The sequence below is a fragment of the Neolamprologus multifasciatus genome, chromosome 15 (assembly GCF_963576455.1).
Source record: "Neolamprologus multifasciatus chromosome 15, fNeoMul1.2, whole genome shotgun sequence".
Classification (NCBI taxonomy): domain Eukaryota; kingdom Metazoa; phylum Chordata; class Actinopteri; order Cichliformes; family Cichlidae; genus Neolamprologus; species Neolamprologus multifasciatus.
The window spans coordinates 1,102,117-1,220,000 of NC_140453.1; the positions used below are offsets into that span (position 1 = coordinate 1,102,117).

General features: G+C 41.7%; 11 protein-coding genes, 2 long non-coding RNA genes, 1 other non-coding gene and 1 pseudogene across 29 annotated transcripts in view; 8 read left to right on the top strand and 7 right to left on the bottom strand.

Moving 5' to 3' along the window:
* Positions 1 to 4,035: 4,035 nt before the first annotated feature.
* On the bottom strand, positions 4,036 to 8,471 carry sf3b6 (splicing factor 3b, subunit 6). Its single transcript, XM_085133928.1, has 4 exons — positions 8,316 to 8,471; positions 7,680 to 7,798; positions 5,156 to 5,294; positions 4,036 to 4,496 (listed from the first exon to the last, which is right to left on the bottom strand). The coding sequence occupies exons 1-4, from the start codon at positions 8,343 to 8,345 to the stop codon at positions 4,407 to 4,409; spliced, it is 378 nt and encodes a 125-aa protein (XP_084990054.1). The 5' UTR covers positions 8,346 to 8,471; the 3' UTR covers positions 4,036 to 4,406.
* A 2,930-nt stretch (positions 8,472 to 11,401) lies between these two features.
* tdrd6a (tudor domain containing 6a) lies at positions 11,402 to 32,053 on the top strand. 9 transcript variants are annotated; one of them, XM_085133873.1, is made up of 18 exons: positions 11,402 to 11,743; positions 14,666 to 20,335; positions 20,578 to 20,657; positions 21,478 to 21,540; positions 21,634 to 21,688; positions 22,125 to 22,204; positions 22,390 to 22,444; positions 23,183 to 23,238; positions 23,795 to 23,858; positions 23,977 to 24,035; positions 24,215 to 24,233; positions 24,869 to 24,948; positions 25,849 to 25,903; positions 25,987 to 26,042; positions 26,128 to 26,191; positions 26,672 to 26,754; positions 28,031 to 28,085; positions 30,267 to 32,053. In XM_085133873.1, the coding sequence occupies exons 2-17, from the start codon at positions 14,737 to 14,739 to the stop codon at positions 28,073 to 28,075; spliced, it is 6,513 nt and encodes a 2,170-aa protein (XP_084989999.1). In that variant the 5' UTR covers positions 11,402 to 11,743; positions 14,666 to 14,736; the 3' UTR covers positions 28,076 to 28,085; positions 30,267 to 32,053. The 9 variants fall into 9 exon arrangements, 7 of the variants coding, with proteins under 7 accessions (XP_084989999.1, XP_084989998.1, XP_084990002.1 ...); XM_085133872.1 differs by having other exon boundaries at positions 11,402 to 11,739; positions 14,661 to 20,335; XM_085133876.1 differs by having other exon boundaries at positions 11,402 to 11,739; positions 14,661 to 20,335; positions 26,672 to 26,745.
* Positions 30,266 to 39,428, bottom strand: pla2g7 (phospholipase A2, group VII (platelet-activating factor acetylhydrolase, plasma)). Of its 4 annotated transcripts, none has more exons than XM_085133912.1 (11): positions 39,320 to 39,428; positions 37,761 to 37,888; positions 37,415 to 37,565; positions 37,105 to 37,198; positions 36,934 to 37,002; positions 35,751 to 35,922; positions 35,035 to 35,148; positions 33,163 to 33,254; positions 32,789 to 32,959; positions 32,543 to 32,691; positions 30,266 to 32,356 (listed from the first exon to the last, which is right to left on the bottom strand). In XM_085133912.1, exons 2-11 carry the CDS (start codon positions 37,854 to 37,856, stop codon positions 32,256 to 32,258), a joined length of 1,209 nt encoding a protein of 402 aa, XP_084990038.1. In that variant the 5' UTR covers positions 37,857 to 37,888; positions 39,320 to 39,428; the 3' UTR covers positions 30,266 to 32,255. The 4 variants fall into 4 exon arrangements, with proteins under 4 accessions (XP_084990038.1, XP_084990039.1, XP_084990036.1 ...); XM_085133913.1 differs by lacking the exon at positions 39,320 to 39,428 and adding an exon at positions 39,115 to 39,270; XM_085133910.1 differs by lacking the exon at positions 39,320 to 39,428 and adding an exon at positions 38,186 to 38,564.
* Positions 38,785 to 46,552, top strand: ints9 (integrator complex subunit 9). The gene is made up of 17 exons (XM_085133905.1): positions 38,785 to 39,041; positions 39,353 to 39,480; positions 39,560 to 39,620; positions 39,744 to 39,806; positions 40,108 to 40,247; positions 40,354 to 40,440; positions 40,640 to 40,760; positions 40,863 to 40,997; positions 42,510 to 42,621; positions 42,728 to 42,908; positions 43,151 to 43,211; positions 44,713 to 44,884; positions 44,972 to 45,096; positions 45,340 to 45,507; positions 45,700 to 45,798; positions 45,879 to 46,016; positions 46,097 to 46,552. The coding sequence occupies exons 1-17, from the start codon at positions 39,033 to 39,035 to the stop codon at positions 46,268 to 46,270; spliced, it is 1,974 nt and encodes a 657-aa protein (XP_084990031.1). The 5' UTR covers positions 38,785 to 39,032; the 3' UTR covers positions 46,271 to 46,552.
* A 1,678-nt stretch (positions 46,553 to 48,230) lies between these two features.
* On the bottom strand, positions 48,231 to 50,710 carry glrx5 (glutaredoxin 5 homolog (S. cerevisiae)). Its single transcript, XM_085133927.1, has 2 exons — positions 50,413 to 50,710; positions 48,231 to 49,456 (listed from the first exon to the last, which is right to left on the bottom strand). Exons 1-2 carry the CDS (start codon positions 50,708 to 50,710, stop codon positions 49,284 to 49,286), a joined length of 471 nt encoding a protein of 156 aa, XP_084990053.1. The 3' UTR covers positions 48,231 to 49,283.
* Positions 50,711 to 50,781: 71 nt separating this feature from the next.
* On the top strand, positions 50,782 to 52,919 carry prkrip1 (PRKR interacting protein 1). The gene is made up of 2 exons (XM_085133925.1): positions 50,782 to 50,906; positions 51,061 to 52,919. Exons 1-2 carry the CDS (start codon positions 50,872 to 50,874, stop codon positions 51,710 to 51,712), a joined length of 687 nt encoding a protein of 228 aa, XP_084990051.1. The 5' UTR covers positions 50,782 to 50,871; the 3' UTR covers positions 51,713 to 52,919.
* LOC146501256 (small Cajal body-specific RNA 13) lies at positions 52,195 to 52,470 on the top strand. The gene has a single exon (XR_014869651.1).
* Positions 52,229 to 55,071, bottom strand: LOC146501257 (high choriolytic enzyme 1-like). Its single transcript, XM_085133923.1, has one exon. It carries the CDS (start codon positions 54,559 to 54,561, stop codon positions 53,770 to 53,772), a length of 792 nt encoding a protein of 263 aa, XP_084990049.1. The 5' UTR covers positions 54,562 to 55,071; the 3' UTR covers positions 52,229 to 53,769.
* Positions 55,072 to 57,216: 2,145 nt separating this feature from the next.
* Positions 57,217 to 59,210, bottom strand: LOC146501258 (high choriolytic enzyme 1-like). The gene has a single exon (XM_085133924.1). The coding sequence runs from the start codon at positions 58,785 to 58,787 to the stop codon at positions 57,996 to 57,998; it is 792 nt and encodes a 263-aa protein (XP_084990050.1). The 5' UTR covers positions 58,788 to 59,210; the 3' UTR covers positions 57,217 to 57,995.
* Positions 59,211 to 59,733: 523 nt separating this feature from the next.
* Positions 59,734 to 75,410, top strand: clmnb (calmin b). 2 transcript variants are annotated; one of them, XM_085133899.1, is made up of 10 exons: positions 59,734 to 60,524; positions 63,687 to 63,748; positions 63,826 to 63,921; positions 64,316 to 64,399; positions 64,493 to 64,585; positions 64,662 to 64,888; positions 65,132 to 65,325; positions 70,979 to 71,061; positions 71,495 to 72,792; positions 74,185 to 75,410. In XM_085133899.1, exons 1-10 carry the CDS (start codon positions 60,509 to 60,511, stop codon positions 74,312 to 74,314), a joined length of 2,283 nt encoding a protein of 760 aa, XP_084990025.1. In that variant the 5' UTR covers positions 59,734 to 60,508; the 3' UTR covers positions 74,315 to 75,410. The 2 variants fall into 2 exon arrangements, with proteins under 2 accessions (XP_084990025.1, XP_084990024.1); XM_085133898.1 differs by having other exon boundaries at positions 59,742 to 60,002; positions 74,185 to 75,404.
* On the top strand, positions 75,372 to 81,615 carry LOC146501260 (uncharacterized; annotated as a pseudogene).
* Positions 81,616 to 84,063: 2,448 nt separating this feature from the next.
* On the top strand, positions 84,064 to 86,166 carry LOC146501261 (alpha-1-antitrypsin homolog). Its single transcript, XM_085133914.1, has 5 exons — positions 84,064 to 84,083; positions 84,249 to 84,871; positions 85,031 to 85,301; positions 85,380 to 85,527; positions 85,616 to 86,166. Exons 2-5 carry the CDS (start codon positions 84,259 to 84,261, stop codon positions 85,802 to 85,804), a joined length of 1,221 nt encoding a protein of 406 aa, XP_084990040.1. The 5' UTR covers positions 84,064 to 84,083; positions 84,249 to 84,258; the 3' UTR covers positions 85,805 to 86,166.
* On the bottom strand, positions 84,595 to 90,357 carry LOC146501262 (uncharacterized). The gene is made up of 2 exons (XR_014869566.1): positions 90,244 to 90,357; positions 84,595 to 90,062 (listed from the first exon to the last, which is right to left on the bottom strand). It is a non-coding gene; the product is annotated as an uncharacterized LOC146501262 (long non-coding RNA).
* LOC146501263 (alpha-1-antitrypsin homolog) lies at positions 89,087 to 107,440 on the top strand. 4 transcript variants are annotated; one of them, XM_085133908.1, is made up of 5 exons: positions 89,087 to 89,113; positions 92,286 to 92,898; positions 93,066 to 93,336; positions 98,468 to 98,615; positions 98,713 to 99,130. In XM_085133908.1, exons 1-5 carry the CDS (start codon positions 89,102 to 89,104, stop codon positions 98,902 to 98,904), a joined length of 1,236 nt encoding a protein of 411 aa, XP_084990034.1. In that variant the 5' UTR covers positions 89,087 to 89,101; the 3' UTR covers positions 98,905 to 99,130. The 4 variants fall into 4 exon arrangements, with proteins under 4 accessions (XP_084990034.1, XP_084990033.1, XP_084990032.1 ...); XM_085133906.1 differs by lacking the exon at positions 89,087 to 89,113 and adding an exon at positions 89,364 to 89,651 and having other exon boundaries at positions 98,713 to 99,137; XM_085133909.1 differs by lacking the exon at positions 89,087 to 89,113 and adding an exon at positions 90,383 to 90,487 and having other exon boundaries at positions 98,713 to 99,129.
* Positions 107,441 to 109,226: 1,786 nt separating this feature from the next.
* The window catches only part of LOC146501264 (uncharacterized), a 24,196-nt gene continuing 15,538 nt past the window's right edge, over positions 109,227 to 117,884 (bottom strand). The window contains exon 2 of the long non-coding RNA XR_014869568.1: positions 109,227 to 110,594. This is a non-coding gene — a long non-coding RNA (uncharacterized LOC146501264). The remainder of the gene's footprint in view (positions 110,595 to 117,884) is intronic.

Below are 117,884 nucleotides of genomic sequence, written 5' to 3' on the forward strand. Positions count from 1 at the left end.
TGTTTCTCTTAAAGCTTTTCTCAGTGATTGTTATTAAACTTTGTCTAAACTTTATTTTCATCAAACACTTTCAATAGTTTAACTAATACTTCTACTATCTCCTCTTTGGTTACTCGTTCTCTTTTTCCATTATTCTACTTATTTCAGATGAATTACACGTCGTGCAGCCGCGATGACAGAGAACATTTTCACAGTCCTATAAAACACATCATACTTTCTTACTGTTTCTATGGGAAGGAAGACAGTGAGGAGCAATGAACACCGAGCAGACAAAACAACAAAACAATGTCGTTAGTAGGCAGCCTTTATATCGCGCTGCTATTCGACCCCTCAAGTCACACCATCATTAAGGGTTTACATATTAAGCCAAACTAAACACACATCTGATTAAATCTTTATTGATACTAAATCAATACTGTAGAAATAACAACTAATAAATAAGATATTTCAGCACTTTTCATACAACCAGTAATTTAAAAAGAACACTGATGTGGTTATTCAGTCTCTGCAGTCACTTGGTGCTAACTGAGAGTTTTAAACAGCACTCAGGACTCTTGGCCCAAGAAACACGGCCGTGTACTCAAAATGTTCATTTATCACAGTGTATATGTGGGTCCTACACACTGGGATACACATCTGTTGGCTTAACCAAACTGGCCACATGGATCAAGTTTTCTGTTCGTAGGCAGATGTTCAGCAGTAACAGCTGGAAGGTCGTCAACAAGAAAAAACCCTACAAACAAATAATAAAACACGTCTTTGTGTGAGCGTATTCGCTTACGCTTATGGTGACATTAATAAACTACACAAAAATAAAGAGTCTTGTGAAAACGCTCCATTGAACACAAATGTGTAAAATCAAGTACATTTACTCACAGCTACACTCAAGGTAGGTTGGTAGGTTTTAGCCAACATTAATTATCTCCAATTCAATCCCAATTATTTCCTGTTTCACTACATTTCAACTTCCATTCTATACTTTTACACGTAGATTTGGTTTTGGCGTTGGTGGGGACGATGATCCAACCACTGAACCTGCCCTGTTTCTTTTTTTGTCCTTTTTGTCTTTGCTTCTTGATAAAAAAGGAGAAACATACTTGCCTACATATGCTATTCTACCTGCTTTTAAGTAAGTAAGTAAGTAAAATTTATTTATATAGCACATTTCACAGATAAAAATCACAAAGTGCTTCACAATAAGATCAGACATACAAGTTAAAATTAATTAAAAGCCCGTTTGTATAAAAATGTCTTCAGCTGCTTTTTAAAGGAGTCAGTAGAGTCTAGACAGCGTAAAGATAACGGCAGAGAGTCCCACAGCCTCGGTGAAAAGCCCGATCCCCACGTGTTTTAAACCTGGTACGTGGGACCACCAGTGACCTCTGACCTGAAGACCTAAGTGCTGAAGACCTAAGCATGAGGTTTCAACAGGTCAGAGATATACTGGGGAGCTTCACCGTGCAGAGCTCTAAAAGTTACAACTAAAATTTTAAAATGAACCCTAAAATTTACAGGCAACCAATGAAGAGAAGCCAAAACTGGAGTAATGTGTGACCTCTTGTTTGTGCCAGTTAAAAGTCTCGCCGCTGCATTCTGTACAGACTGAAGGCGATCCAGAGCTGATTTGTTGAGACAAGTAAAAAGACCGTTACAATAATCCAAACGAGAAGAGATAAAAGCAGGAATCATCTCAAGTTCTGCCTTTGACACCAGTCTGAGTTTAGAAATGTTTCTTAGATGATAAAAACATTTCCGGACAAGTTGGTTAGAGTGTTTCTCACGAGACATCGAACTGTCAAATCTAAATAACTGATATGCTGCCTAATTTCTGAGAGCATGTGATCAGGTGCAATAATCAAAGTTTCTGTTTTAAACCATTTAAAATTACAATTCATAGTTTTATATGTGAATTATATAATGTTAAATTACTATTAAGTATTTTAGGCTTTAGTTTACTTCAGCCATAATCCATATAAATCAGGTATCATACAAACATAAAAACAGCTTCAAATGCAGTCATGACAATAAAAGAATATGACTTTAAGGACTTAACATTACTTCAGTTATAGTACACCAACATCTCAGATACATTAGCACTAAGGGAACACTGAATGACCTGCTGGTTTATGTCCATCTCAGATGACCATAAAGTAAAAGATCTCTCAGCAAAATTATGCAACATTTTAGGCACTACTGCCCCGATCAGATCAGTGAGCTGGGATCTTTTATTCTAAACATGAATACAGTCACAAACCAACAAGTCATCATCCAGTTTCACCTGTGATCTTGTGTCATCATTACTCTCTGAGCTTTGTGTTGGTTCTTCTGTCACCTGACAAACAGGACAAACATGACAATAAGAATAAAATGTGGAGCTGCTTCAGCGTTTCTGTCAGTTTGTGCAGATCTTGACTCATCAGTAATGTTTGTAGGGTGAGTGCATTTTTAAAACAATTTGTGCAAACTGCACTACAAGGTGGAATATTTGCAAAATCATGACTAGCTCATATTATTTTGTCTCAAAAATTAACCCTATGAATATGTCAGTGCCATTAGGATGAAATTATTGTGTCACCAACATTTAACATTAGACGTATAATTTTAACAGCCTCTGTAAACTAATATCCTGGCTGCTCGAGGCTGTTTTCTCTGACAGATTCAATCTAAATTAGAAATGCTGCTCTGAGACTGAGAGAACTAAAAGTGCTGCTGTTGTGCAGTTAGTTTATAAAACACGTTATTCATGGTTACAGTTTTAGCCTGATGTGGGCCAAAGCCTAGCATAGCCTGTAACGTTATTGTGACACATTTTATGAGTGAACTTGACTTTAAGTGACTTACAGGTTTCTTTGAAAAATACTTTCTTATATCCAGGTTCTTCCTCTTTGCTGCCGTCCTCCTCTCCTCCTCGCAGCAGGTTTGCCGCTGCTGAAAACTAAACAGAGCTCCCTGAAAGGCTCAGCCAATCACATTGGCCATATTTGTCACATGACGTAGGACTCCGGTAGAGGACGTAATTTAACTCTTTCTGCTCCGCTGGGTGAACGAGACGCTGACAGATCGTTTTTTCTTACTATCGGGTTGTTTTTCTTTACTCACAGAGATCAAATTTTTGGTGGGGACACGCCCCTTCCGTCCACGCTTTTACAAAGGAAATATATAAAGTGTACAAAACCTGGATTAAAGATCCCACTTTACATTGTGAGTCCTCCGAGACCGGGATCGTCGCTTCTAAAGAACCACGGCAATAAAACAAGATGTTATCAATTCACTGAATGTCAGAAGTGATGTGTTTAGTCTTGTTAACTGTACTTAACAGTCCAGTTAAGCATAATTAAGGAAAAGCGATTAATCCTGTCCCTGTAAGTGTTGAGCTGATAGTTATTAGATAATTACAGTGCGTCCTACTGTCAATCAATAAACAACAAGTACTGTTGGGTTTGCACTCCTTGCTGTGATCTTCAGCCACACATCTACTGTCAGCTCTAACAGGTACTTGATGTAAAACTCAAATGTGGGTCCTTATTTTAGATTTACTGGTATACATAAAAACAATGCCCTAATTTACTAAAAGAGGCATAGAAAACCTTGTAATGACGCAGCTAATAAAATCATCTGAAATGTCCTTGTACAACCACTAGGTGTCACTATTAAGGAACGATTTAATGTTAATATTAAAATTGTGATCGTCTTTTCTTCCTCTGGAAATCCTGCGTTTCCCTGGTAATACTCTGGAATGCAAACACTGTTCAGAGGAAGTGACTGAGAAAGCCTGTGGTGTTTACCCATGACTCTGCACACCACTGACTGCACAGAGGTCACATGCGGCTCTCATCTCCACTCATCCCACTGAAACCCCAGCGACTGCATCACAAGCCATTTAAAACCTGAGGCAAACTAAGAATCGGCCGACCCCCTAACCCTTGTGCAAATGTGGAAAATGCACAGTGTATTGATCTAAAAGGGTTCACGCAGAGGACAGCATTTCCACTAAATTACATCTACAGTATGTTAAAAACACAAGGAGATGGCAGCTTTTAGAAAAAAAGATTTATTTTATAGAAATGAAAATCCCATGGTCAGCTTTAAATTAAAAGTATGGAGAGAAAAGCAATGTGCTCTAGCAGACTTTAACATGTTGCCCTGGGTGAAAACTAGGACGTGTCTCCTGCTAAAGTCTCGCTTGTCAATCACTTTGACAGGAACACAACAAAAAAGTTAAACTGACAAGCAGATTTTGCCTGGTCTGAACTCAAATACTGACGGTGTAACCAGGTTCATACAGATTTGATCCTGAAAATCAGAAAACAAAATAAGGATGTATAATCAACAACTGTACTAGAACAAACCAGTCCAAACAGAGCAACATGTCACATCTAGAACTGAAAATAAATGCTTTATGAAGACTACTTTGGAGGGTCCGTGTTGATGCCGTATTTCTCTTTTAGCAACTTCAGCTGTTCTTCTTTCTTTTTTGTGTCCATTTTCTGGAAAGCCTGCGAAAAGAGTTGATTTTAAAAAAGTACATGAATATTCTGTTCATATTTGATAGAAATGTAAAACTATATATTATTTATTATTAAAATACAGACTAAGCCCTGTTCTGTGAGAGCACTTTGTCCTCATCTGTGTGTCTGCACTGCAGGGATAGTTTGGGGAACTTTAAGTCTTTATACATGTTTAGAAGTAACTGAGGAAATACAACAAAATGCTGATTCATTAAAGCACAATTACACCTGATTTTCTGCCTTTGGCATCTAAACACTAAAAAGTGAAGACTGAAAACAAAGGATTACAACAAAGTTTTAAAAAAAGCCATACTGGCTGTATTTACAGCCTCAACATTTAAGTGACGGAGGGGGGTGGTGCTACAGCTACCCCGTTCCTCTCGTGCTGGCCAAAGACTCTAGCTCTGCTATCATCAGGAAAGCAATGACACAGCTCTCATCACCATCATATTGGATGTTTTGCTGTGTCATTCACCAGCTGGCTGTTAGGTCATGTTAGCAGTTATACTGTCAGCTCAAACGCAAACATTGAGAAGCCTTGAAGCTATCTATGTAGCTTGGAGGAACAGAGTTCCTTTCAGGGACCTCCAAGAACCATCTGGTCCAAAAGACCTTTGTGCCCGCAGTGATGTGATGCTCATACGTACTCTGTTTGCATTGTAGTAGAGGACCACGAGGTAACGATTGCAGACATTGAAGCCTGACAGGTGGTCACAGGCGTTCTTGGCATCAAAGATGTCTTCATATACGACATAAGCGGTTCCTCTTGTTTCAGGCGTGTTCCCTCTACGAAAAACATCAGACACAGGAAATCATTACCAGACCTACACCTGATGGGTGACAGTGGGGCATTTTCCTGTTTTCTTAGCCCTCTCTTATTTCCTGTGTTATTATTGTATACACATGACAACGGGGTGTTTTTTAAATTAAATGTTTGACCTCCTCTGAGCTGAATAAAGTGGACTTTTTAAAAAATGATTACTTTACTGGCCAGGACATCCAGGAGCTCTCTCGCTGCAATGCAGGGATTACACGACCTTTGGGACATGCCAGTATAGTAACCTTATAGTTCTGGGACTGTGCATGTGCAGCTGGTGTCATTGCACTGAACAATCACATGGACGAGTCTGCATAAAGGCAAATAAGAGTCCACACAGGTCTGTTGGATTTTATGTTCTTGACGAACGCTGGCAGAGTCAGAGCTCTGGTCAGGACCATCTTTCTTCTCATCAGCAGTGGAACAACCTCATCGTCACTAACTTTAGGCTGAGTGAACTTAAAAACACGGTGATTTTAGCCATTATTTACTTGTTTGAGGTTATGGTCCGGCTAGCTTTGGATTTACACTGTTTTTGACTTTTTGTGGAGATTTTACTGGAACTGTCATCAGATCCAGGAACATTCGCTTAAATTTGCCCACTGCCTGCATGCTGAAAACTCAACTTTAAGAAAGCGTGCTACATTTGCTAAATATCTCACCCGTTTATCCCCTGATTGGGGATAGTGGCTTTGTTAGCGACATTTGTTGATCAAATTCAAACCTCGAGCGAACTTCACCCAGTACAAACACCTAAAACAACATTTATTAAGACTAATTTAAAACATGGAGCCCTACTTTTAAAAAACTGTCATGTCAACTATCAAATAGGTGTTTAAAGCCTCTGTCAGTGCGCCCCAGGGCAGCTGTGGCTACAATGTAGCTTCACCAGTGTGTGAATGGGTGGATGACTGAATGTGTAAAGCGCTTTGGGGTTCATAGGGATCAGTAAAGCGCTCTACAAATACAGACCATTTACCATTTAAAGCATTAGTTTTCAGCTAGTTATCCATCCGGATACTGTCCACAATGAGGGGGGAAAAATCTCCATGTTACATTTTGGCTTTGCTTTTTCTCACTTCAACTTTGAAGTGATGCACTCAATGAGATAATATGAAAGAAGTATTTCTTTGTCTTTTTGTAAGATTTTCAAGTTGAAGAAGCAGCAAAAACAAGAGAAGCAAAAAGTCAATGCTTGACTCTGATAACTATAAGTTTATATATTCTAACAACCTTTGTATATGATTCTATGCAGAGTGGTTTTGTTTTTGTTACAACATTTGTAAAGTTTCTTAATAAACATATTTGAGGATCTAATGGAGAGGGTAACTAAAGGTTTTGACATAATGTTGGAAAGGTTATGCCAAAATGTACCGGACAGATTCTTCTTCCTCATGTCAAGGACATCAGGGATCCATTCTCATAGCAGTCCTCCACATAATGTCATTATGTCATTTGCTAGAAGATTGATTTTTATGTACCATCTACCCCACTTTGAACTGTTTATCTCTGAATCCAGTCTTATCATCTTGGCTAGAAGCTCCGGGCTAATACAAAGTTTAGAGGAAATGCTTCAGAAATTCAGTCGTGATGGTCATAGCTTGCGGTTTCTTGCAGTCAGTGCTCTAACTCAATAAAATTACCACCAAATTCAAATTTAGATAAGACTTTGAACAAATAATGTGTCATAATATAAAACTATTAGATGAGGAAGGACAATTTGTTTAGCAAAATAGCGTAATTTGTTTGCACCTCTTCCTCTGAGGCTGCCATTTTTTGTTTTTGGTCTGTCTATTCTCATTGTGAACACACCAATGAATGCTAAGATTCCTGATCATGCATCAGTAAGGAACTTAGCTAGTTTCAGATCTGATACACATGCCGTAACTCATTATGGTGTAACCTGGTTGGAAATGCTTGGGAAAAGAAAGACTATTTTCTTGCATACAACAGTGCGTGCCACAGCCTATGGGGCATCTGCTCTGCCAGCCCTTCTGTCTGCTCACCCAAGGTACCCTGGAGCTAGCTAACAATGCTTAGTCTGACAGTGGTGGACAGTATGTCCTTGGTTTTTTAACATGGAGAAAAGTGACCTCCTTAGACTGCGTTTAAGTTTTAATGTACTTGTTTTTTACAGAGTTATCAGTTCTGTGACTAGTTGTATACTAATGTATAGTAAAGTAGCAGAAAGATGTAGTGCTTTTATGTCCACTTTAAATAATTGAGAGATTTGAATAACATTTGAAGATATCGGTCAAAGATACACAAAGACAGATAAACGTGGAGTCCAACTCCAAAATATGACTTCATGCACTTCAACTGCTATTTCTGAAAATCTACAGTGAAACACTTACGTTCTGATTTGTCGTATTGGTCCATATTTCCCAAAGATATCATACATTTCCTCTGCTGTGATCTTATAAGGAAGATTCCTGACATACAGGATTCTGTTCACCTCAGGAGGTAATCGGATCTGCAGCACAAAAAAACAATAAGACAGTTCGGATAAATAAACACTGTTGAGGTTACGACTACTGACGAGCATTCAGAGAGTATTCAACACAAAGCTACCGCGGAAACGTAGCTTGTAGACATTTAACTCAAACTTTGCCGGAGTTAAGTTAAATCAGTGGTAAACCGTTTTATTTTCAGACAAATTTAATGGCTTCTTCTTTTATTTTACCCACCAGCCCCTTCAACCCTCTCCTGTCCTTACGTATATAACTCAGATATTTAAACTAACGACCAAAGCCCGAACAGCATCAATCATCTCAAACAGAAGACGACTTTAACTGTGTGCTGAAGATAGACATCATAAAAAGCACCAACGAGAAATGTTACGATACAATGTTGTTGTTTTCATTTTGCTAACGTGCTAAGCGGCTAACCGTACGCTAACACAAGCTAAGGCTAGCTTTGAAGCTAACTGAGCTAATGTTTCTGAAGCTCTATTTATCACAAAATTCACAGTCCCACTTTCTCACACTTACATTAGCGCGTTTTGCTGCTTGCATAGCCATTGTGACGGGTTGTTTCGTTCAAATTAAACCTACGAACGATAAACACGCAGTCCCACCAGGCGCTCGGCTCTTCTCGTCAAAATGGCAACGGAAGCTGACTGGTGACGTACTTCCGATTTCCGATTGAACGCAAACACAGAGCTTTCCACCAAACCACTCTGTCTCAGTTTCCTAACCTTTAAAGGTGGATAGGTGTTTCTCTCTCACGCTCCCCCAGTCTGTCTACTGGTTTTTGAGACTTAGTCACTGGGACTTCTTGTTTTAGGTTTTTAGGTGCTTCCCTGCTCCACAACACTTGATTCAAATCACTATCTTGTTACCAGGCAGTTGTTGCATTTAATACCAAGCTGACCACTGGAACACAAAGTTGTACTAACTTACAGGTAATGGGAACAATAATGTTTTATAGAGGGAAAGATTGTGATTGAACAGTTAGGCTCATTCCCTCAGGAAGGATCATGAACTTGACTGACAGTAGGAGAGTGGACCCCAGACTTTGATGTGAGAAACAGTTAAGAGGTCATGGGTATCAGTTAAGAGTCATGCATATGGGGCGAGTTATATTGGGTTTGCAAATGATATATGTACGTGTGTGTGTGTGTGTGTCAGGAACTTGTAGAAAACTTTGTAAAGGGAGGTGTCTCAGTTTCGTTAGGTTCTACACCAATAGTGAAGTCAAGAACAGTCAACAGATAGAACCACATGGGCCTATAACTGTGCTTACAGACTAACTCATTCATGCATGAGCACAGCCGCACACACTTATTTGGTTGTTGGATTAAATGTTCAAATGAAAATTACTTTTGTGTTTGCTAAAAAAAAAAAAAAAAGAGCTTTGGGACGAAGCCAGAGTTTTGACACTGTGCTCACAGCTTTGAGCATCCATGCATCCATGTGGCCATTATGCGCTGGTTCTGATGACATCTCGCCCTTCTAAAGACAACACTCCTTGTAGCAACTATCACAGCCACAACAGGCGCAAGATATGATTTTTTTTAGATATTAGATTTCGTGCCACAGACTTTCTTGGTCACATTTGCGTGACTTATTTAAATATTCTGCCCCTTGCAGGATGACTACTCAAATCACAAGAAAATGTACCTTTTGAATACAGCACTAAAAAAACAAATACTATGGCTGTGAGCAATAAAGCATAATTATCATATATCCTTATCTTTTATAATTATAATAAAAACTTTGGTTAGGGAGGGGGTGTTCACTCTGATTTCCCAGATAAGCACTTTTACTCTTTTGAGATGACTCTGCTGGTGGTGCATGCAACATTAGCATCCTTGCTCTTCTTATTACACGAGACAACTGTGTGGCAGGTTGCAAACACATTATTAAAGGTCTGTGGTACCTTTATTACTGTTCTTACACTGGTTTTGTAAGATAAGAGAGCAGCTGTGTGATGTTAAATAAAAACACGTGCTCACATTTAATGATGCTGAGTTCTGTAATCATACCAGTGCTTAGCTCTGCAAATGTCTATGTCCGAATATGAGTACTCATACTGCTAGTAGCTTTTGAACTTTATCTGCATACAGTGGCACGTTTCCTTTTGTCCTGTTTGTGTAGAGGAAGGATTCTGGTGAAATAACTTCTGAGGCAACCTTTCCTCTCTCCTCTACCCACTTCTGCAAAAACATGAGCTCTTAAACCAGAACATAATTAAGCTTTCTTTCTTTTGGCATTTATTTACTTCAAGACAAATATGAGTCACAGCTAATTCATAGAAAATGCATTTCTCACCACTCTATTTTTGTCTTATTTTCTCATTGTGAGTTCTTGAAAATATATTTTTCTTATGGCAAGTTCCAGCTCATATCAATTCTGAGGAAATAGCAGGATTTTGTTTTTACACATTATAGTTTCTTGAGCATGTGCAGTTTTCAAAAAGGTATTTTGCTGTCTGCACATTTCTTACTGTAAGGTCAGGTCAGCTGGCAAGATGATTCAAATGGTCTTTTTGATTAATAAACAGACAATAACTGCATACGTTAATATTTTTATGTATAAAAGTTGCTAAAACAAATATTTTACTTTCAAAATAAATATTTATTGACATTAAAATTAAACTAAAACTAAGTGGGTGTATTTCTGCTCTGTGTGTTTTGGCCAGTCTTACCCCTAATAAATACCTCATGTCTGTTCCTTATATACACACACCTCATATATATCTAACCTGACCCAAACTACTTATACTGTCAGAGTGCTTGGTTACAGCATTGGTACAACCTGTTTTATTTTTGCACCTGTTAACAACAACAATTGGCAAGTGAACAATATTAAGTAAGTAAAATTTTATTTGTATAGCACCTTTCAAGATAAAAATCACAAAGTGCTTCACAGAAAAGCTAAAACATAAAAGCAGAAATCAACCAAAGGCAAGTTTGAAAAGATGAGTTTTTAGCTGTTTTTTAAATATTGTTTGGCAAAACCCTACAATAGCCTACAAAGAGAACCCTGTGATAAGTTGATGCACTATGAACAAAAACTTGGTGACAGTAAGGAAGAACAGCCTTTACAGGAACGGAACCAAAACCAGTTCTATGGATGGAAACCAGCAGCATAACTAATAAATAGTTTAGGCTCTTTCTCCGATTCTACTTTTGGTAACTTAAAAACAAAACAAAACAGGTAAACAGTAATCTGAGAGTAAAGTGCTCTTCTAAGAGAATATAATAGTTTGAGTTCTTTAAGACATGTTCAAGACAAATATGAGTCACAACTAATTCATAGAAAATTCATTTCTTGGTACGTTTTATAGTTTAGAAAGTATACATTAAAGTTGTATTTTAAATATTGTTATTTTTATTTATGGGAGAAATGTGACCTCTCTAGTGAGTGTTCCTACTTTAACTGAATGCTTTTCAGATAACTTTTAGAAAAACGTGACAGATGGGTCATTAACAAATTAATTTTAAAAAATAGAATAAATCTAATTGTGGAATTTTATTTCATTTTATATTGCACCATATACTAATATGAACACGGGACAAAAAAGGGAAAAGAAAAAAAAAAGCGCGAATAACAGTTCCGGGTGGGAGGTAGAGAGGAGGGAAACGACTTTGGGCACGCGCGTGGTTGGGAGTTGGACTTGTTAACGGTAATCGGTCGTCGAGTTGCTGTGGAGTTCGATTATTTTGTTACCACAAAAATCAGTCTTTAAAAGTGTTCTACAAATTACACGAAACGATAAAAACACCGAGCCTGGACTAACATTTGGCTCACTGGGTTAAATCTGCGAAGTTTAGGTGAGGAGAAGTTTAGCGCCGCTGGGGCTACGGGCGGTTTTTTTTCTTTTTGGCTAGGCTAACGGTGGCAGGTCTTCTGGGAGCTAACGTCGACGGTACTTCCAGAACACTCGGCAGGATTTTCAGGTGTAAAAACGGTAAGTTCTGTACTAAATCCTGCATGGTTCGCTACTGTAATTCTGTGTGCTTTTAAACTGAGGGACAATCATCATAATGAGCCCTCGCCTATTAACTTAGTACCTGATATGATGCTAGCTTTTGCGTTATTGAAGTAACGTGTGATAATAGGTAATTAGTTAGCATTAAAATAAGTTCTTAACATGAAAGGTTTGAAATAATGTTGTTTTCTGATACTAGACTGGACTGTCAGAAAAGACAATAACTAAACGATGGGGTTGTGCTAATTTTCAAGATGCTGTCAAACATTTCTGTGATAACCTGTGTGCTGTTTTTCGCCTCGTTTAAAATATTTAAAATAATTGAAAAATATATTTAAAATTTGGAAGTTAAATCTTGTCGTGGAAAAAAAAAGAAGAAAAAGTTCCTGCTATTTAGACGGTTGAGGCGTTACTTGACCCCACTGTTAGACACAGAGTTTTTACAGGTATTACTAACGGTTTTCTTTGACATTGGAGCTCATACGTTCCTTGGTGGTTGGTAAGGAGCAGTCGCGTCTCAATTCATGGGCTGCATCCTCCTCAGGCCGCATTTGTAGACCGATTACGTCACAGCGACGCGCCGAAGGCTGTCCGAATTCGTAGACTTCTCCGAATGCAGCCGACAAATGCGTCCTCCTTTTCCCCGAATTTGAAGGATGGGTCGGGTGTGTCCTTCGTGGCCCACCTTATCCCATAATTCATAGCCCAGCCAAACTCCAGTTTCCGGTGTCGTGCCAAACTAGGTATCCCCGACAGAATTTGTTTCCCCTGCGTCGGGAGCACACGCTGGACTGTCCAAATCAAGGACAAACAGGATCCCACATTGTTGATTTTTAGTTTACAAACACTTCTTATAATGACTAACTACTCCTGACATTTTTGAGATGTTAGCTCGTTATACAACGAAGTTATAGTGGGATACAAATAATATCAGGCTGATCCTGCCACAATTTGTTCCCCCTGTGTAAATCGCACACAAACAGTATCCCACATTGCTGATTTTTCGTTCACAAACACTTCTTATTATGACGCATTACTCCTGAAACTTTGGAGGATTTAGCTCTTTATATAGTAAAGTTACAGGAGAATAAAAATATAAAAATAGTTATCAGCCAAAATGTTAATGGTTTATTAAAATAATCCCACCTGACACCCGTGAGCAATAAATATATAATTTTCTGTTGTAACCCTCAAACTGAATGGTAATGTAACGATACTAATTTTTCACAAAATGAAAACATCAGTACTTCTTGCGTGCTCCCAGCACAGGGGAAACAAATTCTGTCGGGGATACCTACTTTGGCACAACACCGGCAATGACAGCCAAAGAAAAGCTTACCACAAAACGGAAAAGTTATGACAAATCAGACTATAAGGCAAAAAGAAAGTGCAGCTTTATGGTTTCATGGACAAAAGAATTTCTGTGGCTGCAATATGACGAGCTAAATAACCAGGGCGGCACATAAGTGGTCCGCAGGTGCGCATTCGCTGTCAAAATAAAAAACGTGCACAAGATAAGAAGTTGTTTGCGTACATACGATTTTCTGGAGAGGACAGACATTTGTTTAGAACTCTTAAAGATGTCGAAGAAGCTCCTTTAAGCAATTACTTTGGTGTTCCTCCACCTCCAAAGAAATGTCAGAAGGAGTCCGAACCACAAAAGAAGCGCGTATTCTCGGACAAGTGGTTGCAGGAGGTGAGCTGGCTTCAAACAAATGATGAACGCACAGGTGTGGTGCAGAATGTGCTGTGAAAATCCCACTCTAGCGGACAAAAACAACCTTTTATATGGACACAAACGCGCGCTGCAACTTCTTATCTGGTGCGCGTCTTTTATTTTGACAGCGAATGCGCACATGCGGACCACTTATGTGCAGCCGTGTAAATAACATAATGTTCTGCCGGGTGTGTTGTTGGTTTTCCCTCAATTTCTGCGTCGACAAGCGCCTTTGTTACTGGGACCAGTCATTTTAAGAAAGGCCCCTATTAGAACCCATGAGAAATGCAAGAAATGCATTATTGCTCAATTTGCAATATCTTTCCCAGAACAAACAGCAATTGCAAATAGAACAGCGTACTATGTTGCGAAGAGTGAACTACCACTGGCAAAATTTAGCAGTCTTTGCAAACTTCAAAAAGCAAATGGCCTAGATCTTGGTTACACTTGCCTCTTACCCGTGACTTCAGTGGAAATTTCAAATTCAGGATCTGACACAGACTGATTCATGTCCTACACAGTTCTTACACGTTCATAGAAATTTCTGTTCAATTAGAACCAAGTATTTGAGTTGTTGATTGTAATTTTTATACAATGTTGTAATTTGTGTTTCAACAATTTTTTGATTAATGTTTTGTTTCCGTTACAATATTATACTTTAATGTATAATGTAAAGGAAACAAAACAAGAAACAAACATCAATCAAAAAATTGCTCTCTTTTTTTATTCGGGCTACTTAAATTTATTTTGGGCTACCAAAAACGGAAGAGTCCCTGCCCGAAGGGCTACCAGGGATTTTGAAAATTTGCGAGCCCTGTACAGGCAGCTTTATCTGTGACCATTGAGGACTTTGCTGTTGACAAAGTGATATACTTAAGGACACTGGTAGGAACTGCTGCTTTACTACATAAATTAGGGGTAGGTGATATAACCACGCCGTGGACACAAGTTTGTGAATGCAGTAACTCAAGAATGGGGCAATGTAGGATTCTGAAACTCATACCATGTATGTATCTGCTAAAAATCTTGGAGAAGTTCAAATCTCTGGCGAATCTCAAGGTCAGAGGTCAAGTTTTCTAAGAATCTTGTAAATGTGATAACTCACATGAGGCAACGTCAAATTTATACCACTGGTTGTTACATTTAGTGTGTGTATGTGTGTGTGTGTTCCTGTGTTTTCCAGATAAGATCCAGATCCTCATGCAGCGGTGTTGAGAGGTGACGAATCATGGGTAGCTAGATTTGATGAAACTGCCAAAATGTCGTCAATCTTAGGACTCCCTACACGAGGATCAAATGTAACTGTTCTCATATCCAAGGTCCATGTGCATCCCCATTGCGTACTTGTGGAATTCTGGGGAAAATTTAGCCTGGAGAGGACTGCAGAGTATGAACGTCTAGCCAAAGACATCCAGTCCCCTGGGGACTCTTTGCAAGAACTGGAAGGAAAACCTGGTGACCAGTGCTTGGTTCAGATTGAGAGTATTTGGTATAGGGCTCGCATAGTCTCAAGTAATGGCTCAAAATACACAGTGTTCCTCATTGACAAAGGAACAACATGCCGTGCCATCACAAGTAGGCTTGCATGGGGTAAAAAGGAGCATTTCCAACTGCCTCCTGAAGTGGAGTTTTGTGTGCTAGCTAATGTGCTACCACTGTCACTTGAGAACAAATGGTCCCCAATGGCGCTTGAATTTCTGAAATCTCTAACTGGGAAGTGTGTGTCAGCACATGTGCAACAAGTACTAGTCCTGAACAGAACATTCATCCTGCACATACCTTGCATATCCAAACAAATGTATGAGATGGGATTTGCTAAGAAACTATCCCCAAACATCTTCCAGGACTTTGTCCTAAAGTCAGTGCAGCCCCATAGTGGAGCTGAGGTTTTTCCAGAGATCAAACGGCTGTCCGTGGGACCTGTTGAACAACTGCGCAAGCAAGAGGTGTTCATGTACCCAGAGCTACAGGGAGGAACTGTAGAGACAGTCGTTGTAACAGAAGTGACAAACCCACAGAGGATTTTTTGCCAGTTAAAGGTCTTCTCTCAAGAACTGAAGAAACTGTCAGATCAACTTACACAGAGCTGCGAAGGGAGAATGCCCAATTGCGTTATAGGCCCAGATATGATTGGGTCTCCATGTTCTGCAAGAGGAAGTGATGGCAAATGGTACCGCTCTATTCTACAGCAGGTATTTCCAACCAGTAACATGGTGGAAGTATTGAATGTTGACAGTGGAACCAAAGAGTTTGTTAAAGTGGAGAATGTAAGGTCACTGGCTGCAGAGTTTTTTAGGATGCCAGTTGTCACCTACATCTGCTCTCTCCATGGAGTTATTGACAAAGGGGTAGGATGGACAACCACCCAAATTGACTACCTCAAGTCTCTCCTGCTGTACAAGACGATGATTGCCAAATTTGAGTACCAAAGCATCTCAGAGGGTGTTCACTATGTCACTCTTTATGGAGATGACAATACAAACATGAACATCTTGTTTGGTTCCAAAGAGGGCTGTTTGCTGGACTGTGAAAAAACACTGGAAGATTATGCTATCCGCAACACAGCACACAGGCAACCGCATCCAGCCCAGCAAGAAAGAACGATGCTAACTCCTGGAGAAGTTGTGGAAGAAAAAGAAGGCAAAGCAGGTGCAGAGAGGGTGCCTGCTGAAGTTCTCCTGCTAAACTCCTTACATGTGGCAGTTGTTCAGCATGTAACAAACCCGTCAGAGTTTTACATCCAAACACAAAACTATACAAAGCAGTTGAATGAAGTAATGGATACTATCTACCATCTCTACAAAGATTCTCTGAATAAAGGATCTGTTAGAATTCCAACTGTTGGACTCTACTGTGCAGTCAAAGCAGCAGATGGTGATTTCTACAGAGCAACTGTGACTGAAGTTGGTGAGACACAGGTCGAGGTATTCTTTGTTGATTATGGAAATACAGAAGTGGTCGATAGGAGAAACCTCAGGATACTTCCTGCTGAGTTCAAAAAGCTGCCACGATTGGCACTAAAATGTACTCTGGCTGGTGTCAGACCTAAAGATGGGAGATGGAGTCAGAGTGCCTCTGCCTTTTTCAGAAAAGCAGTAACTGATAAAGAACTAAAAGTACATGTACTGGCCAAATATGATAGTGGCTATGTTGTCCATCTGACAGATCCCAAAGCAGAGGGAGAACAACAAGTCAGTACACTGTTGTGTAGTTCTGGTCTTGCTGAAAAGGCTGGCAAACCAGGGCAGTGCAAAGACACAATGCATCCTGCTATTACGCCTCCCACACAATATCCAGTTGCCAGCCCACCATGTGGGAATAAGAACACTGGATTGGCTCTCCAAGTCCAAAACATAGTTGGCCTTAGCCAGAAAGAAGGAAGAATGGCTACCTTTAAGGAACACATGTTTCCTATCGGAAGTGTCCTTGATGTCAATGTGTCCTTCATTGAGAGCCCAAGCGACTTTTGGTGCCAGCTAGTTTATAATGCAGGACTCTTGAAATTGCTCATGGATGACATACAGGCACGCTATGCAGGCAGTGAGTTTCAGCCAAATGTCGAAACGGCTTGTGTTGCTCGTCACCCTGGTAACGGATTGTGGTACAGGGCCCTTGCGATTCATAAACATGAAACCGCTCATGTGGATGTGTTGTTTGTTGACTATGGCCAGACAAAGACGGTCTCCTTCCAAGACCTGAGGAGAATCGGCCCAGAATTTCTTACTCTGCATGGTCAGGCTTTTCGATGCAGTCTGTTGAATCCCATTGACCCTACATCTGCTGTAACTGAGTGGAGCGAAGAGGCAGTAGAAAGGTTTAAAAACTTTGTGGACTCGGCTGCTTCCAACTTTGTGATTCTGAAATGCACCATATATGCTGTCATGTGTAGTGAGCAGAAGATTGTTTCCAACATTGTGGATCTAGAAACTCCATTTGAGAGTATTTGCACTAGTATGGTAAATGTCATGAAAGGTACACCTCCCAAAAAAGCTATGGGACAATGTTTTCGTCTGGATACATACTACTACTCAACACACAGTGTCAAAACTGGGATGGACGAAGAGGTCACAGTGACATGTGTGAACAATGTCAATCAGTTCTACTGCCAGCTTGAAAAGAATGCTGATGTGGTAAATGACCTCAAGATGAAAGTGAGCAGTTTTTGTCGTCACCTTGAGAATGTAAAGCTTCCAGCAGTCTTTGGAACTCTGTGCTTTGCAAGGTATACTGATGGGCAGTGGTACAGAGGGCAGATCAAGGCCACAAAGCCAGCACTCCTGGTTCATTTTGTGGATTACGGGGACACTATTGAAGTAGATAAATCTGACTTGCTCCCAGTTCCCAGAGAGGCAAACGACATCATGTCTGTGCCTGTGCAAGCAGTGGTGTGTGGTCTTTCTGATGTCCCTGCTAATGTTTCCAGTGAGGTGAACAGCTGGTTTGAGACAACTGCAACAGAATGTAAATTCCGAGCGCTAGTAGTGGCCAGAGAACCTGATGGGAAAGTGCTAGTTGAGCTCTATCTTGGAAACACTCAGATCAATTCAAAGCTCAAGAAAAAGTTTCAGATTGAGATGCACACAGAAAGCCAGGTTGTTTGCCATGGTCGGAGAGCTTTTGAGGCTTCACCGAGTTATTCGCAAAAGACGACAAAACGGACCACAAAAATGGAAGATGACACACAATTCCTGAAGAAAAACAGTTTCTCTGCTTCAAAACCTCCTTTTACTTTAAGGGATGACAGGAAATCTAATGAAATGAACCTTTGGAACAAAACAACAAAGTCAGTTCATGAAAATGGTCAAAGGATCAAGAGTCCACGACTAGAGTTGTACACACCTCCACAGCAAAGGCAGTCATCTGCTGGTGGCAATGTCAGATCTTCAGATCTTCCAACAGATACCAAGAAACTCAAGTCAACAGTAAATGGCACAGAATCCCAAAAGGAAAGTAATGCTGAAAAGCTTCCTAAACTTTCAGACTTGCCCTCAAATTCTATCACACCTGGTATGGTAGCAGATGTCTACGTGTCACATTGCAACAGCCCATTAAGTTTCTATGTGCAGTGTGTAAGGGATGAGGATCATATATATTCCCTGGTAGAAAAGCTCAATGACCCCAATTCAACTCCAGAAACCAACAGGCTCAAAGACGTGCTACCAGATGACCTTGTTCAAGCACAGTTCGCAGATGATTCCTCATGGTACCGAGCAGTTGTAAGAGAACTCCATGGTGATGCAATGGCTCTCATTGAGTTTGTTGATTTTGGCAATACAGCCATGACTCCACTTTCCAAGATGGGCAGACTCCACGAGAAATTCTTGCAGCTGCCAATGTACAGCACACACTGTATGCTGAGTGATGCTGCTGGTCTCGGGGAAGATGTTGTAGTTGATCCAGATGTGGTGTCGGCTTTCAAAGAAAAGATTTCTAGCAGTGGAGAAAAAGTGTTCAAGTGCCAGTTTGTCAGGAAAATTGGGTCTGTGTGGGAAGTTAACCTTGAAGACAATGGTGTGAAGGTTACGTATAAAGTGCCTACTGTAGATCCCGAAATCACTTCAGAGAAACTTGAGCAAGTAAAGGAAAGGAAGGAGCCATCCCAGGTATCTGATATCAGAGAAGTGCCAGAGAGATCAGTGCTGAGCCACTGCTCCCCACATAACTTTCTGGAAGACCTATTTGAGGGGCAGAAATTGGAAGCCTATATCACAGTCATAAATGATGATCAGACTTTCTGGTGTCAGTCTGCTAGTTCAGAAGAACATGATGAGATCTTATTAGGTCTCTCAGAAGTTGAGAATTCAGCAGGTCAGAACCACATTGATCCAGATGCTCTTGTTCCTGGAAGTCTATGTATTGCTCGCTTTTCAGACGATGAGTTGTGGTATCGTGCAGAGGTCATTGACAAAAATGAGGGTGAGCTCTCTGTTTTCTTTTTGGACTATGGAAACAAGGCTAGAGTCAGCATAACAGATGTGAGAGAAATGCCACCTTGCTTGTTGAAGATTCCACCACAGGCATTTTTGTGCGAGCTTGAAGGCTTTGATGTTTTGTGTGGATATTGGGAAAGTGGAGCAAAGGTTGAATTGTCTGCACTCATAGATGTCAAACTGTTGCAGTTGACTGTCACAAAACTAGCAAGAGCTACAGGAACAATCTTTGTGCAGGTGGAATGCGAAGGTCAGGTGATAAACGAGTTGATGAAAACCTGGTGGAAGAGCTTCATAACCGAAAATAAAGCCAAAGCAGATGAACCGCCTGGTTCAGATGAAGCATCAGTGCCGACTGACTCATCTGTAAATGAGTCTGTGGTACCTGACGATCAAGTAGAGAATCCCAAAACCGAAGAAGCAGACAAATCTCATATCCACTTTGAGAAAGACAACAGTGACGAGCTCAGCACTGATCAGTTTGAGCCTTGCACAGGAGATGAGGTACAAAAATTAAGTACTCCAAAGTCCTCTAAAGATTCAGTTCATCTTGAGTTTTTTGGGATCCAAGAAGAAAGTGTTTCCACAGAGAAGACCGAAGTCCAAGCCTCTGCAATATTGATCAAGGACAGATTTCCTGGTGATAGTGGTATAGATGAAAGTATATTGTCGCCACTTGATAACCAAGATGACAAAGACCAAAATGTTTTGACTATGAACTTTAACATGGAGGACACTAACAAAGAACCTGAAGAGGAGCAAGCCTTGGTAATGGACCCTCTTGGGCCCAACGTCTCAAGTTCTCCAGTGGATGAGAACCTTTTAGAGACAACAGATGACCTAGAGAGAACTGCAAACACTGACAAGGAATCTCTACTTGAAGAGATGAACGCAGTTTCCTACAGCTCTGACATCATGAATGTTTCTGGTAAGAAAGAGCTTAATTTCTCTTTTTAAAAATGTTTTTCTCCTTGTTGGCACACAATATGGTTGAGTTCAAATCTGCTCAAATCATAATGAATGCCATGTCATTCTGGAAAAATACCTGTGTAATAATATTACATTTGCTTGCTGGAGTCTGATGGACTCAGAGTTGAGTCTCACATGTTGTCAGTTATTATGCAAGTTAATGATTTCATATGTGTTGCATTTTCCTTTTTCTATTTCCAGATCTAGCCAAAAACCAAGATGGAATAACAGCTTCTGTAGGAAGTGGTACTTCCCTGAACCGTAGGACAACTGTGAAATTGGTAGATTTAAACTTCATTATGTCGAAATAAACTGATGATCTTTTTAAAAGCCTTAAAAGTAGGACTGTGCGATATGATGAAATATATCGGATGATAAAATTAAAACATCTAATTTCATATTATACACTATCGTTTGTTTCATGGTGTCGCAAAATAAACCGTTTACGGCAATATTTTTTTCATCGTTTGGATGGCCACCATGCAGGCACAGAGAATACCAGCATGGCCGTTGATGATGAGGCAGAACCAGTTAGCTCCAAACAGAAGGACCAGTCAAAACAAATCGAGGACCTTATTTCTAAACGAGGGGCTACCTCTGTAGCATGGACATGGTTTGGTTAGGAAAAGTCTGACGCGGACCAGAAAACTGTACGATGCAAATTATGCTGCAAACCGGTCCCCACTTCAGACTCAAACACGACAAACCTCTTCTACCATCTACGCACGAATCACGTGAAAGAGTACGGAGAGAGTTTATGGACGCCAGGTGCTCAAAATACACCTCAAACATTAGAACAGGCTTTTCCCCGCACCACGCCATGTAATAAATACTCACAAAGAAAATGGCGTCCGTTACAACTTGTAACTAAAAATGTATAGTTTCATGCATGAAAACACTTCACACAAGTCGAGTTGCCCAAGATTCATGGAATTTACAGAAAATGCACTATATTGTGATACATATCATTATCGGGATGAGAAATGTCATATCAGGATATGAGAATTTGGTCATATCGCACAGCCCTACTTTAAAGCGTCATTCTGTAATTTAAAATTGTTGATCACATACGTACATATTGGTATCTTCCATTTTCTCAAGGTTCCGAGGAACGCGGTTAGTCTCATGGAAAGTACTGATCTAGGAACTGAAGTGTCAAAACAGGTACAAGAAATGACAGCACAAGACATTTGATTGGATTAAACTATTAGAACATTGACAAGGACATAATTTTGTTTACTTTGTTCTTTTCTTCAGATTCCCACTGAACTAGTGCTGCCCTCCCTTGTGCCTCCTGAGGAGCAGTTGTGCAGTGAGTGCTTCTTATTTTGTCATCCAACTCTTGATACGGTGGTTTTTCATTTTGAAAGGCTTAAAGTGAAAGGGAATGAAAAAACAACGGGGTTACTTTCTGTAGTTTGGCCAGCTGACGGCCACAGTTACAGCGTTGATTTAGTTTAAGTTAATGTTTCAAAAGACTAAATTTAAAGTTTTAGACATAATTTAAGGATCTAAATGCTTTTAGTTTTAGTCTAGTTTTAGTTGACTACATTTCATAAGACTATAGAAGACTAAATCTGAAATTGATTCAGTTTAGTATAAGGTGTGAAAGTTTGTCATGGTTTTACTGATGAGAGAAAACACAACTGATGATGTTTCAAAAGAACACAAGTACTCACAAGTACTCGTATTGAGAAATGTCTCAGGCTGATGATATGGGGTATAAATGGGTGCAATTGTCCACAAAGGTGCTCCCAATGAACCGGAAAGTGAGGCCGGAGATGGGATGAGTCAGCAAGAGGTTCCATGTGCTACCACACAAGCTGAGGTATGCTGGGGACGAGGATATACCGTAATATTGGTATCGATGTTAAGCAGTTCTGCTTTTGTCATGATTAGTAAATATCAGATTGATTATTTACTGTTATGACTAAGGGTAAAATGCTCTTACTACACTGACATAGTCCCATCTGGAACTCTCAGGTGAGTAAAGATTAATCTGCTCTATTTCAGAGTGACTCTGTGAGCGATGAGGAGTCCTTGGTTCATCTCAACATTCCAAATTCAGGTTTGATGAGATTTTGCCAGATTTGATATTTACATGTTAAGTTCAAATGCAAGTCTGCAAGCATGAACCTCGCATGAAAATAACAGTACACCATACTGCCAAAAGTATTCACTCACCCATCCAAATCAGTGAATTTCAGTGTTCCAATCACTTCCATGGTCACATGCAAATAGAATTAAGTATCTAGGCAGGCAGACTGCTACTGCAAATATTTGTAAATATTTGTCGCTCTCAGGAGCTCAGTGAATTCCAGTGTGTTACTGTGTTAGGATGCCACCTGTGGAACATGTGCAGTTGTGAAATGTCCTCGCTACTAAGTATTAATACGAAGTAGAAGTGATTGGAAATGACAGCAGCTCAGCTACTGCAGCTCAGTGGAAGGTCACGTAAAATCGCATAGCAGGGCCAGCAGATGCTGAGGTGCAGAGGTCCTTGGATGCAGTGGTGTAAAGCATGCTGCCACTAGACTCTAGAACATAAACACACTTCTAAACCTTGTGGTGGAAGAGATGGAAGAGCTGTTTTAGCTGCAAGCAAAGGGTAGCCGGACATTATATTAAATCCTTTGGATTAAGATTGGAATGCAACTTAAGTTCATATGTTGGTGAAGGCAGATGAGTGAATACTTTTTGGCAATATACTATAGATATGCCAATGATGTGGTTATTTTTTAAAGCAAGTAAGCTATCATTCCCCATTTAAAACTCTTTGCGGCTTGTCTGTGTTCGGATCTCGCAGACACTGACGAAGCTGCCAGTGAGCCCCTCACGTGCACTGTGCCCTCGCTGGAGAAGGTAACTAGATAGTGGAGTGTGTCTGTATGTGCGCTGTCTTCTGACTGCCAATAACTGCCTTTTAAGTGGTGATGCATTGTCCCACCAGGGAGATGTAACTGCTCATGTATTTAAAAAATAAAATAAAAAATTATGTTGTGGTGACAGTGCACAGAATACATCGACCAACAAGGCAAAAAAACAAACAAAATCTGTAATCAGTTCATGGGATGCATGGCTGAGGATGTATTGCTCAGTAAATATTGAAAAACACATTGAAGTGATGTCTTCAGATCAGCTTTTTAAAATGTATTTATTTTTTTGCCATGTGCAGTTTTTATATTGATTGTGTAGTCTCTAATTTGAAGTGTAAAACATAATTTCAACATTGTTCTGAATTTCTATTTTAAAAATATGTTAAAAAGCACAGATTTTGATTTGGGATTTGCTACGGAAAACAAGCAGAGGTTACAAAATATACTCGCATGAGGAAATGGATTTGAAGCTACAGAATTGTAAAATTAGACTACAAATATTTTAATCACCAAGATTATTTTTTGTTATTTATTTTTTTTAGGGTGATGAGATTGAAGAAGTGACCAGTTGTACTGAAGAGGCTTGCGTAACAGATGTCTGCACAGGTATCAGACTTCAGATCAGGGAGTGTACAGTTCACTGCTTCTGAGTAATATTCAGTTTCTCTGTGAAGTCCTCTTTTTAGATATGCACGCAGTTTTGTTTTGTTTTTTTTTACTGCAGAGCGTGTGGTGAGTGGTGATGGTGAAGACTGTCTGAGCTGTGTGACAGCAGAGGAAACGGTAATTTGTTTCTGTTGGTTTTCAGAGTAACTAAACAACAATGTCTTGCAGCTGTTTAGCTCATACGTGATTAGGCTTTTCACAGGTAAATTTATCTGACACATACTGACCCTGTAGAACACTTTATTTCTCTTGTCTCTGTATTTCCTGACAGTAAAGTAGTGCAACTTCTTTTATAGGTCCAGAATGGATCACTTGGTGAGTCATTTTTAATACTGAGTTACACAACACATGACACTGCAAACTTCTTATTACAATATTAATATAAACAAATGGCCAGAGGGGCCGATGGCGCGATATGGCAGCCTCGCTTCTGTCAGTCTGCCCCAGGGCAGCTGTGGCTACAACTGTAGCTGCCTCCACCAGTGTGTGAATGCGAGAGTGAATGAATAGTGGCATTGTAAAGCGCTTTGGGTGCCTTGAAAAGCGCTGTATAAATCCAATCCATTATTATTATTATCATTAAATATGAGGATAATTTAACCAGCAGCCTATAATAACAGTGCATGCAACAAGTGCATGATTGCAGTCTCTGACAGCTGGACAGATGCATGGGTCTGCTGGCAGCAGAGCTCATATTTTACAAACAAAGAACAAACTATAATATTGGAACACATAATGGAGGTTGCTATTAAACAGGTGTACCATAAAGAGAGATGTTAGGTAACACTTTTAAGGAGTTGTACCAATATAATTATTCTTGGAGCAGACAGCCAAAATTTGAGAGAATGCCCACACTTTGTTCTCTTTGTTGCCAAAGCTGTTTATTATAGAATGAAATTAAACATGAGGTGAAGATGTGGCGTTGATATGAAGTGTTATTACCTTAACAGACACTCCTTCAGGGAACACAGTGGAAGGTGGTGATGTTGCCCTAGAGGATCGAGGACCGTGGACTACTACTCCTAGCGGGGTATGAACATCAGACGGGTATAGTACAAACCAAGTTTAACACAGCCAGGCTTTGGTCGCATTAGCTGGTTCGACAAAACCAAAAACCCAGGTTGGTGATAACGGGTGTGGTTATCAGCTTTCTTTGTTAAGCCAGGCAGAGCCAGAGTGCTGCCTCCTCCAGTAAGAGACGTTCTCAGATGATGATGAGGAAATGGTGATCAAGGTGTTTAAGTTCAACACTGTTTCAAATAAGAGAAAAGATTAAATGTTGCAGAAAATCATGAATCTGGTGATTTGGTGCACAGAGCGGTAACAAACATTCAGTTCATTATTTTATGTCCAAGTGTGAGCTCAGTGCTGATGTTTATATGGCGGTGACGACAGCTACACTTTAAAAATTACCGTCTCGGCCTACGAAAGGACACATGGAAGTATTAAGTTTGTTAGCAGATTTATTTTTTTAACCTTCATTTGGGGGGGGACCCCTTAATGAGATTATCCTGGTGAACAAAGAGCAGAACTATCACAATTTGCATAAATTTAGTTGCACACACAGTTTAGTAGAGGCAACATAAATGAAAATAAAACAGAAATTATAAACTTTGGTGTCAATTAAAAAAAAAAGAAAAACAGTAAAAGTGCTTGTCTGCTATCAGGAATAAGGTAATAATATTCAGGCCAAACGTGCAGCTTGAAACAACTGCATCAACATCATTTAAAATTGCCCTAAATTCATTAAATGACCCCAGGCTTAACGACTTGCACATATAAAATGTACTTGGCCAGGAAAGAAGCTTCTTATCACTTGAAACGAAACTAAAAGAATCAGTGAAAAAGTAGCAGATGTTAAACTGAACACGAGCTGCTTCTGTTTGTTGGAGCGGGCTTTAAAGTGATGAGTGTGATCGTTTTGTTTCAGGACGACTCGATAACCGAAGATGAGACGTTGTGTCTTCGTGAGGATACACTTTCTGGTGTGTCATCTTGGCTTTTTAAATATCAGATCTGATTACATAACACGCATAGGGCTACATTTCCTGTATATTTTCTGTTGCAGCTTTACAATCTGATGCTGAGCCACAGACCTCCACAGCTATTAAATCTTCAGATTTGGTAATGCACATTTTTCCAATTTGAGGTTTAAATGTAACATTGTATCTCTGCAGAGACTATACACACTGTTTGTATTCCTGTGCAGAATAGCCTTGTTGAAGAGGTGACCTGTCTTGTTGGAGAGATCCGTTTGACAGAAGTCTGTAGAGGTACTGTTTAAATTAAAGAGCTCATTTACAGCTTTGTATTTTAATTCTGGGCTACTACAGTAGCTTGGTGTGATTCACAGTTCAGCTAAAGGTTGTGTAACCTGCACCGAGCCAAGCCACTGTAGCTACTACAGCTGCTCGTTTCAAACAGAAGGTTTCATCAGCAGGTGGGTGGACCCTCTGTACCCACAGCAAGGGCTGTGTGTCTGAGGTGACCACAGCATGGATGCCCCCTCTCAATAACATTGTATGGAGCCAAGAAGAGAAAGTCCAGTCTGACACAGAGCATTGAGAGGAGTCTGAAGCTTTAGCTGTACATTCCTTTAAACTAGGACCATGCTTGTTGTAAGCCTTCATCTGCAGTGTGTATGCATTTTTGTCATTTAGAAATGAAAAGTATTTTTATTATTTACTTTCACAAACATAAACGTGCATCAAGAAACACGCTTCATTATATACTCATGTATTCTTGTTTTTCAGATCTAAAAGAGGAAGCTGAAATGTTGACGGAGGAGTGTGAGCTGCAGGAGCGTCCACCTTCCCAACAAAATGAGGTAAGAAATGTAAAAATGAATGAATTCAGTTTAAAGTCTAAATCTAAATATGGAGATGTGATATTTTATGTTTTAGGACTGTCCCTAAAAGACATCTGTCATAAATATCACATGGTTGATGATTCACTGACATTAGGCTATGCAGGGCGATTGTGGCTCAAGAGTTGGGAGTTCGCCTTGTAATCGGAAGGTTGCCGGTTCGAGCCCCGGACAGTCTCGGTCGTTGTGTCCTTTGGCAAGACACTTTACCCGTTGCCTACTGCCTGGTGGCACCAGTGTCCGGCAGCCTCGCCTCTGTCAGTGCGCCCCAAGGTGGCTGTGGCTACAATGTAGCTGCCATCACCAGTGTGTGAATGTGTGGATGATTGGTTGTGTAAAGCGCTTTGGGGTCCTTGGGGACTAGTAAAGCGCTTACAAATACAGGCCATTTACCATTTTTAGGCTATGGATGTTCCTGGAAAGTTGTTTTTTTTTGGTTTGTGTTTTTTTGCAGTTTATGATGCTTTTAACATAGCAGTGTAATATCTTAAACACAAAATGTATTTTTTGGCACTGAAAAGTACTAATATGGCCAGCTAACAGGGGCAGCAACATTCAAGCATCTAACTTGTCGTGTATTTCTACACTCCTGCAGTCATGTGGAAGAGTTTTCACAGGACTCGACACATTTCTAAGAACACTATTACTGCTTCCTTATTAATTAAGTAGCAGCCAGGTGCTAATGTTCAAATGCATTTCATTAACTGATTATCTTCAGGTGTGAGCACCTCTGTAAAACCAGGGGTTTTGGCACTTCTCTGTATATAAAAATATTCTAAAGTCAAATGTGAGGCCGTCTGTCCACCAGCTGAAGTTTGGTTTAATCAGATCATGCAACAGGACAATGATCAGCACAGCAGCCAGAGTCCAGACTCAGCCCAGTTACAACGCTGTGCTGAGGAAAAAACCCTCAGTGAACTGAAGCAAAGACGAGTGGATCCTTCTCCGATACTCAGACTGACTCACATACAGAAAATTATTTGCTGCTCATGATAACTGTTGTTCTACAAGATGTCCAATCAGGAGGTGTGCTTCATTTTTCTGCACGAGTGCTGTGAATGTTTTTTTTCCACATGACTGCAAGTGCTTACATTTTCTGTTGGGTATTTGACAGTATGTTCAGTGCACACTGCTTATGCACGTGCTCTTCATTGTACCACCGACGTATCTAGATGGCACTCATGTTAGCCTAAAGAATACCAAACACACATTACTGTTTTTTCATTCAACCTTTTAACATTTCCAGAGTTGTGATGACAGTGTGTCGACAGATGAGCTGCCTTCTCCTTAGGACAGTTTTGGTAAGTTTTGTTCTCCAGAAAAATCCGGTCAGGTGAAAGAACAGCATTCATACAATGTAACCATTGGAGTAGGAAGTAGTGATAGAAATGAAGAGCCTGTCATTGGGTGCTTCTTATTCTGCAAACATGTCTAATCACTTTCTTGTGCCTCAACTTCTTTGATGCTCATATTAAAATATAATAAATAACCACGAGTGTGGAGCTGAGTGATGTTTCAGAAAGCAGGTGTAACGAACTCTGAGTCTCACTGAACTCTGATGGTGCAGTCAACTCAGTGCAGCGCAAAAAACCAGGAGAGCTAAAATATCAGTACATGATCGATGAATAGAAAAGAGGTTTTATTCAGCCTCGTCAGTCAACTTTTACACTTTTGTGCTTTTGTGTGTGTTGGTAGATGACGTGTTCAGCAGTAACCCGACGGGAGTGTACATGACAGCAACCTTATGTGGCCCAAACTGGAGGGTGTTTTTTTTCTTTAAAGAATGATTGTTCTGTGATATCAGACATTAATCTCGGTGATCTGCAGCGGCAAAGTTGTTGAGATTCAAACTTTCAAATAAGGCAGCATTTAAAACTGCAGCAGAACTCAGCCAGAGCAGCTTGTTGAGCCAGTGGTCAGCAGCAGTTACTTGAAGCAATCATTTTGTCTGACACACGGTGGCAGAAATGTTGGATCGCTCTTCTTCACAACAAAGCTTCAGTTCATTGAGGTTTGCAGCTGTGTTGAGGTCTGGCCATCGCAACACTGATTCTTTTCTTTTTCTGCCATTCTGTTGGAGGTTTGCTGCTGTGCTTGAATTCTAGTCGAGCTTAAGTTTGGTTGACTCAGTGAGTACGAAGTGTCCAGGTCACGTGGCTGCAAAGCAAACCCGTCCTCAGCCCTCCACCTCTGTGACCGTTTGTATGGGGTGTTTGTGATGTAACAGCCAAAGTCAGATGTAACTTTGCAAACCTAAGTTGTGCTGCCAGAGGCTTCCCCCGGCAGCCGCTCCAAATAATTCCTACTTACTCAGTGTTTCTGTAGTTTTACTGTCATGAACTCCAACTTTACTGAGGCTGAGCTGTAGCTCAAAGCTTTGCTCTTACAGAGATGTGACGGTGGATTTAGGGTTTCTCAGGTTTGTAAGAGTCTTGTGACGACTTTGTTTTTCACACAGCTGTAGATTCTAGATTTTGTTTCTGTGATAGTGAGTCTGCAGTGTTGAGTGATTGCTCTGTCCCTGCACTGACGACAGATTGATTATGAAAGCAGTCATGTTAAAAGAAACTTTGAGTCTTTCAAAAGATATCAAATCTTTATCAACTGTATGAATGAAGAATTAAAACGGTCAGCTGCTTCAGGCACAGAAACTCGTGTTGAAGGAAACCTGTCACGGTGCAGGTTAGCATCACACGCTGCTGCTCTGGTAACTGAGGCTACGTCCACACATACACGGGTATTTTTGAAAACGGAGATTTTCTGTTTTCGTTTTAAAAAAATAATCCCGTCCACACGTAAAGGCAGAAATGAAGGAAAACGCTGCTAGGAACATGCCAAAGCAGCAGGTGGCGCTATATTCCTAACCGTGTAGAAATGTTGGCCAATCAGAAGTCTAGAAGCCTCGGTGGGAAAAAGTAAACAAAGCTGGGGCATAGAAGCAGAACCGAGTCGTATGTGTGGAGGGACAGTAACTGTGTGTATATGTAAGCATTTAAACACTGCAGAGACAATTAACAGTAACAGTATTGTAGAAATTCATTTCACCGAAACAATAACGTGGCGCACAGTGTGACGTCAAAAAAGGCGCACACCTTTGACGCTGCGTTTTCTGCGTTTTTCCTCGTCCACACGTAAATGCAAAAACAGAGTTTTCAAAAATATCCACCCTGGCCGGAGTTTTTAAAAAACGCCGTTTACGTGTGGACGAAAGGTGCAAACGCATAGAAAAATCTGCGTTTTCAAAAATACCCAGGTACGTGTGGACGTAGCCTGACTCAGAGCTGAAGTTGGCGTTTTGTCAGAGTTTCTTCATCTCAGAGTTTCCACTAAACCTGCTTTCTGGAACATGGGCAGATACAGATACCTGTCTGTTTGTTCTGAATGAGTTATGATGTTGATGTATGACGTTACCATTGAAAGTAGGAGGAGACAAAAAGGCGTATTTGCTGACTGTTGCTTTGTTGCTGCTAACTTCCTTTCAGGAATCCAGCTGTCAAAGCTGTTCTGCGGAGCAGCAGCCGGCAGAGTGACTGCCTCTTCTTTTCTTTTTGGACGTTAAATAGAAGATTACTGTAACTGCATATTGTTTTGTGTTGTTTCAGATGGTTCAGTTCATTTTCTCTGTGTTCATTTTAAGTGCCCAATGCCAGTGTTGTCATTGTTTTGGCTTCTTTGTGTGTTATCGTCCTATCGTCATACCTTTGATCTGCTTATTTCATTGTTCCTCTAAAAACAAACAGCTGTGAAGCTGAAAGTCTTTATATGGTAATAGTTGATAAAACATGAGGAGTTTGTTTTGATAAACTGCCAAACAATTCTTTAGATGTTTGAGTCTTTAGTTTCTTTGCTCTGGTTTCAGTGGCTGTTGTGAAATGCATGGAAAAAAAATCTATTTGGTGTTAATCCACGCGTTGAAGCAAATTTGTGTTGGCACAATAAATATTAATATTCAGTGCACATGAGTCATGGTTTTGCTTCCCCATTTAATTAGTTTCTGTAACATTTTATTAAAAAGGAACACGTCTTGGAAATGTTTCATGTTTGTCCCTGTAAAACATTTCGATCATCGTCCTCATGGGGTTGGAAACAGTTGCTTTAACATTATGAACATACCCAGTGTTTAAAAACCACTTTTACAAGCTACAGATGGAAATCTTTACTTTTTATAGAGATATCTAGATATAGAATTGGACACTGATTAATATCAGTAAGGCGATGTGGCTTCATATAAACAAACATAACAGTTCTGTTGTCACACATTAACTAGTGGACACCCAGCTGTGCACACATACAGCGGGTGGGACGGGTGAAACTACATGATACACCTGTAAAGTTACAGAAACGCTTTCATTGCTCACACTGTCCTGTAGTTATACATTTAGAATGTAAAGTTTCCATGAATTCACAGAAAATGTCCTGATGCTTCGGTGTGGTACGGATGGCCGTGATCAACAGGAAAAGACAGAAGTTCAAACTCTATGCAGTCCTTCGTGTTTCTAAAGCTCTCCAGTGGGTCGAATTGGAGTCTTTGCTGGGGCAGTTTTGGCCCTCGGGCCTTATGTTTGACACCTTGTTGCTTGTCAGTTTTCTCCCATTCACAGAACGCCCGGAGCAAGCTTCATAACCGAGACAGGTTTAATTCACTGCCTGTTACTTATAGTTTGTTCCTGTCGTCTTGTTGCCTTAGTATTTTAATTTGTGGACTTCCTTTAAAGATTAAATTTTACAGCCTTACTGCCACAAACTGATCAATGAAGTGTTTTTTAAAAAAATGAGTGCTAAACATTTGTAAAGAAACCAGATTTATTGGATTTCTGTTGTGTATAAAAGTTACATAGCACTGACCAAGGAAAGAACTGTACGGTGGCTTATGGCCAATGGGATGTTTAAAGCAGCTTTTTAGTGTTTACAATATTCATTGAAAGATGTTCTTGAAGTTACTGGATGCCTTTTACATGCTAGCTTGTCTAATAATCTTTATCACATAATTCTATAATGATCTTTTTCTATAACTTAAGATTGTCATCATAGGCCGCATTACATAATCACACAGCAATCATAGAGTACCTTGTCTTTGATCAAAGGTCCAAAGAGGTACAGAAACATTTGGATTTATTTACACTAAAAGATAAAAACTGATTACAAAGATTTGTTCAAGAAATTGCAGCTTATAGTAAAGATGTCACCAACAGTGAGAAGAAAGTTTCAAGCTGCTCGTTTGCAACATTCAGGCCTCCTGAAACAAACACTACGCTGAGTGCTTGATCCATCCAGAAAGAATAAATCCATCCTTTGATGAGGTAGAGATTAGATTTCCATCTGATTACTGCTTTAAAAATTATTTCCAGTTTGTAAAATGTGCTTAAAAAAAAATGCCAAGTAGGCCTGACTTGACATTTTAAACCCATTGCACTGACTCCTGCGCACAAGGCGAATGCGAGAGGCCACAGTATAAGAGGCACAGCGCCGGTTCAGATGGCGGACTGAAGCAAGTTGACATTAGTTCCTGGGATGAGGTTTTCATCTTCTCCGTCTATCAGAGGGTCCCACTGGTTAAAGTTCTTCTCCAGGCCTGCAAGAGTTTTGCACAGAGGAAAGAGGAATAAGCAGAGCATTACTTCCTGCAGACCAACAGCCAACTCCTCACAGCTCTGCTGATACCGCCGTACACATCTTACTATTATATCCTTTAAAACGGCTTTAATGTGTTCCTGCATTACATGATTAAATCTGACGAACGACGAGCAGGAGCTCTTACCGAGATGGCGTTGCAGAAACGCTAGTGTTGCTTTATTGCACAGGTCTATGGCGAGCTCTGGGTCGATCTCTCCTTTGAGTTTCATCAGCTTCCCGATCCAGTTGCCTGTGAGAAAGGTGAAGTCTGGGAAACTCTGGTGGACTGTACCTCTGAAAGAAAGCAGGTGAAGAAGAGACGTCATCACAAAATCAGCCCAAATTATCCCCAAAGTCTCTAAATGAAAGTGCAGCAGACCAGTAGTGGTACCTGATGGTGATCATTTTCCTCTGTATGACGGCCGAGTCGAGCTTCTTCATGCGGCTGATGTTTCCCGCCCACTGGAACTTCTCTGAGTTGATGAAAAAGATTGGCTGCTTCACCCGAGGAAAGATCTCATCGTCTAAAGGAGTCATCCAGGAGTCTAGCGCTACTCCACACCTGTTTGCACCAATGCAGGCCAGGTTATTACTTTCAATAATCTGGGTCTGTGACTGCTGCCTGTAACACGTTTCTAATGTATACTAAGCAAAGTGAAATGCCCTCATGCACACAGCTCTAGCCCTGCAGACATCATGGACAATAAGAGCGCAGTTACAAGAAGTGATAAAAGACTGGAAACCAAAAAACCCATAAAAACATACTTGAATTTAACCTCTTTACACAGAGCCTCTATGACTGTTGCTCCTCCAAAAGAATGGCCCATCACTGCTATCCTGCACAGGTCCATGGAGTTCTGTTACCAAGAACATGAGAGAGAATTAAGAAATCAGCACAAATGAAATTTACTCCACTGCGTTTCACATTTTTCCTCATCACAGATTAAAGTCTGCTGATGTTCTTTATGCAAAACAGCATTTCATGAACTTTGGACTCTGCAGCTGATGGATAAGCTGAGGCTAACTCAGGTTTTTCCTCAGTGCACTTTCAAAGTCATCTGAAACTAGTTGATGTCATTTTATTGTTTAAACACACACGGCAGCACAAAAAGTAACAACTTTGTGTTCGATACTTCTTTGTTGTACCAATGCTTTTTGCCAATAATCTACAGCTGCAAAGTATATTTGGGGCCACGTTTGTGCGTTGAGCAGCAGAGTTGAGTATTCGAGCGAATGCCAAACAGCTTAGTCTGTGTCGACTCTTGTGTGGCGTTGGATGGGATGAGCAAAGTATGAACAAGACATATTGGCAGTTTAACAGTGTTTTTCACAAGTCAGCCAACAAAACCAAAAGTAGTGGTTGAAGAATGGGAAGCTATACCACAGCACTGCGTGACCAGCACGAGGAGCAGGTGCCATGCTGTTGTGGCCGTGTGTGGTTCCTCCACATGCTGTTGTTATGACTCTTATGTCTTCAGAGTTCAATAAATGACACCAAGTAGAAGATTTGGCAACTTTTTCAAACTTGTAGCAAAATGTGGGGGAAATAAATAAGCCTGGTCTAAGACTTATTGCCCAGAAGCATCGATACAATCAAGTCAACTAAATATGACTTTTGGTGCCAAACTTATATATAAAAAAAATGTGCTGGTAAATGAACTTTGGAAGCTCGAGACTTTAGGGAAAGTTGCAATAACTACAAAGATAGAAACACTCGTTGGTCTTCTAAGCATCACAGCAGGATGCAACAAACCCTGAAACAGATTTTCCAAATGTACAAGTTGACTTTTTGTGAACTAAGAAATGATTAAGAAATTAAACAAGTGCTGGAATTGTGAAGTTAAGGATGTGCACACAGGAAGCAGTTCACTCAACCATTCATCGCTTTGGAGCTGATGTTTGTTGCAGACACTCCATGTTTGACACCTGCCCCATATGTCAATCAGCATCATCTTTGCAATACTTCACCTCACAGCTTAGAAAGGTTGAGTGCTGGGTTAGCCTACATCGCCTCATCGCTTTGTCAGTGGTTTCTTCGCCCAGCTTGAAGTTGCACCACTCTGTGGTCTCTGGTCAAAACCTTGCCGTTGCTTCCTGATCTACTCTTTAAACTTTTCTCCGTTTCAAGTTGAGCGATCGAAGCAGTGAAGAGTACCCCTGACTGACACACGACAGGAGTATAAATAGATTGGAAGTTGCCTAGGTAACCAGAGGCTGGAATGTCTGCTTCCTACGACGGGGGTCCACACAGGATCACCGCTTTGTTGCCGACGGCTGGTTGCTAGGTTAACCCTTTGATGTATGTACCACTCTGTCATGTGTCAGTAACCAGCACACTTTGCTCTCCCAGGTAACAGCATCAGCTGTTCACCTCGAAGGTGAGGAGAGTTCAGCTTTAAACACTGTAAAGCTAAAAGGCTGCAACTGTTGCCTTTTAGCTTTGATCAAACTTCAAAGAGACGTCTAACACACGCCCACAAACTGCGTTTCCTGGAGCCTTGTGACACTTGCCAACTTGCCCCATGCTCGTGTTACAACTACTTTCTGCGTCTTGTGACACATTTCCATTATTGTGTTTGCTACCACACGCCGCATGACATGCATGCACGTCACAGCCAGAGGTAACCAAAAGCTTACCGTCAGCGTCGACCAGTCGAAGTGCGTCTCCAGAACATTTTGCACTGAGATTCCTGAGTTGATTTCAGTGAGTTTATCCAGAGCCAGAATGCATTCATCTGCTCTTTGTTTCACCTGAAAGATGAAACAAATGAATTCATTCTGTTTCTTTAAGGCGGTAAATTAATATTTACCTTTACATTCACGACATCTGTACACATACGACAAACAAAACCATCTTTTTTCCCCTACTATGGGATTTATATACTCCCGGTCTCCCTAAACTTCTGTTTATGGTGGGCAGCCAATCAGAGGGAGCTTCTCTTAAAGGGAGGGGACAGGAAGCTGTAGTGGAGCTGAGCTGCTGCACTTGGACCCAGTACAAGATAAACTAGGATTGTGTTGAACTGTGAGTTTTGCAAAACTACTCTGATGAACAGAAAAATAGAAATATCCCTCGCCTTAATCGTAGATTTAAAAAGCCACCTGCTGTCTGCACTCCCTCGTTCCTTCCAGCTTTAAGATTAATGGATGTGACCACACGCTTGCTGTTTAACGTAACGTGCCCAGATGAAAACAAGAATGTCAGCTAGAACAAAGGAGGATGTGGTTTGATTTTAACATCAATGCCAAGCTGCCTGCGAGCAAGCGGGTATGAAGTTCACATGTTATGCAATCAAGAGGCTGAATTTTAAACCCACAGAGGGAGTCTGTGGGTAATCTCTGCGACAACATACTTGTTTGTTTCTGAGGGGGAATTCGCTCTCTCCGTGCTGCAGAGCTCTGTAGTACATCCACTCCTTCACCAAGCTCTGTTGGGTGGCACCGGATGATTTTGTCAAACTTGCATTTGACCTTTCTGACTCTGGCTTCTCACAAAAATAATACGTAGCTGACGCCGACTGGTCTCTGTGGGAGAAAAAGAAAACCATAACCTGTAGTTCCAGCCCTGGGAACAGAAAGGACAGTTAGGGTTTAGACACATGCAGAGAGCACATCCTGGCCCTCTCTCTGTAAGAAGCAAAGTCACTCATGTTGTTGCTCTCACACTGCAGCCGTGTGCTCTGTCTGCGGCTTTGTCAGCATGTCGCCGGCTGCTAAAATTCAGCAAAATAACACTTCCATCACCGTAAGTGACGGGCCAGCTGTGGCCATTATGTTCATCTCCATATGGTCCCCCTTGTCTGCATACTGAAAAGAATTGTGATGAGCTGGTTCATACCATTGTCTGCACACCCTTTCCACTCCTACTCCACACATAAACAGACAGCCAAGCAAACAATAGCAGAGGACAAACGTTCAGCTACGATTTCCTCCAAATGAAGATGACAAAGCACAGATTTCAAACTCATTTTACATCGTGGGCCACATACGACCCACTCTGACCTTAAGTGTGCGACCACTTAAGGTCAGAAACTCCAATTTCTGTCAGTGTAAAGATGCTGAAACCACAATTAATCCCTGAGAGATCTTCAAATGAGGAAAAGAAGTGCAATTGCAACAATTTGTCTTAGTTTTATGTTGCATATGTAAAATAAGAGAAACACTGTTGCTAGCTCATTGTGTTTTTTATAGTAAAAACATCTTTAGTAGATGCTTGAAAAATGGGAACTTTTCTGTCATTTAATTTTTTGTATCTATCAGTAACTTTCTGGTGTAGCACGAACACAATGGTCTGTAAAACTTTAAATACAGTTAAAAGTTTCAAATCCATAGAGATGACAGAAGAGAGCCTTTATTTGTCAGTTGCAGTTCCCACAACCGACCGTACATACACAACATCACACGCTTTCCAGTGGGCCCGATTGGAGTCTCTGCCTGGCCGATTCTGGCCCCTGGGCCCTATGTTTGACAACCCTGCTATAGAACAGTTGGTGTTTAATGGAATAAAATGACATATGAACTAAATTGGAAAATTACCTGTGTTCCACTGATGCCACAATGAAGCCCTGAGAGGCCATTTCTGCACATATCGCTGAATACAAGGTCCTGAGAAACAATCACAGGAGCCACAGTGTGAGCAGAACTTGTAACGATTATTGCTGCAGGAGTGATGAAATAAAAAAAAAAACAAATGCATTGTGTGTGTACCTAAAGGCTCCCAAGCCGTGGGAGAAGATGATCACGGGACATTTTTCATTCGATTTAAATGGAGCATCCAAATAGGCTGGGATCTTGAAGGACCCTGAAATAGATAAACATGGGGAACATTCACTTTGCCTACTTTTTAAACCACATTAGAAAATGAAAGAAACCAGCTTTCTATTTTTTTAGTGACTAAAGTCATATAATATTGCTGTCCTGACCAAATAAATGCGCAAAGCAGACAAGACTTGAGAAAAAATAGTCAATTTTATGCCATGAAATCATTAGAAATACTGGATTTTCCTAATTTATTCACCAAAGAGGTAGTTGAAGATCCTTTCACTGAGGGCCCTGTTCATTTTCATGAAGTCAGCCAAACCATTAAAGTACTCCTTGTATGGGACCCAGTCAGGCTTCCCTGCACTTTCCATCTCCTGACAGGGATAGTACAGCCGGAAGAAGGTGCCCTGTTGGAGAGACAGACAGTTAGTTCAAGCAACTCAGCAGAAGGCCATTTGCTCCCGTGATGTCAGCAGCCTGTTTGGCCCAATACCCGTGGGTACCCAGCCCAGCATCTGCAGCACACTCAAGAATGTCAAACACAAATATGTGACCTCAGCTGTTACATGTCAGCGTGAACAAAGGTTTTCTTTTGCTTGTACCTCTGCAGTGTGGTCCATCATGAAGTCAGTGCAGCCCACGGCGTTCGGGCCGTTGCCTGGAGGGATCCCGAGGTGGTTACTGCAGCTGCTGCCCATGGTGAAGAAACTGAGCGCGGACCTCCTGTGGTCTGGCAAATAGAAACACACACACGTGTACATCAATACTGCTGCTCTATAAAAGGGAAAGATAACAGGAAGCTACTGACTGCAATGAACAAATGTGTATATGCAGACTGTATCATTATATAGTTTATTAGTATGAAAGGCAAAAACTTGTTCACTGTGGTAACTGTAACCAGCCGTATGAGTCGCGAAGTTTACCCTTGATCTAACCGCAGAGCCCCACACAATCGCACATTTAACTAAACGGGTCAAAGTGTTTGTGCTGTCAGTTAAAACCCAAAACGTGGCGTGTTAACTCCTACCTGTCCTCGCCCACGCGTTAACTTTCTTGACTCCTAACTGAACAAACCCTCCATAAGAAAACATCGACTAGAGCACTTTTGACAGCGACCTATCCAAACGTTCTCTATCTCCTCTTTAGCTGCCGGTAACACTCGTTAAATAAAACAAAAGCCTACCGGAGATACAGAAGTGCGAGCGCTGCCCGCTGTTTCTGCATCAGTTTCGCAATATCACCGTGGACTGACAGAGCAGTCACAGGATAAATGTACTACTTTGGGAGTGGTTAATGTTTTTGTCAGCTAGCCGCTGCTAGCATAGGAGGGGGCTAAACCAGAGTAGTGGCTGAACGGTGTTGAGTCACTGGCAGTCCTGCCTTTGCCGGCCTAATGGCGTCCCCCAACTGAAACCTTAATGACCTACGTGTCATATTATTTAACAGTTGGCAATCATTTTTCTATCATTACTGTAATTACGACTTTGGCGGCTCTTAATATAAACTCAACCAGGCGTATGAAATTGTGTTAACTGCTCTGTATATGGCTCTGGTTTATCGCAGCGACTCTCGCTGACAGCTCTGGGATCACTTGTTGCACTTGTTTACAACAATCATCGACCCTTTAATTAATATTTTCATTAATATCGTGTGAGCCAAGGTGCTGGTGCCAAAGCAGCTGCATATAAGCGCTGGCTTCTCAGTGACAATGGCATTTTTAAAGTGTCTGTACTTTTGATGCGACTCCACGTCTGTTGGGGGCGGTAGAGAGCAGCCGAGCGGAAAACAGCGAGAAGAAGAGCAGTGGAGAACGATGCTGCGTTAGCGAAGCTAACTGTTTTCAACTCATTTATCAGCAACTCCTTGTGTTAAAGATGAAATTGGTGAGTAAAAAGCAGATCAGTGAAGAGAACAACGAATGTAGGAATCGTCGAAAAATGATTAACTTATACTCACCCAAAAGCGACTGTTAGCTGGAAGCTAATAGCGTTTTTTGGTACAGTTGAATAAAGTGGAAAAGGTGAGCAGCGAACAGCAAGTCAGTACAGCGTGAAGTGTTTAACTATGCATACGAAAAAACGGAAACACAATCCCCTGGTGTCGTGTTTATCCTGTTTTACTGTATCTGCATCTTTGTACTCCTACACACACCTACACACACCTGTGGTTTTAACGGTGCATTTCCTCCTTGCAGTACTGTCTGTCGGGTCATCCTACTTTGCCCTGCAATGTCCTCAAGTTCAAGTCCACCACTATCATGTTGGACTGTGGACTGGACACCACCTCTGTCCTCAACTTCCTGCCCCTGCCTTTGGTGCACAGGTGAGTCACTGACAGTAATTCACTCATTCGTGGATAACAGATGTTTTGCTTGTTGATGATTATGATCCTTTTTTTTCAGTCCAAGACTTTCCAAGCTACCTGGTTGGGTCTCTAAGGATGGAACAATAAATTTGGAAAAGGCACGAGAAGCTGTTTGTAATGTGTTTAGGTTACTTGGCGTGTATTTCAACTTACTGCAGTTTTTTATGAAGATGTGCCGATTTATCTGTGGGGGAAAAAACTGTTTCGCCTTATGCTTGCAGGAGCTGAAGGAGTGCGCAGGGAGGGTGTTTGTTGATGCACAGCCAGAGTTCTGTCTCCCTGAGGTAGACATCCCTGATACTTCATCTCTGCATCAGTGTTGTAGCTTGTGCTAGAATGTCTTTCTGCAAAACAGGGGCCACTGTGAAGCATCAGAGTTGCAGCAAAGCGACCTATTTTAAACAAATAATAAGAAAGAAAAAGAAAGCTGATAGGCCTGCTACAACTGACAAGAATAGGGGAATCCTGTCAGAGAAATCAGTTATTATGATCAGCACAGTGTGATTACCACAGACCCTAAAACATCAATCTTAATAAATACCTGAAGTACCACAATGATATTTATTTAATCTGAATAACCCACAGAGAGAACTGTTGGACCTGTCCACCATCGATGTCATCCTAATCTCAAACTACCACTGCATGATGGCTCTGCCTTACATCACAGAGCACACCGGCTTCACCGGGACAGTGTACGCCACGGAGCCCACGCTGCAGATTGGCAGGTGACAGATACCACATCTTACTATTTCTATATTATTTTTGTGATATCATTATTATTTTATTTGGTAAAATGAGATACAGGTCACACGTCTTCGGTTCCTTCCTCAGGCTGCTGATGGAGGAGCTCGTGAACTTCATGGAGAGAGTTCCTAAAGCCCAGTCTGCCACGTCCTGGAAGAACAAGGAGATACAAAGGTCGTCTAGTTTTGTAAAAATATTCTGTGTGTGTGCGTTTTGTCTGAGGTGACACATGAAATACAGTTACTGACTTTGTTTTAGTCATTTTTGAAGTTTCATTTTACCTTCACATAATTTGTCTGGTGTTTTGTTACACCTCCACTAACAGGGTGGTGTAACTCCACCGTTCAAATGAATACTTATGTTGTTGCATTAGGATGCTCCCGGGGCCGCTGAAGGATGCAGTTGATGTGTGGATGTGGAAGCGATGCTACAGCATGCAGGAGGTTAACTCTGCACTCAGCAAAGTGCAGCTTGTGGGTTATTCACAGAAAGTGGTGAGAATTGATTACGTCCAGGAGATATTTAAGACTTCACATTTTTGCTTTCGTGCAGCGGTGACTTCTCCTCGTCTTTTTTCTCGTTTGTTTTTCTTGCAGGAGTTGTTTGGAGCTGTACAAGTCTCCCCATTAAGCTCCGGCTACTCGCTGGGGAGCTCCAACTGGATCATCCAGTCTCACCATGAGAAGGTGTCCTATGTGTCTGGCTCATCTCTACTCACCACACATCCTCAGGTAGGCCAGCAGGCTGAATGCTTCACCATTTCAAAGTCTACTGGGCGCAACCCTTGAAGCTTTTTTCCTGAGCGGAGTGATTTCTGTCATATTTCGGGGCTGTTTACAGAACAAACTGACAAAATGCGTGTGCAGCAGTCAGGGAGGGTGGTCTCTGCTCGTGCAGCTAAACCACGTCATTATTGATTTTTACTAAGGTGTCAAAACTTGTCATTGAGGGTTAGGGCTGCCATGATTAGTAGACTAGTCACGATTACGTCGACTATCAAAATCGTCGACGACTGATTTAATAGTCGACGCGTCGTTTGAAGCTTTGTAAGATCACAAAAGACGCAGGAATAAGTAGTAGGGTTTAAGAGTGTAATAACGGACTGAAACAGAAGATGGCAGCACTGCATGGACAAGGATGCCAGCTGCCGTTACACCCCGAAGAAGAAGAAGAAGCTGTGTCCCAGAATTCATAGCGCGGCCCAGCTCAGTTTCCAACAATGGCGGCAGCTAGTTAGTTTTAATATTACTCTTATTATTCTTTCTGGGTCACAAAATAAACGTTTAACATATTTTCAGGCGAGAATGTAGCTGTGTAAACCTCAAATATCTGCTCAGTTTATCAAGACACCACATATTTTCAAAAGCGCTCCGACGTTTTCGGAGACGTCTGTTAGCCACTAGCTCGATAGCTAGCCGGGGGCTAGGCTCACTAGAGCCGTGAGAACACCGGACTCCCGGCTAATCGTTTTCAAACCCACCGCCGTCTTTCGCTACTCAGGTTAAATATACATAAGTCACTTAGATCACTTAAAAATGTTATTGTTTGTCCTTTTTTTAGTATTTTATTTGTTCCTGAGTAAATCGGTTTGGCTGAGATTAAAGTTATAGTTTTTACACAGCTGAATAAACGTCAAGCAGACAGCTGATTATCAGAAGTCTGAGATACTCCAGAATTTACTCCGGTGTCCTGTTATATTTTAGATAGCAAGGAGTTTATTAAACTTCACTGAAACAATCTGCAAATTTCATTAAAATTTAATAAACTATCATCTTGTCTTTATTTTTAGTTAGCACATACCTTAAACACTTAAAGCTGTAAGCTAATGATAGTTATATAAGAGCAGATGCTGCTGGTGCAATAAGCTGTACGTTTTACGTCCAATGGATGATGATCTGATTAGTCGACTAATCGCAAAAATAATCGGTGACTAGTCGACTATCAAAATAATCGTTTGTGGCAGCCCTATTAAGGGTCCAGCGGAGGTCATCAAATGTCGTCTTTATGGGGGAGAAAGTTAAAGTTTGAAGGGATTGAGGACAAAACCGTCACGATCTAGAGTGTAAAGAGTGCAGTCTGTTATTTGTTTAGTCACAGATTTCCTTTTTCCTGTGCTCAGAGTTTCTTTTGGAAGCTAAATGTTTAGGCGAGTGTTTGTCAGTGCACGCTGTAATTGTTTGAATCCAGTCTGTTCTGTCCTACCACAACTACTCTGCACAGTTTCTCTTCTTCTCTGCTCTCAGCCCATGGACCAGAGCTCCCTAAAGAATAGTGACGTCCTCATTCTGACAGGCCTCACTCAGATGCCTACTGCCAACCCAGACGGCATGCTGGGAGAATTCTGCAGTAACTTGGGTGGGTTTCAATGTAGCGCTTAGATTTCTGTGGCGTGTGAAAAGAACCAAACGTTGAAGTCATTCTTGAATGATGTTGTCTGTGCTTGTTCGTCTGCGTTCTGCAGCCATGACCATCCGGGCAGGAGGAAATGTGCTGGTGCCGTGCTACTCCTCGGGAGTGATCTACGACCTGCTCGAGTGTTTGTACCAGTTCATAGAGAGCGCCAACCTGGGGACCACGCCCTTCTACTTCATCTCACCCATAGCCAACAGCTCGCTGGAGTTCTCTCAGATCTTCGCCGAGTGGTGAGTGGCCGTTTATCGAAAGCTTCTCGATTCTGTCGTGAAAGTTTAATTTTAGGTTTTACTGTTTTTCTTCAGCATGTGCTCGGTTAGCTTGTCCTCATTTTTCCACGTCTTCCACAACAAGTCATGATGCAGTCACTCTGATAATTAGGAACACAGAAGTGCAGCAAACAGCAGAGAGACGATAACGTGTGTGACTGTGGAATATTCCACGTGATTTTTCTTTTTCTCAAATATTTCAGGCTTTGTCACAACAAGCAAACAAAGGTTTATCTCCCAGAGCCGCCTTTCCCACACGCAGAGGTGAGTCAGGAACACTGGCAGTAGGGCTGGGTCACATCATACCGCTCACAGTAACACCGGTATAATGTAAGGCAACGATAAGAAAAGGAAACATGGCGATAGAATATGGGTAAAACGCGCATGCGCAGTGCCTTTGTTTACATACGCACATGGCGGAAAAAGCATGGCGGCGACGGAGAATGAGAAGAGCGAAAGCGGATCGTTGAGTGAAACAGATGAACCTGAACTGGTTTGTAAAAATGCTGCAACTTCACTGGTGTGGAACTGGTTTAGCTTTCGTCCGTCAGATACACAACAAAGCACCGTTTTTGTTAGCGCATGCTAGCGGGCCGTCGTTATTACTGAACCGATTTTATGTACACGGCACTCGAAATTCTGTCAAATGTTTCAGTACGACTTTGCCAAGCTACGAAGCCGCACCGCTTGATGGATTGTCGGAGCATTACGGCTATCGTGGGCGGAGCCTCGCGGAGTGATACGTACTGTGCTTCAACATATAACGTTTAACCTCTTTTTAAGTTGTGTGGATGTTATACATGGTTATGCTGAGGATATGTCGGCCAGTTTCCACTGGAAATGCCTTTTGGTTAAACTGTCAGCAAAGAATTTGCATTTGCACTGTTACATGTTTATATAACTTTAATGCAGATAAAAACAGCTGCTTGTTTAAGTGAAAATACATTGATGGTTTTTTGCACTAATAAAGTATTTTGTCTCGTGTCAATTCTATCGTCAGTTATATCGTTAGCACACATTTTCAAATATATCGTGATAAATATTTTTGGCCATATTGCCCTGCCCTACTGGCAGTGCACTTCTCCTTTATACTGAAAATAATCATTATATTATAGGGAACCTACTTTTTTTAGGTTTTTAACTTGAGGTCCCAGTGGAGGTCATCAAATGTCGTCTTTATGGGGGAGAAAGTTAAAGTTAGAGATGGACCGATCCGATATTACGTATCTGTATCAGTCTGATACTGACCTAAATTACTGGATCGGATATCGGGGAGAAATAAAAAATGTAATCTGATTCATTAAATATCACAAAAGCACCTCACAAAACTTGCGACACGGCGTAACTCAGCTCATAACCGTAGCACGTCGGAGCAGTGTGCGTCACATGATAGAGCAGCTGTGGCGTGCGAGAGCATTGGTTGAGCATTTGGAGCTTTGCTACCAAACCAGCATTTCATCTCTGAAAAAGTATTTATATTTTATGCAAATTCATGTTTGGTTGGAGAAAACGTAGCTTTGAATTGGAAAGCATTAGGCAAATAGTGTTCGAACAGGCCAGTGCCATCACGAGTCATTCATAACAGATGACATGTAGCCCTGAGTTGCATCAAATGTGAGTGAGATGTGCTTTTGCCTGGAGCGCATCAGACCTCTAACACGTTATAAAAAGCGTCGACTGATGCAAAGACAGCAGGATGAAAACACCTGTGGGGCTGGTGACGAGGTTGATAAACTGGTGCTTAAATGTGCTGCTGATGTTTCAGCTCATCCAAACCAACAAGCTGAAGCACTACCCCAGCATTCACGGAGACTTCAGCAGCGACTTCCGTCAGCCCTGCGTGGTTTTCACCGGCCACCCCTCTCTGCGCTTCGGGGACGTCGTTCACTTCATGGAGCTCTGGGGCAAATCCAGCCTTAACACCATCATCTTTACTGGTAATTACAGCTGTCGTTACATCTCAGACGTGACTAAAACAAGGAAAGCTGGTAATGTCCTGAGTGCCTGATCTTTCTCACTCCCAGAGCCGGACTTCTCCTACCTGGATGCCCTGGCTCCGTACCAGCCGTTAGCCATGAAGTGCGTTTACTGTCCCATCGACACACGGCTCAACTTCCACCAAGTATCAAAGCTGCTCAAAGAAGTCCAGGTATGCTGTTAGCACCTGATCTGACTATGAGAGATTATGTGAGCGTTCAGGGCAGAGCTCAGCGAAGCGGTGGGTCTTGCTTAAGATTTGAGGGATTTGATTGAAGCATCCCTGATGTTCCAGGATGGCCCGTTCGCAGCACTAGTTCTCATTTAGCTGTAGCCTTAATTTAAATGTTAAAGCTTCAGCCGCTCACGTTTGTACTCTGTGTGTAAAAGCTACAGCCGTGTCTTCTTCCTGCAGCCTCTCCACGTGGTGTGTCCCGAGCAGTACACCCAGCCTCCTCTGACCCAGTCCCACCGCTCCGACCTGATGTTGGAGCTGCAGCCGCCTCCGATGCCCTACAGACGCTGCTCTGTTCTCAACCTGCCCTTCAGACGCCGCTACGAACGCATCTACATCCTGCCTGAGGTGAGGCCCCGAAGAGAAGTCAAAGAAACTCCTCAGAGATGGATCTGAGTTTCCAGCCACAGAGTATCTGTTGTTTCAGAAACAGATGGTGGATTCTCTGATCACTATGACAACGTGGCGTTTGATCAGCTGTTTTTATTGACAAATCCTCTCGCTGTCAGAAAGCTAAGAGTCGTATTTTTCTCTTCCTAGCTGGCCAACTCGCTGGTGCCCTCGGAGATCAAAGCCGGCGTCTCCGTGGCGACCGTGTCTGCGTTGCTGCACTCAAAGGACAACAAGCACACGTTACAGGTGAGCCCACATTGCTTGCACTTCCATTAGAGAATCAGCTGATCAGAGCTCAGCTGCATTTTTCTTTCATTTGTTCCCAGTCGGTGCCCAAACCCCCTCCCATGCCCCCCAGCAAGAAGAGGAAGCGTGTGATTGAGGAGCCCCCCGTAGCGTTGGCCCCTAAACCCATGCTGAGTGGAGCTGTGGCCCTGGAGGCTTTTCTGGCCACTTTGCAGAAGGTGGGAAATCTGAGCGAGCGGGCTGTCGGTGTGCTGTGATATTAGCTCTTGATGTTAACTTGTTCTGTGCTCATCTGCAGCACGGGATCACAGAGGTTAAAGTGGAGGAAACTGCAGACGGGCACATCCTGCACCTGCAGGCGGAGGACACGCTCATTCAGCTGGAGGAGGACGGGACGCATATCGTCTGTGACAGCGAGCCGCTGAGGACCACGCTCAGGGACCTGGTGCTGCGCTTCCTGCAGAAACTCTGAGCTGAATCCTGGCTGTTAGTTTTTAACCGTGTTTCTGCGTCACTGGGTTACGGACAGAAGGGACGGTGTGGATGCTCAACGGCCATATTCACAGTCACTTCACTGTACAGCATTGTTTGGTTTTATTCTATAAAACTCAGATGTATTATTTTGTATTTAAAAGTTTTCCAGAATCGTGCAGTGACTGTCGTTCATCACTTAGTCTTAGGAAAGCTCTAAAAGTGAAAGCTGAGACTTTGCTCACGAGCCCGGGCTTTGTGTAGCCGGTGTGTTCCTGCGTTGTGTCTGACAATGAAAAGTAAAGAAACAAAGATCTCGCTCCAGCTCCTACAACCAAATGCAAACAGTAGTGAAGAGGCTCAGCTCAACCCACCACAACTCCCAAGCTAGCAAGAACGATCTGTTCATGCTAGCACTGACTGTGCCTATAACACATGTGACACATTTACATTTACAGCATCTAGCAAAGACACACAATGACTGAACTAAAGACACAATAAGAAATATCAGGGTGGCTAAATATACATTATGTGTTGCAGTGTTGGGAAAGACACCGACTCCCCCCACAGGGGAATAGGGGAGAAGGGGAGAGGCCAAAGGGGTGCACTGTTTATAGGGTTGCACCAAAGAAGAAGAACAGTGAGGAGGGGCTCCAACTGATAGTGAACAAAACTACAGGCTTGAAGGTCCTAAAAATTAGGTATAACAGGAACGGTTTAACATTTTGTGTAATTGTAACAATGTGTCATTTATGACCTGGTTACATTTGCACAGGATAAAATGAGGAAAGCGCTTCACTCACATTCCACAGAAGTGTTCCTTCCTGAAACTGAGTAACAGCAGGTGTGTTTTCCTGGCACACGCTGACACGACACAAGAGGAAATGCACAGTAAACATGTTCAACAGGAACGATGGCTGAATATTTAATTTAAGCTGGGCTCCCTGAACACACCAGGGCCTCTGTCAGTGTTCACACACACACACACACACACACGTGCTCTCACTTCTGGAAATGCTCCGTTTCTCTGGTGAGGAAACAAACATTTCCTCCAGGTCTTAAACACAGTTGCACATTTTTCCAGCGGGAGGAGTCGCCCCCTGCTGACCACTATGAAGAATACCAGTTTCAGGCACTTTGACGGCAGCTTCATATCTCAGAACCAGATTCTGTGATAATCTTCCAACTACATAGACTCCAGATGTTTTATAGTGAGTGTGTTTGGCATTTGACTCCCTGGACTCACAGTTTTTCAGCTTGATGTGCATTTATTGAGACACAGTGTGAAAGTTTCGTCTTTTAACATTTGCGTGTAACTTTTCCCAATCTCACAGTGATGAAGAGTCCTGTCAGAAATTCCTGAAGCCAGATTCAGATACTGAAAAGGTTCACGTGTAGCACCTTTTTGTTTCATTCACTTTTCACATGTCGAGCCAAAATGTCATATTTGATTTACGTCAGCATGTTGTGCAAGGAATTCTTAAAAAATATGACCAAGTTAGACAAAAGAAGAAGTTTCTGACCTATAAAACACATTTATAGCAGATGAACGTTATCTGAGTCATGTTCACAAGAATTAGAAAAAACAAACTATTAAGCTGACACAGGAGCTGGGAAACACCTGCACAGAAAAACCTGGAGAACTATTTTTGGAGGATACTTAGAGAAATGAGAAGAAAGCTGAAAAGTAAAGACGTCACAACAAATATTCCAGCTGGTTCAAACTTGTACAAAGTCAGTTTGTCTTATAAACTGTTTTCTAGTGCATTAAAAATGTTTTTAAAAAATAATCAAAAAACTAAAAACACCCATTTCTCAAATTCTTAGTAAAACCCGAGGAAATGATGTGGCTCATGACGTCTGCACATTACTGCAAGTGTGGCCCAGCTCGCAGTAAAAACGACTGTGAGTAACATCGCTTACAAAAGACCAACATGCGTGAGGTACGACACGACAACTCGTTTGTGTCACAAAATATTTAATCAGTGCAGAATTGATTACATGCGTCAGAAGTACATCTAATAATAAGCTGTACAATATCTTACAGTGTACTACGTGTTGCTTTGATAATACGACTGTCTGCAGCAGGAGGATCATCTCAGACTGATAAATGTGAGGTGCTCTGACTCTTCACCTTTAGAGCGAAATACAAACAGATGTAACATTAACTGCTTCGGCTGGTGTGCAGTAATCTGTCATCTTCAGGGTGGTTTAAAAAAGAATAAAAAGGACATCAGGTATCAGGTATGTTAGGTTTCAGCGGATCCTGACATTGACAGGTTCCACGTGGTTCCAGGCAGGAAGAACAAACAGGGGACTGTCCAGTGATCGATCAGTGGCTTCATTAAAGAGAAGACATTCATACCAGCACGAAGCCACGTTGTCCCCTCTTTGTTCTTGTTTCCTGAAACTACAGGCAGTGCATTTAAGAGCGTGATGACATCATTAGCCGATGAGGCCCAGGCAGCGTGAATAATGAACTTAAGTTAGGCGTGGTACAGTTAGGCAGGTCTAAAGCTCATCTGGTCTTAAACTAAGCGTGGAGGACAGCGGCGAGGGGAAGATCGCAGAGGACTGATGTAACCAGGTGAGAGCGCAGCGAGCGCTCAGGTGGCAGCTTAAACACGTCACAGTCAGCTGGCAGTTTGAGGTGGGCGTGAGGGGGTGACGTCACAGTTCTTGGAGGTGCAGAAGTATTAAAGCTTTTTGTTACAACAGGATGGACTTATTGTAACGATGTTCTCGTTCAGCTCTATGGAGCTTTCATTTGGCCCACAGCTTTTGCTTTTTTGGGGTTCGCTCTCATCGCTCCCGTGGTGTCACTTTGCCCTCGGCTGGAAAAAACAAAGCTGTAATATCGAATACACAATAGCCACTTCTTTTAGCTCGGGGACTGAGTGTGTGTGTTTGTGTGGTGGAAGGTGGTGGCGGCGGCAGTGGGGGGGGGGGGGGGGGGTTCAACCTGATAAATGCGCCTTTGGCTGAGTCAGCCGCTTCACGCTTATACCCATCCATTACTTGGCTTCTTTCTCTGCGTCCAGCACTGCAGAGCGGATGCCCAGCTTCTTCAGCTCCTCCACCAGGTCTCCGTTCTGGTGCATCTGCAGAAAGATGTCGCAGCCTCCCACAAACTCGCCATTGAAGTACACCTGAGGGATCGTGGGCCAGTTGGAGAAGTCTTTGACTCCTGTGGAAGGCAGACGGCGTTAATACTACCAGTCAGGTTTTTAAATTAGGCGTAGCAGTTTGGTTACATGCCTCATTAGCATTTTTTAACGAAAATCTGAGGGGTGGGGCTTTTTTCTACCCACTGAAACTGTAGCAAAAGCACAAATCTCCACACACACAGCAAAGTGTCTCCAACACAATTCAGATTTATTCATTTAGTGCAACAACAGTGGCCTCAAGGCACTTTATACTGTAAAGTAAAGACCCTACAATAATGGAGAGAAAATCCCACCAATCAGACGACCCTTATGAGCAAACCATAGATGGAAGAGGGAAAGATAAACTGCCTTTTAACAGGAAGCAGAACCAGGTTCAGTGAGGGGCCATCTGTGAGTGGTTGGGGGGTGAGGGGAGGAAGCCAGGAGAAAACACACTGTGGAAGAGCCTCTTCTCTTAACCCCCCCTCCCCCCCGCTCTTTTAAGCCCTTTAATATCAGTATTATATGTTTGTTAGTGTCCAGACGTGGCTGTAAAATACAACATTCAGGACTATATAACAATATGTAAATTGATCCAATTGGTCATTATCAGGTTTTTACTCTAAACATGTGAACATGTGGTTACAGACGCACTTAGACAGGAGCACATATCGCTGATGTCATCTGTAAGGACGCTCCCCGACATGTCTCGTGTCATTATCGGAACAATGGGGATCGAGTCAGCTGCGCAACACTGATAAAAACTGGCCATAGAGCCGTTGACAGCTATCCTAACGTAATGCTGCTTAGAATGAGGTAACAATCAGGTTCAGTAGTTCACACACGGCTCTGAGGGGAGCCGACACTTCAAGGGTGTTTAAATGAGCTGCACCCAGCATGTGACGCTTTTTCTGCCGCTTACAAAGTAACCAAGACGGTACACGTTCACCTGAGAGGTGGCAACCTGTTGCTGTCAGGCCGACTCCGGGTTACTGACCTTGTCTGAGGTCCTGGTCCTCCAACACGTTGTACGCAGCGTAGTTGTCCACGCCGTGCATCCGGAGGATCTGAACCACAGCGTTACTGAAGCCGCACATGGGCTGCGCCGGCGTGCCTTTCATAAACACCACCACTTTGTCCTTCTTCACCATCTCACCGAGGTCTTTCTGGAGATCCGCCGCCGAGCACAGGAGCCGGGCTGAGGCCCACTGCGAGCGGCCGTCGGGTTGTCTGGGCACGTAGACGGCCGGACCCGAGCGGAGACACCGAGCAGCGGATCGGAATAAATTGTTCATGGTTTGTGTTCAATTATCTCGTTAGAAGAGGAGAAGAAATGTCCTACAGACGGACCAGAGTCGGAGTGAAAACAGCCAGCCTCACTGTTACGATGAGGGGCGTTTACGTGAACGGTGATTGGACAGCGTCGCCCACGAAATAAATCGAGTCTGATTTGCTAATGGTGGCGTCACACGTCATTCAACGCCGGCGAACGTAAGACGTTTAAAGTGATGTAACTTAGAAAATATAATAGTAACAATGTTACAATAAAAATAAGAATAATGTGGCATTCACATGGCATGTATATGCATATGGCATGTTTTCTTTGATAAAATAAAATATTATAATAAAAAATATATTTTTTCAGGTCACAGAAGCAGAGAAGGACTTCCGGAGCATTTTACAGTCACAGGAAGAAGAGGGTAACTGCTTCAAAGATGGCGGCGCCCACACAGAAGAATAACAAACCGGGGAAACCTGGAGGGAAAGAGGCTCAGCCTCTCATTATCGCCAAAACCCCGGCGGAGGAACAGCGTCTGAAACTGGAGAAGTTGATGCGAAACCCAGATAAGCTCGCTCCCATCCCAGACCGACCCAAAGAGTGGAACCCGCGAGCTCCGCCCGAGTTCGTCCGGGACGTGATGGGCTCCAGCGCGGGTGCAGGCAGCGGAGAGTTCCACGTTTATCGCCACCTCCGCCGCAGAGAGTACCAGAGACAGGACTTTCTGGACAAGATATCAGAGAAGCAAACGAAGGACGAGGAGTACCTGGAAAAACTGGAGCAGAACAAACAGGCCGCCGAAGACAGGACAGCGAAGCGGCGGAAGAAGCGAGAGAAGATGAAGCAGAAGAAGCTCCTGGCGAAGAAAGCTAAACTTGAAACTAAAAGCAAGAAGGAGGGAGACGACAAGAGCTCCGAGAGCGAGGAGGACGACGAAAGCAAGGATGAAGATGAGGACGACGAAAGAGAAGCTGAGGATGACGCAGAAGCGCCCAGCTTCATCATGGGGAAGAAATGAAACGTGGAAACTCCTCGCAGCTGGACACCAGCGATACTTAAAGCCTTTGAAAATAGAAGAGATGGTTTGGACCCTGTGGTGAGCAAACAGGAAGGTGGACCTGCTGCAAGGATTAAAAACATTTGTCTCATTAGCAGAGACACTTGGACTGCCTGGTTTAGCAGGCAGGAGAATCCACCGAGGGACGATGTTTGAAAGAGAAATTGTTCAGTTATTCATTATGTGCTCCAGGATCACACGTGGAAGCCTTTGTCGTTGTTATATTTCAGTATGATTCAGGCTTATCTGCAGGGAAATCCAGCTTTGGTTTTAAGTTAGGAATTTTAACAGGATTTGGAAATAATCTATATTTCAATGTGCTACATGTTTTGAAATAAAACAGAATAATAAAAACACCCGGGTGTTGTGCAAGTTGCTCACAATGAAACCCAACAGCCACGATGATGCTTAGACATGTGATTGATCCTTCGATGTTCTCCTCCTGTGCAGCCTTGTGACGCTGCCCCTGGCCGAGCCCGTCGCCTGTGGGTACAACAAGGCTGCAGAAAGCAACTCAAAGAATGAAAAGGCGTGGCTCCTGGAGGCTCAGGAGAGTCACGTGCGATGTTCTTTGCACAGACCCCTGCCTTCCACGGTGGTGACGACCTCCCTCGGTAGCCGTCACCTTTCTTGAGGCAGGTAGAGTAAAACCTGGCAGCCAGATATTGTCTGAAACAGGGGAAGCTCTTCCTGTCAGACACTGTTCAGCTGTCACACTGAAGCCTTTGCGCTGCTGTTTAGTTTCAACTATTAAAAACACTCAGAACATTTGTTTGCTTCAGTGTAAGTTTGTCTGTGCCTACTTGTTAGTTTGCTCCTTTAATACAAATAAGAATATAGCTGGAAGCGAGTCAGTCCTTTCAATCAGGTTTTGGCTTTCTTTATTTATATTTATTTAGTTAGAAAATGTTGTCATTCCTTCAACCTGAACCCTTGACCGATGCTGCAGATTAATGTTAGAAATGTATGTTATACTCGTGCTCAGTATCACATGTTCCCTGTTGTCAATTTCTCCTAATCATATTAAATTCAAACTATTTCCTTTAAATGTGATACCTGAACATGTTTTAAAACAGAATTTGCTCTCTTCCTTCTTTAGTTTAAATTTTTTCTTTTATTTAACAAAATGGGCCAATGGGACTTAAATAAAATGTGTTTTTGGTCTTTTTATGGTCTGAAAGTCATTAAAAAATGTTTGCCTAGATTCACAAAATATAAAAAGTGTTTCATTGAAAGAGCTGTTAATATGCACGTGCTTTCATCCTGTCAGAAAGAACAGAAAAAGGATGTTTGATGTACACTTGGCTTTCTGTTAGCTGTAGTGAAACACTGCCACACTTAGGAGTGTATCTTTAATATATTACTGGATATTTTTATTTATGATTTATTTTAATACCTGATGAAGATCAGTTACATTTTTTGACATTTGTTTTTTTTTCCTGCACAGCTGTTGTTCATTCAGGTGAACCAGCGACCTTCTGGTTACAGATGCGCTTCCCAACCCCCTGAGCCACGGTCACCCCAATGTACATGTGTATGTTTGCTGAGTTTCACAGCTAAAGAAGAAGTCTCGCAACCTTTGATTTGACCTTCACAAAAGTAAACCAGTTAGGGAGTGGAAAGGAGTATCGAAGGAGTATTAAAATGTCTTATTTTCATGTATAATTAACACGAGAGTTCTCTGTGCATATTATCACACTGTATTTGCATCATATAGTTTCTTGAATAGCGATGCAGTGAGGAGGACATTTCCACAAGCCTGACTGTAGATACGGATTGGTGGAAGAAAAAGTAGAAAGGATGAAAGATAAGAGGTAAGAAAAGTCAAATCATAAAGAATGAAACAAGTACTGGCGAGGAAATGAATCACTAATATCCAGCGTACCATTTTAATGCACTTTATTTATGTGTTTGACCTTACAGCTCATCATCTCCCTATAAAACACTTGTGAACACATAAGTGGAAGAACCTTTGGGAACAAATGAAAACTTCAAATCAGACAAGCTAACGTGTGTCTTCAGCAGCCGTACAGCAGGTTGATCCTCCTGATGTCCCAGGAGGACATGCCCTGCCTCTGGCCAATCTGGACGTTGGGGTTGGGGATGGGGGTGATGGTTTCCCTGCCATTGATGGAGAAGGCTGTTCTATCATAGTGCATTATGGAGGAGTAGTCGTAGGGAGTGTTGAGGTTGTTGGTGTCCTCCTTGTTGAAGTTGTAGGCCATCTGTCGGTCGATGTTCTCCCAGTTGATCCTGACGTAGTAGTCGCGGTCGCTCCTGGTCTGCTCGTGCTGGAAGCCCAGAGCGTGGTTGACCTCGTGCTGGACGACGCCAAAGTAGACGCAGCCCTGCCTGTTGAGAGACAGGACCTGCTTCCCTCCCTGTCTGCCCACAAGAGAGAAGCATCCGTTCTGGCTCTCGATGCTGATGTAGTCGTTGTGGTTCTTACGGTCCACAAAGCGGACACAAGTCTGGCTGTGGAAGGACTGCAAGGCATTTCTGATCAGCTGCCTTTCCCCGCTGCTGTACTCGCTGCTGATGGTGAAGGGAATCGTCACCAGGCCGTTGATGTCTTTCTGCCACAGGCAGCTCTGGTAACTCTGGCATTTAATGGCATTTCTGCTCTTTGGAAGCAGGATGTCTCCTTCCAGCAGGAGCTCATTGCTGCCGTTGTTTGCGGTCAGAATCCTGGTGGTGATATCGACGGTGTGGTCTTCCTCCACCTGGCCCTCTCCTCCTCCTCTTTCCTCCATGAGAGGATGAGCCTGAGAGAGGCCGAGCAGCAGCAGCAGGCTGACAGAGGGACTCATCTTCAGAGTGGGTCTGGTAGCTGTGGAGCTTCTTTGCAGAGCTGCTGTGGAGAGACTCCTCGGAGCTTCGTGTCTGACACAGTTGAGTCGCGGGTCTTTATACTCTCCTCTACAGGTGTGTCTGCAGGAGGATTATGGGCTGGGGTCCACATCGCTGGGCCTGAATAAACCTGAGAAGGGAGGACTGCACAGACAAACCTACTCTTTCAACATGCTGTGTTATGTCAGGTCTGTGGACGGATCAACACAGTTTCTTTACTGGGTGGGACTCGTTTAACTACACATCAGAAACTTCTACAACTAAAAGTCCTCAAATTCTCCATTTGCAACCACCTTTATTTTCACTGTTATTTTGGACAGTCAGATAATGCTCATCTAAAAGTAATCTGTTCTCTTTTCTTCATCTGCTGTGTTTTTCTTCTCATTGACACACTGATCCAAATCCATCAGTCTGACCATCATATGTATAAACAAATATTTATATTTTATTAGCAGCATAAGCAATTTAGTTTGTAGTGCTGCTGATAAATCATATTTGAGCAGGTTTTGGTGACATTCAGGCAAACAGTCAAAGTCAAGAGCAAAAGCATTTACAGAAATTCACGACACATTTATGGAATTTCAAAATATATCTGCTTTCATAAACGACCATCAGAAAAATCTGAAGTTGTTGAACCAGAAACCATCATTCCCTTTCTTGATATCTGAGCTACTCTGTGAGGGTTCGGTAAATAATAATGAGAGATGTTAAACAATGTGAGCTAAACTAGTCGGTGAGGTTGTCATTTGGGTGTCCTTTCAACTTCATGACTGACGTCTGGGCCAATAAAGGCCACATTAAATAATATAAAACTAAATAACATAAAAAATACGAAGAAACAAACAGAAGAATGAATTTTAAAGGAAGCCTTTATTCTCTTTTATTCTCAGCTTCATATTTTTATTCTTGCGCTTTACTAAAGTCATTTGCATGATTCACAGTTCAAAATAATCCCTCTTTAGCTTTACTAGGCCATGCTCCTGTCTGAAATAAGCCCTTTTAGCTCCTCTGCCTTTACCTCCACCAATCCTTTAGCCAGCTTCTTCATCCCTGCTCATACAGCAGGTTTTCTGCACCTGGTAGACAAGTGTACGTTACACATACGCTGACCTTATTAACTGAAACCAGTAGCATATTTAGTATTGCTGTTTGCCGCTGTAACACTTTAAATAGGAAAGAAGTAAAGAATAGTAGAAGGCACAATTTAATTATAATAATATTGAAAAGACTTCGAATGAAAGGCTGAACAAAGTCAGATTTCAGACATGAATACCAGGAGGAGCTGGAGGGACTGGACTGAGACAGAGTTCCTGTTTCTCATGTGAAGCATAAAGACACTGTGATACAGATTCACTATCATATACACTCAGCTTGGTTTAGTGCAGGCAGCTACATGGATGGAGACTGCATACAAAACACTCGCTCACTGGTGGTGACCAGAGATGGGCAGTAACGCGTAATCTGATTACTTTTTTTCAAGTAACTTGACCAACACTGGTGGTGACTGCTGCTGCACCATCTTCATATGAACACAGCAAAGTCACACTAACTTTGTTCTCAGGAGGCAGCTGGTTAAAGACGAGCCACTGGTGGATCTGACTGATCGACACTCGTGTTCTCTCGTGCTTCTCTGTGGAGTGACTGATGGAAATGTGCAGGGCTGCAGTGAACGTGTGAAAAACCTGCAGAAACACAGGAGAGGCAGAGACACTCAGGTCCAACAGTTATTGGACACAGAGGCCATTTTTGTAGTTTTGCTTCTGTAACCGCAGCGGACTTTAAAACAATCAAGTTGTCATTGAAACACTGACTTTTACCTTTAATTCAATGGGTTCAACAAAAGGAAATGTAACCGATTGTTTAGGAATGAATCGGTTTTTATACATAGTACCTCATTTTCAGAGGTCCTATATTATTGAACTGCTGAGTGACGCACAGCTTAGTGTTCAGGCGAGGCCGGCTCCCTCGTTGTTTCAAATGAAACATGCATAATATCTCAAGCTGATTTAAAGTGTTGTTTTAGTGTTTTATAGCTTTCATATAATTTTTATTGATGCGGTCTGAAAAGATGTCAGCACAAGTGATGGAAGTTATCAGTGGGCTAAATAAGCTTTCAGAGCCAGAGCACAAAATGACAGAATTATTTCCATGGTTGAGAAAAACTCACAGCATCGAGTCAGCAACGCCCCCGAGGAGGCGGGCAAAGTCTGCAATCAAGAGACGTCTCCGTGAATGAACATACGGCAAATTTACAACAAGGTGCAAACCACTAGTTACACTCGAGAACAAGAAGGTCGTTAGACTTGACCAGAAACAGGTAAAAGAAAACAAATGGGCGATAAAACTGGGATGAAGCGTTACCAGAATGATGGGAGGAAAGAACCACGGAGGAGGAGAAACTGCTGCATCATCTATCAGACGTGATGGAGCGATGCCATGGCTGCCAAGAACCAGCTATTTAATGTTTATTGATTATGTATTTGCTAATAGAAGGAGCAGGATGAGGAGTATACAGGCCTATACTCTCTGCTCTGACTCAGCCATGTGCTGCAAAACTGATTGAACGGTGCTTTGAAGAAAAAAGATAAAGAGGTTGTCAAATCAAAAGCAACCCAAGAATTCCTCACGGCAAAGAAATGGCCTAAACTTCATTGGTGCAAGAACAGGAGCCTCTGTAAAATAAGGAAGATTTCTTTAAAGTATTAAATGATCTTAGACATCATTGCACAATATATGAAGCAGTTTCTTGCACAAAGATGTCAAACGCAGCAAATATGATGCACACTAAAAGTCATATTTTGGAAGCAGGTTTTCCAGTTATTAAATACAAAAGTGAATGCCGAGAGAACGGCAAGCAAGCAGCAATAGAAGGTGATTGCTGTGAAGGTCTACCAGGACATCTTAAGGATAGAAACGCACAATTAGGTGATGTCAACGGACTCTGGCTTCTAGATTTAGGCTGTCAGTGAGTGCAAATGTTCGTCAAGTATTAAATACAGTCCTTATGATCCAAATTCTAGCTGGTCTATGTGATTTTGACTCTCTGAAAATGGGGGAATGTGTATAAAATTGGATGCAGCTGTTAAACAGTTAAGCCATTACTTTGTAAAACCTGACTGTGTCGGTGTGCAGAGCAAAACTACAAAATAAACTACGGACCTCGATGTAAAAACCACTCACGAAATCAAGCCAACCATATTCAGCAAACCAATATAATGCACTTTATTTTTTATATTTGACAAACTTATTTCACGCATAATTAACATGACTGAGGTCATTAACTTTCACTTCACAGAAACTGAAAACTAAATAAGCGTCAGTAACTTTTAAGTGATAATCGGAAAACAGTTTGCCATCAATGAAAACTTCAAATCAGACAAGCTAACGTGTGTCTTCAGCAGCCGTACAGCAGGTTGATCCTCCTGATGTCCCAGGAGGACATGCCCTTCCTCTGGCCAATCTGGACGTTGGGGTTGGGGATGGGGGTGATGGTTTCCCTGCCATTGATGGAGAAGGCTGTTCTATCATAGTGCATTATGGAGGAGTAGTCGTAGGGAGTGTTGAGGTTGTTGGTGTCCTGCTTGTTGAAGTTGTAGGCCATCTGTCGGTCGATGTTCTCCCAGTTGATCCTGACGTAGTAGTCGCGGTCGCTCCTGGTCTGCTCGTGCTGGAAGCCCAGAGCGTGGTTGACCTCGTGCTGGACGACGCCAGCGTAGACGCAGCCCTGCCTGTTGAGAGACAGGACCTGCTTCCCTCCCTGTCTGCCCACAAGAGAGAAGCATCCGTTCTGGCTCTCGATGCTGATGTAGTCGTTGTGGTTCTTATGGTCCACAAAGCGGACACAAGTCTGGCTGTGGAAGGACTGCAAGGCATTTCTGATCAGCTGCCTTTCCCCGCTGCTGTACTCGCTGCTGATGGTGAAGGGAATCGTCACCAGGCCGTTGATGTCTTTCTGCCACAGGCAGCTCTGGTAACTCTGGCATTTAATGGCATTTCTGCTCTTTGGAAGCAGGATGTCTCCTTCCAGCAGGAGCTCATTGCTGCCGTTGTTTGCGGTCAGAATCCTGGTGGTGATATCGACGGTGTGGTCTTCCTCCACCTGGCCCTCTCCTCCTCCTCTTTCCTCCATGAGAGGATGAGCCTGAGAGAGGCCGAGCAGCAGCAGCAGGCTGACAGAGGGACTCATCTTCAGAGTGGGTCTGGTAGCTGTGGAGCTTCTTTGCAGAGCTGCTGTGGAGAGACTCCTCGGAGCTTCGTGTCTGACACAGTTGAGTCGCGGGTCTTTATACTCTCCTCTACAGGTGTGTCTGCAGGAGGATTATGGGCTGGGGTCCACATCGCTGGGCCTGAATAAACCTGAGAAGGGAGGACTGCACAGACAAACCTACTCTTTCAACATGCTGTGTTATGTCAGGTCTGTGGACGGATCAACACAGTTTCTTTACTGGGTGGGACTCGTTTAACCACAAACCTTAAACAAACTAAAACTAAACTATTTCTATGATTAAAAAGTATCAGCAGAGGACACAAAGAACACGTCGTGTTATACCGACGAGGAAACGGCTACAATATTTACATCATCTTCACTGTGAAAGACAACACCAGGGATCCATTATTTGATTATAAAGAATTAACTGCTTGTTGAACAAAGTTATTATAGTTTTGTATTTCTGTGATAAATATTTTTTAGCTTAATTTTTAATTGTTTCTGTCTTAGTTTTGGATTTTTGGAAGTGAATGTTTCCTGTGAGACTCGACCTGTTTCTGGAATGTAGTAATTTTACAAGATAAAAGAAAGATCAAACACGTTGCTGCAGGAAATGTTAGAGGTAACTTCCAGTGCTATCAGACTTGACCAACACTTTGTCAAATCTCTCTAAAAAGATTTGTAATTTCCTGTTTTTCTTTCTTTAACTGATTAATACACCACAGGAACCTTGGCTCCCTCTGCTCGGACCTTTAACCTGAGCTATGAAGAAATACTTTAGTGACTCATTCACTCATGAGATCTTCTGGACGACATCCTTATACGTGAAAACAGAAACCACAGCGAGTTCTTACATGCAAACAGACCCCTGGACATGCAGTGACCTCCACTACATTCAGCATTTCATAAACCACAGACTTGCAGTCGGGTTCACGCTGTGCTCGGGGGAGTGGTGCGAGGACGCGTCAGAGGGAGGTTTCAGCGTGTTGGGGCAAGATACACCGCCTCTCTTTTGCCTTCAACATTAGTGTTTAAGGAAACCGCGGAGTGCCTCTGATTGCTGACATTTGGACTTATTCTCACTTTCTATCTCCATCATGGATCATGTGCCAAGAGTCTAAACGAGGATGCAGGACAGCTGGGATTCACAGACAAACTCAACGAGCGAGCTCAATGATAAATACACATCTCAAGGTACGGCCTTATCCTGGTGGGGTTTACTTAAATAACTGTGTGTATACAGGCCACCTTTGAAAAGAAAACAAAAAGGACCATCGTTGCTCTCCTGCTTCCTTGACTTCATTCTTAGGGAATTTCCCAGGTAGGTTCTTGGCTTCGTGTCATTTGGTTGCCCAATCATTTAGTGTTTTAGTATCAAATTTTTAATTATTATAAAGATGTTCCTTCTCCAGCACTGTTCAGTTGGGTTTCATGTAAACTGTCTATCTAAAACAGAGTATGGACATTTAATTACTAAATACCTCAATATTCTGCATTCTTCTGAGATTAACACGACATTAAAAACCAGCTGCCTCATATCGTATCAATCTCTATCCCGCTCTGACGTGACACAGACGCAGGTCACTTGTTCTGCGGTTAAAAGCACCAGAGCATTGGACGTGGATCTTTTGCGTCCTTGTGCTTGCAGGGTGGGGCCTCGTGGATCAGAATAATCCTGGTGCCTCCTGTGGATACTGATCATGTTTGGGAGGCTAGGTCAGTGCCTGGGGCTATTATCTTTCTTCTGTGGCCTGGTGGGGCACAGTGTCTCGCTCCTGTCAGAGTGCTGTGGCTGTGCACAGGTTATTTAGTCCACAGCAATGTTTAGGGTGGCTACTGAGTGCTAAAAGCTAATCGATTTACTAATATTTGTGACAATAACAACCACACGAATAAAGCACCAACGATTTCCCATTAACGTTATGGCTGATCACTATGGAACGCCAGGACTGCCATAATGAATTAATTAAATACACCATTAAATAATTAATTCATTGTGGCAATAATTAATTAAAATGGGAAATAATTAATTAAATAAATAGTTATGACACATGTAATTAATTAATTATTGACACATTTAATTAATTATTTATGTATTTCACATTTTAATTAATTATTGACACATTTAATTAATTATTGACACATTTAATTAATTATTTATTGACACATTTAATTAATTATTTATGTATTTCACATTTTAATTAATTATTGACACATTTAATTAATTATTTAATGATATATTTATTTATTTCATTTTGGCAGTCCTGGCGCCTGGCTCTCATCATGAAATAATTTTATCTGTCAACCTCACCCATCAAACTCAGGGGGCGGGGTTAACGCTGATCGACTCAAAACCATTGCTTTGGCCTGGTGGCCATTGTTTTTAGCACACAACAACCAGCATGTGGAAACTAACAGAACTGAACTTTGAAAAACCCTGTTTGTGTGTGTCACCAAATACAGTTTTAATATTTTTTTAGCCGAGAATGTAGTGGTTTAATCTTCATGTGTCTGGTCGGTTTCTCAAGATACAGCCTCTTTGCAAAAGTGCTTCGATGATTTCGGAGATGTCTGCCCAGTCTCACGGCAAAGCGTGGATAGACCCGCTCGCCTCGCAAGCAATCGAGCTGTTATTACCACCGACAAAGTGCAGGCCCCGGTACACAGCTAATAATCCCCGCTGACACGGACTTCTTTTACTGAGGTTATATTTATCAGGGTTTTATTTCCTGATGTTCTTATGTGTCCTACGTGTTTCAGTCGCCAATTCTGAATTATAACTAACATTAAAAACATGTTTAAGGAGGAGAGAGAGCAAATAAACTTGATTAACAGCTGATCTTTGGGTTTTTGTTCAGTCATCAGCGTGACCTGTGTATAAACGCATAAAAGAGATAACGTTGGTGTTTCCGTCATGTAGTAACTGCTTTAACTGTACAAAGGTTGTTCGAAACTATGACACACATACAGACGTCATGATGTTCGGCTAATATTTTTATTGTGAATATTAATCATGAGGGTAAACGGACCTGCACACCACGGAGCAAGATCAGCATGTCCACGATATCTTCAGCTCTCTGAGGTAACACAGCGTTTCCCAGCTGACTAATCTAACTGTCATCTACGAATAATTCACGGGTCATATCAATATGATTTTACAGAAAAGCATCCTTAATACTGACTATTCCAGAGACGTGAAAATCTACAGCATAAAGAACACAAAAATATAGCAGTCTAACGCAACACTGTAACAGAGATGAACCATCAGTTTGTCAAAGCGGAATGAAAGCGATTGGTTGAACAGGTGAACCTGTGCTTAGAAAACCTATTAAAAAACAGATGATATAATATTTCTGTCCAGGTTGCAGTCTGCATTATGAACATGTAGTTGGAAACTCTGCTCCTCTCGGTGGAAATGCGCCTTCTCCTTCCTCTTTGTATAAAAACATTTTAAAAGTCAGTTTAATCTCAAAATTTACTGTTAAATCCAAAACACACCAGATAAAGAATTTATTTTTTAGATTTGCTCAGTTGTAAATAAAACAGCGAAGTAAACGTGACCCGACAGACAAAACCTGAGTGAATTAAGTCCAGCGTTTAACCACTGAGAGCTAAAACTCAGGTGAGGTTTCAAAGCTGTGTGCCGGTGATTGGACATCAGCCGCTGATAAAGTGCTCTGTTGGGAAACAAGCTCCAGCAGCTCTGCGCTCGGGAAAAACTATATTTACTTATCTTGTGCAGAAAAATGTGCTGACGTTGCGTAATATCGAGCACCGGCTGCCCAGTTAAACTGTGACTATCACCAAGTAACGCGGGCGTGTTTCTTGAATTAGCAGCAGGTGTTAAACAGCTGACAGGTGAGGAGGAGGATGCATGCAGGTAAACTGAGGGCCTGTTGAGCTGATCGCTGGTTTCGTGAGAAAATTGTCAGCTCGTTCTTTATGTTACAGAAGCACAGAGACACAAGACCAGGTGGAAAGAGACGATCGTTCGGTGAAAATGAGAATTTGCGAATGCAACACGTGGAACACGGAGAGTGGAATATGTAAACAAACCGGTTAACGTAACCCCCTCGGTGCACTCTGCATGCTGACTGTTAGCAGAGCTACTGAAATCTCTGAAAACATCTGAGCACCTTTGCAAACATGTTCTATGTTGACAACCTGACCAGACGTGAAGATTACAGCGCGACATTCGTGGCTAAAACACTGTTAAAAGTGTAGTTGATGACAGAAAAACGGGGTATTTTAAAACTACACCACCAACATTGCTGCCTGTGATTTGAAATGTATTCTGGGATACCTGGCTGCCCCAAGTCTACACAAGCAATCGATTATCTAGGATCGACCTGTTTTGACTTACTTTGCACGGCAACCAATCAAATGTTAGAGAAGCAGCATGGGCAGCGTTAACCCCGCCCCCTGAGTTTGATGGGTGAGGTTGACAGATAAAATTATTTCATGATGAGAGCCAGGCGCCAGGACTGCCAAAATGAAATAAATAAATATATCATTAAATAATTAATTAAATGTGTCAATAATTAATTAAAATGTGAAATACATAAATAATTAATTAAATGTGTCAATAACTAATTAATTAAATGTGTCAATAATTAATTAAATGTGTCAATAATTAATTAAAATGTGAAATACATAAATAATTAATTAAATGTGCCAATAATTAATTAATTACATGTGTCATAACTATTTAATTAATTAATTATTTCCCATTTTAATTAATTATTGCCACATTTAATTAATTATTTAATGGTGTATTTAATTAATTCATTATGGCAGTCCTGGCGTTCCATAGATCACTGCTGATGCCATGTTTTATTTAAATATTGGTGTACCAAGGCCCTGTTTTCTCTTCCTCAGATGAACGCAAAGCAGTGCAGAAGAGAACCTTCACCAGGTGGATGAATGTGTTTCTGCAGAGAGTAAGGCACAAATCAGTTCATCAGATCACTCTGAAAAAAATGTGGTTATCAATGAGGGTCATGCTTTTCCCCCCCAGCGGGACCCTCCCATCGAAGTGCACGACCTGTTCACAGACATTCAGGATGGCAAAATCCTCATGGGCCTGTTGGAGGAGCTGTCTGGGTGCAGACTAGTAAGAATCGTGCTGTTCGGTGGACAAATGTGATGCCGAGAAAGATTGAGCCAAAGTTTAAATTTGGCCACTGCAAGCGTAGCAGGAGTCTGGAAGCAGAGATTCACCAGGAGACGCTGGGAGCCCAGTTCCTGTGAAAAAGAGTTTGCTGTCATGGCCAGAGACAGGAAATGTTTTAATTACTGCTGATGTCATTTCCTTTTTTCTGTTTAATTAGTCTCAAGCCTAACGCTTTGTCAAAGCCAAGCCAGCAGTTTCTCCCAGTTTACTGTCTTCGTGCTGTTGGTAACGTCATTGCTCAGGGTTGCTATAATAACGGGAGCAGTCTTCTTAACAGCAATAAAATCATCCAGCTCGTTTCCCCAAACATGTTTTTCTCGTCTAACTTTGTTAGCTTTATAGGTTTAGGTCTTCTTCTCAACGCATCTTCAGACTTAACAACATTTCCAAGGCCTTGGTCTTTCTGGATGACAGACATGTGAGTGTGTTGTTGACATTGCTCTGACACGTATGAATGACATGATTTAAATCAGGAATAACAAGTGACTGATGTTTCCTTGTTGTCTCCCAGGTAAAGCTGCTTGGCATCGACGCTTCTGGAATTGCTGATGGAAAACCGTCTGTTGTTCTTCACCTTGTTTGGAGCATCATCTTGCATTTTCAGGTTGGATTTATCATCTATGAGTCAAATGTCTTAATGTATCATCTTAGACTCACACCTCTGTGTTCCTCCTGCACAGGTAAAGGAGGTGATGGGAGGCCTCCAGAAGCATTTGTCTTCCAGCCTTTCCGCCTTGTCAATGAGCAGTTATCCATCCTCTAATGACCTCTCACCCCAGCCAAGTGACACTGGCACATACTCTTGCAGCACGCTGCCAAGTAAAGGCAGGAAGGCTGGCAGGGAAGCAAAGTATCATGGGAAAGCAATCAAGGTGCTTCTGCAATGGGTCCAAAGATGCACATCAAAGTGAGCATAAAAAGATCAAAACACTTACAAAGTCATTTAATTAACACTGAGCTCAAACATATTCCCGCTCAAACAATGAAACAAAATGTCAGCAGGTTACTTTGAGCTCTAATAGGTGGTAAACTTATCCCTACATCAGCCCAAGATGAGCTTTCTTGTTAGAAATCAGAATAGTTTTAGCTGGAGCTGGAACGATGGCTCACGCTTGTCATTTAATTAAATGGCATTTTAAACCTTTTGCAGGTACGGGGTGGACGTGAAGGACTTTGGGAAGAGCTGGAGGAGCGGCTTGGCATTTCTTGCTTTGGTTAAGTCCATAAACCCAGACATGGTTGATCTGAGGGAAAGCTTTCATCGAGATCCAGTGGAAAACATCCGGCAGGCTTTCATGATAGCCCATCACAGCTTGGATGTACCTCCACTGCTGGAGCCTGAAGGTAAAAAATCACCATGTTGATTATGTGTCCAGACTTATGAGAGATTTCCTTTCAGTTTACAGTAAACTGTAAACATGAGAACAAGTCTTCTTTAAATGCATATATGAAATTCAAGCCCAGGGGGCTGACAGGACAAATGGAAATGAATGAATGTTTCTCTGAGGCGTATAGTGGATGGAGAAAAGGCACAAGCTGGTGCACAAAACATCAACAGCATACAGGAAGCTGTCAGACAGCACAGGACAGCCCACAGCTCCCACTGCCACGCCCCCGTTCTTGCAGCATGAAGATGACGGACAGTGTTACGCTTATGAATTAAGGGCCCTGCTTATACAACAGCACGGCCCTGAGTCAGGACTGTTATTGAACCAACTTACTTACAGAACCAACCATGGACTTATTTATTTATTTGAAGAGTTCAGAAAAACGTCCTGACTCAGGAACATGAAAAATGTATAAAATGAGAGTCATGTGGATTCACAATGTCTCTAGAGAAAGCCACAAATATCACATTTTATATCTCTTGCAATATTTAGTTAACATAAATTAGTCAGTGTTGAAATTTCAAATAAACCTGACTCGACCAACCCTCCCCTAAACCAGGAACCTTCAGCTCCACAGGGCCACACGATATGCAAATTATTATTTTGAGGGCCCACGTGGTGCATATACAGTAGTGATGTTCGATTCGTGAACGAATCGTTCAATACTCGAGAATCACTTTACTGACTCGTGAATCATGATTCACAAGCCCAACTGACTCACTGACTCATCCCTGTTGCTGTTAGCAAACTAATTCCATTAGTAGAAATATATCTAGCTAATAATTAAAATTGTGTGTGTGTGTGGGGGGGGGGGGGGGCGGGGGGGGGAACATGTTTCTCTCCTCCTGCTACCCCCCCAAAAACCCATCTCCATAGAGACTGTGTCTGCTTCCAAAAAGACAAAAAACAAACTAAAAACCAGCAACAAACAACTTAAACAATCACAAATAAAGAACAATACAGTATCCACATCTGAACCAAAGAGTGAAACAGTGAAATGTGGATTATTAAATATTAGGTCTCTCTCCTCCAAGTCTCTGTTAGTACATGACTTAATAATTGATCAACAAATTGATTTACTCTGCCTTACAGAAACCTGGTTGCAGCAGGATGATTATGTTAGTTTAAATGAATCAACACCCCCGAGTCATTCTAACTACCAGAAATCTCGAAGCACAGGTCGAGGGGGCGGTGTGGCAGCAATTTTTCACACCAGTCTATTAATCAATGAAAGACCAAGACAGACTTTTAATTCATTTGAAAGCCTGATGCTTCACCTCGTCCACCCCAGCTGTGAAACTCAGAAACCAGTCTTACTTGTTATCATCTATCGTCCACCTGGGCCTTACACAGAGTTTCTGTCTGATTTCTCAGACTTTATATCTAATTTAGTTCTGAGCTCAGATAAAATAATTATTGTGGGTGATTTTAACATCCATGTTGATGCTAAAAATGACAGCCTCAACATGGCATTTAATCTGTTGTTAGACTCAATTGGTTTCTCTCAAAATGTAAAAGAACCCACCCACCACTTTAATCACACTCTAGATCTTGTTTTAACATATGGCATAGAAACTGAACATTTAACAGTGTTTCCTGAAAACCCTCTCCTGTCTGATCATTTCTTGATAACATTTACATTTACAATAATTGATTACGCAGCAGTGGAGAGTGGACTTTATCAAAGTAGATGTCTTTCTGAAAGCGCTGTAACTAAGTTTAAGAATATAATCCAGCCACTGTTATCATCGTCAATGCCCTGTACCAACACAGAGCAGAGCAGCTATCTAAACGCTACCCCAACAGAGGTCGATTATCTTGTTAATAATTTCACCTCCTCACTACGTACGACTCTGGATACTGTAGCTCCAGTGAAAACTAAGGTCTCTAATCAGAAGTACCTGACCCCGTGGTATAATTCTCAAACACGTACCCTAAAGCAGATGACTCGTAATCTGGAGAGGAAATGGCGTGTCACAAATTTAGAGGATCATCATTTAGCCTGGAGAAATAGTTTGTTGCTTTATAAGAAAGCCCTCCGCAAAGCCAGAACAGCTTACTACTCATCACTGATTGAAGAAAATAAGAACAACCCCAGGTTTCTCTTCAGCACTGTAGCCAGGCTGACAAAAAGTCAGAGCTCTGTTGAGCCAACCATCCCTTTAACGTTAACTAGTGATGACTTCATGAACTTCTTCTCAAATAAAATTTTTATCATTAGAGAAAAAATTACCAATAATCATCCCACAGATGTAATATTATCTACAGCTACTCTTAGTTCCATTGATGTTAAGTTAGACTCTTTTTTTCCAATCGATCTTTCTGAGTTAACTTCAATAATTACTTCCTCCAAACCATCAACGTGTCTTTTAGACCCCATTCCTACAAAACTGCTCAAAGAAGTCCTGCCATTGATTAATTCTTCGATCTTATATATGATCAACCTATCTCTAATAATCGGCTATGTACCACAGGCCTTCAAGCTGGCTGCAGTTAAACCTTTACTCAAAAAGCCATCTCTAGACCCAGCAGTCTTAGCTAATTATAGGCCAATCTCCAACCTTCCTTTCATATCAAACATCCTTGAAAGAGTAGTTGTCAAACAGCTAACAGATCATCTGCAGAGGAATGGTTTATTTGAAGAGTTTCAGTCAGGTTTCAGAGTTCATCACAGCACAGAAACAGCTTTATTGAAGGTTACAAATGATCTTCTTATGGCCTCTGACAGTGGACTCATCTCTGTGCTTGTCCTTCTTGACCTTAGTGCAGCATTCGATACTGTTGACCATAATATTCTATTAGAGCGATTAGAACATGCTGTAGGTATTACAGGTATTGCACTGCAGTGGTTTGTATCATATCTATCTAATAGACTCCAATTTGTGCATGTAAATGGAGAGTCCTCTTCACACACTGAGGTTAATTATGGAGTTCCACAGGGTTCGGTGCTAGGACCAATTCTGTTTACATTATACATGCTTCCCCTAGGCAGCATCATTAGAAGACATAGCATACATTTTCACTGCTATGCAGATGACACCCAGCTCTATCTGTCCATGAAGCCAGATAACACACACCAATTAGTTAAACTGCAGGAATGTCTTAAAGACATAAAGACCTGGATGGCCACTAACTTTCTGCTTCTTAACTCAGATAAAACTGAGGTCATTGTACTCGGCGCTGAAAAGCTTAGAAATATGGTATCTAACCAGATTCTTACTCTGGATGGCATTAATAATAATAATAATAATGGATTGGATTTATATAGCGCTTTTCAAGGCACCCAAAGCGCTTTACAATGCCACTATTCATTCACTCTCACATTTACACACTGGTGGAAGCAAGCTACAGTTGTAGCCACAGCTGCCCTGGGGCAGACTGACAGAAGCGAGGCTGCCATATTGCGCCATCGGCCCCTCTGGCCAACACCAGTAGGCGGTAGGGTAAAGTGTCTTGCCCAAGGACACAACGACCAGGACATTGAGCCCGGGGACCGAACCGGCGACCTTCCGGTTACAGATACGCTTCCCAACCCCCTGAGCCACGGTCGCCCCATTACCTTGGCCTCCAGTAACACTGTGAGGAACCTTGGAGTCATTTTTGACCAGGATATGTCCTTCAACGCACATATTAAACAAATATGTAAGACTGCGTTCTTCCATTTGCGCAACATCTCTAAAATTAGAAATATCCTGTCTCAGAGTGACGCTGAAAAACTAGTTCATGCATTTATTACTTCCAGGCTAGACTACTGCAATTCATTATTATCAGGATGTCCAAAAAACTCACTGAAAAGCCTTCAGTTAATCCAAAATGCTGCAGCAAGAGTACTGACAGGGACTAGAAAGAGAGAGCATATTTCTCCTGTTTTGGCTTCCCTTCATTGGCTTCCTGTTAAATCCAGAATTGAATTCAAAATCCTGCTCCTCACATACAAGGTCTTAAATAATCAGGCCCCATCTTATCTTAATGACCTTGTAGTACCATATCACCCTATTAGAGCACTTCGCTCCCGCTCTGCAGGCCTACTTGTTGTTCCTAGAGTATTTAAAAGTAGAATGGGAGGGAGAGCCTTCAGTTTTCAGGCCCCTCTTCTGTGGAACCAGCTTCCAGTTTGGATTCAGGAGACAGACACTATCTCTACTTTCAAGATTAGGCTTAAAACCTTCCTTTTTGCTAAAGCATATAGTTAGGGCTGGACCAGGTGACCCTGAATCCTCCCTTAGTTATGCTGCAATAGATGTAGGCTGCCAGGGGATTCCCATGATGCATTGAGTTTTTCCTTTCCAGTCACCTTTCTCACTCACTATGTATTAACAGACCTCTCTGTATTGAATCATATCTGTTATTAATCTCTGTCTCTCTTCCACAGCATGTCTTTATCCTGTCTTCCTTCTCTCACCCCAACCGGTCGCAGCAGATGGCCGCCCCTCCCTGAGCCTGGTTCTGCCGGAGGTTTCTTCCTGTTAAAAGGGAGCTTTTCCTTCCCACTGTCGCCAAAGTGCTGCTCATAGGGGGTCATATGATTGTTGGGCTTTTCTCTGTATCTATGAAGCGCCTTGAGGCGACATTTGTTGTGATTTGGCGCTATATAAATAAAATTGAATTGAATTGAATTGAACAGCCAGTATCTTAACAAAAGCATTTCTGCTCTGAACTAGAAGAAAAAACCCTGAGTAGAAGCTCACATCAAGAAAATAGCTCCTCGGTTCACAGTAGCATCGCTCTGCTAACATGCTAACAGCTAACATGCTAACAGCACATTTGAGTTACTCAGCCCCTCCCTCCTGGCTCACAGCTTCTTCTTCTTCTTGGTTGGACACCAATGTTAAGGCGCATTACCGCCCCCTGGCTCACAGCTCAGTGGACATTTAGATGAGAAAATATATATTTGACACATTTAAGGAAAATACTAATAAAATAAAATAAACAAAATAAATGTTTATTAAGCAATTTTGATAGGAAATTGCTTAATTTTAGAAATGTTTTTGCTCTTTTTTGCTCTATAAAATAGTTGTTTTCTTTTAGAATCATTCATCTTAGCAGTAGGATTTACATGAAAAGAGAAACAAATTAAGTTTGAGTGAAAATATACATTTTTTTGCACTCTCTGGTTGACTGACTCAGTGAATCAAATGACTCAAAAAACTCGATTCACTTTGGTGAGTGACTCATTAACACTCGATTCAGTAAAAAGAATCAAATTTACCATCACTACTATCCAGCATGTTTCCCAGCAGTAAAGGGTATGTGGTTCAGTCCCTGGCTGCCACAGTCTGCATGCCAAGTATCCTTGTGCAACATACTCCCCCCTGGCTGCTCTCTGATGCATCCATCGCAGCGTGAATGAGTGTGAATGTTAGTGAGCACTTAAAAGCAAAGAAGGCAGTGCTTGTGTGATTGGCTGAGTGCGGCTACAGGAGAGTAGAAACACACTAATCAGCCATTTATATGTTCACCCTGTTTCTGGACACAAAGTGCTGCTCTTTGAAACTGATCAGGTTTAAGGCAAATCTACACTGGCTGGACTTACAAGCCACACACACACACACACACACACACACACACACACACACACACATATGATTTTTTTTAATCGTTCCCTGCAGATGTGGCGTGCACTTCACCAGACGAGCAGTCCATCATCACCTACGTCTCCATGTTCCCAAAGTGTCACTCAGGCACAGATGAGGTTAGTGCTGCACAAGTTCACCTTCACTACAGTCTCACAGCGAGGTAGATATAAAGAAAGAAATTTATATCACTCAGTTATTCTTGAAACTGCGTCGCTGTTTCCTAACGTAGCAAAGTCCTGCTGTGTACCTGAAAGTCTGAATCAAAAGGTGTCTTTGTTTAGAAAATGTAGTTTAGTAATTGTTTTTTTTAATAAGTGACATCAGGGTACAAATGAGTAAAATCGTTTTTGAGGGATTTTTACATAAAAACATTGATTTTCAGAACAATTACAGACTTCTGTGTAACGTCTGTTGTTACAGTAACAGATGGACAAACATATCTGTTCATAAATGACGTACTGAGAAGGATTAATGATATATAAATGACTTACTAATACCTTCATAGTGTGACATTATTGTTCTGCTATCACTGACATGCTTATATTACAGGCTCCCACACCAGATATTGACATTCCTGAGATTCCCAGTTTTGGATCACTTGAGTCCGTCAGCTTTGAAGAGACGGACGCTGATGTTCCAGAAGTCCAGGTGTTGCTGGAAGGCTTGGAGAAGAGCAGCGAGCAGCTTCTGTGGAAGCGTTGGTCTCGGAGATCTTCAGGAAGTCCACGTTCTCCGTCCGTTCGCACAAACGGAACAGCTGCCTCCGACCAACCTGCTGGGACTGCTTCAGACTCACATTACAAGAAAAGGAAAGGCAGTGCACGAAGCACTTTACAGCCACCCAGTCCTCTGGATGCTGGCATAGTCAGCCAGGAGGTCCAGCTGTGGTTGGACAGCGGACTGGATCACGGCTACGACGAGCGACGAGCACAAAGCTGCTATTCTTTAAGCTCCGAGGAAGGAATCTACGGATTACCGTCGCTGGATTCAGATGAGGAGGATGCATATAGCTACATCCTGGAGCTGAATAAAGATGTGTTTCAACCATCTAATCAGCTGAAAACACAAGTACCAAAGGTCAAAGAGGAAACAGCAGAGGAAGTGAAAGAAGAATCCAAATATCAGGAAGGCTCCTTTTTACAAAAGGCTGATTTTGAGCTTGAATCCGCCCAGGCAGTGGTGCACAGGAAGTTTGATTTTGACTTGAATGAAAGAAATCTCAGAAAAATGACAGACGGTGGAGCAGCGCTGGACTTTAAGCCAGAGGGTGAAAGTAGAAGCACAGAGGAGCATGAAGAGCAGCGGGCTGATAGAGCACAGAGCGATGATGATGGGGATTATTGTGAGGAAGAAAGGGGGAAAAAGATGTTCAAGAATGGGGTCAACAAAACAGAGGACGATGCAGCACAAGCAACTGTTGAAGTGGCCCGTTGGCAGGAGGACACCGAGGACGGAAGAGATGCAGAGCTTTCCAAAAAACGTGGACAGGTGGGAGGGCAGGATTTAGGGAATGAAAGCCAAGATGCTGCTGTGATGAAAGAAGATGGGAAGAGCCAGAAAAGTACAAATTCAGAAAGTTTTAAGGGTGAAGTAAATGTAAAAATAATAACTGATGAGGCTGCCTGTGAAGTCAGAAGTGACACAGAAGAAGAAAGTGGCAGGAAGTGCAAAGAAGAAAAAATGAGAGACGCTGATGAAGCGATGGATTCAGCAGCGTCGGGGTTTGTTAAATCAGCAGCTGGAGAGGAGACGACAGCGACAGAGCACGATGGGGAGGAGAGTCCCAGGACACGCACACTCGGAGGTTTCTGGCCTCCTGCCTGCAGTCCAACCCCTCAGTCACCCAGGTAACGATTTATCAGTAAACATATAACGCGGCTTTCACACAGATGATGAGCATCGTTTCCTTTTACAGCTGCTGCTGCTGTTTCTCTTGTATTGCAGCATAAAGCGAGTAAATACTGTCGCATTACTGTCAGAGGGTCTTTGTGCAAACAGCAGCCTGGGATGGAAAGCGCTCAGTCACAGTGTGATCACGGCCCAGAGGAATATTTCTATAGAGGCTGCGTTTTTCAGCTCAATAGTGCCACCTACTGATGAAGGGGGGGCAGAGACATGAGGCTGCTCATGGGAACTAACAAACTTCACGCCCCTTAAACATCCTGGTCTCCCTCTTCATGTCTAAGGCTACGTTCACACTGCAGGCGAAAGCCCATCAAATCCGATTTTTCTGACCCTCTGCGACCATCTATCCGATCATGGTGTGACAGTGTGAACGGCACAAATCCGATATTTTCAAATCCGATCTGGGTCACTTTTGTATGTGGTGCTGAATCCGATACATATCAGATGTTTTAGAAAGCTGCTGTTTGATGGTCAAGTCGCATTAAATCCGTCTTTTACGTCACCGACACAAGACAGACGCCAATTATCAGCGCCGGAGAAGACATCGTGAACGCTTCCTGGACATCCAGCGTAGATGTCAGTGAAACTGTTGGGAACAACGTTGGAGAAACGTGAATATTTTATTTGTTCTGTATAATCTGCAGATTCTGACAGAAATCTGCAACTATCCTTTGAAGCAGCGCTCCTCTAAAACAGCAATAAGGATCATTATTAGGTTATTTACATTATTATGTAAATAACAAAATAACTTAAAGCAAAAATTGGGAAAAGTCTGAAGTCTTTATATTAAGGTCCATCAGTCAAACAATACTGTTGCTCTGGGTCTAAACAGAGCGCGTTGTGTGTGACGTCTTCTTTTGCGCATGCGGCCGCTTTGAGCGTCACACTAGAGCGCGTTTGCTGTCGCATTTTATTTGTAGTGTGAACGAGCAGACAAAAAAATCTGATTTGATCAAAAAATCAGAATTGAGCATCAAGACCTGCAGAGTGAACGTAGCCTCAGCACTTACCTAAACAGTATCGTCACACTGAGAAGTTTGAGTTATCAGTGTTTTTATATATGAAATAAAAGATGCTTCACTTTCGAGCATGTTTTAGGGTTTCTATTAAGTCACATGGCTGCTTAAAGCTAACTTAAAGTCTGATGAACCCAGAATGCTGTTTATTGTAATTTAGCCATAGAAAACAAGGTAAAGAGTTAACATGGAAGCTCCTGTTTGGATAAACACTATAAAAAGACATTTGAATGTATCTGTAGTTTTTGCTACTCCTGATTTCGATGTGGTTGCTTCAACGTGTGCAGTACCTTCACCTCACACTTTGTTTGTCTCCAGCGGTGACGAAGGATCCCTTCTTCAGCCTTCAGCAGCCTCTTGTGGTGTGACCCTGTCAGAGCTGGAAATGCTCCTGGCCTGCTGGATCCTGCTGTACTGCTGCCTCCTCCTCAGTCAGACGAACCTCTGAGTCACTGCAGCACAAGCTTCTTATTCCAACATGCTCACGAGCCCAGTTACCACTAATGAGGCAAACAGGGACACATGAGGCTGGACTGACTCTTCGTCTGCGACAGTTTCCTAAAGACGCCATTTAAGCAGATACACAGAATAATCTGATAAGACTCAGGGCCATAGTTTCAGATAAAGCTAAATCCTGTAATCCTCATTGTTACACAGACGTTCAGCTGCTCGGTCTTGCACCGCACTTATTATCAGAAATGGTTTGGGGGCTTTTTTTTTTTTTTTTGCTGAACACATGTCCAAAAATTGATTTTCCTAGAAAAATGACTCCTTTTTGAAATTCACTGGACAAAACCGACCACACGGTGGCGCTGCAGCATCGCAGCGACCTTCTTATTGGACAAACTGTCTACACAGCATCCTGCTGCCTGCTGAAGATCCCATGTGACCTGCTGTTTAATTAGAAGCTGTATTGACAAGTGAAGATTAAGCTGATAATACTTAATGAGCACTTTGGCATTTCACAGACTCTCACTGTGTCACTTATGGCTGAGTGTGGACCGCTTTATTGTCTTCATCTCGGATGCTGCCCGAGTTCAATCTTATTTTTACCACAGGCTTTCTCCGTCATATTTTTGTGACCATCTGATACAAACAATAAAGCAGCTGCTTGATGTGTGTGCGTGTGATCCACTCGTAAACAGATAGATGTTGTCATTTTAAGCAGTTTGGACTATTAGGTAATGCCTTTTGGAATATCACAGTGACAACAGAGCGAAACAGAAGCATGCATTAGATACGTAAGTCTTCAAAATCCACGTTGAAGAGAAAGTGTATTAAGTTGGGGGTCGGGTGAGTATTCTCTGTCCTCTCTGCCCACAAATACTCAAACATTCACTGCTGGTCAAATTCTAAGAAGTTAAAAACACACTGCCTTTGTTTGCTTAGAGCATTACCCCCGAGTTGAAAGCTCAGCCCTGGAGATCGATATACTTTCAACACCGCCACCCCCACACCGAGCCACGACAACAACACTCCCCCAAAGCAAGGGGTTTGTTGGTCTTATGCACGGTCAAGCCAGGATAGCGAGAGAAGCAGCAATGATGTCTGCTGTGTGTGGTTTTATATGTATAACAGTGTTGCTAACGTGTCCCTCTGCGTATAGATCAGCTGTACCGAGGCCTGAGGGAGAGAGAGGCCGATCAGCTGCAGCAGCTCGGTACATCAGCCCTAAACACGGCCTCGACCTTTGAACCGTATCCTGACCCGGCCAGCAGAACTGCTACTGAGCCTGACGTCCAGCAGCAGCATCACCCTCGGGCCTGGGTCAGCTCTGGCTCAGCTTGCCCAGCTTCTGGGTCTGATAACCAGAGCCGGCCCTGGAGGCCCAGGGATGGTGGCCAGCTAGACAGAACACAGCCTGCAGGCCACCATATCTGCTCTCACAGATTTGCAATGCAGCCTCATCTCCAGGAGGGAGGGAGTGGAGGTGGGCTTCAGAAGGCAACATCTGGAGCTAGGACAGATGCTGGGATGGGTGGTGCCACAGCAGGAGTGGCAAATTGCACCTCAGGCAGATGATGGCGCAAAAAAAAAGAACGGGGGGTCAGTTAAGATTGCGTAGCAGCCTACATGTTGATGGACGAGCTACACTATAAAAATGTATTTTCCAGCTCTCATGAATCTGAGTCCTCTGTCTGCAGCGTCAGCTCTGAGACTTGGAGGAAACACCTGCAGGCCTCTGACAAACTATTAACAATCATGTGTATTTCAAAGGTAGCTTATAAGTATATACGTTTCAAAGATTATATTTATATATATTTATATTTATACATGAATATGGGGTTAGAGTATAAACCAAGTGGTTTTTTATAGGAATGAAACTTTATTATTATGTGTTGATCATGTCAATAACAAACACATCAGGTATTCAACTATTTGAAAAGCCCCACACAGACCTTCAGGCTGAACGCTGCAACCACCTCGCTGCTCCTGGTTTCCGCCTCTCTGACAGCTGTATGAGCTTCTGGCTCAAGAACGGGAAGCCTGGGCCAGCTGGGAATGCAGCTGGTTAAAACCACAGCATGTCAATCTACCAACGATACATCGGGCTGGGATTGAGTCATTTTGCTTCCCCGTTGGAACATCTCCCAACAGTGCTGAAATATTTTACTTAAAGCGGATGCAGCATGGTGTATTTAAGCGAATACAGAATTTAAAATATCCAAGTAGTATCTTAGGTACAGATTTATGATATCCTACTGCAGCACAGACTCAAGATGTTTGACTGCATCTGTGTCATTTTGCATCCTTTCTTCATACAGAGATTCAAAGTATTCCAGGTTAACACAGCGTAGGAGGACTGTTTGTTACCCAAACATACTTTTACTTCATGGCTCCATCTTTCTGAATATGAAAACATGCTTATTTTGTTTTATGTAAGTTTATGTTTCCAGTTTAGTCTTGTGTATAAAACATAAACATAAAGCCATCTATTGGATATTGGGGATTTTCTTATTTTATTTTATTTTATTTTATTTTATTTTTATTAATAATAACAATAATATATATATATATATATATATATATATATATATATATATATATATATATATATATATATATTTTTTTTTTTATTTTTTTTTACAAAATTCATAATCAGTAATGTCATAAATGAAAAACTATGTACAACAGTTCCAACCAGCAAAATATTATCAAGCTACTGGAGCAAAAAGCCAAAGAATGATTCAGGAATATTGATGCAATAATGTAAGTTATGTTTCATAATTTAGGTATTTTTTCTGAATTAAAATAAAAGTAATTAGATTAGACAGTTTGCAAAATAAAGGCTTTAAATCTAAAGATGTAAAAATGTGGACTCGTTAATCCAGATACAGGAAACAGTACCTGGACACAGAATCATACCTGATAACACAAGTTTGAATGCTGTGTAAAATATAAATCAAGCAGAATGGAACGATTTATGATTATTAACTTATATTTTACACACAATAGAATTTAGAAACCATAAAATGTTAAGATGGAGAAAATGTACAATTTTGAGAAAGAATAATATCTCATTGTTAACCTGATGGCAAATAACTCATCTCATAAAAGTTGAGATCAGGACATTTTTACAGCTGTGCAACATCCCTCCTCCTTCTAACAACAGTCTGTAAACATCTGGGAACTGCAGAGAGCAGCTGTTGTTATTTTCAGGTGGTGAGTGTCTGGATTACAGTGTGGTGTCCATGTTTGCTGAGAAAGAATTTCAGATTTTGATTCGCCCGACCACAGAACAGTTTTCCATTTTGTCTCAGTCTGTTTTAAATAAGCTTTGGCACAGAGAAGACATCATTGCTTCTTCATAATGTTCACATGTGGCCAGAGATGGGTAGTAACGTTACTTGTAATGCGTTACTGTAATCTGATTACTTTTTTGTAATCAGATTACAGTAACGCAATCTGATTGCGTTACAGATCAGATTGTAACGCAATCAGATTGCGTAACGAGTAAAGTAAGGGATTACTATTGCAAAAACAGTAATTAGATTACCGTTACTTTCCCGTAGGAACGCTGCGTTACTGCGTTACTAAAACCGTGATTTTTTTGCGAGAATGTCTCATGACAGTGACGTAAGCGAGTGCGACGTTCGTGACAACAGCTGTGTGCAGATCAACAATGGATCATATATCGAGTGCAGAGAGAGTATGAGCGTGCAGCGTTTAAAGCGTGGAAGTACTGACCTTACTTTGAGTTTGATTCCATAAAAAGTGACAAAAACATTAGTGTCCGTTGTGCGTGGGAAGAAAACTTCTTTTTACAGAGAAAAAAACCCCTAAACTTCCAAACAAGCACCGAGTAGCTACGACGTAATGGGAAACTCACAGAGAAACTCGCGGATTCTTCCACTGACCGCGGCACACCTGCACCAGGGTAACCCTCCGCCTACCCCACTCCTGCTTTACAGGTGAAAATAGAGCAACAGGACCGCTAGTCTTTGACTTTATTTATTTTCTGCTGTGTTTTACTTGCATCTATTTGAAAGACTGAGTGTAAACACACAAAATATTTTATTTTATGAGCTGGAATGTGCAGAAAATAGGTTTAAATGTTAAACTAATTTTAAATTTTTGCTTGATGCATAAAGTTAAAAGATTAAAACTGATAAAACAAGTTTTAAAAAGAGACTTTTCATTTGATTACATTTTGTATGATGATTATGCAGAAAAAGTAGAATTGGGCTGAAAGATCTATCACTTTATCACCTATTCAGGTTGTAAATCGTGTTTTTAAAAAGTAACTAAGTAACTAAGTAACTAATTACTTTTGAAAATAAGTAATCAGTAAAGTAACAGGATTACTTTTTTGGGGAAGTAATCAGTAATTAATTACTGATTACTTTTTTCAAGTAATTTGACCAACACTGCATGTGGCTTCTTCTTTGCATGACAGAGCCTTAACCTGCCACCGTGGACGCAGTGGTGAACTGTGTTCACACACATACGTTTGCAGATTGGTGAACCTCTGCCTCAAAGATGCTCTTTTAATAGCCGGTCGTCTTATTTTCCAGCCTGTTGTTAATCTCTCCCAACTTTTATCAGATTTGTTGGTGTCATCAAATTAAAAACAATCACTTTTCTTAAAGTGGAACACAAACTGGGATTGTGCGTTGTGTCCCAGTTGTTGTGATAATCCTTAGAACACCTCTGAAGCAGTGAGGTGAAAACACTGTCAACACCACAACCGTTATATGTACATTTATGCAGAGGTGAGTCCAGGTGTGACCCCGTTGTGAAATATGTTCACTGATAAGTGTTTTGACTCCTGAATCCACAGTCTGTGGAGCTGTGTCAGTCCAACTGCTTCCTGTTGTCAGGTGGAGTCGTTTACTAGTCAGATATAATTACTGTCAGTGAAACGTCAGGTTGTAACACGGCTTCTCAGAGCAAACGCATTAACAGACTGACTGTTGTTTCCACAGGCGGGTCTCCTGAGGAGCGCTGGGGCATCATCCACTTTCTCCCACTCAGCCAACTTCTCTGGATTATTGGAGGGAAAGATGCCGTCACTCCTCGAGGTTAAGAAAGAACCAAATAATGGAAAACCATGAAGCTGCCAAACACACTGAAACACAACAAAAGGTTTTTACTTTTCCCTTGTCTCCTTCACCTCATTCAGAGATCCACTTCTCCTCACTCTGTCCTCTAACTGCTCCTTTTTCCATGTCCTTACATTTAGACACCTCATGAGGTCACGCTGAAGGTGGGAGAAACTAAGGCAAAGGACGGGGGAGACCTGACACCATGCTCGACTTCTCTGCCCCCCCATGAGTAACCTTTGGCAGCTCGTTCATGCTCATAATCTGTGACGCGGGGCTCCTCCTGCTTATTGGACGACTCGTGGATCCCACGACGTCTCGACATGAGTGAACATCACACAGAGAAGATGACAGTCGCGGTGCAGCGTATCATTTCCAGTCAGGAAAACAGCAGTTTCACTGAAGTTGCAGAGGGAGTTTGGTCTTTCAAACATTACAGGGTGATTTATGGTTTATTTCTCCGTTTTCATGAAATGATGAAAAGAGATTTAAATGGCAGCAATTTATCCCCGTGACTGAGTCTCTGCTATTCTTGCAAAAGTAAAACAGAGAAAAGCTTTTCTCTCATTACAAAAGCATTTTCTCTTTTTGTCACTTTTTCACTCTGAAAGCTATTTCCTCCTGTAACATCTCTTCATCATCTTTGGCAATTACTGGAAATTGTTTTGCAAGAGCGTGTAGCATCATTCTCCAACAGCAGAAGAGAAATGCTCACGATGTCGTGTCACATTAGCACGCTGAGGTTTAGCAGCTCGTGCTTTTCACCTCACTCAGTCTTGTGTAGATGTCGTGATGATCTTAAGCTCACTGAGAAGATGATGAATGGATAATAGTTTGATTAACAGGACAACAGATTTATCACACGCATATTAATCAAGAGCAGTCCCACTGACTGATGGAAACCCAGATCAAAGTGTCCCAGAAGTGTAATCTGGATAAAATATCCGGGTTTTCCTTCCATGGATCATATAATCCAGCTCACCTTTGACCTGGTCCAGGAAGGAAGAGTTTCACCTAAAGTGGCTGCATTGATATGTTTGTTCTATTTCTGCTTTTTGCATGTGCTGCTCGGCTCTGTTGTTGCTTTGCACAAATATGTGCACATATTTAACGGCACCATCTGCCGTTTTTTGAGCGATGGTGGACCAAAAACACCAGCGCAGATCGGTGTCACGATGACAATGAAACGGTGATTCAAGAGATAACAAATGAACAGTGAACAAGGCTGTTTAATGTTAATGGGGGCAATGCCGTCATAGCAACTCTACTACTATTATTATCTCTGTATGTGGAAGGACACTCTGGGCCAGACTGTTTATATATTTGACAACTGATAAAAACCCATAAATACACAAAAAACTCTCAAAACCTTGTTAGGTTTTGAGAGTTTTTGTGTATTTATGGTTTTGTTGCCACTGAGCAGGATTTTTATCAGTTCTCTTCAACATTTGTTTGTTTGAGGATCTCAGATGCTTAATTTTAGATGGTGAGAAAATGAGAAAATATGATAAAAATCATAAATAACGTGCAGCTGGAGGGGAGCTAATATGGCATGTAGTGCCAACAATTCAGCGTTAGCCCTGCGACAGACCCGTGACCCGTCCAGGGTCATTCCCTGCCTCTCAGTGACCCGACTTTTACACGTTAATTAAATTTGAGCTGTTAATGATTCCTAATGTAAATAAGAGTGGAAATGAATGTTGCAGAAAAACTGTTATTGTTTGATTCAGTGCACTTTAAATGTGGAGTGCGCTCTAAGTCCTGTTACTTATTTCTAATGTGGAGGCTGCACATTAGAGCTCGGGACACGGTTTCGCTCGTCAGCAGGTCAAACAAAATGACTTTTAGTGACTGAACAGGTTTTTGTGGTGTGTTAACACAGCCAGGCTTTCTTTGAGCCCAGCACATCATTATGTGTTTTGGCAGCAGCATTTCCGTCAATGTAAAATAAAATTAGCATCTGATTAGGACCAAGTATAAAAACATTTTCACATTTTCTGCATCACTAAATGATTCAGTGTAAATTACAGCACCAACGCGACACGCTGTTTGTGCTTCAGAGAGTTACTCAGAAACTTTAAGCTCCACATAGCTCAATAAGCTGCAGTATTAACCTCCTCAGACCCGAACTCTTCCACGACATGCTTTTTTAATTTCACTTTTATATTTGGGCTGATTGGGGCCCGGTCAATGTAAAAACAAAGAATTACCAGATTTTTTTTTACCAGGGCAAAAAAATTATTTTTGTTTTTAAGAAAAATCAGAGCCACATATGAGGATATTTGGTTAAATTTTGATAGAACAGTAGCAGCATAATGTCCTCGTAGGAGGATATCAGGCCCATGTAGAGCAAAATTGATCCATCCATCCATCCGCTTCTCCTTTTCAGGGTCGCGGGGGGCGCTGGAGCCTATCCCAGCTATCATAGGGCGAGAGGCGGGGTACACCCTGGACAGGTCGCCAGTCTGTCGCAGGGCCAACACACAGGGACAGACAACCATTCGCACTCACATTCACACCTAGTGGTAATTTGGATTTTCCAATTAACCTATCCCCACAAGCTGCATGTCTTTGGATGGTGGGAGGAAGCCGGAGTACCCGGAGGGAACCCACGCAAACACGGGGAGAACATGCAAACTCCACACAGAAAGACCTGATGGTGGAATTGAACTCAGGACCTTCTTGCTGTGCGGCAACAGTGCTAACCACCGTGCCACCGTGCTGCCTTTGGTCTAAATAACCCAAAATGTGATGTCCACATATGTGGATGGCAGGTCCTAGGAGGTTAATAATAATAATCATCATCATCATCATCATCATCATAATATGTAATATAATAATTCGAAACACTCAAGGACACTTCACAGAACAAATAAGACGAGCATAAGAACAGGAAATAAACAGAATATTTTTTTTAAGAGCATGCAGCAGTTATACAGAGGAGGCTCTGGTTCTTGAACAGGTGGGTTTTGAGGACTTAAAACGGGGGAAAGAACTGATGTTTCTGAGGTCGGGGGGTGAGGAACTCCACAGTCGAGGGCCAGAGCTAAAAGCCCCGCCCCCCACAGAAACAAGACGAGAGGAAGGAACAAAAAGAAGAAGAGAAGAGGAGGATCTGAGGCACCGGGATGGAGATCTGGACCAATCAGAGAGATGTGGTGGGGAGAGACAATGAAGCGCCTTAAATGTGTAGAGGAGTAAAATTAACGTGGAGTTGAACCGGGAGCCAGTGAAGCTGCTTCAGGATGGGTGATGTGGTGAGTGGAGGGAGTCCTAGTAATAATACGGGACACGTTGGACACGTTGGAGCTTGTTGATGGATTTTTGTTGGCAGCTCAGATAAGAGTGAGTTACAGTAGTTGATCAGAGAGACTATGGACGAGGATAGCAGTGGCATGTGGAGTGAGGAAGGGGCGGAGGCGATGGATGTTACGGAGGTGAACATAAGCTGATCGAGTGACATTAGTGATGTGAGAGTTAAAGGATAACGTGCTGTCAAGAATGACGCCCAAACTAGAAACCGACGAGTTAATGATGGTAACAGAAAAAGTGTTAGACCCTGATAGCAAGGATTTGGAGCTCTGTAGTACACACTAAACAAAAACAAACAAACAAACATGCAAAGCGTAGCAGGAAACAGGAAGCTGTCAGCTCATGTAAAACACTGGTAGCACAAAATAAACTGGAAGTGAACAAAGATCAAATCAAAGCTCCATAACTGCTGTGTTTGCTCTGTGAGCTGGTCAGCAGGGTTCGAGCTGCTTTTCCAGGCGACCTTTTTGTCCTCCAGTTAAATCTGTCATTTTTTAAGAGCAGCTGAAGATTTGAACGTTGTCTTCATGTTTAAATGATTATTGCATCACACGCTTCTTTAGCTAAATGTTTTTCACGCCACCTTTGTCTGTGAAAAAGCTTCAGTGGTTTTTTTCCTTACTGTCCTCCATTATTTATTAACTTCATTTATCAATAGAAGAGACGAGTTCAAGCTGATAAAATGAGCCCCGGCTGCACGGCCACAAAACCAACAACCTCAAACTGTGTTACATGGAGACACATTTCAACACGTTACTGCAATCATGCAGAGCCGTGCATTTTTTATTAAAAACAGTCATTTAGCCTGCATCACATTTTTATGGAAGATGTGAGATCATAGAATTTAAATGACAAGCTGACAGCAGCTGATCGTCTGCTGTCTGTAAACCAGCTCGTTCTAGATTTTTGAATCAACTTTGCTCAGTTTATCATCAGTGTTTACAGAGAAGTAGCTAAACTGTGCCAGGCTGCCACCAACACAAGCAAGATGAAACTGCTGCACGCTAAGAATACGTGTAAATGCAATTAATACAACCTCCCTTTTTAAAAAATGTTTTACTTCCAAAATGCATTTTCACGTGAAAATGATTAAGACAGAATGAACTCAACGTTCACATCTGATTTGTCAGATCTTCTCTGATGATTATTGCAGGCACAAAATGAAAAATAAAAAATAGATTCGATGCATTTACGCTCATTTTTATCAGCTGTGTTGCATCACTGAAGCTCAGCCTCTCAGCATGGGACAGAGCAGACAGATCACTCTTAGTTAATTTTTAACTGGACTGTAAACTGACTCTCGCTCTTGTATATAAAGAGGAAGTTTCAGAGCAGCTGCCTGCAGCAGAGAGGACTTTAAAGGTAAGAACATTGCTTTATTAGCCAACCACTGAATGGATTTCAGGAAAGTTAAACATTATGTTTGGTCCAGATCCTGCTCTGATTGTGTCCTAATTCATTCCCACTGTTATCCCTGGAAGTGTCATCTTTGTTTTACATTTTAAATGCTTGTTTTTCTCTTGACAGTGCTCTAAAGATGCGTGGTCTCTTTGCTAGTTGTGCGCTCGCTGCGCTGCTCCTGGCCGTAGCCTTGGCCGACCACCACCACCACAGCCCGGCGCAGAGCAACGAGGAGCACGAGAGCTGCCACAAGCTCTCTGCTCCTAATGCTGACTTTGCTGTTGTCCTCTACAAAAGTCTGAATGCGAGGACTGCTGCTGGAAACAACATCTTCTTCTCGCCACTGGGCATCTCCACTGCCCTGTCCCTGCTGTCTACTGGGGCCCGCGGTGAAACCCACAGCCAGCTGTTCTCCAGCCTGGGCTACAGCACCTTAAACCAGACTCAGGTCAACGAAGCCTACAAGCATCTCTTTCACATGCTTGGACAAAGCCAGGAGAACCAAAAGCTGGATGTTGGCAACGCTGCTGCGGTGCGCTCCGGCTTCAGTCCTCTGGAGCAGTTTTTAAACGACATCAAGCAGTACTACTCAGGGGAAATCTTTCAGGTTGACTTTACCAAACCTGAAGAGGCTGCAGCTGAAATCAACAAACTCATTGCCAGCAAAACCAACGACAAGATCAAAGACATGGTGAAGGACTTGGACACTGAAATGGCAATGGTCCTCATCAACTACGTCTACTTCAGAGGTAAGACACATGCAGACAGAACAGACAGTGTTTGTTCTCAGGTTCAAGGTTTTCACAGATAGAGATTAGCACAAATACACGAAACGAACAAGTCTGAAGGATGCAACGATTTCAAATAAGTACCCACTATCAATATCGACTTGATGTGACCCGTTACAGGACAGTGGGAGAAACCTTTCAACGGTAACATAACACGCAAAGAGGAATTCTATGTGGACGGAAGCACCACAGTTGAGGTGGACATGATGAGGAGGACGGGGCGCTACGACTTCTACAGAGACGACGGGAACAGCGCCACCGTTTTAATGCTGCCGTACAAGGGCAACACCTCCATGATGATTGTTTTCCCCGATGAAGACAAAATGAATCAGGTGGAGGCTGCCATCAGCAAAGATCAAATCAAGCGCTGGCACGATTCCTTCTTCAGGACGTAAGAGAGCACCTCGTAAGTGGCTGTTTGTGGTTGCGTATATTTCACTGGTGTTTGTCTCTTGTGTTTGTTTCTCAGTAACGTGAATCTTGGCATGCCAAAGTTTTCCATCTCTGCCGAAGCCCGCCTGGATGACACGCTGAAAGAAAGTGGAATAACGGACGCTTTTGGAGACGAAGCTGATTTTTCTGGCATGTCTGATGAGGTCCGGCTCAAAGTCTCAAAGGTAGGATCCCTGAATGTGACTTCATTGTTTTGTCCACTTCATGGACTCAAATGTGACCTTGGCTCTCGTGTCCTGGTTCCTCCAACAGGTGTCTCACCAGGCGGTGCTCAGCGTGGATGAAACAGGAACGGAGGCTGCTGCTGCCACCACTGTCGAGATCATGCCGATGAGTCTGCCCCAAGCCATAACCCTCAACAGACCCTTCCTGCTCTTCATCATTGAGCATTCAACAAAGAGCATCCTCTTCATGGGCAAGATCAACAACCCCACAGCCTAAGGATGCCCTTAGTGCGCCACATTTGTTGTTCACACTGCAGCAGTAGCTCCGGGGGTTATCTTTACCTCGGGATCTTAAAATGTTGCGGAGGTGCCGCCGTAATAATAAGAACGCCAATAGTGTGATGAATATGACATCACATCTGTCATCACATAACAGAAATGAATCCGTCTGTCAGCATCAAACATTTATTACTAAAAACTGAACTTGGCCAGAGGCAAAGATGTCTGAACATGTAGACACAGGTCATGAAAACAAGTCAAAGAAGCCTCTACGAACACAGCACATCAGCTGTTGTGCGGCCGATTGTGTTTTGAATTTGGTTCAACATAAAGTGAAATAAAAACTTTCCATGAACACAGCCATGTTATATTATTTCATTTGTTTCAGTCCAGTGATCTTTATTGTTCTATAATGAAGTCAGTGTCATTGCTGTAAGGCTCTTATCTGTTATTTACAGTTGATCTTAGGCAGAATTAAAAATATGATCTCACTCTGACCTGCTGATGGAGCTCAAGAGACTTCATGTCATCAGTCACCCGAGGATCCATAGAAGCTGCCGCTGTAATTTTGGACTTAAGCTTGAGATTAATTGGGGGATTTTTTTGCCTGGTGAGTCATCATCAAAGATCAGAGTCAGTCCTCATCCTCACCTGAACATGTTCAGTAAGGCCCGGGAACTCGTTCACACCTGACACCAGGCTGTTCGCACACACCCACATGCTGCGTTTTCTAAATATTTATATATGAAAGAAAAAGAAGATATTACTTTATTATTATTATTACATGATTTTATCAAACAGATTTATATTATTTACAGTTAAATCTAAATCTAACTCTTCAAAATAAAAACAGACTATTCCATGAAATATGGTGTGAACATCAAGTGTTGAGGAAACAAACTTGTCATGTTGCCTGGCAACCACCTAGCAACAGGCTAAAAATACCCATTTGTAACATTTGCAAAGTTTCTGACATCTGTATCATTTTAGGATTGCAACAGTAACACACACACACACACACACACACACACACACACACACACATATATTCCTTAAATTCCTTTAATTAATTATCATATATAATCACGTCAACATGGACACATCTACAGAAACATGTATATAGTACAGCAGGACCTGAGCACTGCAGGAGACCCACAACAAGGGATCATTAGTATAGGTACAGAGTCATGCACAGATATTCTGGGGGGCAGGCGCCCAAGTCAAAAAATTATGTACTTAAGTATTAGAGGTGGGAATCACCACACATCCCACGATACAATATTATCACAATACTTAACGCACGATACGATATTATTGCAATTTTTTAAAATATTTTGCGATATTCAGATTCTGTACATAAAGGTAAACTTTATCAATATTCATTTTCTCTAATATCAAAGTCTCACACTCAGTCTTTCTCTCATTTCAGTTTGATTGTTGACAAACTGAACGGTTTGTATTACAGTCTAGTCCAACTTAACTGAATCAACCATCTGGTACAATTATAGCTATTCTGAACTATGCAGTTTATGAAAACTATGCAGCCCCTTCAGCAACTGAAGAATTTGAAAGTAAATTAAAACAAAATGTAATTTTACATTAAATAAAAAAGTTTTAAACTTAATTAAAATAAAACATGTCTTAAATTAAAATAAGTAAACTGTCATGTTTATTGCTGCCATAAACAAGTTAAACACATTTGGACAGTGAAGGAATGTCAGGATTCTTGCTCAGAAAAAGGATCAACATGCTCTGAAGTCAGAGCACAAAAACCTTTTTGTAACAAAATATCGATTTCTGCCGTCCCTGTATCCATACATTATTAGCAAACAAAATATCACCATGCTACACAGTATCCATTTTTCCCCCATCCCTATTAAGTATATATAAAGTATGTCTAAGTAATTTTGCCTAGGACAACATCAGTTCATTGGTAAGTTGCAATCTTTTTTGAGCAACTACAGCAGCATCGCTTGTCTTCTTTTCACCTTTGCATATGTTTACTTCTGTCAGGCCTGTACTGATAAAACTGGGATCTTTAGTCGGTCGGGAGGTGATTAAGTTTGTTCAATGACACAACCAACCAGTCAAATAACAAATAACATAAAGGTTAGTTTTAAATAAGCATGATAGGTTATGTCATCTGAACTCTTGCATTAATACTTGCCTAATACATTATTATCCACCTGACAAAACAGCTGATAGTGTGTGTGCTGTTTAACTCCTTTAGCTTTAAATGAATATTAATACCAAGGTCAGTCTTGCTGTCTGGTCTCAGTATGATTTCTCTTCCCAGTTAATCATGATCGTTAAAAAGAAGCCGCCTTGTCTATTTTCCAGAAATGATTTAAGCTGGAAGTCATTTGAATTGACAGATTTCCCACTTTTTTAAATGGCTCCAGATTTCTGCCATCTTGAGTATTTTGCCAGGACGTCTCCAGGCTTGTATGTTTGCGTGATTCTGATTTTTTGTTTTTACCAAAAACACCCTGACTCACCCGGAGTTATTTCCATGTCCTGTTGAGCAAGTTAGGTTGTATAAACAAAGTCAATAGAATCAGAAGAGAGAAGGCTGATCTTTGTTAATCTGTAAACTGTCAGCTGACTGCCTTTAAGCTTGCTTAAATATAACAAGAGTTTCTGGAAACGTCACTGCAGAAGATGTTAGTGGTAAGCATCAGTCTCTATTAGTTCTACGTTTTAAGTACTTAAATGTAAGAAGTAAATGACAGTTAAGAGATTTAAAGATGATTGTTACGTTGTAATCACGTGGTTTTAACAGACATGACATTACTCAGCATTCATTGTCTGCTTCCTTCGTTGGTATCATCAGTTATATTGTATACAATGTTGCAACACAGCTGAACTACTGGTTACTATTTACCAGTGCATAAAAAATCGCTACAAGTTGAAGTGCCTTCACCTTTAAATATCTATTTCTATTCTGTCAATAACAGACATATAACTTTATTATTTTAGTGATGCTCATGAGTCAACTCACAGTTGTACATCTGCTGTGGGAGAGACACTTTCAAATCCCTCAAATATCTTTTAGAGCTAAATCTCTGCTGTGTTGAGGAAGCTGAAATACATCCGTGTTGACCTACACTCACAGATTAATGCTGACAGCACTAAGGCTGAAAAATCCCAATATTGTCAACACGACGCTCCACTGTGTCGTGCAGGAAACTGGGGAAACCATTTATTAGAGAATGGACACATAAGGACGACTTCCACGTTGACGGCAGTACCAAAGTTCAGGTTGACATGATGAGGACGGATTACTACCACTTCTATGAGGATGCAGGTAACCACGCTAGCATCATCGTGCTGCCATACAACAGAAACACCGCTATGATTAACTTTGAGTGCCCGAGTACATTTACGTTGATACGTACTGTAGATGGATTACAAGAGTATGATGTATTCATATAGTCTTTAAATCATTTTTGACCAGAATATGTTCTTCAATGTGCTCATTCAACAGATATGTAGAGATGTTTTTGTGCTTTCCACAATGTCCATAAATATGAGAAACGTTCTGTATCATAGTGATGCTGAAAAACTAGTTCATGCATTTATTACTTCCCGGCTGGATCGTTGTAATTCATTATTATCAGGTTATCCTAAAAGCCTTTCATTTCATCCAAAATGCTGCCACGAGAGTACTAACAGAGACTAGGAGGAAGGAGCACATTTCTCCTCACATGTGGTTCCAGGGGTATTTAAAAGTAGAACCTTCAGCTTTCAGGTTCCTCTTCTGTGGAACCAGCTTCCAGTTTGGATTTGGATTTGAGATTAGGCTAAAAACTTACCTTTTTGATAAAGCTAACAATAATAAGAAGGTAAGAAGTATGTAATCAGTTCCATTTGTTTGCCTGTCTGTCTGTTTGTTGGCAGGTAGCATTCACAGTTTTTAGATTTTGTGTGATGGTAGATAACAGCAGCTCAAACACATTTCATTTACATTGAATTTTGGAGAAAATTGGGTCAAGGTCACATCAAATGTAAAAATCTTTAGAAGGATTTGAACTCTCTGATTACTCATGTTAAGGCTAGATTAAATACTTACATTTACCCTGCAGTAGAAGCAGGATGCTTAGGGCTTCGAGTGCATCTTTACTCACCTCTTTTGTGTTTTGTAGACATAAGACGGGATTGCCCAGGGGCACTTGTGGGGTATACTGTGGGAGTATAGGGTTCTGGGTCAACTGCTGCTGCCCATCAGGTTCTTGTTTCCACAAAGTGTCCATGGTCTGGAAATAAAGTCAAGTTATCTTCTGTTCATTTTCACCCCAAACACAACATGGTTAATAATACTGCATGTGTTGTGTATATTTTCTAAGTGTTGTTTAACACTTAACTTAAAGATAAGTTTTGCTGTCTGTTGCTTGATTTGCAAGTTCAGTTAAAACATAATTGTTGAAAAGAAGGTACCGTGTATTTCTGCTGTCTTCAGTTTTTTCGAACAGTTGTTTTCGTTTATTCACTCCGAGTTATTGACCTGTGCTGTTGAGCAAGTCTTGTTGTATGAACAAAGTCAAATGAATCAATCCAAACGTTCTGTAAAGAGAATCCTGATCTGTGTTAATCTTTAACAGAAATGTCAGCGAACTTTCTTTAATCTTGCTGAAAACAAAAAACAGAGTTTCTGGAAACTGCACTAAATAAGATGTTAATGGTAAGCATAAGCCTCCATTAATTGACTGCTTCTTTCATTCTTTGTATTTTATATGGTGTTATGAGGTGTTCTCAAAATTTCAGTTCATTCTGCTCTTTGTTTTTATCCGTATGTACAAGTCAAACATCTACTGTGGCAGAGACACCGACACACTGAACGTTTTGATAAAGTTTTCAGTAACAGGTGACAGTGCGGCAATACGGCAGAAACGAGAAGGGGAAGATATGGAAATATCAAGTTCTGTACATTAGAGTTTCCTAACATTAAAAGGATTTAAACCTCAAAATAAATAATTAATCATTGTAGATATTCCAACATTTCAGGATCGGATTACAACATTGTAATATCGGAATTGATTTTATGCTTTTATCTCCAGCATTTGTCTTTGTTAATTTTTGGTTTCCTGTTATGTGGAAGTTTTGTATTTTCTGTGCAGAGAATCCAGCCTGACAAATACAGCTTTAATTCTATGTTAATAACGCATTCAAGCAAAATTCATAAAGTCTGATGATTACTTAGAAAAAAGTGAATTAATTTCTGTGTAATCAAAAACAACCAGGACTGCAAAATGCTGAAACTGCTACGACTTTGAAGTATAGAAAAGTTTCCCTGATGTTTCTGTTCTACTGGCAGCAGGTTTTAAAAGTCTTACCAAAACATTACTATGCTATTATTTTGTGGTTTTGCGCTGTGGCCGCCTGCTACCTACTTGCAGCTGACACCATTGCTGGTGCAGGATGTTACTTGCTTATTACTTGAATATTACATTGTTAATAAAGTGATAGTAACTTGCTATTTCCATATGTTTACCTTGTTTCCACCCACTATTGCAACATTACTGCTGTAATAGAGCGCAACCAAGTTTTCTCAAGGTGTACCGCTATATTTTTCTGCCTCTTTGACTGTAGGTGCAGATATTTTGCGTATTTCGAGGGGAGTGTGGCCATCATAGTACAACTGTAAGCTACTGTATTGGCAAATAATGTTTGAATGATTCATTGAGTCACAGTAATGTAAGCTGACAGTAGATTAACAGGAAATGTCTGTGAAGGTTCTCAGTCATCCAGGTCATCGTAGTCAAAGGAGCTTGCAAAGAAAAGCGTCTGGACTTCTTTAAGTTACTTGAAGACGTTTCACCTTCATCCGAGAAGCTTCTTCAGTTCTAAGGTCAAATGGTGGAGAGTCCCAGATTTAAACCTAGTGGGAGTTTCCCCCCACAGAGGGACAAAAGGACCCCTGATGATCCTCTAATCATGTGAGCCAAGGTATGAAACTGGGTGTGGGTCCCAATCAGCCAGAGTTTCAGGTGAGCTCATTGTGAAACCTGGCCCCACCTTATGTGATGTCCTGAGGTCAAATGGCCCAGGATGTGAGTGGGCGTTAAGGCGTCTGGGAAGGATCTCAAAACTGGATTATAGATGGCAGAGAGTTGGTGTCGTAAACCACCGCCTCTGTTCAAAGATGGTCGCTCACAGTGGACATAGATGCTTCTTTCACTCCTCTTTCAAACCATCTGTCCTCTCTGTCCAAAATGTGAAAATTGGCGTCCTCAAAGAGTGACCTTTGACCTTTAGATGCAGATGGACAGCTGAGTGTTGTCCTGTGGAGGTGGCTCTTCTGTGTTGTGCCATGCGCTTGTGAAGTGGCTGTTTGGTCTCTCCGATGTAGAGGTCTGAGCATTCCTCGCTGCTGTACAGCAAACATCACATTGTTAAGTTTGTGTTTTGGGGTTTTGTCTTTCGGGTGAACCAGTTTTTGGAACTCATTTTGTATGACTTCTTTGATTTCCAATCCACAGACTCTAAAGATGCATTTCTGTAGCTGTGCACTCATTGCACTGTTGCTCGCTGTAGCCTCGGCAGACCACCATCTCCACCACAACCGTGGTTCTGAAGACCATATGAGCTGCCACAAGCTCTCTGCTCCTAATGCTGACTTTGCCATTGCCTTCTACAAACGTCTGAATGCGAGGACTGCTGCTGGAAACAACATTTTCTTCTCACCACTGGGCATCTCCACTGCCCTGTCCGTACTGTCTACTGGGTCCCGTAGTGAAACCCACAGCCAGCTGTTCTCCAGCCTGGGCTACAGCACCTTAAACCAGACTCAGGTCAATGAAGCCTACCAACATCTTTTCCACGTGCTTGGACAAAGCCAGGAGAACCAAAAGCTGGATGTTGGCAATACCATTGCAGTGCACTCAGGTTTCAGTCCCCTGGAGAAGTTTCTGAATGATGTCAAGCAGCATTACTCTGGTGAGGTCTTGCAAATCAACTTTACTAACCCTGCTGAGGCTGCAGATAAAATCAACAGACACATCGCCAATAAAACACAGGACAAGATCAAAGACATGGTGAACGATGTTGACCCTGAAACGATGATGATGCTCATTAACTATGTCTATTTTAAAGGTAAGCAGCCTGATCAAGTCTGTTGTTAGGCTACAATAGACAAACATGAATATCACATATATTTAAATAAAAAAGGTCAGCTGATGATTGAAATATACTTTCAACAAGTATGATTTATGCCGACACATCCCAATATTGTCATCACCACTCTCCACTGTGTCGTGCAGGATACTGGAAGAAACCATTTAATAGTGAAATGACACATAAGGCGGACTTCCATGTTGACAGCAGGACCAAAGTTCAGGTTGACATGATGATGAGGACGGGATACTACCACATCTTTGAGGACAGAGTGAACCACACCAGCATCATCTTGCTGCCATACAAGAGTCACACCTCCATGATGATTGCCCTTCCTGATGAAGGCTGGATGAGGAGTGTGGAGGAAAACATCAACAAGGACCATATAAGAAGCTGGCAAAACTCAGCATCTGTGACGTAAGACTTATTGCATTATGTCTGATTATTCTGTCTTGGTAGTAGATGAAGTGTGTTACCCATTTCTGTGTCTCATAAAACTGCTTTTAGCTTTGCTATTACGAGACCCAAAGTTTATTTACACTGAGAATCAGATGGACGTGCAATGCACTAAAAGTGTAGAGCTTATTTGTGACCATTGGAAGGCTGTACACTTCTCTCCGTTAACGGTCGTCATCCTGGCTATGCAATACAATAATTTTATTTACTTGTAATGCGTTACTGTAATCTGATTACTTTTTTCATGTAACGAGTAAAGTAACAGATTACTATTGCAAAAACAGTAATTAGATTACCGTTACTTTCCTGTAGGAACGCTGCGTTACTGCGTTACTAAAACCGTGATTTTTTGCGAGAATGTCTCATGACAGTGACGTAAGCGAGTGCGACGTTCGTGACAACAGCTGTGTGCAGATCAACAATGGATCATATATCGAGTGCAGAGAGAGTATGAGCGTGCAGCGTTTAAAGCGTGGAAGTACTGACCTTACTTTGAGTTTGATTCCATAAAAAGTGACAAAAACATTAGTGTCCGTTGTGCGTGGGAAGAAAACTTCTTTTTACAGCGAAAAAAAACCCTAAACAAGCTCCGAGTGCGCAATGACGTAATGGGAAACTCACAGAGAAACTCGCGGATTCTTCCACTGACCGCTGCGGCATCCTGCACCAGGGTAACCCTCCGCCTGCCCCACTCCTGCTTTACAGGTGAAAATAGAGCAACAGGACGCCAGGACTGCCATAATGAATTAATTAAATACACCATTAAATAATTAATTAAATGTGTCAATAATTAATTAAAATGGGAAATAATTAATTAAATAAATAGTTATGACACATGTAATTAATTAATTATTGACACATTTAATTAATTATTTATGTATTTCACATTTTAATTAATTATTGACACATTTAATTAATTATTGACACATTTAATTAATTATTTATTGACACATTTAATTAATTATTTATGTATTTCACATTTTAATTAATTATTGACACATTTAATTAATTATTTATGATATATTTATTTATTTCATTTTGGCAGTCCTGGCGCCTGGCTCTCATCATGAAATAATTTTATCTGTCAACCTCACCCATCAAACTCAGGGGGCGGGGTTAACGCTGATCGACTCAAAACCATTGCTTTGGCCTGGTGGCCATTGTTTTTAGCACACAACAACCAGCATGTGGAAACTAACAGAACTGAACTTTAAAAAACCCTGTTTGTGTGTGTCACCAAATACCGTTTTAATATTTTTTTAGCTGAGAATGTAGTGGTTTAATCTTCATGTGTCTGGTCGGTTTCTCAAGATACAGCCTCTTTGCAAAAGTGCTTCGATGATTTCGGAGATGTCTGCCCAGTCTCACGGCAAAGCGTGGATAGACCCGCTCGCCTCGCGAGCAATCGAGCTGTTATTACCACCGACAAAGCGCAGGCCCCGGTACACAGCTGTAATAACCCCCGCTGACACGGACTTCTTTTACTGAGGTTATATTTATCAGGGTTTTATTTCCTGATGTTCTTATGTGTCCTACGTGTTTCAGTTGCCAATTCTGAATTATAACTAACATTAAAAACATGTTTAAGGAGGAGAGAGAGCAAATAAATTCGATTAACAGCTGATCTTTGGGTTTTTGTTCAGTAATCAGCGTGACTTGTGTATAAACGCATAAAAGAGATAACGTTGGTGTTTCCTCATGTAGTAACTGCTTTAACTGTACAAAGGTTGTTCGAAACTATGACACACATACAGACTTCATGATGTTCGGCTAATATTTTTATTGTGAATATTAATCATGAGGGTAAATGGACCTGTACACCACAGAGCGAGGTCAGCATATCCACGATATCTTCAGCTCTCTGAGGTAACACAGAGTTTCCCAGCTGACTAATCTAACTGTCATCTACGAATAATTCACGGGTCATATCAATATGATTTTACAGAAAAGTATCCTTAATACTACTCTTGAGAACTCAAACTATTCCAGAGACGTGAAAATCTACAGCATAAAGAACACACAAATATAGCAGTCTAACGCAACACTGTAACAGAGATGAACCGTCAGTTTGTCAAAGCGGAATGAAAGCGATTGGTTGAACAGGTGTTCGTGATCTGTGTTTTCTGCATTTTCATCAGCGTAAGAGACTCAGCAGCAGATTAGAATAACAGTTATACATTTAATAAATCACCAAATGAACGCAAGAAACGAGCAACCCTGTTCAGACAATTTGAGTTTGTGTTCCCTCAGCTGCAGACTGTTTAAATGTTTGAGAGGAAGATTAGATATAAAGCAAACGTCAAACATAGACTCAGTCTGCGTTCACATTTGATATGAGGCCAGGACAGATAATGGCTGTGTCCTGTTTTAAGATCATACATGTAAAATTGTTGTCTGACCGCCGTCGATCCAGCCGCTCAGAGTTAACTGAAGTTAACTTGGATAAATTATAGTTAAGGAGTATCACAGATAACACCCACGTGAGCTGTGTGACTGTTCACCACTACACTGAAATCAGTAGCTATTACTGAAATACACGTGCTATTTCATAAACTATGATGTAAAGTCCTACTAACATGTTTAGTTTTAAAGGACACCTTCCTGCCTTATTAGCAGTATTAGTTTTCTTCTAACATCCAGAAGTCTGCACCACGTGTTTCATAGTTTGTAACAAACCTTTGACAGTTAAACATAACATGACCGAAAAAGCAAAAAAATAAATAAATGAATAAAAAGAGAGAGAGAGAGAAAAAAAAAAATCACACAAATTATATGTTAACCTCATTTATTTTTAGTTAAGTAAACTCTAAAAATTCTAACAGATCGCTGGTGCCTAGAAAACCTATTAAAAAACAGATGATATAATATTTCTGTCCAGGTTGCAGTCTGCATTATGAACATGTAGTTGGAAACTCTGCTCCTCTCGGTGGAAATGCGCCTTCTCTTTCCTCTTTGTATAAAAACATTTTAAAAGTCAGTTTAATCTCAAAATTTACTGTTAAATCCAAAACACACCAGATAAAGAAAAGCGAATGGTTCAGTCTAACACATGTGCCAGTGAACCATTAAACGTCTGTAAAACTGTGCAGTTCTGAAACGTAACTTTAACCTCAGCCAAACCGATTTGCTCAGTTGTAAATAAAACAGCGAAGTAAACGTGACCCGACAGACAGAACCTGAGTGAATTAAGTCCAGCGTTTAACACTGAGAGCTAAAACTCAGGTGAGGTTTCAACGCTGTGCCGGTGATTGGACGTCAGCCGCTGATAGGACATCAGCCACGGATAAAGTGGGTTCGCCTATAAAGTGCTCTGTTGGGAAACAAGCTCCAGCAGCTCTGCGCTCGGGAAAAACTATATTTACTTATCTTGTGCAGAAAAATGTGCTGACGTTGCGTAATATCGAGCACCGGCTGCCCAGTTAAACTGTGACTATCACCAGGTAACGTGGGCGTGTTTCTTGAATTAGCAGCAGGTGTTAAACAGCTGACAGGTGAGGAGGAGGATGCATGCAGGTAAACTGAGGGCCTGTTGAGCTGATCGCTGGTTTCGTGAGAAAAATGTCAGCTCGTTCTTTATGTTACAGAAGCACAGAGACACAAGACCAGGCGGAAAGAGACGATCGTTCGGTGAAAATGAGAATCTGCGAATGCAACACGTGGAACACGGAGAGTGGAATATGTAAACAAACCGGTTAACGTAACCCCCTCGGTGCACTCTGCATGCTGACTGTTAGCAGAGCTACTGAAATCTCTGAAAACATCTGAGCACAAACATGTTCTATGTTGACAACCTGACCCGACGTGAAGATTACAGCGCGACATTCGCAGCTAAAACACTGTTAAAAGTGTAGTTGGTGACAGAAAAACGGGCTATTTTAAAACTACACCACCAACATTGCTGCCTGTGATTTGAAATGCACTCTGGGATACCTGGCTGCCCCAAGTCTACACAAGCAATCGATTATCTAGGATCGACCTGTTTTGACTTACTTTGCACGGCAACCAATCAAATGTTAGAGAAGCTGCATGGGCTGCGTTAACCCCGCCCCCTGCGTTTGATGGGTGAGGTTGACAGATAAAATTATTTCATGATGAGAGCCAGGCGCCAGGACTGCCAAAATGAAATAAATAAATATATCATTAAATAATTAATTAAATGTGTCAATAATTAATTAAAATGTGAAATACATAAATAATTAATTAAATGTGTCAATAAATAATTAATTAAATGTGTCAATAATTAATTAAATATGTCAATAATTAATTAAAATGTGAAATACATAAATAATTAATTAAATGTGTCAATAATTAATTAATTACATGTGTCATAACTATTTATTTAATTAATTATTTCCCATTTTAATTAATTATTGACACATTTAATTAATTATTTAATGGTGTATTTAATTAATTCATTATGGCAGTCCTGGCGTTCCATACAGGACCGCTAGTCTTTGACTTTATTTATTTTCTGCTGTGTTTTACTTGCATCTATTTGAAAGACTGAGTGTAAACACACAAAAAATATTTTATTTTATGTGCTGGAATGTGCAGAAAATAGGTTTAAATGTTAAACTAATTTCTTCAAGTCAGAGAATGTTGCAGATAATTAAATTTTTGCTTGATGCATAAAGTTAAAAGATTAAAACTAATAAAAAAAGTTTTAAAAAGAGACTTTTCCATTTGATTACATTTTGTATGATGGATTATGTAGAAAAAGTAGAATTGGGCTGAAAGATCTATCACTTTATCACCTATTCAGGTTGTAAATCGTGTTTTTAAAAAGTAACTAAGTAACTAAGTAACTAAGAAATTAATTACTTTTGAAAATAAGTAATCAGTAAAGTAACGGGATTACTTTTGGGGGGAAGTAATCAGTAATTAGTTACTGATTACTGTTTTCAAGTAACTTGACCAACACTGCTCATGAGTGATGTGAAGGTGGTGTGTAAGCGGCACTGGTGGATTGGCGTGGCATCAGGAATGCGGGTGTTGTTCCAGACTGTTGCAGTGAAGACTGAGCTGAGCCAGTTAGAATAAGATGGAACCACCAGCAGTTTAACGGTATAATTATGGTTTCTCTGTTTCTCAGGTATGTGGAACTTTATATGCCAAAATTTTCCATTGCCACTAATGCCTCCTTGAGGAATATATTGCAAGAAATGGGCATCACAAGTGCTTTTGAAAACATCGCTGATTTCTCTGCTGTGTCAAACAAGTTTCCACTTAAAGTATCAAAGGTGGGCGAAGTTTCCTTTTTACTTGTTTTTAGGGAACAGGACTACAGCATGCCTACTCTTAGCTTTGATCTGCCCGCTTTCTTATTTTTTCCCACAGGCATCCCATAAGGCCACGATCAGTGTCACCGAGATGGGAACAGAGGCAGCAGCCATCACTATTTCTGAATGGATCCCACTGACTACACCAACACCCGTCAGAATTGACAGGCCCTTCTTAGTTTTCATTTTAGAAAACTCGACTGGAAGCATCCTCTTCATGGGCAGGATCAACAAACCAACAGCTTCATAACGGCACACAGTTGTGAGATGATACGTTTGATCACAGTTGTCATCATAAGGATCCTTTCATGATATAAAAGACTGAGCGCTCACACTAAACAAATATTTGTCAGTCTGCACACACTAATTTATGTGGTTTACAAAAGTAATATTGAGGACATTTTGCTCAGGTAAAAAAGAAGAAATCTTAAGACTACCATAGATTTAACTACAAATGTTGATACTAAATAAATGAGAAATTTGCTGTGGTTTGTTTCTGAGATACAGTGGGGCAAAAAAGTATTTAGTCAGCCACCGATTGTGCAAGTTCCCCCACTTAAAATGATGACAGAGGTCAGTAATTTGCACCAGAGGTACACTTCAACTGTGAGAGACAGAATGTGAAAAAAAAATCCATGAATTCACATGGTAGGATTTGTAAAGAATTTATTCGTAAATCAGGGTGGAAAATAAGTATTTGGTCAATAACAAAAATACAACTCAATACTTTGTAACATAACCTTTGTTGGCAATAACAGAGGTCAAACGTTTACTATAGGTCTTTACCAGGTTTGCACACACAGTAGCTGGTATTTTGGCCCATTCCTCCATGCAGATCTTCTCAAGAGCAGTGATGTTTTGGGGCTGTCGCCGAGCAACACGGACTTTCAACTCCCGCCACAGATTTTCTATGGGGTTGAGGTCTGGAGACTGGCTAGGCCACTCCAGGACTTTCAAATGCTTCTTACGGAGCCACTCCTTTGTTGCCCGGGCGGTGTGTTTTGGATCATTGTCATGTTGGAAGACCCAGCCTCGTTTCATCTTCAAAGTTCTCACTGATGGAAGGAGGTTTTGGCTCAAAATCTCACGATACTTGGCCCCATTCATTCTGTCCTTAACACGGATCAGTCGTCCTGTCCCCTTGGCAGAAAAACAGCCCCATAGCATGATGTTTCCACCCCCATGCTTCACAGTAGGTATGGTGTTCTTGGGATGCAACTCAGTATCCTTCTTCCTCCAAACACGACGAGTTGAGTTTATACCAAAAAGTTCTACTTTGGTTTCATCTGACCACATGACATTCTCCCAATCCTCTGCTGTATCATCCATGTGCTCTCTGGCAAACTTCAGACGGGCCTGGACATGCACTGGCTTCAGCAGCGGAACACGTCTGGCACTGCGGGATTTGATTCCCTGCCGTTGTAGTGTGTTACTGATGGTGACCTTTGTTACTTTGGTCCCAGCTCTCTGCAGGTCATTCACCAGGTCCCCCCGTGTGGTTCTGGGATCTTTGCTCACCGTTCTCATGATCATTTTGACCCCACGGGATGAGATCTTGCGTGGAGCCCCAGATCGAGGGAGATTATCAGTGGTCTTGTATGTCTTCCATTTTCTGATGATTGCTCCCACAGTTGATTTTTTCACACCAAGCTGCTTGCCTATTGTAGATTCACTCTTCCCAGTCTGGTGCAGGTCTACAATTCTTTTCCTGGTGTCCTTCGAAAGCTCTTTGGTCTTGGCCATGGCGGAGTTTGGAGTCTGACTGGTTGAGGCTGTGGACAGGTGTCTTTTATACAGATGATGAGGTCAAACAGGTGCCATTCATACAGGTAACGAGTGGGGGACAGAAAAGCTTCTTACAGAAGACGTTACAGGTCTGTGAGAGCCAGGGATTTTCCTTGTTTGAGGTGACCAAATACTTATTTTCCACCCTGATTTACGAATAAATTCTTTACAAATCCTACCATGTGAATTCATGGATTTTTTTTTCACATTCTGTCTCTCACAGTTGAAGTGTACCTCTGGTGCAAATTACTGACCTCTGTCATCATTTTAAGTGGGGGAACTTGCACAATCGGTGGCTGACTAAATACTTTTTTGCCCCACTGTATTCTACTAAGATTCAATTCTAATCAATTCAATTTTATTTATATAGCACCAAATCACAACAAAAGTTGCCTCAAGGCGCTTCATAGATACAGAGAAAAACCCAACAATCATATGACCCCCTATGAGCAGCACTTTGGCGACAGTGGGAAGGAAAAACTCCCTTTTAACAGGAAGAACCCTCCGACAGAACCAGGCTCAGGGAGGGGCGGAGCCATCTGCTGTGATTGGTTGGGGTGAGAGAAGGAAGAACGCAGTCTTACATATTTGTTTATGTCCTGGTCAAAAATGACTCCAAGGTTGCTCACAGTGTTACTGGAGGCCAAGGTAATGCCATCCAGAGTAAGAATCTGGTTAGATACCATATTTCTAAGATTTTCAGGGCCGAGTACAATAACCTCAGTTTGGTCTGAATTAAGAAGCAGAAAGTTAGCGGCCATCCAAGTCTTTATGTCTTTAAGACATTCCTGCAGTTTAACTCATTGGTGTGTGTTATCTGGCTTCATGGACAGATAGAGCTGGGTGTCATCAGCATAGCAGTGTAAATGTATGCTATGTCTTCTAATGATGCTGCCTAAGGGAAGCATGTATAATGTAAACAGAATTGGTCCTAGCACTGAACCCTGTGGAACTCCATAATTAACCTCAGTGTGTGAAGAGGACTCTCCATTTACATGCGCAAACTGGAGTCTATTAGATAGATACGATACAAACCACTGCAGCACAGATGTGGCTCATAGGGCAAGAAAACTAGTTACTAAATCCCAGACTTACAAAGACACTCTGGGATTTACAGAAGCCACTTGCTCAGTTTGGGGGTCACAGGAAAATCTCCGTTTAATTCTCCCTCCAATGGGAGAAGGTTATTATCGAACCCGCTCGCAGACATTAGCCGAGTAGCATTTCAACAGATTCTAATAAATATTCCGAATATTCTCATCTCTCGTCCACTTATGAATGAATCTGAATAAGTTGCACATTTTTAAGGAACAAATGTAGCAAAAATATGAAAAATCAAGATCCATATGTAAAAACTGATATTTAATTGCACTCTCTTTTTAAAAAAAACTGTCAGAAGGTTCAATAAACATTTACGTTTTAAAGAAATGTGAATATTCTTGTAGTTATTTCATGTTTCAGGCTGTTCAAGGTTAAAAAAGGAAGGGGAACTGCTCAGGTGGACATTAACCCCAAATCTACAATCAAATGAACTCTGAGTTAACAGTTTGGCCGTTTTTAATGAAACCTGTTAAAACAAGTTAAAGACTCATTTTGGTGTCATGTTGACCTTCCATCTTTCCCTGATATTATTTTGAAATGTGAGAGAAATGGTAAAAGTAGTTTAGAAATGAGATTAACTTGTATGTCCACGTCGTGCAAGTGTTGACAACATAGATGACAAACAAGAATCCCCATATTATCCAAACATACGGTTATGATTTTGTGAGAGTGTCTGATGACACAATGACAAACGAGCATTTTTAAAAGAGTTTTTCATTTGATTATATTTTATATGAAGGATTTTGCAAAAAATTGGACTGGCAGGTTTATTGAAAGGTTATCTAATTACTTTTTTTTTTTTTTTAACTTGACCATCACTGTATTTATATACAGCATCTATTATTAACCCATCCATACACGCCCAACCTTCTATGCTTAAGAGCTTTCTATCTAACATTCACGATTCTGGATGCATCAGAGAGCAACTGTGGGTTAGTATCTTTCCCAAAGGATATTTGCTGACTGGAGCAGCCGGGGATCAATCACCAAACGTCTGATTAGTATCCGATGAGGACCTGCTCTAACTTCTGATCTACAGCTACCCCAAAAACCCCATAAAAAGAGCGTGCACCAGTCTGCTTCTCATGCTGACTTTCTTTTTTAATTCTTATTAGGGAATAGTGCTAGAACATTCCCACTCCTTTACCTTTGCTGGACTCTAAGACACTAAAAGAGACTAACAGCGGAGTTAGAAAATAGCCCCAGACTGCCCATCTCGAAAGCTCGGCTCAGCCTTCCACCATCAGTCAGGAATGACGGGCCCTCCTTGGCTTTCATTTTTGAAAACTCTGCTGGGAGCTACTGTTCATGGGCAATATCACCAACCTGACAGTTATATAACAGCACCTGCTTGTGAGAGGATGCTACTGTAATGATGTCATTCTGAGGATCACGGTTGAAAACACTATTTACATTATAGAAATATTTGTAACGGCTATCAGTCTTCACAGAAGCATTTTAATATTTGACTAAATTACTGTTAAGAACACTTTGTTTTAGTTAGTAATAATAATAACTTTATTTATAATAATGGATTGCATTTATATAGCGCTTTTCAGGACCCCTCAAAGCGCTTTACAATTCCACTATTCATTCACTCTCACATTCACACACTGGTGGAGGCAGCTACGGTTGAAGCCACAGCTGCCCTGGGGCAGACTCACAGAGGCGAGGCTGCCATATCGCGCCATCAGCCCCTCTGGCCAACACCAGTAGGCGGTAGGTGAAGTGTCTTGCCCAAGGACACAACAACCGAGCCGGGGCTCGAACCGGCAACCTTCCGATTACAAGACGAACACCCAACTCTTGAGCCACGATCGCTCAGAAATCTTATAAAGCGCTTTCAAACAAAGTGCTGTACAGCTATTTGAAAATAAAGAGATAAATAAATAAAACTGATGCATATCAATACAAGTTAAAAACACCAAAACATTTAAAAATGATAAAATGAAAAAACTAGTTACATAATAAAGATATATTATAAATATATATATTTTATATATATATATATAATATATATATAAAATATAGAACATGAAATAAAACATGTTGTTTATGAATTAAACTCATGGAAGCATCATTCCGGCATTTTTTTTAAATAAATCAACTAACAAATAAAGAAATGGCAGGTTAGCAGATTAGATTAAAACCTTTGGGAATTAACTGGTGACTAAATCCCAGAGATTTCAAAGGGTTGTAACAGATTTGGATGGGACAGTACGTGCCCCCCACGGCCATCGGCCTCAAACAGCCCTTTGCTCTTTGACCCGTCAGTGGAAAAGCAGAGTGTTTACACATTGAGTACACATACACTTTGTCTCTCTTGTTGGCGCTGACACACAATCGCTGCTGTAAAGAAAGTGGGCAGGATGTTTCCCAATCAAAGCGCTGACTGGGCAGAAAGTCCCAATACGAGCAGTCCACCAGTTTAAGTTTGATCAGGACTTCACATAAATTCTTGAAATCTCTGTGGCCTATGCGAGTGTGCACACAGATAGTAAAACTACGACTAATTTCCAGGAGTGGAAATTCATAGAAGTTCCTTCCCACTGGGACAGGCAAACACTGCACACTTAGCCGGACACGTTTGAGTGTGTGTAGCCTCTTTGGATAAGTTGATCAGAGTGTGACTGGAAACGCAATAATCCCATCTGCTCGTCAAAACAGCAAACAGGATTAATTAGTATGTTGAACTGTAAAGAAACCGGTGGAATACAAATGCTCGGGTAACTGGGTTGGTCGGGTAGAGACGGGTGTCCTCAGTTTAAAGGTTTATGTTTCATTTTGGTTACGTGCTCAGTGAGATTGTAGAAGCATAAAAGCCTGTTTACAGTCCAGATAAATGAGAAAACGATGTTGGTATTTTAGGTTATTACAATGGTAACGCTAAAGTACGAAAGATTTTCTGGATGAGGAAAACCAAGGTTTTTTTAAAGCCCACTGAATCTGAGAGCTGTGTACGCAAATCTGTGACACCTTGTTATAACGGTGTTAACCTTTATACACTTTAACAGATGTGGAACAAAAGTCCAAAACTAGACTTTCTGAACACTTTCATGTTTTTCTCCAACAGAACTGGGAAAAAAACTCAGGTGTGAGAAACAGTGTTGGTCAAGTTACTTGAAAAAAGTAATCAGTAACTAATTACTGATTACTTCCCCCCAAAAGTAATCCAGTTACTTTACTGATTACTTATTTCAAAAGTAATTAATTACTTAGTTACTTAGTTACTTTTTAAAAACACGATTTACAACCTGAATAGGTGATAAAGTGATAGATCTTTCAGCCCAATTCTACTTTTTCTACATAATCATCATACAAAATGTAATCAAATGGAAAAGCCTCTTTTTAAAACTTGTTTTATTAGTTTTAATCTTTTAACTTTATGCATCAACTAAACATTTAATTATCTGCAACATTCTCTGACTGGAAGAAATTAGTTTAACATTTAAACCTATTTTCTGCACATTCCAGCACATAAAATAAAATATTTTGTGTGTTTACACTCAGTCTTTCAAATAGATGCAAGTAAAACACAGCAGAAAATAAATAAAGTCAAAGACTAGCGGTCCTGTTGCTCTATTTTCACCTGTAAAGCAGGAGTGGGGTAGGCGGAGGTTTACCCTGGTGCAGGTGTGCAGCGGTCAGTGGAAGAATCCGCGAGTTTCTCTGTGAGTTTCCCATTACGTCGTAGCTACTCGGTGTTTGCTCGGAAGTTTAGGGGTTTTCTTCGCTGTAAAAAGAAGTTTTCTTCCCACGCACAACGGACACTAATGTTTTTGTCACTTTTTATGGAATCAAACTCAAAGTAAGGTCAGTACTTCCACGCTTTAAACGCTGCACGCTCATACTCTCTCTGCACTCGATATATGATCCATTGTTGATCTGCACACAGCTGTTGTCACGAACGTCGCACTCGCTTACGTCACTGTCATGAGACATTCTCGCAAAAAAAAAACAGTTTTAGTAACGCAGTGTTCCTACGGGAAAGTAACGATAATCTAATTACCGTTTTTGCAATAGTAATCCCTTACTTTACTCGTTACCTGAAAAAAGTAATCGGATTACAGTAACGCACCCATCTCTGGTGAGAAATGTCGAAGAATTATTGGAGGGTAACGTGAGGAAGCCGGACCAGACAAACTCAAGATAATTGTGACTGAAGACGCCACGCTCTGCTCTCTGACATAAATGGTTAAACAGGCGAATTGCTCTTAGTGTGTATGTGATTTGTGTTCTGGTTTTTCACTGTATGTTTTACTCTATTTTATTTTGACCAATGTCTCTAAGAACTACATTCGGGTGTGCATTAATAGTTTGTCACACTCAGGTAGAATCCCAGACAGACCCATAGATCAGAGTAAATCCTCCTGGCAGGCTCCAAGAAAGCTCCTGTAGACAGAAGACTAAACCATGAATGAAATTATCTGCACTAATTGTACAATGTACAACACAACAGTGTTGGCAAACGCTAAGAGGCTTACTACCACTCCCACAGCTTGTGCTTCCATGTGCTCTGGCTACAAGACCGCCAGTATTGCTGCGGACGTAACAGATGGCTTTTGTGCATTTACAAAGGTGTAGGTGTCCTCACTGCTAAACACTGGTTTTTGCAGATATTTCATTTTAGGTTTGAAAAACAAAGTCAGGGAAGTAGTACACGCTCACTGCAAAGCATCCTTTGCTATTAAACAGGCAAAGTCTGCTCTGTAGCACAAACACATTCGCTGTGGAAAACATCACAAGCCCAACATCATTTCTGAACCTCAGCAGAAAGACGTCTTCATTAGTGTTGAGCTCCATGTCTCTCCCTCTTCTAGCGCTGAGAATCTCTCAGATCTCTCTGCTTTGGTTGTTATTCCTGCTTGAAGATCAAATGTGTGATACGCATGCAAATCAAGATATGATTCGACACATTGTGAAGTGGCCATCAATAATGCATTCGCCATCGGGGTTAGAGTGTGTGGGTCCTAATGGCAGTTATTTCAGTGCGCCGCTCTCACACAGCAGCTCGTTTCTTGTAATGCAACAGGAGGAAGGAACGCATGTCTGTTTGCAGTGACACTGACAGACTGATGAGAGAACTGGCTGTTGTCAGGCTCTAGTCATCATGCTTAATAACACACCAAAGCTCAGCACATGTAGGCCACTCAGGAAAGACACTGCTGTGATCTAAAAAAGGGAAAAAACTTTGTTTGCTCACATGTCCTCCCAAACACAGACGAAAGACGTGGATGTGTGACCCACGAGCCGCTTTGCACGAGGACAGCGGCACATCCAGTTTGGACCTGTGGGCCGCCGAGCGGCGTCTCTGCACGTCAGACGTCCTCTGCCAATGATGCTCGATCACACTGACATCCCTGGAGCTGCCTTGAGTTTTTGTTGTATATATATTAGAGTGCATGCTGTTGATGAAAAAGGGAAAGGCCACTGCCACCAGGAGTGCTTTTGCCATGGAGACAGAGCTTGGTTTGCAATAACATTTAGGTGAGTGGTACGTGTCTAACTATTCTTATCTGCAGTACATGCAATATCAGGACCCAGCGTGTCCCAGCAGCCCAGTGCTCTGTATCAAGAATACCAATGTTGTTCTCTATATCAGGCAGGCAGCTATTTTCAACTATTTCATAGAGACACTAAAGCAGAGCCGCCCAAGACAAGTGGACAACAACTAATTCACCTTTCCTTCCTGACCCGTGAACTACTGTAACGTGGATTTTCCCAGTGTGGGATTATTCTCTAATATCTAATATAATGTGGGATTAAATGTCTGTGTCTAAATAGTAATAATATCAGAATGCAATGATTTGCAAATCTAATTAATTATCGTAGGTTTAAAAGGTTAATTGGCAGCAGGTCAGTAATACGATTGGGTATAAAAAGAGAGAAGGAGCGTTTCTCAGAGGTACAGTGGGGCAAAAAAGTATTTAGTCAGCCACCGATTGTGCAAGTTCCCCCACTTAAAATGATGACAGAGGTCAGTAATTTGCACCAGAGGTACACTTCAACTGTGAGAGACAGAATGTGAAAAAAAAATCCATGAATTCACATGGTAGGATTTGTAAAGAATTTATTCGTAAATCAGGGTGAAAAATAAGTATTTGGTCACCTCAAACAAGGAAAATCCCTGGCTCTCACAGACCTGTAACGTCTTCTGTAAGAAGCTTTTGTGTCCCCCACTCGTTACCTGTATGAATGGCACCTGTTTGACCTCATCATCTGTATAAAAGACACCTGTCCACAGCCTCAACCAGTCAGACTCCAAACTCCGCCATGGCCAAGACCAAAGAGCTTTCGAAGGACACCAGGAAAAGAATTGTAGACCTGCACCAGACTGGGAAGAGTGAATCTACAATAGGCAAGCAGCTTGGTGTGAAAAAAATCAACTGTGGGAGCAATCATCAGAAAATGGAAGACATACAAGACCACTGATAATCTCCCTCGATCTGGGGCTCCACGCAAGATCTCATCCCGTGGGGTCAAAATGATCATGAGAACGGTGAGCAAAGATCCCAGAACCACACGGGGGGACCTGGTGAATGACCTGCAGAGAGCTGGGACCAAAGTAACAAAAGTCACCATCAGTAACACACTACAACGGCAGGGAATCAAATCCCGCAGTGCCAGACGTGTTCCGCTGCTGAAGCCAGTGCATGTCCAGGCCCGTCTGAAGTTTGCCAGAGAGCACATGGATGATACAGCAGAGGATTGGGAGAATGTCATGTGGTCAGATGAAACCAAAGTAGAACTTTTTGGTATAAACTCAACTCGTCGTGTTTGGAGGAAGAAGAATACTGAGTTGCATCCCAAGAACACCATACCTACTGTGAAGCATGGGGGTGGAAACATCATGCTATGGGGCTGTTTTTCTGCCAAGGGGACAGGACGACTGATCCGTGTTAAGGACAGAATGAATGGGGCCAAGTATCGTGAGATTTTGAGCCAAAACCTCCTTCCATCAGTGAGAACTTTGAAGATGAAACGAGGCTGGGTCTTCCAACATGACAATGATCCAAAACACACCGCCCGGGCAACAAAGGAGTGGCTCCGTAAGAAGCATTTGAAAGTCCTGGAGTGGCCTAGCCAGTCTCCAGACCTCAACCCCATAGAAAATCTGTGGCGGGAGTTGAAAGTCCGTGTTGCTCGGCGACAGCCCCAAAACATCACTGCTCTTGAGAAGATCTGCATGGAGGAATGGGCCAAAATACCAGCTACTGTGTGTGCAAACCTGGTAAAGACCTATAGTAAACGTTTGACCTCTGTTATTGCCAACAAAGGTTATGTTACAAAGTATTGAGTTGTATTTTTGTTATTGACCAAATACTTATTTTCCACCCTGATTTACGAATAAATTCTTTACAAATCCTACCATGTGAATTCATGGATTTTTTTTTTCACATTCTGTCTCTCACAGTTGAAGTGTACCTCTGGTGCAATTTACTGACCTCTGTCATCATTTTAAGTGGGAGAACTTGCACAATCGGTGGCTGACTAAATACTTTTTTGCCCCACTGTAAATCGCAAAGACTTTGGATATCATATCATATTCATATTCATACGACATCATCAAAAGTCATTGCCTATGATTCAGATTAGATAGATTAGATGAAACTTTATCCTCCGGGAAATTCAGTAGGAAGTAGAGCTGGTCATATATAGATATGATAGATTAGATTAGATGGTAAAATGGTAAATGGCCTGTATTTATATAGCGCTTTTCTAGTCCCTAAGGACCCCAAAGCGCTTTACACATCCAGTCATCCACCCATTCACACACTGGTGATGGCAGCTACATTGTAGCCACAGCCGCCCTGGGGCGCACTGACAGACACTGCCGGACACTGGCGCCACCGGGCCCTCTGACCACCACCAGTAGGCAACGGGTGAAGTGTCTTGCCCAAGGACACAACGACCGAGACTGTCGGAGCCGGGGCTCGAACCGGCAACCTTCCGACTACAAGATGAACTCCCAACTCTTGAGCCACGATCGCCCCATAGATGAAACTTTATCCTCCGGGAAATTCACTAGGAAGTAGAGCTAGCCATCCTCTGACTGGAAGGTTGGTGGTTCACTTCCTGGCTGCTCTAGTCTGCATGCCAAAGTATCGTTGGGCAAAATAAAGAACCCAGAGTTGGTCTCTGTTACATTAATCTAAGTGTGAATGAGGCATGTTGAAGCTCAACCAGCGTAGAAAAGTGCGACATAAGAACCTGTCCGTTCAGCAGGAAACCAATCAATTACACCATCAACCAACAGCTGACGGTGTAATTCCTCTATACCTGAAACACTGTGATTAATGTTTATTTCTATGTCTATCACATCAAATAGACTTTATTTAATCTCACACTGGGGAAATTCCCTTATTACAGGAGCACGAGGAGGAGGAAGAAGCAGTGAATGAGCGATATAAAGTACAAATAGTGCACAATAAGCTAGAATACTAAACTATGTACAGATGGTTTCTATATAAAGTAGAATAAAGTAAAACAATATGTACATATAGCGCAGTGAGAGTGATGATAACAGACATGCATTCTTTAAACACCTTTATCCTGTGTGGGTATTATACAGTCTGAGGAGATGAAGGACCTACGTCATGAAAGGTCTTCAGTATTGTCCTGCACACCTCAAAAGAGCTCAGCCTGTCCAGCAGATGGAGCCAACTTTGGCCTTTCTTGAGCAGAGCACGAGTGTTATCTGTTATCACCTGGCAATTTGCACCAGTCCAACCTGTGGAGAGATTCTGTGGAGGAAGACCGAGCGCACTGATGAGCTTGGCTTTCTCCAGAAATCAACCAACATCTTGTTTTGATACACTGGTGCTGATGTGCAGGTTGTCGAGTTACACCAGAGGAGAGTGAGCGTGTGATAACCTTCCTATGCTCAAGATTGTTTCTCCTCAGGTCCACATCCAACGAAGCCTGGATCCTCTGAGAAGCTCTGGTGGCAGTTAGTGGTGTTATAACTGAAGTCCAATGAGTCGAAGGTAAAGAGGAAGGAAGAGAGCACCGTCGTCTGATACCACCTCCTCACACACAGTGCTGAACCCTCATCTGTTGGTGAGGAAAGCGATTTATGAGCTAAGACAAAAACATTTGTATTGCCTCTTTGAATTAAGCACAGTGTGCAGTATTGATTCTGAGAGGGAAAAGATCAGCATGTGGAATAAATGACATTTCAGTGACTGTGTTTGGCTGACAAAAGTAGCACACATCTGAAGCACAGGGAGCAAAGCTTGGTGCCTGATAAGACATTTCCCTGATGGAGACATCATCAAGGCATTTTATAGGTTTTCAATCATTACATAATAAGATTCAGGCTGTGAAGACTGTTGATTCGTGATGATTTAATCTCATTCACCAGGAATCTGGGGACCAGTGAAGAGAGATATGAGGAAAACTGTATTCTGCTTGCTCCAGGCAATGATTTGCATGCGTTGCTCTTGTTACAGTAACGTTGATGGATGAGGAAACAACAGGCCAATTTAGGCAGCCTAGCAACAGCACTGCAAGTGAAAGTTACAGGAAGGCATTTGGCTGTCACTGGCTGCTCGACTACGAACAAACCTCAGTACTCCTCGTGATTTCAGCTTCTTTGGACTTTCAGTTATGGGTTTATTTTTGAACTTCAATCATAAATTCACTGATGTTCAGAGGTTACAGTTAATAATAGTATTACTCCATTATATATCAGGTTAAACGTGAGCACCTATGAAGCTCAACTTCAGAGTTGCCTTATTTATGTTACGTGACTTTTCCTTAAAAGTCGCTCCCTCCTTTCCACGGTGTCCAGCTCTTGGAAATCTTGGTGAAAAGAAGAGATTGTGGATTTAAATCTGTCTGTAGGGATGAAAGTGTTTTATTGAAAGCAATACTTCTGTTAAACCCTGGAATTAGAGCTGGAAGCTGCCCTTCGACCACATGTTGATTGTGTAATCGAGGCAAAACTACAACAAAAAAGAAGGAAAAAAAGTCATCGTCCACCAAAGTCCAGTTATATTAGGTCGGCTTACAGACAGCAAAGTTAGACAGGATAGAGGGAACAGTGCACTGATTAAATAAGCTTTAAATGTGCAAACACACTAATGCTTCGACACACGTGTGCCTCAGAATATGATGAAATCGAAGGTCTCATGAAGAGGCAGCGCCGTCTGTTTGCACAATTAAAGGCTGTCAATGAATCAGCGTGCTCCCATCCCCATCTGTGCATCCTATTTCTAATCAATCTATTAGAGTTCACTTGACCTTTGAACTCACGCTGTGCAGATACTGCATGTGCACATATTCACAGATTCTCGGTTTCAATCAGGGGGAATTTTCTTTAAGCACAAAGAAAGCAGTGAGTGCTCACAACACAGAGCGTTGCATGCTTACAAAACTTTATGAAGTGGATTTTTAGTGCACAGACAGAAGCATTTAGACACTCATGAACAAACATCAGAGAAAAAACATGAAAGGAAGAAAATCAAACGCTTCCTAGGACTCACAATGACACATAATCACACGTAGACACCAGTAGGTGGCACTGTTGTGTCACGGGAAAATGAGCGTGGGCCGCTTGCACCTTGCTATTGTTCACTTAACGCTTTACTCATTTGAGTTTGTAATTTAGAGCAAAATTAAAGCGCAGCCGCTGCTCCATTCATACATACACATCAAAGTCAAATGAGTTGAATGCTTGGAAGGTCATGGAATGACTCACGCTCCTATCATCAGTTATCATCTGTGTGCTTTCTGTGCCACAGCCTCGGCCAGGGAAAACACATTAAAGGGGGGATCTGCACAAAACGAGAGAGGCTTTAAAAAACTTGGACAGTGTAAACAGGCCCAGCAAGCAAACAAGAGCCAAAGCTTTAATCTGTCTCTGCAGAGGAAAAAAGGCAGCGCGTCTATCACAGATTAGCGCCTAATTTCAGTTTGCAACAACACTAAAACTAGCTTGTTTATGTAGAGAAATATAAAGTCCAAGATCACAGCATGGGTAGTTTAAAAAATTCTGTTTCAGGGTGTAGTTCTCACAAAACAGGCACCCCGGACTCTTTCACACACATCTGTGGTATTGTTTGCCATGTCAGGACAGAGACACATAAACAACAAAACCCAGCGGTCCCCCAGTACACAAGACTCACTCGCACAATCCACTGAGTATACAGCGCACAGTGGCATCCACTTAACATGCCGAACGACTGAGTACAACCTCGTTAAATGTGCATCAAAGCCAACAAAGACGAGGCAGAGAAGCCAGGTTGACAGAAGGAGGCTGCTGCTGCATCAAAGACAAACAATAAGGAAACTGATCATGTGTATTATTTATGCCGCCTTCACGCACAAAGCCAGAGATGTACAGTGAGCAATCGAGCACCTTTTAATGTTGAGGCCTCTGTGGCAGACAGGGGATAAACTCATGTTTGTATGCGCGGCGCACATGCTTGTGATGTCTTATTACAGTAAGCGACGCTGACAGTCCAAAGCACATCGCTCGTAAACTGTGCTGACCTATACGTCTGGGCTTACACGCAAAAACACGCATCTGGAAAGCCATCCCGAGTGGTGATGGCTGCCATTTAGATGCGTTTGAATTTGCCGTTGGGCGCCACGACCCTAAAATCGAAGAGCATCTTTGCAGTTGACAAATGGGATTAGAGGCAGCTTGTTTCAGCGGAGAACCAGCTGTGTTGGAGGATTGAGCTCGTCTGCGTCTCTCTTTGTACTGTATCAATCCAGGTCAGTGGCAAAACAGCAGCTGTGTTTCATTATTATTCCCTTGTCGTCTCGCATCAGCCCTGCAGAATCACGCTGCTCTCTGTGGCTCCTTGATACATGTGTTGACTGTTTTTTACACCTGCAGCTCTGAGGTGTGTGGCAGCGTGTGGCTGATCCATCACATCTAACGTGGGGTGAAATTGCTGCGGGGCTATTAGACACATTCATGCACACACACATATATAAACACAATATACATACACATGACTCAACCTGAACGATAGCAGCAATCAGTGATGCTCTGCAAACGTGAACATCTCCAATAGTCTTCATGTGCTGCGACTTTAAACTTGCAGAGCAAAAACATGCACTGAATGTCTTCAAGCAGAAACAGCAGCACATTAAAAGCATCGTGGAACGCAATGAAAAAAAAATGGCCGCCATCCAATTAAAAAGCAGTGAAAAGAACACAAACCAGCGGGACAAAGATCAGAGTGTTTAGGCGATGCAGACCCAGCTGGAAACGAATCAGGAGAAGCAATCAAGTTAAACAAAAGAACAAAACTAAAGCTACACAATCAAGTCCGTATGTGATGTTATAGGTTTCTAGATAAGATAAATGCTGAATAATTAATTTTGCCCCCCGTTGCGTAATTAATACACGAGTAACACAAACAAAAAAGCAACACAAACACAACATTGTCAATGCAGAGCATGTTTACATTAACATTCACATCTGTATGCCAAACGAGCGGCTAACGCAGCGCCGCTCAGTGCGGGCCGGCTAACTGGTGAACAGCTACTGTTATCACATCTGTTACAGCTATTCTGATTTATGGTGGGTTCAGACAATTAAAAAAACCCAACACATTTTAATTAATAATGTTAATATGGCTGTAATTATGCCAATAGCTTTGTGCGTTCATTTTAACATTATGGACGATACCTCCGAAGGTTTATGGACGTGAATATTAACTGAACTCTGGTAAATCAAATCATTTGTCTCCTTTCTGTTTGTCTTGAATTATGACCAAAAAAAGAAAGAAAGAAAGGTCTGCTAATCCATCGCTCTACTTTACTTGACGGGTAATTAATAGTAAGCCATATATCACAAAGTAATCAAGAATTTCTTGTAACAATCTAGAAATCTCAGCTACTCGGTGCGGATTATTTTATGTCTCATTGCCGGTTAGGTGTCTTTAACTCCTTAGATGAGTTTTTAATATGCAGACAGATGTCAGATGTTAATGAGAGTTACTGCACTGTCATTAAACACACAGTCCTATCATAATTTAGCATCGCTTACACTCAGTGACTTAGAAATCATTACTCATACATCACCATGACATGTGTTTTCAGTTTGGACTGACCTGTTCGCTACAGCTGATTAAACAAAAGCTGGTTAGTGATTTGTTTTTGTTTGTTTTGTATTTTGTAATTTGACGAACATTTTTGCTTCAAGGACGAAAACGAATCTGACAGTTTCACAATTTAAGAACTGAACCTTTATGACATTTTGAACATGTTGATGGTGTAATAGCCTGTTGTTTACACACACCGTTCTCAGTCTAAAGCCAGTTAGCTGAGTATGACTAAGTAAAGCAGGGAAACAGCTGGGCTGGGTCTGAAGTTAGTAATCATACACATTACATAAAAGATGGCCCCGCACCTCCCTGAGCCTGGTTCTGCTGGAGGTTTCTTCCTGTTAAAAGGGAGTTTTTCCTTCCCACTGTCGCCAAAGTGCTGCTCATAGGGGGTTGTGTTATTATTACTGGGGCTTTCTCTGTATTATTGTTGGGTACCTACTTACAATAAAAAGCACCCTGAGGTGAAATGTGTTGGGATATTTGGGATATACACATATGGAAAACACTTATAAAAGACTTGCATCAGATGTGGCCTACTTCATAGAGTGAATCATAAGGCTTATAATGATAATAATAATGGATTGGATTTATATAGCGCTTTTCAAGGCACCCAAAGCGCTTTACAATTCATTCACTCTCACATTCACACACTGGTGGAGGCAGCTACGGTTGTAGCCACAGCTGCCCTGGGGCAGACTGACAGAAGCGAAGCTGCCATATCACGCCATCGGCCCCGCTGGCCAACACCAGTAGGCGGTAGGTGAAGTGTCTTGCCCAAGGACACAACGAGCAGGACAGAGAGCCCAGGGATCGAACCGGCGACCTTCCGGTTACAGATACGCCCCAAATATGCTTGTATGATTCACTCATGAAAGTGGCCACTTTCTCATTACTTTCATATATTGTTTAGTAAGTATCCAAAACATACACGTTTCATTTATATAACTTTTCAAGGGATCTTATATCTGTTTTCACATCAAGTTTCACACAAGACAAATACAAACTTTATAAGATTTATATATATCTTTTCCATATGGGCAGAGCTATATAAATAAAATTGAAGTCACATGACTGTTATGCTATGTTATGTATGCTTGGAGCCAGAAATGTCCGACATGACTGGAGTGTGAAGTGCTCATTTATCAGCTGGTAATAGGCAGCTTGGTTTCAAGTTCATTCATAAACCGAAACCGTATGGGTGCATCACTCACTCAGGAACACCAGCCAATAAGATGCAAAATATGAAAAGATATAAGAATAACAGCAATTATAGTTTCATACACAGGCTGAGAGTACCTGGAGTAAACCAAGTTATTATAGTGAGCACAAACATGCTCCAAAAGGCACCGACAGCACAAACAGGGCCACTGTAAGTCCCTTTCACTTAAAGTGGCCACATCTGAAATAATGCGTGACGTAAGTCTTAATGCATTTTAAACAGGTGAGTTGTGTTAAAGTGGTTATAAAGGGGTTAACTAGCTACAGAGACTGAAACTGCTTCATGTACCAGGCTGCAAACATCCCCTTTAATGCTGTTAAGTTGGACTTTTTAACATGGGAGCTTTTAGAACCAACTTCAAGTGGCCATTAGAGAACGAGTGGAAACTTAATAAGATTGAATGATTTTCTATCCACATTATCCTTTTGCAGTACTCACCGGCAGCTATGACCGAACCACTCTGATGCAAAGAGAAGTCTTTGTACTTGCATAATGAGTTACAGTGCACATTTTGGACAAAAAGTACACCACACCACCAATCAGCACGGTGGACCATGAACAAGGCAGGGAGGACCCACAGAAAATCAAAGTATTTGAAGGGAAATAAATAAAAATGTGAAAAATGGTGATAAAAAAATTGAATTCTGAAATGATTTTCTCTTTATTGGCTGTTTGACAAAGTTAACAAAAGTTAAAGTCATACATTTTAGCAACAAACTAGACTTAAAGCACTGATTGTAATGATAGACTCATTACTGTGCATGTCACTTTACTGCTGCACTTAAATAAGTGGGGAGGGGCCGTGCCACCCCATGCCGTCCATCTGGACACGCCCCTGTCTTCTTTCATCAGTGCTTTATTCTTCTGCAGTTGTTGAATCACAAACACATCTTCTTCTTCTTCTTCTTCTTTTTCTTCTTCTTTTACTTCTTCTTCATGACACTGTACGTGCTCAGTGAAACACTGGACTCAGCTGGTTGTGGGGGGTGAGCCACTGGCAGGTACACTGAGCCAGTTGGAGCTACTTTCACACAAGTATTGACGTGTCATCCATCTGCTTTTGTGCTTTTCATACCACCAGCAGTGCATTTCACACCCACCTGACATCAGCCCTTCAGGCAGCTGGTGTGGGCTGTGCAGCATGAAGTTTGGCTTTGGAGTTAAGCACGAGGACCTCACTAGTAATGTTTTTACTGTAGCTTTATCTAAATGTCACACACTTTTTAAATGTATATTTATGTATACTTGTATGAATTTAATTGCTCCTTTGCTCATCATATATTTTGTCCTATGTTTGCTAACATTTAGCACCTAGCAACAGTGAATGCTGCCTCTTTGAGCTCTAATTGAGTCTTCAACGTGCATCGTTTGTAAGGCGAACTCGGGCCAGACCTATCTGCTTTTCCTCCAACACTTAGACGCTGTGGTTGCAGTTATATAACACCTACAGGTAATATAACCATAAAGACTTGCATCACTCAGTACTTGCTGTAAACTGGTACATTACAAGCCCACTATTGCCTCCTCGGGGAGTTCAGACAGAAGCACATAGCTGTAAAAAATTACAGCCACTGATTTGATCCTCAAAACTCTGAATGCACAGCTTTGGACTTGCTGTGCAGCCACGACTCAAGAAAATAGGTGGTGGCAAAATTTCATTGCATCGTCTCCTTTTTCCTTTCTCCTCTCCGCTTACCTTTAACCCTTCACATGAAAACAGAATCTGAACTGAAGGCTTAGAAGGAGCCAAGGCCCGGTTCTCTGGTTCTAAGAGAGGAGGCGGCATGATGAATCGACAAAAACGATCTTGTTCTCATGTCTCAGAGTGGACTATAATCAAGATTAATGTTTGTTTTTGATCGCTCGCCACAGTCGAAAACTCAGAAATGTTGCAGAGTCTTTGACAGCGCTGGTATAGACGGAGTGACACAGAGCGAAGAGAGAATCAATGCATCATCTATTATGTCCAGTGCCTAATGAAAAGGCTCTGCTGCAGATGAATAAAGTGCTGCCAAAAGGAAGTCTTCAGAGGCCTTTTCTGTCTTTAGCTTGATG

What these genes read in the sequence shown, in the direction of transcription:
- LOC146501263 (XM_085133906.1), top strand. Translation starts at nt 89,379, where the DNA reads ATGCATTTATTACTTCCCGGCTGGATCGTTGTAATTCATTATTATCAG. An exon ending in AAGCTAACAATAATAAGAAG is followed by an intron (nt 89,652 to 92,285) that starts GTAAGAAGTATG and finishes TCCAATCCACAG; the next exon opens with ACTCTAAAGATGCATTTCTG. An exon ending in TAACTATGTCTATTTTAAAG is followed by an intron (nt 92,899 to 93,065) that starts GTAAGCAGCCTG and finishes TGTGTCGTGCAG; the next exon opens with GATACTGGAAGAAACCATTT.
- glrx5 (XM_085133927.1), bottom strand. Translation starts at nt 50,710, where the DNA reads ATGAACAATTTATTCCGATCCGCTGCTCGGTGTCTCCGCTCGGGTCCG. An exon ending in GGACCAGGACCTCAGACAAG is followed by an intron (nt 49,457 to 50,412) that starts GTCAGTAACCCG and finishes TGCCTTCCACAG; the next exon opens with GAGTCAAAGACTTCTCCAAC.
- LOC146501261 (XM_085133914.1), top strand. Translation starts at nt 84,259, where the DNA reads ATGCGTGGTCTCTTTGCTAGTTGTGCGCTCGCTGCGCTGCTCCTGGCC. An exon ending in CACGATTCCTTCTTCAGGAC is followed by an intron (nt 85,302 to 85,379) that starts GTAAGAGAGCAC and finishes TTTGTTTCTCAG; the next exon opens with TAACGTGAATCTTGGCATGC. An exon ending in TCCGGCTCAAAGTCTCAAAG is followed by an intron (nt 85,528 to 85,615) that starts GTAGGATCCCTG and finishes TTCCTCCAACAG; the next exon opens with GTGTCTCACCAGGCGGTGCT.
- LOC146501257 (XM_085133923.1), bottom strand. Translation starts at nt 54,561, where the DNA reads ATGAGTCCCTCTGTCAGCCTGCTGCTGCTGCTCGGCCTCTCTCAGGCT.
- LOC146501258 (XM_085133924.1), bottom strand. Translation starts at nt 58,787, where the DNA reads ATGAGTCCCTCTGTCAGCCTGCTGCTGCTGCTCGGCCTCTCTCAGGCT.
- tdrd6a (XM_085133873.1), top strand. Translation starts at nt 14,737, where the DNA reads ATGTCGTCAATCTTAGGACTCCCTACACGAGGATCAAATGTAACTGTT. An exon ending in TCCTGAGGAGCAGTTGTGCA is followed by an intron (nt 21,689 to 22,124) that starts GTGAGTGCTTCT and finishes TTGTCCACAAAG; the next exon opens with GTGCTCCCAATGAACCGGAA. An exon ending in TTTGACAGAAGTCTGTAGAG is followed by an intron (nt 26,192 to 26,671) that starts GTACTGTTTAAA and finishes CTTGTTTTTCAG; the next exon opens with ATCTAAAAGAGGAAGCTGAA.
- sf3b6 (XM_085133928.1), bottom strand. Translation starts at nt 8,345, where the DNA reads ATGGCTATGCAAGCAGCAAAACGCGCTAAT. An exon ending in AAGCAGCAAAACGCGCTAAT is followed by an intron (nt 7,799 to 8,315) that starts GTAAGTGTGAGA and finishes TTTGTGCTGCAG; the next exon opens with ATCCGATTACCTCCTGAGGT. An exon ending in CCAATACGACAAATCAGAAC is followed by an intron (nt 5,295 to 7,679) that starts GTAAGTGTTTCA and finishes TGTTTTTCGTAG; the next exon opens with AGGGAACACGCCTGAAACAA.
- pla2g7 (XM_085133910.1), bottom strand. Translation starts at nt 38,249, where the DNA reads ATGTTTTCTTATGGAGGGTTTGTTCAGTTAGGAGTCAAGAAAGTTAAC. An exon ending in GATCTTCAACTACCTCTTTG is followed by an intron (nt 37,199 to 37,414) that starts GTGAATAAATTA and finishes TATCTATTTCAG; the next exon opens with GGTCCTTCAAGATCCCAGCC. An exon ending in GTGGCATCAGTGGAACACAG is followed by an intron (nt 35,923 to 36,933) that starts GTAATTTTCCAA and finishes TTTCTCCCACAG; the next exon opens with AGACCAGTCGGCGTCAGCTA.
- prkrip1 (XM_085133925.1), top strand. Translation starts at nt 50,872, where the DNA reads ATGGTGGCGTCACACGTCATTCAACGCCGGCGAAC. An exon ending in GTCATTCAACGCCGGCGAAC is followed by an intron (nt 50,907 to 51,060) that starts GTAAGACGTTTA and finishes ATATTTTTTCAG; the next exon opens with GTCACAGAAGCAGAGAAGGA.
- clmnb (XM_085133898.1), top strand. Translation starts at nt 59,936, where the DNA reads ATGCAGGACAGCTGGGATTCACAGACAAACTCAACGAGCGAGCTCAAT. An exon ending in AGCTGTCTGGGTGCAGACTA is followed by an intron (nt 63,922 to 64,315) that starts GTAAGAATCGTG and finishes TAACTTTGTTAG; the next exon opens with CTTTATAGGTTTAGGTCTTC. An exon ending in GCATCATCTTGCATTTTCAG is followed by an intron (nt 64,586 to 64,661) that starts GTTGGATTTATC and finishes CCTCCTGCACAG; the next exon opens with GTAAAGGAGGTGATGGGAGG.
- ints9 (XM_085133905.1), top strand. An exon ending in AGCTGCTCAAAGAAGTCCAG is followed by an intron (nt 45,097 to 45,339) that starts GTATGCTGTTAG and finishes TTCTTCCTGCAG; the next exon opens with CCTCTCCACGTGGTGTGTCC. An exon ending in TTCTGGCCACTTTGCAGAAG is followed by an intron (nt 46,017 to 46,096) that starts GTGGGAAATCTG and finishes GCTCATCTGCAG; the next exon opens with CACGGGATCACAGAGGTTAA.